The sequence below is a fragment of the Neoarius graeffei genome, chromosome 15 (assembly GCF_027579695.1).
Source record: "Neoarius graeffei isolate fNeoGra1 chromosome 15, fNeoGra1.pri, whole genome shotgun sequence".
Classification (NCBI taxonomy): Eukaryota; Metazoa; Chordata; class Actinopteri; order Siluriformes; family Ariidae; genus Neoarius; species Neoarius graeffei.
This window is the reverse complement of record NC_083583.1, coordinates 70173094-70287529: the sequence shown is the minus strand read 5'-3', so window position 1 is coordinate 70287529 and position 114436 is coordinate 70173094. Positions and strand designations below refer to the sequence as shown.

Sequence of the window (114436 nt, the reverse complement as noted above, 5' to 3'; positions counted from 1 at the left end):
AATATAATGTAAGAACATGAACTGAAACTCCACTTGGACAGTAACCAGAGCTGAGGACTGAACCCAGGTGTCAACAGCCAGGCTTACAACTATGATAAATCACCACATAACCTTAATACTAGTTGTTAGTGATCTACAACCACAGTCATGTGATTTAAAAAATAAATGAAATTCACATAGGCAGTCTTTCTTGAAGTGGGGTCTGTGAAGCAGAACCAGGAAGTCCTTGATTTTGGATTTTAGTTACAGCAGTGAACATCAGTTAATTATATTTATTATTGAGTTTGTGTTGCTATTAAGCAGTTTGATCTACTGAATTGAACAATATTAATCCAAATCTCAATAACTCAACATGTCAGCCTATAAATAAAATCAACTTGGACTTATCAGCAGAATTCCCAAACAAGGGTCACTTCCCTACCTGGGGACACTGGATTTATAAATGGGGTCATAAGAGAAATTCACTCATTTTATAAATCTTTGTTTCACAAATATTACAAAAATATTGCTCTATGAACACTGATAGCGCTTCAAAATAGTAGCACACTATCTGGACTCTCATTCAACGTTTAAGTTAAGAGAATGCATGTGCTATTTTAGTCCATATTGATATACTGACACGCTTCACTGATGTGGGTGTTCAGTAATACTCTCCAGTCATCTACCTCTGCTAGTTCCTCAAAAACATTAAGCAACTCTGCTCGAGTGGAACAGAAGTCAAGAAGAAAAACAAAACTATGCCAAAACTTTTATTTATTATGTATTTACAAGTGTGACAGGAAATAATCAGGAGAAACCAAAATGCCAAGGTTTGGGTCACAGAAAATTCCTAACATCCATCTGTCCATGTTCGTGAAAAAGCTGTAATGAGGGAGTCTATGAATTTATTTTTATTTTAAAAAGTTACAGGGATCCTTGGATGCAAATGTCTGAGAACTCATGAAATTGGGGATCTGCTGGATATACATCCCAGATCCCTAGAGATCCCTGAACCTCATTTTGAAAACTATAGCTCTAGATAACATGATTTCAATTCACTTTTTACATGCTTGTATCCAGAGGGGGTCAAAGACAAATCTGATCATTATCCAGAAGTTATGACAAGGGAGAACTACTTAGAGGCTTATTGAAATATTTGAGATGAAAAATGGGTTACACTAAAACACATCAGTACTCATTAAAATGTACTGGCGGGGACAAACGTAGAGGTCAAAAATTTAGTACAGAATTTAAAGTGAAGCTCCTTTTGGTGATTGTAAATGTTTAATCAAACATTAACTAGCCACATGTGCAAAAGTTTAAATAAACAAATAAAAGAAATATCAAATGTTACTTTCAGTAACCAAAGGAATAACCCAAACCATTTACATAAATCATTCATCAAAATTAGACAAATAATTAAAAAATAAATACCATTTACATATTTAGACATAAAATAAGTCTAAATCGATAAAGTCTAAATCAGTTAATTTGGTCTTTTTGTAAAATCCTTACAGTGTTTGGTCAGAGTTTAAAAGATGAGGTACACCCTCCTGAATGCAAAGGAGGCCAAAAAAAAGTCAGTGAACTGGTTTGTTAAACACCAAAGAAATAAATGCAACAAACATTGTTCTGCATCCTTGGCCATGTAATTGCTTAGAACTGAGTCATGTAGGAACACAAGCTAGCAGCATAAATGTTGGCTTCATTAGAAACAGACTTGCTGATTCAGAAAACGCAGCACAGGAGGCCAAGGAAATGATTAGATGTTTTTTTTTTAAAAAAAGTATATTATGCACTGGAGGCTTTAAGCATTACTCAGATTTAGATAACCTAGTTCATTTCCACGACAAAATGGCATGTATACTAATTTATCACTTCATACGTCAACATTTTCTCAAACCACTTTTCATGCATTTAAAGAAACTTTGTTAATAATTTATAAAGTTACATTCTGTGAGAGAAAAAGTACTATAAATGGACAATGGTGTACCGAAATCAGGTTTATGCTACTATCCTGAACTCCTTTAATTTCTAGCAGCAATGACCACTGACAAGGCTACACCTCCAATAGCAACAGCAGTAGCACCAAACAACCACTTCCAGCTTATAGTCTGTGGGAAACAAAGACAAAGGGAAAAAAAATTAGATGCGAATTATTACTCATAAAATGATTAATTTTGGCATGACCATCTACACAGTGCATCAACCAATGAACAGTCTCCTGATATTACACAATTACTGTACTGTCATAATGATGTGTTAACTACTGTCTATAGTCACTCTTAAGAAAAGGATAGGAACAGATGTATTCATCAATCATTCATACAAGCATTTACACAAGACATTTGGCAATCATGAAAATCCTGTAAACAACTTAAAACATGGCACCTTTTGTTTAAACCCACTCATTTTTCAAGTGATCAAAATATAGCAACATGCTCCGAACAGGCATTTCTTGTTGCCAAGGTGTTCCCTGTTAGCTTGTTTTGACAATTAACATGTCTGACATGTCTAATGTGTCTACTCGTTTTGAGCCCTGGGTTTCACCTGTGAAGACTGCAGTTGTTCGAAAGGATCAACCAACATGAAGCCCAGAGAGCTGTATATGGGAGAAATGTAAACCTTTTCAAAGCTGATAAAAGAGGGAAAACTAGTCAGAGCCATTGCACAAGCATTGAGCATAGCCAATACAACAATTTGGAATGCCTGAAAAAGAAAGGAACCACTGGTGTACTAACAACCAGATAGACATCAAACAGATGAGCCAAGGAAAACAGTTGATGGCAAAACATTGTGAGAGCTGTGAAGAGAATCCTAAAAGACAGTCAGTGACATCACAAGCAACCTTGGGCTTGCATGGCTGCTTCTCTAACAGGTTCACTGATCTGTATTGATGATCTAACTCATAGTGGTCCCATACACAATGAATTCACAAGTCAACGGAAACATTCTGTCTACCGATTTACACAGAAATGCATCAATCTAATTGGGAGGAACTTCATGCAGGAAGACAGTGACCCAAAACACACTGCCACACAACAAAGGATCTAACTCTAACTTAACTTTATCAAGGGAAACTGTGGAAGGTTTAAGACAAACCAAACCGCATCACCAGGCCTTGATCCAATTGATCAGCATTTGACCTCTTGAAGAAAAACAAAACAAAACTGAAAGAAGCTGCAGTACAAACCTGGAAATGCATAAGAATGCAAGAGTTTGGCAATGTCATTAGCTTGATGCAGTTATTGTAAGCAAGAGATATGCAACCAAAATATTAAGTGTTATTTACGGTACTTTAATACCATCTGCTCCTGTACTTTTGCTTATCTAAAAATTGGGTGGTCGCCAAAGGTGCCATGTTTAGAAAAAGCCGCAATTCTGATCTACCGTCTCATTCATCTTTTGATCTCAAAACCAAATGTCTTCACAGTGTACAACAAAAGAATTGACTTTGTTGTTCCAATACTTTTGAAGGGGACTCTGGTTTGTACACAAATTTAATAAAGACTTTTGTGAAACCCAGTTATTTTATATTTAGTATAATATGGAGGTGATTACAGGAAATCACATGCTGATTGGTTGAGAGATTCGGATTATTTCTTGATAATTACCTCCAGTGACTCAGCAAAATGGCGGCTAATCGCTTCGTCACTGTAAGTGAGGACGAATTACAAATTACCGTATGAAAGAAAATGCTGTTCCCTAAAAGCACCGACTATGCTACAAAGTTTGGTTAAAAACTATTGAAAAGGTAAAGTGTGATTTATCTATTTCAAAACAAAATATTTTATGTGACTCAGCATTGATAAGGTGATACAAGCCTTCGCACATGCTGCAAGTCATTTGCATGCTGCTTTTAAAGATAATTTTTATGATTTATTTTTTTAAATAAAAATCACCAGTGTATTTATAGTAAAACAATTAATCTGCCTCAGACTCAACTTCATCTCGGTTATGATCCACCGATATTCACCTTGCCTTCAGTGAATAATTGTTAATGACATTTACTTTATTTAAATAAAAAAAAAAAACCACACCACACTAGAGACCTGTGTAGGTCTGAGCTCAGCTGTTGTCTAATTGGGAGATAGAAGCTACGGTACATAAATAGTAGGGGGAAAAAAAGCCCACTCGGAAATGCGTCGAATGCCAGGATTCAAACAGACAGACATCGCAAAATCTATTCCTTTCCTGGACAGTGCTCTAGACTGCTCAGCCACAGAGAATTACATTGCAAACTGAGGTTATGTAACATGTCACTTACATAGTCAGTATGCAGTGGCACCACACTGCGACTGTACAATTGCTACCTGAGGCTGCCATGCCAATTACATTCTTAACACTTGAACTCGGTTAAACATACACATACAGACAGGTGTTTCTATAGGCTTCAGCCAAAGGCTGAACCAATAAAGTATAACTAATAAAACCAAAATCATACAATTAAAGAACACCAGTGTATAAAAGGAGGTCAGGCTCAGGCAGTGTGAAAGTCTGGTCCATTTGGTACAGCACCCAATTTTAAAACTGTGCAACACTTCATTAGAGCCAGGACCAAGTGCCTAATAAGCAACAAATCTGGTAAGTTGCAAACTCCAACATGCCATATACTGTAGTCCCTAGTGCATGCCAAAGTTGATTTCCTATATGTACTCTCCCGTTTTCCCACACAGCATCAGGGAGGGCACACTGATGTATGAGAAATTTCTAGGCAGCAGGTGCAGAGACACTTTTCTTCAAATAAAAATGCCTTGCATGATGTGCCTGGGATCCAGAATCACCTGGGTACAGTATTTTATTTTTCTCCAGTTTGTCAACTCATTAGAAACTATAACTGTTTGTGCTGTTTATTTATTATTAATAATTTCTATATGGAATCAAAAAGGCCTTTGCTACAAATCAAGCAACCTTTAGAACAGCTTTGACTGGTTAAAGTGTTTGTTTTTTTTGCAAATTTTAATGCTTATGTAAAATGTACATCTTTGCCAGAAAATAATCAGAATAATATTTGATATTATTTTAACGGCAAACAGGAAGTTGGTCACCCAATTGTGGCTACTCAAGTCAAAACATTAGGACAGAAGCATACGTCAAGAACCTTTTGTTTTAAGAGCAATATCAAACTCAAATGTTAAGAACATAAATTACATGGTGCTGGTACCACAATGCCAGCATCTATGAAAAACTGGGCTTCCTTGACTATTAAACCCCAATTTTAACCCCTGCTGATATTATTTGCAGTTGATGCCATACACACCCATGAGGACTTGGCCTGGGATTTCTGTACAGTGTTGATATCCGGTGGGTTGCCGAGCATCTTCTTGTACATAGCCTGCTCAGCACCCTTCTGTTCCGAGTGTTTCTTCACCAGCTTCGACAGCTCTGCATGGATAGTCTGTACAGGAGAAAGTCAAACTGTACGCGTGTGTGTCTCTTTCACGTGGGTGTGAAAAGGCTGCGGACATCTCCGCAGCTCACACCCCGACACACCAGTTATTCAGAACATCTCATAACTTGCCAATAAATGTTGGTCTGACCAATTTATTTTGCCTAAAAGAACTAGTTCAGCCACTTGAAAATGTGCTAGATCAATAAACACACAGGAAGTACCATTAAGACAGGATGTTCCTTGCATACAAAACACAGCACTGACATTATATTAATACAAATTGCTTTCAAGAACAGAATTTCCTGAAATGTAAAAAGTAGAGAATGTTCCATCAGGCTTGCCACTACAGCTGCTACATCCATTAACATGAGCCTTGTGTTTCGTGTAAGGTTTCTAAGGTGCCTTTCCAACTTTAAGGTTGCAATTACCAGATCCTCACAGTACAGCTATTAAAACAATTCTGTGGAATTAAAATTCCAACTTATTTTTTTGTACTTGCACAATTATTTTTTGTACACTTGTACAGTGTACTCACTTTGTTTAAATTATTCGAGTCTGCAGTTGAACAGAACAAAGTCAACAACAAATTAAAGAGAAAGGAACAAAAACATGATCCAACATAGTAATAGCTAGAGTTAATAAACAGTAAAAGGGTCAGACACACGAGATGGGTGGATAGAACAGGCACAGGTAGGGTAATCGTGTCAATCTATTCACAATCATGTGCTGCATGCTACTGCACATCTCCACCTCTGCCTGGGTAAGCAGAGTAGGACGAGGGATTCTGCTATTTTTAGAGAGAAATAAGATCGTAGGAGGCGACATGACTGTTTCTCTGCTCCAACACTGGGTCAGTGTGGAAGATTACAGCACTACCTTCTGGTAGTTAAAAGAAATCAGTCAGTCAGTAATTCTTTGCTAATACATTAACTTATGTTAAATAAATGTAAATAATATTTAACAGTTTAAGCTCTCTCCAAGGGTAAACTTTTCCTTAAAAAAAAAAAAAAGCCCTCTGCCACTAGGTAGCGGAAACGTTATGGTTGCCCAAGAGTCTTGTTAGCACAATACCTCCAGAACGACTGAATAAGTGTTCGTAGTATTTATATATCGTCACTGTAACCAGAATATGATCTGATCAGATTTTAGCAAAGTCAAATGTCTGAAAGTTTTCCTTCAACAGTTCCCTACCTGTTTGAGGTATATTTTTAAGGGCATTTCCAGCATACAAATACCAACAAGGACCAGACTTGTTGGCAGCGGAAGCACCCCTGCGCATCGAGTTCTACTTGTTGGTTATTTGATTCAACGTTACCTTATTACTTGGATCCAATTTTAAAGCTCTTTTCAAACTTCTAATTGCATCAGAATACTCTCCTTGTAGTGCCAGTACCTGGAGAGACAAAGGAAAGTAGCAAATCAACATCATTTAACTATTCTGGACGGTTCTGCTCAACGGTTACAAGGCTGCTATTCCTTAACTGAGCCGGCCAGACAGACATCGCCACGACATAATCCCCCTTTGGGCCTTTCGGCCAGCGGGGGATAAAAATTTTGAAGGAAGTTGATTTCAGAAAGCAAACGATGAAATTGCCAAAAAGTTTGTTAATAATCAAGGGCATAACTCTGGTAAAATTTGCCCAAATTAAATGAAATTTCAATATGCGTATAACTGTCATAAAGCCTTTTGCCAAGTTTGGTGAAATTCCTCCACAAATTGTGAGAGGAGTTGATTTCAAAAGAACGTACACCCTCATGAAATTGTCAAAGTTATTTAATCAAGGGTCAAAACTCTGGTAAAATTTTCACAAATGAAATTAAAGTTGCAATAGGGTGCATTACCGTCATATAGCAAGAGCTTTTGCCAAGCTTCGAGAAATTCGTCCAAAAACTGAGAGAGGGGTCCGAAGGCAAGCACACCTTCATGAATTTGTGAAAGTACAAGGTTATTAAATCAAGGGCCACAACTCTGGTAAAATGCGACCAAATTTAACAATTACAATATGCATATTACCGACATATAACAATGCCTTTTAACAGGTTTGGTGAAATTCCTCCAAAAATTGAGAGGAGAAGGAACTCCTCATGAAATTGTCAAATTATAAAATTTTGTTAATCAAGGGCTGTAACTCTGGTAAAAATGTGACTAAATTTAACGAAATTACAATACGTGTATTACTGACATAAAAACAAACACAATCCTGCCAAGTTTCGTGAAATTCCTCCAAAAATGGAGGGGAGTTGATTTCAGAAGGTGAGCACCCTTCCTGGGACGGACAGACATCGTCACGACATAATCGCCACAACATAATCCCCCTTCAAGCCAGCGGGGGATAAAAATAGAAGAAATAACCAATTGCAAATATCACTAACAATCTGAATCTTCATATGACCATGTAATAAGTGAAAGGACAGGTGCCTGAAAGTAAAAGTACCTTGCCTTGACGAAACAGAGCTTTGACATTGTCTGGCTGGTAAGCTAAAACAGAGACACAGGAGCGCAGCGCAGCTTCATAGTGGTCCAGCTTGAGCTGAGCAGCAGCCATGTTGTTTAGGCATTTCAACTTTACATCCAATAGCTCCACTTCTTCCTGAGGGCTGATGTCCACTGAAACAACAATTGTATCATGACAAGACCATATATTTTACTGTTATTAGGTATTTATACAAAAGTTGTTATAGTCAGAGTACCCATTGCAAAACCATAGCATTACATGAAGGTTCATGTACACCAACTTCAAAACCATTCTTCAAATATTATGCTGACGGCTTTTGGATCAGATTTCAAAGACAATCCACTTAAAAAAAAAAAAAAGTGTTGGAACACCAAGGCCAATTCTCTCTCTCTTTTTTTTTAAATATATAAATACGCTGAAGATATTTGGGTTTGAGCTCAAGATTAAGATGAGACGAGACAATAGATCAAAATTCCAGCTCTCATTTCCTGATATTTACATACACTTAGATGTAAATGATAAATAACTTAGAACATGGCATGTTTAGTGGCAGACCACACAACATATGTGAGCAAAGTATAGGAACAGAGTAAAAAAAGTAAAACACTTTGGTTGCAATAACTGCATCAAGCTGACTAACAAATGTTATTAACTGACGTTGACGGTTTCCTCGGTCAACCTGTTCAATGTCTGATTGTTGGCACACCAGTGGGTTCTTTCTTCCTCATTCCATATTGTTATTTTGGCTAAACCTATGCTTGTACAATGTCTCGGTTTGATTTCCCCTCCTTTCTCAGCTTTAAACTGGCTTGCTTTTCTCCCACAGACGGCTCTCTCGTTTATTCGTTTTAACCCCCCCCCAAAAAAAACCTCCCCACCCCCAGGTGAAACCCAGGGCTCAAAACAAGAGCAGACATTCAGAGCTATGAATGTTTTAAACAAACAAAACAAAAACAAGGCACACCTGGGTGACAAGACACATCTGTCAGGCAAATGTTCCAAGTTGTTTAACACACATCTAGATAGCAGGAAATAAAAAGCTTAGATTCTGATCTTTCATCTCATATTTAAGCAATAACACAGAAGTAAGAGTATTGTTATACTGAATGTCAGCAATTACAGCCATGCTGATATTCAGTATAACTGCACAACTGCAAGTGGGATGTTGCTTTATACAACAGTTCTATAAAACAAGAAATTAATATTGAATAAGTGACATTTCAAGCACAATATGGCCAAATGCTGTATTTATTTTTGCTCCGCTAGAAGAAATGGATCCTGAAGAAGCCACACTCACTAGCTCACGTTGATTTGTACATTCCCATTAAAAGGTGCGTCCAGTAAAACAAATTTCCCTTCTTCCTTTTCATCTGACGAGTTTTCATATTTTAAGTTATATTCCTGAAAAAGTATCATTTACCATGTCTGCTGAGGTCACCAAAATTACTGCAGTAACTGCTTTTGAACTAAGAAGTGGAATTTTGTGCGGTGAACACGTACGAGCAGCCTGATACAGTGAAACACCTCAGTGCAGTTATAAGCACTCCTGGAACACTGTTCGACCAATCAAATTAGTGGACCAGAGCTAACTGTTGAACATTCATCTTTTGATCTCAAACCCAAATATCTTCAGTGCACAGCAAAGAGTGCCTCCTCACAACCGAACACCTCCAAGGGACTCTCACAATCAATAGGCAGAAACTGGTGTTGAATCTGCTGTCGGTGTTAAATTATTTCTCTTGTACATTGCAAGTACACAGAGTTTTAATTATAAAATAAATATTCATAATATTGTGTAGATTTCAATGTGTTATGGAGAATGAAAAAAAAAATAAAATAAAATATATATATATATATAAGATAGACAGTCAAAATTATGTTAACACTTAAAAATGGTAGAAACCATTTATTCACAAAACATACATATGTGCGCAAGATGATTTACAGGACGGTCTCAGCCTGTTTGCCATTGTGTTCAACACACAAAAACCAGCGAGCAACAGCACCATTTAATCTGTCATTTGTATGTCTATATGCAGGAGAAAAATAATCCATTAGTGTTAACATAATTTTGACCAACCCTGTGTGAGAGATATAGATTATTTCCAACTTGGCATCGTGAATAACAGTTGAAAATGATCATGACTCCACTCCAGTGGATCCACTTTGAAGCTCCATTTGTCTGGACAGCAGGTCTAGTTTTGCCCGTTTAAGGCTCATCCGTTCCCTTTGGTCATACAGGTCTCAGAGCAACCGGAGCTGCTGCTAGTCAGTGCTGAGCAGCTTCTGGCTGCACCAACACACTCAGCCAGTGGGACTCTGGCTGTCTGCAGCCTTGGAAGTGGTCAGCCAAGAGGGTGCAGGAGATGGAGACAGCAAGGCCATTGGGGGGGGATAGATACAGTACCACCTTCATTCGCCAAATACCACTCAGCTGCATGCGGATTTATAAGGGAAATTAAGCTCAGCTGGGTAACAAAGAAATGAGCAGGCACAGGGAAAACATTTTACCAAACTATTTAGCTTATTTGCTCATTCTTTCATATGAATGTTTGTTCATTTAATAACTTTAAAAAATCATCCAAAAAATGATAGGTTTCAATTATGAGCAACACAGTGGTGTAGTGGTTAGCACTGTCGCCTCACAGCAAGAAGGTCCGGGTTTGAGCCCAGCGGCTGGTGAGGGCCTTTCTGTGTGAAGTTTGCATGTTCTCTCCGTGTCTGCGTGGGTTTCCTCCGGGTGCTTCGGTTTCCCCCACAGTCCAAAGACATGCAGGTTAGGCTAATTGGTGGCTCTAAATTAACCGTAGGTGTGAATGTGAATGGTTGTTTGTCTCTGTGTCAGCCCTGCGATAATCTGGTGACTTGTCCCTGCCTCTCGCCCATAGTCAGTTGGGATAGGCTCCAGCTTGCCTGCGACCCTGTTGAACAGGATAAGCAGCTACAGATAATGGATGGATGGGTTTCAGTTATTAATTACCACATTTTTAAAATAAATAAATAAATAAATAAATAATACTTAATGATAAAATATAAAAACGTTAAGCACTTTATATTTAATCGGTTTTTGATTAAAAATAAAATGCCATGTGATCTCAAAGACTGGATTTGGCAACTACTAATGCCTTTCGCAAGGATGCGCACTGAAAGGGGGGGGCTCTTTTCAAAGTTGCTCTTAAGAGTCCTTCTTACGAGTGAGTTCAGGAAAACCACATACAGACAACATTCGTTGTCCAAGAGCATCTTTAAACTCACTCTTTAGCCCTAAAGTGCAATGTTATCAGAAAACCAACCCCAGATCTGCCATATTGTTGGTGCCTTGCTCATATCATCTGCTCCGTTTAAACAGTGGATTTAAACATTGTATTTTGGTTTGGTTATAACACAAACTTCATGGCAAAACACTCCAAAAATATCATGGCTAAATCAATATGAAGGCAAAACATAACGTATATTTTTTTGGGGGGGTGGTGGTGGTGCAAATTAAAAGTGGTCTTTCCCTGTGTATTTCCAAGCAGACTAATGATACAGAAGCACAACCTCCTCTTACCTTATTGTTTTCTAAATGCTGCATAAAACTCCAGTGCTAGTAGATTGATTGCATTTGCTTTAAATATTCTTAATGTTCAATAATTTTATTGGTGTTTTCAAGCAGAAAAAAAACGTGTAAATGTTGTGGGGGGGTTTTGTTAAAAGGAATGGTATGTGGTTTCTTCAGTTGGAGAAATTTGCATAATTGCGTGTTGTAATAATTTGCTCATTTTCTTGGAGGATGCCAATAATCCTGGAGTTGATGTAATTTCTTTTGTATTCTTGATTGTCAAATTAATAAATGTAGAGGTAAAATCACCTCCCATTGAGGAGTACTGTCCATTTCATATATGCTCCCAAGAGAAACAAGTAAACAGCAGAAACACTCAAAGTTCAACACTTTTTATAGTCTCTGACAACAAATGAGTCAAACCTAGTACTTCCTCTTTCCCACAGTGTACTGTAACTACAACTGCAGATTAGCTTCTTGCCCAAAGACTAGGCCACAGTTTTTTAAAAAAAGACTGGTGTCTTTTTTTTACCTTTTGAACTTGCTTCTGTTATCTGCAGGGCAATCCCATAGGAGTTAACAGCAAAAGCATAATCACCACGTTGGTAGTGAACATTGCCCTGCTCTCGTTTCTTGCTTGCCAAACCGATCCTTTTAGAGGGAGGCAGAAGCTCCAGGTCAGGAGCATCAACAGCAGACAGGAGATGTACCTCCAGCACCAAATCAGTATTGGGGGGCACAACAGGAGTAGAACTGCTAATAATCAAAAGAGATAAACATATGAAACATTTTAGAGATGTTCATGAGCCACTTAATTCACACCCAAGATAAATCACATGTCGGAGTCAAGTCTCAAGTCTTCAACACTGAAATGGCTGTCCACGTTATCTTTGACCAAGAGTAAATCTTAAATTTCTTTACCTTAATTTCTGTGTTTGTGCACATGGAGGAAAAAATATACATCGTGAACAATCTGGCCTGAGCAGAAAGGGAATGAAAGTGATCCAAAACCAGTCAGAAGTTTGGAGCCAAGAGATGGACTGAAAGAACACTTAACCATATCAACCCTGGACCATTTTCAGGGCAAGTTCACTACTTTTAAGGTCTTATCTTGGTCATAATAAGGGCGAGCCATATATGCTGTATCTCTTGCCCCTTTTCCACCAAAGCAGTTCCAGGGCTGGTTCGGGGCCAGTGCTTAATTTGGAACCGGGTTTTCTGTTTCCACTGACAAAGAACTGGCTCTGGGGCCAGAAAAACTGGTTCCAGGCTAGCACCAACTCTCTGCTGGGCCAGAGGAAAGAACCGGGGGGGCGGAGTTGTTAAGACCAACAACAATAAGACTGCGAAAGATCGCCATTTTTAAGCGACGAGAAGCAGCAGCTGTACAAACGAAGTCATCCGTTATTATTGTTGTTGTTGCCGCTGCTGCTTCTTCCGCATTGTTTTTGCTTCGATATTTGCGCCAAGGTTTATGCAAACGTAGCGATGTAACTGACGTATACAGCGACGTAATGACGTGGCTTCCCCTAGCGCCGCGAGCTATGGAAAAGCAAACTGGTTCTCAGCTGGCTCGCAAGTTGAACGAGTTGTGAACCAGCACCAGCACTGGCCCCGAACCAGCCCTGGAACTGATTTGGTGGAAAAGGGGTATCCGTTTGCTTCAGAACAGTTCAGGCAATCCACATCTTCCATCATTTTGACATAATACAGTATTTGCACATTTGTTACAACCCCAAATGAGAAAGTTGAGAGAGTCTGTTGAAATTAAAAACCAAAAACAACGATTTGTAAATAATCTTTGACCCGTATCACACTCGGAACACTACAACAGTACATTATTTGATGTTTTACCTTATGGATTTTATTTCTTCCCTCCCAAAAAACCCCAAACACTTCAGTTTTAATTCAGAAGTTTTTCTTGTAAAACACATTTAATTAAAAAAAAAAAAAAAAAAAAAAAAAAAAGGAGTTGGGTCAGTGAAGCATTTACCACTGTATAATGTTCCCATTCCTTCTCACAACACTTGCTAGATGTTTAGGGACTGAAGACACCAAGTAATGTGTTTCAGGTTTTATTTTGTCCCATTCTTCCTGCAAACAAACAGGTCTTAAGGTGTGCAACAGTACAGGGTCATCATTTTTCCAGTTCAAAATTCTCCACACATCGTCTTCTTCCACAGCCACGCCTTTGTAATGTGTGTAGAATGTGGTTTTGCATCGTCTTGTTGAAATCTCCCTGGAAAAAAATAAGTCTTGAAGGCAGCACGTTGATCAAAAATCTCCATGTACTTTTCTACATTAATATTCGATCACAGAAGTGCAAGTTATCTTTGCCAAGGGTACTGACAACCCTACACCATGAGACAACCTGGCTTTGGGGCTTATTCCTGGTAACAGTCTGGATGGTCCTTTTATTCTGTGGTCCGGAGCACACAAGGTCCACTTCTTCCAAAAAAGAAGGGACCTGGAATACTGATTCATCTGACCACAATACCACGTTTCCACTGTGTGATGGTCCATCCCAGATGCCTCCGAGTCCAGAGGAGTCGTCGACGACGCTTCTGGACAGTTAACATAAGGCTTCCTTTTGATACAGTAAAAGTTTTAACTGGCATTTGTGGATGTAACTCCGTATTGTAGTTTGACAAGAGGTTTGCCAAAGTAATCCCGAGCCCATGTGGTTCTATCAGCTATAAATGAATGATGGTTCATCAAGATGCAGTGCCATCTGAGGGATTGGAGATCATGGGGGTTCAAGCTTAGGCTTGAGCCCTTGCCCTTTATGCAGCACAATTCCTCCAGATTCCTTGAATCATTTAATGATATGCACATCCCTTCATATCTTTGAGGAACATCATTTTTAAACATTTCAGTAATTTTCTCACATTTGTTGGCAAACTGGAAATCTTCAGCCCATCTCTGGTCCTCAAAGACTAGGCCTTTCCTGGATACTGATTTTATGCCAGATCATGATTACAATCACCTGTTTCAAACATCATTAATTGTTTTACCTCATTACTAGCCCTAAATCACCCCGTCCCAGCTTTTTTGGGATCTATTGCAGGACTTAAATGCTAGAATGGATGCATATTAACAAATGAAGTTGACCAGACAAAACATGAAATGTCTTTGGTTCATATTGTCGGCAACAAAATACAAGTCAAATCACTGCCTTTTTTTTTTTTTTTTTTAAATATAAAATACGTTTTCCATACCATCCCAAATTTCTCTGATTTAGGGTTGTATGTTTGGCCTTTATATCAAGGACAAAATACAGCTTGTGTCTTATGAAATTATGTTATCGTTACGTATTTTGCAATAAAATCCTTGCAATTGAGATATATTTGAATAATTGTGGAGTGGGGGGCCTTTGTTTTATTTGCTGAAATCTGAAAACCAAATTACTCTACACCACTTTGTCACACAAACAACTAGCATCATCGGAAAGTACAAGTTCTGCTGTTTTACTGTGTGGTTGTGAAATGACAGGGACTTCATTTTCTGTAAAACTGCTTTGCGACAATGTCTGTTAAAAATGCTACACAAACTTGACTTCATGACTTATTCAACCAAGAAGCAGGACTGGAAAAATAGGTAAAGAAAGAAATATTACTTCAGTATATACAAATACTATACAAACAGGACTAGCATCATTACAAAGCTCTGGTTCCTGCTCGTCCTTGTGATGTGTTCTATAACTATGCAATGACAAGTTCACGAGTAATTCAAACAAGAACAATGGGTGTGGAAGTGGATACAGAGCTGTATGAATAACTCTGATGTAAATTCAAAATTATTTTTCTCACCAACACTTTGTCGCATAGACAAGTAACCAGTGCCAAGTTTCTCAAAAGCATCGTAGCACAAACATCGTTAAATGAACACACACTCCTAGTTAAGATGCTCTTAACGTTGAAGCTTCTAAGCTGGGAAATCTAACCCAGCATAGCTGGAAAGTCAAGTCATGCTGTTTCATGTGATTTGTGCTCCACCTTGATAAGAAAACTACTTTATAAGCAATTCAACCAAGATTAAGGGATTTGAATTTGGATGCAATCTGTGTGTCAGGTTTGAAGGGTTAACCAGTAACACAATGTTGTATTAAAATGTTCATGTCTTGGAACAGTTAAGAAATGATTACATTTTTGGTTTGTGGTTTTTATTCATAGAATAATGCATTTGTTTCTACCTTCCACATGGTTTTCCCCAAAGCGTTTTAGCGTATCGGGCCCGATACGCTTGCTCTGCCTGCCGATATGCTTAGTCGCTTTAGTTAAAATCCGATACACTTAGATTTATACCGATACGTTAAATTTCCTACCCACAAGTAACTAGATACATAGAACAAACAATAGGTCCATTTACATATTGATTGATATTTGCGTTAAACAAGCAGTCTTTTTTTTCCCCAATGTTTGTGTTGATTCTGTCAAAGTAATACATGTCCACGTGGTATGATATAAACAAACTAATCTGTTGGCTATGTCAAGATCACGTGTTCAAACCGTCCAATAAAAACACTGAAAGAAAACGTCAGACATCCCAGAATTTTCCAATTCATTATAAGCGATCTCACTGGCTGCCGATGTTGTCCAGCACCAGACGGACAAAGCTGACTGATTTTAATAAGCTAGGAGAAGACTCGCTGGACAAATTAATCCACATCAGCATGGATGACAGCGAGATGGACTATGCCCAACACTGGGCCAAGCAAAAGCCAAGGAGAATTAATCTGCTTTAAAGGAGTAGAAAACTTAATTCATTAGTTTGGGTTTACAGAAAGATTATGTACTTATAAACACTCACAAAGTGAAGTTGTCCAAATGTGTCAAATATAGCATAACTTCAAATAATAATCATAAGCATTTTTGGCAGTGTGATGTCACTGGGATCCACTGAACAAAAGGCGGCTCCGGATTATTCTTTTGTTAAAGGCTCACAGTGACCTCACACTGCCAAATATGCTTATCATTATTATTCGCAATTATGCTACATTTGACACTCTAACAAATTCTCTTAATGAAATGTGTTTAAAAGTACATAATCTTTCTGCAAACTTGAACTGTAGAAATTAAGTTCTTTTCCTTTAAAAAAATAAATAAATAAATAAAAAATTTATTTATATATATATATATATATATATATATATATATATATATATATATATATATATATATATATATATATCTTAATCTAGTCCATTTAATAAAGTGCCAAAATTTAAACTTTATAATATATGCAGTCGCCTTACTTTTCAGTGCATCTTAGTTCTACATATATTATGGTAATTGCATCCGAAACATTATAAGTCATTACAGTTATAGTAATACAGCAACTTATTTTAAGGTGGCAGGTCTTAGGTTCAGATCCCTTTGTGATCAACAGGAGGTCATGAAGATCGATTCTCTTCATTGGACTGCATAAAAGATGGAGCAAACCACTGTTCATATTTTCATGCACATTTTTGTTACAACACTACTTGATCATAGGTAATTAAGGTATCCCCATAGATTTTCAATCTATAACAAAACAGTTTAACTTGCATGTTGAACTTTAAAGGATATGGGACATGAAACATAAAAGCACGCTATATCAGTTTCTTTCCATTAAAAATATGAATTAATTGCATCAACAAATACAAAATCTATTAAATTCAGCAAAATCGTTATATTCGTGATATGGCATTTCTGCTCGACTTCCGATATGCATTTTTTGCAACCGGAAGAGCCGGTGTCACGTGATCATACGTAACAAAAACTTTCGGGCACAGCACAAGCGGGTAGATGAATGGAGAAGTGGATGACAAGAAAATTGTTTTTATAGTCTTTAAAGTACATTGGACATCATGGCGTATTGTGCTGCTTATGGTTGCAATAATTCCAATGGGAAATGCCCTGGAGTAAGTTTTTTTTTTGCATTCCCCAAGGACCCGAAGCTAAGGAAAGTGTGGGCTCACCTGCGCATGCGCAGTAGGCTTCGCGCATGTGCAGTAGGCTTGGTAGGACAAATCCAAGAGGTAGGATAACTTTACAGAACACCTGTTGAAAAAACTTTGCACCTACTGTTTCCCACAAACTGTGTTCGGACCATTTCACTGAGGATTCTTTCAACATTAATACTCAGGTACTGAACGATATTAATTCATGAAACAGGAAGTATAAGGATGAGGAAAAAAAAAAAGTTTAAATCGGGAAGCTGCGCACATTTGCGCCAGGCTGCACAAATGTGCGCAGCTTCCCGATTTAAACTTTTTTTTCCTCATCCTTATACTTCATGTTTCATGAATTAATATCGCTATTTTTATTTTTTTTTTAAATCGGATCTGCGCAAAAAGGCGGCATCTGCCGAAAGGCGCGCTGTTTGCATCCCTGCATGGAGGCCAGGGGACAGGGCAGGAATATTTTTGTTGATATGAGTGATCCGGTGCGATTTCGCGACCCCCCCCCCGTTGAAGACCTCTGCGCTAAGCGACTGAAAGCCGAGGTAAAGATTAGTATTATAATTTTGGGTGTATCAATTATTGATTATCATAATTCTGACTCGTTTCACCATTTTGAATGTTTTCATCTCGGACTCTGGAAGCATTGTATCTCAATCAATCTTGAAAAATATCAGCAAAAAAAAAAAAACCACTAGCTTGCAACGGACTTTAGCTAGATCTATGATGAACTTTCAATGCATGATACAAAAAAAAAAAAAAAAAAACACCTTCTTTCAACAGATCATTAGCCTTTGAGCAGAATTGTTTAACTTACCAGGATGTGTTATCGAGCCGACCACTTTCAGTTTCATGAGGGCTGAATGAACTCACTCTCTCAGAATCATCTGACCCGTCAGAGTAAAGACAAGATCCATGTTCATGTGAATTTCCAGCTATCGGTTCGAATTGATAGGGTCTAACTTCACATCTCTGTGAAACATCGGGAATATCACTGTCGATGGTGTCCATTTCGGTAACCTGTTTACATTAGATTCCCAAGCACTGGCTCCTTGGAAAGTTTTTGTTGCGTCACGGGTCACGTGACCACCTAGCTCATTAACGAATCCTTGTTTTACGCTAATGTATAAAAAAACTTGAATAATGTGATGATTTTCACATTTTTGACGCCCTGCAGTGATTTAGATGGCATTTCTTATGTCCTTTATACATAATTATGCCCAGGTAAAAAATCCATGTCCCATATCCTTTAAGGTGAAATTTCAAATGTGTATACATTAATACTATTTAGGTCAGAAATCATTGAAACACTGGTAAAATCTATCCTATAATATGTATCTAAAACCTCTCAGAGACCCTGAAAATGCACCTGAGAGCATCTATTTTCAAAAAATCTTCCGGGGGAGCATGCCCCTGGACCCCCCTAGTTTCACTTCGCGCCTTTGGCGCTTGCTTTCACACCATTGGCACTCAATTGTCTGTGTATTATCATGCCAGAATTTAGGGCTTTAATTTTTTTCTGGGGAAAACACTGTTCCACCTTAAACGGTTTAGAATCCTGCTTAAAATACAAAATGATTAAATGGTTTATTTTAAACCCCCCCCCCCAAAAAAAACCCTATATTGGTTCAAACAATAAGGTTTATCCAAATCCACATTCTTACGCTTACTTAGTAATTAAATGCTACAGCCAAGAACAAACTTTCATTAGGAAATGGGCTGCTAAATTTTTCAAAAATGCAGGGCTCGACTGTAAGCACTGTCCGATTGCCCGGGGCAAGTGAAACATGCATTCAGGCAAATGGGATGCGTCTCCAACTTGCCCAGTCAGGCAAGTTGGAAGGAGTGTATATTAATCTAGCACCACAAAAATTAGGCTTTTTGATCTTTTATTTCAGTTCCTAAAAGCATCCCTCATTACGTATCCGCAATTGTGTCTTGGCTGTTTACTTAGTCTCTGTTTCAAATACTGCTTTGCAAGTTATTTTATATACCCCCGCTGTTGTAGTATGCGTACTGTTTATAGACCCCTTGGGCATGATGTCATGCATCATGTGATAATTACAGCTGGGGTTAGACAGACACCATCTTTCATGCAAGCAAGGCTTAATTGGTCTTCATTATGGTTTATTTTTGTGCTGCTTTTGCTTGTTCAAACAGAGAAATAGATAAAAGGCATTACCGTCTCCCCGCTATTAAGAAAAATGTTAACACATAGAAGCAAATGCTTCAAGAACAACGAGGAAATGAGTAAAAGGAAAAAAAAGAATACAAGGAGAGGAGCTAAGCGTGAAAACAGAAATTCATGATTGTATTTAAAACGCATTTTACAAAAAGTCGGGAGTATGGAAGAGTTTGCTTAAGGACCTCGTTTTATTTTTTTCTGCTCACATTTGAGTTAGCTCCTTCATGAAAGGTGTTTGATTTTCTTACAGGTGAAGCAACTTCCTTATTCGACACAGAAAATCCAGACTGGTTTCAAACAATTCTGCCATATTTAATTTAAAAAAAAAAAAAAAACCACAACAAACAAGGAGTGACGAGCAATAAATCATGAAAGAACAGAACAGATTAAAGGAGGAGGAGATATGCAGAACCATGGCCTCACTTTGTTTATAAATGCCTTGAAACCTCAAGAATGGCACAGAAATAGTTAAGCATTAACAATAAATCTAATATAGTAATTTTTAAGATGAAAATTATTCATATTAGGTAGCGGCCTGAGCGAATGACCTTGACATCTGTGACGTCACCGTAGGAAGGTTATCTGTCTCATAGCCATTTTCGCTATACTAAAACACAGAGCTGACTGCAACTTCGAGCTTCCATTTTGAGCTGAATTTATCACCATGTCACATACAGTGGTGCTTGAAAGTTTGTGAACACTTTAGAATATTCTATATTTCTACAAAAATAATGACCTAAAACATCAGATTTTCACACAAGTCCGAAAAGTAGATAAAGAGAACCCAGTTAAACAAATAAGAAAAATATTCTCATCTCATTATCTCTAGCCGCTTTATCCTGTTCTACAGGGTCACAGGCAAGCTGGAGCCCATCCCAGCTGACTACGGGCGAAAGGCGGGGTACACCCTGGACAAGTCGCCAGGTCATCACAGGGCTGACACAGACAACCATTCACACTCACATTCACACCTACGGTCAATTTAGAGTCACCAGTTAACCTAGCCTGCATGTCTCTGGACTGTGGGGGAAACCGGAGCACCCGGAGGAAACCCACACGGACACGGGGAGAACATGCAAACTCCACACAGAAAGGCCCTCGTCCGCCACTGGGCTTGAACCCGGACCTTCTTGCAGTGAGGCGACAGTGCTAACCACTACACCACCGTGCCGCCCAGAAAAATATTATACTTGGTCATTTATTTATTGAGGAAAATGATCCAATATTACATATCTGTGAGTGGCAAAAGTATGTGAACCTTTGCTTTCAGTATCTGGTGTGACTCCCTTGTGCAGCAATAACTACAACTAAACGTTTCCGGTAACCGTTGATCAGTCCTGCACACCGGCTTAGAGGAATTTTAGCCCATTCCTCTGTACAGAACAGCTTCAACTCTGGGATGTTGGTGGGTTTCTTCGCATGAACTGCTCGCTTCAGGTCCTTCCATAACATTTTGATTGGATTAAGGTCAGGACTTTGACTTGGCCATTCTAAAACATTAACTTTATTCTTCTTTAACCATTCTTTGGTAGAACGACTTGTGTGCTTAGGGTCGTTATCTTGCTGCGTTATCTACCTTCTCTTGAGATTCAGTTCATGGACCGGTGTCCTGACATTTTCCTTTAGAATTCACTGGTATAATTCAGAATTCATTGTTCCATCAATGATGGCAAGCCATCCTGGCCCAAATGCAGCAAAACAGGCCCAAACCATGATACTACCACCACCACGTTTCACAGATGGGATAAGGTTCTTATGCTGGAATGCAGTTTTCCTTTCTCCAAACATAACGCTTCTCATTTAAACCAAAAAATTCCATTTTGGTCTCATCCATCCACAAATCATTTTTCCAATAGCCTTCTGGCTTGTCCACGTGATCTTTAGCAAACTGCAGACGAGCAGCAATGTTCTTTTTGGAGAGCAGTGGCGTTCTCCTTGCAACCCTGCCATGCACACCATTGCTGTTCAGTGTTCTCCTGATGGTGGACTCATGCACATTAGCCAATGTGAGAGGTCTTCAGTTGCTTAGAAGTTACCCTGGGGTCCTTTGTGACCTCGCCAACTATTACAAGCCTTGCTCTTGGAGTGATCTTTGTTGGTCGACCACTCTTGGGGAGGGTCTTGAATTTCCTCCATTTGTACACAATCTGTCTGACTGGATTGGTGGAGTCCAAACTCTTTGGAGATGGTTTTGTAACCTTTTCCAGCCTGATGAGCATCAACAACGCTTTTTCTGAGGTCCTCAGAAATCTCCCTTGTTCATGCCATGATACAGTTCCACAAACGTGTTGTGAAGATCAGACTTTGATAGATCCCCGTTCTTTAAATAAAACAGGGTGCCCACTCACACCTGATTGTCATCCCATTGATTGAAGACACCTGACTTGAATTTCACCTTCAAATTAACTGCTAATCCTAGAGGTTCACATACTTTTGCCACTCACATATGTAATACTGGATCATTTTCGTCAATAAATAAAATTACCAAGTATAATATTTTTGTCTCATTTGTTTAACTGGGTTCTCTTTATCTACTTTTAAGACTTGTGAAAATCTGATGTTTAAGGTCATATTTATGCAGAAATACAGAAAATTCTAAATTGTTCAACTTTCAAGCACCACTGTAGATGTGTTACTGGCGGGTGCAGCAACACGACAGAAGGTGGATTTATGTTGCATTCATGGCCCAAGAATGTTCAAACTGCAAAGATTCGGATGCGTCTCACGAGTTCACAGGCACATTGGGCGCCTACAAAGTGGTCTCTCCTCTGCACATTTTACTCAAGACTCATACGAGACCTCTGATCTGTTGAGAAGCGTTGGCTATAAGCCCGTATTGAAAAAAGAGGGTGCAGTACCAAACACTTAAAGGAAAAGAAAACTACAAGAAAAGGAAAATATTTATTTATTAAAAGGAAAGCAAGTTCAGTTGCACCAGTTCTCCTGGAGTGTGAGCTGAGGGTTGTCGGTAAAACCCAGGACAGAACGGGACATATCGCAGTGACCTCCCCGCGGTTGTTGCTAAAACCGGTGACATCCCATCCTGGGTTTTAGTAACTGCCTGAGCAGAGCAGTAATGGCAGAGTACTCAGTCAGGAGAAAATGGAGAATGAGTGGACCAGCCGTCTGATTTCTCCGTTGGATATGCTTGCCTCAGCAGCAATATCACACCCTTACATGGAAGAACTGAACGAACTGAAAGCCAGATTGTTTCAAAACAATTGGCTACAAGGTTGGCTTTCAAGAAGTGAGAACACAGACTGGTAAGACGCGACTCTCATTTGGATATAAAACAACAAACACTCTTCGTTTACCTGCATTTAGATTAATACAATGTAACTTGCATTATGTATTTAAGTTACCAGTATAAGATTATTTAATTTGCTTCAGAATATAATCAAATTAACTGTCTTAGTTCATCTGATTATTTAATTAGCCTTTTATGTTTTATCAGTGAAAATGCATGCATGTTGCATAAAGCCTAGGTCACAACCAGGGCTTTGAACCGGTTCAAGGAACGAAAACTGGGAACTTTTTCTATTTCACATGGAACAGAAACGAAACCAGAAACTTTATTATTTTTTATGTTCCGGAACAGAAACGCTTATTAAAAATAATGGTAACCGGTTAATACCGGTTTTTATTTCGTTCCTCAAAGTTTCCGTAGCCTACAAATAAAGCCATTCTTCTCCTGCACAAGTTTCTATGACCCGCTGGGGTTCACTTCCTGTGTGACGTTCGCTGATTGAATGGAGAGCGCGGGAAGGTGGACTGCTATCACGTCTCCACGTGATAAAGTGAGTAATTGCATTACTGAGTGTCTGAGTAAGGAAGAGCCTGAACGTTGCAACCTCCCTATTGGCTGTTTGTAAAAATGTATCAATTGTTGCCCTTCCCACGGGAATCATCGCGGGCTCGAGAGACGAGACCTGACGAGTTAGTTCGTTGGTAGCAGAACAAAATGTCTGGACACAAATTGGGTTTTCAGAAAAGGAAAGAAAATAAATGGAGGGTCGAAAATACAAAAAAGGAGGCAGAAAATGCAAAACGAGTTTTAAGGTAGGACAAATGGTTACTTTTCTGAGGCAGCCCGCCGTGGCTGCAGGCTTTCAGTTGTGTCATTGAATGGTTACTTTTCTGAGGCAGCCCGCCGTGGCTGCCTGCAGGCTTATTTATTATAGCCCATTTAGTTAAAATAGTTGATATAAAATGTTTATAGCTATAGTTATGTGATGGTTGTCCTGATTTAGACTGGTGTTTTTTTTATTGGGGGGGGGGGGGGGGGGGGGGGGGGTTTGCGCGATGTTGCACCCGGGTCCAGATTAGGGCAGAACCGGCCCTGGCTACATTTCAGGTGTAGTTTGTTTTATGTATGTACTTGCATAGATGTGTACTTGGTCTTCCAATATGGCGCCTAACAAAATCTCGCGGCGCGGTGACGTCATGCGGTAGCCCTCTATAGGGCCTGACTAGCCTTTGGTAACACACTAAACGAATTCTCTTTCATTTTTGGCACTTTTTCTGTTTGTGTAGATGGGAAGACATACTGAGAATCCAAATCGCCAACATTTGAAATAATTGTTTTGAATTATTTCTTGTCTTATTTAATGAAGGTTGTAATAGAATTAGCCTACATTTGGCTTAAGCTGGATGAGACAGAGACATAATTTTATAGCCATTTGTTAAACAGCTGACAGGGAACGTAATTAACCGTTCCGGGAACGAAATTTTTTTGTTCTAACCGGTTCGGGAACGTCTATTTAATGGTGGAACCCAAAACCGGAAACGTTAAAATTCCGTTTCTGTTCAGAACGAACCAATAGGAAAAAAATTCTGGTTCAAAGCCCTGGTCACAACCGGACATACGATTTTTTGGCCGTGCGATTTTTGGCGTTTCCCCAAATCGCTGCGTTTTTTTTTTTTGCTCGTGGAGAAAGACGCACGTTGGCCGTAAGTTTGTCTTGCAACCTGAAAAAAACGTAAGCACCCGTAGAGTTTGTTTGACATGACAAAGAACCTCTGTGGCCGGTCTGCAGCCAGTCTACGGCTCGAAAATCAGCATGTCACACGCACGCCCTCCGTGCGTTTCTTGCACGTAGACCGGCCGTAGGAGCACGTACGGCCGGTTGTGACCGAGGCATTAGTTAACACACCCATCCTGTTTTAATGGGGAGTCAACCCACAATCAGTGAAGTCAAATCAGTCTTAGTTGAGCAAGTCCATAATGGTATTTCTTACTTTCACCATATATTTTTATTTATATGACCTTCGTCTATAGCTGTAAAAGGTCTCGACCTTAAAACTGGTTCCTGCTGTGACGTCGTCCACCCAGGGCTGGCTGGCTCAGCTCGAATGCCAACTCTGCGGTCGATTTTAACTCTCAAAACTATATTACCATGTATGCCGCATACAAGAGTCAAGGATGGAGATACTATCCACTCAGAAATGTACTTTAAAAAAAAAAAAGGTTCTGCGTATCTCCTTTAAGAGCAGAAAGAGCTAGAGCTTTGGTTCTGTTATCAGAGGAACACAGTCCTGTGCAAAATGTCTCCATGGAGCCAGAGTGTAGTAATGAACCTACAATCAGGAGTTCTACACAAACACACCAAGCTTTACAACAGCTACTGTACATGCATGTGAAATGGAAATAAATCAACTAAGGCAGGAAAAACTATTTTAGATAAAATTGTCCGTTACACACTGATCAACCTGTGTGACTCAGTTGTGTCTTTTGAATAGAGAATAAATGAAGATGGAACTGAACATTAATCATTTATTGAAATTACTACTACAAGGGTGATTATAGTTACTGTATGACTGGCTACAACTGGAATGTGCCGATTCTGTTAGCGTTTGTAATTAGCGTAACCATCCACTATTACAACCCCAATTCCAAAAAAGTTGGGATGCTGTGTAAAACACAACTAAAAATAGAATGTGAAGATTTGCAAATCATGGAAACCCTGTATTTCATTGAAAATAGTACAAAGACGAGATATCAAATGTTGAAACAGAAATTGTATTTTTTTTTTTTGAAAAATATATGCTCATTTTGAATTTGACGTCAGCAACAAGTTTAAAAAAAAAGTTAGGACAGGGCAACAAAAGACTGAAAAAGCTGTGCAATTTGGTGAATTGGCAACAGGTCAGTAACGTGATTGGGTATAAAAAGAGCATCCCAGAGAGGCGGAGTCTCTCAGAAGTAAAGATGGGGAGGAGTTCACCACTCTGTGAAAGACTGAATGGGTGAACAGTGCAACAGCTTACAAATAACGTTCCTCAATGTAAAATTGCAAAGAATTTCACATCTATGGTACATATTAAAAAAAGAGTCAGAGAATCTGGAGAAATTTCTGTATGCAGGAGACAAGGCTGAAAACTAGCATTGGATGCCTGTGATCTTCAGGCCCTCAGGAGACACTGCATTAAAAGTAGAGAAGTGTCTCTAGTGGAAATCACCGTATGGGCTCAGGAACACTTCAGAAAACCATCGTCTGTGAAAACAGTTCATTACTGCATCCACAAATGCAAGTTAAAACCAGATCGAAACAATGTCCAGAAACACCACCACCTTCTCTGGGCCCGAGCTCTTTTACAATGGACTGAGGCGAAGTGGAAAACTGTCCCGACGTCTGACGAATCAAAAGTAGAAATTCTTTTTAGAAATCATGGACACCACGTCCTCCAGGCTAAAGAGGCGAGGGACCATCTGGCTTGTTATCAATGCACAGTTCAAAAACCAGCATTTGTGATGGTATGAGGGTACATTAGTGCACATGACATGGGTAGCTTGTACATCTGGGAAGGCATCATCATTAATGCTGAATGATATATAAATGTTTCAGAGCAATATCCAGACTAAATCTTTTTCAAGGAAGGCCTTCCTTCTTTCAGCAAGACAATGCCAAACTGCTTTCTGCACATATTAAAACTGCATGGCTCTGTACTAAAAGAGTCCAGGTGCTAAACTGGCCTGCCTGCAGTCCAGAACTGTCTCCCATTTAAAAGATTGGGTGCATTATAAAGCTCAAAATACAACAAAGGAGACCCCGAACTGTTGAGCAACTGAAACTGTATATCAGGCAAGAACGGGACAACATTTCTCTTTCAAAATTATGTAAACATTTACAGAGTGTTGTTAAAAGTAGAGGTGATACAACACAGTGGTAAACATGCCCCTGTCCCAACTTTTCTGAAATGTTTTGCTGATACATTCAAAATGAGCATATAATTTTCAAAAATAATAAAATTTCTCAGTTTCAAAATTTGATATGTTGTCTTTGTACCATTTTCAATGAAATATAGGGTTTCCATGATTTGCAAATTATCACATTTTGTTCTTATTTACACAGCTTCCTAACTTTTTTGGACTTGTAGATAAAATTAAAATAAAATCTTACAACATTGAAAGTCTAGATCAAGATATTTTACAAACACCACGTCAGATATTGTTTTAACAATAATAAGCATCACTGTATAAATGAGAGCGCAAATTGCTGTGTAATTAGATGTCCGTGGAGTTCTTGAGTCATGGGGGAGGGGCAGGAATACCATCTAGCCCACAGTTCAGGTCAGAGTCCTTTGAGAGTAAATGCTTTGGCTTTCGCAACATTCTGTTCCCAAAAGCTGATGTCGGGAAAGTCTTTACACAAAAGGTTTTCTTGCTTTTGTAGTTCTCTCCCCCTCCCCCCCTTTTTTTAAACTATTCTTCTGTGTTGGGACTCTTTGGTGGGGGGAAGGGAGGTACAGTATTTTCCAATGTGTAGCTAATGCTAGGCCACAAAGCTGCACCGTAACTCTGTGTGATCATTTTATGTTGCAATTCAACTATTCTATGGCTTTCCTACAAAAAAAAAAAAAAAAAGTAATACTTGCAAAATAGGGGGCAAGTGGGTTTAAAAGTTAAGCCCTGAAATGTGTCTTCCATTACACTCGGGAGCATCATACATCCTAGGGACCCTTTTCACGTGACGTCACGTCACGACAAACGCGGCCGCCATTTTGGACATGTACTACCAGTAGTTTACCACAGCCAGCATTGAGGAACGGCAGCAAAGAAAGTGTTTATTTTCAGCAAGACTTCCATCATGCCACTATATTGTTGTGCACCTGGATGTAGTAACCATCAACAAACAAGGCAAGGGTTATCATTTTATCGGATCCCGGTAGATGCTGACCGACGGAGAAGATGGATAGCGGCCATAAACAGGAAAGATTGGCAGCCCTCGGCATACCAGCGCTTGTGCAGTGACCACTTTGTTGGAGGTAAGACGAATAAAATTAGCCAGAAAAGGCATTACATTGCTGTTAACATTCTGTGGCGGCGAGTGTGTAACCAAATAGGCTAAAATAACCCATTGTAACCTCTTCGTTCTTCTGTAGTAGCTATTAGCTAACGACATTAGCTAGCGTTGTGTTCCTTTGCTGTTGGTAGACTGTAGGACAGATCAGAGGCAGTGTCCTACAAACAGCGCTTAATTTGAGGGGGAGCAAGCCGGAGCGCGCTCCGGAACCTCGGGCGTTGGCTCCGGCAGCTATTTACACTGGATCCGGTGATCCGACACCTCTTTTGACTATGTAACAAAAAAAAAAAAAAAATAATAATAATAATAATAATAATTAAATTAAAAAAATGCAAGTTTATTTAGTGTTAATGTCTGATTTTGATATCTGTCTTGTTGGTGATTTCTCTCATGAAACGACATCCACGAAATATCTGCAGATGAACTTAATTTGCAGTGTTATTACAAAACATGCCCAGAAGCGCAGCGCCGCGCCCCCCTCCCCCCCTCTTTTTTTCCACACCGGAGCCGCTCATCCTCTGCGCTCCGGGACCTCCCACTTTTACAAATTAAGCACTGCCTACAAATAAGTGTTCAAAACAAGAGGAACATGTATTTGTCTCTTAAATCCAGGCCGTTCCCTGTAATCTGTAACAACGGTTGGAGAAAGTAATGGCAAATAGTGAGTGCACAAACCATAGAAGGTAAACTGTACACAGCGCCAGGGCAGTGTGATGGTATGTCTACTTTTAGATTGTGTTAGCTTATCAATGAACACACTCGTCACTCGACGAGTTTCATGTCTTTACGACGGATACTTAAATGTGTGTTAGGTATTATTGTTGCAGTCTAGATGAGCGAGAACCGAAAGGGTCTGTGCCATAAACCGTTATTTCTGTATGGCATTGCTAATGTGTCGTTACTGTTGTTATTTCTCCCTCTGCTCGCCCTGTAAATGCCCTACATCGCTGGATAGCGAAGGTGTTTTCTGCATCTCGCTCCTTTTTCTTGTATGTTCTCCGTTTGTCGCCTTCCTCGCATTCAAACCAATTCGAGCCGAAGTCCGCTACATGTCCAAAATGGTGGTCGCGTTTACGAAGGTCACGTGACTGAAAAGGGTCTAGAACATGCAAAGGATATTTGTTCCTTTCTCTTGCTACCAGCTCATTTAAAGAAAAAAACACAGTAAGCTGTTATAGCAGAGGTGCACCCTTCACTGACCAAGATCTTGTTTGGGTGAACCTCAGGGCTGTGTCATGGATGTGCCATCTGGTGATACGATATTAACTTCTACTGTTATACAGCACTGACGATTTACAGCTTTACCCGTCTCTGTATTCAAATAATATAACTAACGATTCTTTTAGCCGGTATAAAATTGTGAGAAACTGGAGGTCTTCTAACTTTCTTCAGCTTAACACTGACAAAACAGATTTCAGTAATTGGCCTACAACAGAATACAGCTCATGTGAAGCAGTTCTTGGGTTCATTTTCACAGCATATTAAATCTGTATTTAGGAATTTAGGGGTGCTCTTTGACTCCAGCTTAAAATTTGAAACTCATGTTAGTTTAAAAAAAAAAAAAAAAAAAAAAAAGTCATACATGCTCATTACTTCTCCCCTGGACTGTTGCTGAGCACAAAAAGCTGCAGCCAGACTACTTGCAAGATCAAGGTTTCGTTGGAATATTACCCCAATCTTGGCTTCACTTCACTGACGACCAGTCAAATTCAGAATTTATTTTAAAATTTTATTGATTACTTTTAAAGACTTGCATAGTTTGGTTTCAGAGTATCTGGCTGAATTATTAGTACTTTCAAACAGCTAGACCCCTACAATCATCGGACCGAGGCTTACTTGCCTGTTCCAACGTCCAGACTAAAGACCAAAGGTTATAAAACTCTCCGTAATGGCTCTGAGACTTTGGAATAGTTTACCTCCAAGCATTAAATCAGCCGATTCTGCAACCATGTTTAAGTCTCATTTAAAAACAGATTATCATTCAGCATTTAAAGATGTTCTTGGTTCTTAATTTATGTCTACATTTTTTATTCATTTACATTTTTACACCCTCTCTTTAAATATTAGTTTATTAATCTTTTCTTTCATTTGAATGTTATTTGTAATTTGCACATTTATTTTGTTTAATATTTGTATTTTTTAATTCAGGTTTTGTTTTTAATTGTATCTTACAGTTACCTTCATCATCATCATCCTCTTATTCGTTTTTCTGGAATAAACTTTTTTTTTAACAAGATATAAAGCATTGTGCCACCTGGCTTGAAAAGCACTATGTAAATACAGATTATTTGATAATCATCATCAGGCTAAATATTTAATGCTCCCAGTAGGCCATGCTTTGTGAACAAATTAGAGGGCAAAGATCAGACAAAGAATGATCCTAAAGACCACCATTAAAAAAAAAAAAAAGGTACAAAGTGTACTCTACCAGATTAGGGCTATGGTGACCCACCACTGGAACCAGGTCTGGGGATACACACGTGAGGCCATTGCAGTTAGAGCTTGTCTAGTTAGTGGACAAGAGGTTTGTATCTCGAAGACTGTCTGTGCCCGTCATGGTGGTAAGGTCTGTCCGCAGTGCACTGGTGAGGGACACTGAAAAGTTGAAGGGTGCTTTCAGAGTAGTGCATATGGAGGATTCTCCTGATTCAGTTGAGACTTAAGGGAAGCCACAAGGGTTGCAGCAAAAGTGGTTGCAGAAGACTGAGCATAGGAGGAGTTCAGAGATTCCATGGGGGAAGAGGGAAGGGGGGGGGGACCCTTTCAGGCACCCTCAAAGACATTCTGGCAAACCATTCAACACCTCAGGAGATCAAGACCATGTACAAGCTCTGCTAAGCCAGATTTGGCCTCTTCTAAGATAGTGTAGAACAATGGAACAAACATGTTGAATAATTTTGTGAGGCATATGCCACTAATTTTGTCAATCTGGAGAAGACCTATGAATGCATGCCTCAGGTTTAAAGAAGATACTGCAGGAGTACAGGGGCTCCAGGTCATTACTTCATGCAATCTGGTTCATGTATGACTGCAGCAAGAGTTGTGTCTACATCCTTACAATCAAGTCAAAACCCTTTAAGGTAGGTGTTGGACTCCATCTTTTTTCGATTTCTGTTTTTTCATAGGCAGGATTATCAAAACAGCCAAAACTGGACTGCCAAGGACCTCTGACATACACTTGAGAGTTTGGATGCTCAGTGTGAAGTGGCTGGGATAAAATCAGCACCAATGTAGACTGGAGTTCACAAATCTCAAGATAAGTTTGATTGAGTCTGTTCAATACTTTTGACACCAAAAAGCCTAGAAAGCCGAAGAACAGTATGAGAAATTACGTTTTGAATATTTTGCAAATTATGTAAACGTTTGAGCAGGCATGGCTAAATGGTCCAAAAAGGGCACACTCCTCATTTCTACCAAGGAATCATGAGAAACAAGATCAACTGTGAGCTACTGCTCACTTATGTATACCCCCGCTCTCACTCATCAGAATGCAAGCAATCGAAGGAATAGGACACTTATGAATGTTGACGTCAATAAATAACCCTGAAACAAGTAAAGAGCAGTGTTCTCCCCAGGGATTTCAAGTAGCATCCTGGTAAACTGTCATTTTGAAATAACATTAAAATCCACACTATAGGTTTCGTAATGACATTCAGTCGGTAAACAGGAAGTCGATGTGTGACAGACCTGAAAACCATATAGAACCCCAAGCTGAAGCTCAGTACTAAATATCAAGCAGTTGCGAGCTGTAGTTGCTGAGAAAAAAAAAAAAAAAAAAGTGTTAGGACAATTTTGTAAATCCACCCTATACGTTTTGTAAATACATTCAGTCGGTAAACAGGAAGTTGATGTGCAACAAACCTGAAAATGGTACAGAACCCCAAGCTGAAGTTTGGTACCAAATGGCTATGATTTGTGGTTGCCGAGATGGAGATACAGATGGATGGACAGACAGAGAGACAGGTAAACCAGTATACCCCCCCTCCCTCAGAGCAGGGGTATAATCAGAATATGGATTCACCTCATTTTGCAAGAGATATGCTCATGTTCAAAATCCCGAAGAGCACACTCCAGTGGCCAAGTGGTTAGATAGCTGGTAGCCTGCCCTTTTTACCAATAGCTCAATGTTAACCCTGTCAAATTTCTGCTGAAATCTGAGTGGCTGATGGCAGCCATGTTATTTAAAATAACTAGAAGCTTAAATAGAATCCACTTACAAATTAGCAGAGAGAAGAGCACAACAAATAGATGAAGAAAAAGACGAAGAAGAATTACAAGAACTTTGTCCTTGGACCCCTATAATGATTGCTTATGCTTTCTAACCCTAAATGAGCTCAACAACCGTGTATAGGCTTCAGTGCATCCGAACCTTCTCATTATCATCAGTAATATTTGTGAAGTGTAACATTTTACACTTCATTGGAAGTCTATTCAATTTGTCATTTTTATCCAAATTTTTCAGTGACAATAAGATTCTTATTGCATATTTTTGTGCAATAACTCAAAGCAGCATAGTCCAACATTATAATGTAGAGCTCCGACAAAATGCAAGAATGTTGGCAGATCTGCATAATCACCAAACTGACATGTCAGTCAACAGTCTCACCTCCCCAGTGCACCATATGCATATTTGGCCTTTGTTTCAATCAGTGCCTTTTCACCCATCTCCATTAACTGCACAGTGAGATCCAATGCCTGGGAAAAGCAATAGAACATTATAAAAAAAATTTAAAAATTAAAAAACAAGATATAGTGGATAAACAAAACAAAGCACACGTTTGAGCCTGATGAACAAGCCTGACTCCTAAAGTATATACCTGAATGACATCACCATCACCAAGAGTGAAACACATGTTGGACTCCTCCTGTACTGCACTTCCATCAGTCAGAGTGGTTTTGAGATTAATGGTGACGTTTTGGCCCCTTTGAGGTTTACTGTCAGGACCAGATCCAGCTTCTAAAACTTTCTTTCGCAGCTGCCCATTTCCTGTGTACACATTTTTATTACATCAGAAAACCATGCATTACAGAACATTATGCATTTTATTACTGTAGGCAAAATCTCACTAAGAACACAGCCGTTTTATATACAATTATAACCTTGTGTACCTAAGACATCCAGCCATTCCTCTTGGGGTGGACACTGACTGGGGTCTGTGATTTCTTTCACTGTTTTATTTGCCTGTTGGCTTTCTTTCTTTCCACCACCTGCATCTTCTAAAGGGGGGAGATCGTCATCCACTCCATCATCAACAACTTCTAGCATCTCAAAATCTTCCCCACTGTCTAACAAAGTCGTTCGCCCCAACCTTTTCTCTACTGACTCCTGGCTCTTCAGTAATGTCGCGTCTTCATTTTCCATCTGGTAAAATTAAGAGAAATAAATCAGGATTTAAGACAGGTCATTTATTGATACAAACACACAGCATTTCCCCAGATTTTGAGAGAAAAAAAAAAAAAAACTCTCCACTTTTTTCCTTGAAAAATCAAGTCAAAGTAGTAGTCTTCACTTTTTCTATGAAAATATATTTTCTCTTAGTTACCAACTTATCAAAGTGGACTTAATACAGGTTTATACCAACCAAACAGGTACAATTCAAATTTGTACAGATCTCCCAATTACATATAAAATTTGGGCTCCACTCCAGCCTCGAATCAAACACCTGATTTTGGGCACCCTGTGCACCATCAAGCTAAAATAAACCTCTTTAGCTGGAACTTAAGGTTATTTTAGCAAGGAATTATTCAAAAGGAGGTTTTAGGACTCCCTTTAGCTTTTACTTCCAAAAAAAAAAAACCTTAACAATTGAACAGAGTCGAGAAGAACCTGGGAACAGCCAACAGTAAAGGAATTTGATTTTCCCGTGTCGATTAACAAGCCAAACACAGAATAACATCGCATTTTACATCACACGTTCACCACAGGGACGCAACACACCACGCCTCTGAAACATAGCTCCCTTCAGTCACTTGCTGGCTGACAGCACTTGCACTTTTTTTTTTTTAAACCGACCCCTGTATTACCGACACTGCCCATTGTGCTCAGGAACGGCTGGGGCACCCAGTGTACCTCCCACGTGGCTGTTTCAGCCCTCAATAATCTTCAGTGCTTGAAGAAACCCGTCCCAAAAACTTCACCAGCTTAGACTGCATCTTTGTTTGGTCCATGCAGAGATAATTACACCACCATACTAAACCGATTAAGACGCACTGCGATTGGTCAAAAACTTGGTGCCCATTTGGTCATTCTGTGTAATCAATTTTTATTGGTCACAAGCATATGTTCATTCTTTACACTCTGGCTTCCCGCTGTCTCTTCGCTGCGGTTGGATTTCGGCAAATGAAGGGATCTGTGGAGCGATTTCTAGAAAAGATAACTCACGATAAAGATGACAAATACATTAATCATTGTGACAACTGCTAGTGATTTTCTCTGTCACTGATGGGTTATGTTCTCCAATAACAAGCGCCAGTGGGAACCCTGGACACGCGTGTCTTGAGTGGGTGGCAGAGAGGACTTACAACAAAGATAATACACTAGATTAGTGGTTCTCAAACTGTGGTACGTGTACCACCAGTGGTACGCGAGCGCTCTCTGGTGGTACGCGGGGGAAAGTCATATGTTTGCATTAAAATTATCATATAACTTCAAAATGAGCGTTTCAGGATCACTAAAAGCGTGGCTACAAAGTGGAACATTTAAAAAGACGGAGAAAAGGAAGATTGTCGATCAGGACGCAGAGGATAATGTTTCGAGCAGTGTTGAAAAGGAAGCAGAACCTAGCACAAGTGCTAATGAAAAACGCAAGAGGCAGCGCTGCCCCTGAAATGTCCACAGCCTCTGCGAACACAAATCGCCGCAAACCAGTGCGAAAATATGACCCAAATTATCTCAAGCTTGGGTTCTTTTGGAGCGGGACCGAGGAAGAGCCAAGGCCACAATGTGTGGTGTGTGCCGAAGTCCTCAGTAATGACTCCATGAAACCAGCGCATCTCAAACGGCACCTCTATACCAAACACTCAGCCTTGAAAGATAAGCCTGTGGATTTTTTTCTAAGAAAACGGGAAGAACTGAAGCAGTCCAAGTCCACGATTCACTCCTGTACTGTGCCCTCAGCCAAAGCACAGGAGGCGTCGTACAGTGCTAGCCTGCTCGTAGCTAAATCTGGTCAGCCACACACAATCTGTTCGCAACTGTGTCTGCGCCGCTAGCTAAAAAAACCCAACATGTGTGGGGAGAAGGCTGCCAAAAAGTTACTTAGTGCCACTTTCAAATGATACTGTCTCTCGGAGAATACGGTCAATGTCTGATGACGTTCTGAAGACACTAATTGAACGAATTAAAAGAAGTCGATTTTATTCCCTTCAATTAGATGAGACGACTGATGTTGCAGATTTGGCAAATTTGCTTGTGTATGTGAGATACGAGTATGAAGGTGCAGCTCATCAAGATTTTCTGTTCTATAAGCCCCTGGAGACTAGAACTACAGCTGAGAACATATTTCAGCTACTGAACGCATTTATCGAAGAAAATGGGATTGATTGGAAAAAGTGTATCGGTGTCTGCACAGACGGTGCAAGAGCAATGACTGGACGTCACAGTGGAGTAACAGCCCGGATTCGCGAAGTAGCACCTGAGATGCAATGGACACACTGCAGCATACATCACGAGGCGCTTGCTGTGAAAAAGATGCCCAATGAGTTGAAGTCTGTTCTAGACTCCGCTGTAAAAACTGTGAACTTTATTAAGGCCCGACTGATGCACTCTCGTCTGTTTCATGTACTGTGTGATGAAATGGGCAGTGAACACGTCCAGCTCCTGCTGCACACTGAAGGTCAGGTGGTTATCAAGAGGCAAAAGTGCTCTCAAGACTTTACGAGCTGCACAAAGAGGTCCATGTGTTTTTACAGGACACAAACTTCCCCTTGTCACACCTTTTTGAAGACACTGTATGGCTGAGTGAGCTTGCGTATTTGTCAGATATATTCTCACGTTTGAACGACTTAAATTTGGGATTGCAGGGACTCTGTCAACGTTTTTGACGTGCAGGACAAAATCAGCGCAGTGATGAAAAAGATGGAGTTGTTCGAAATCAGAGCCAAAGCAGGAGATGTTTCAGCTTTCCCTTCTTTGGAGAGTTTTTTGTCCAACAACGACTTGCAACTTGATGACAGCATCAGAGATAACATCATTGCGCACCTCATCTCCCTCAGGCAGCAGCTCACGGAATATTTCCCAGTGACACCCAAAGAAAAGAACTGGATGAGAAACCCATTCAAGATCGAAACCTCGGACATGCCCACTGACTTAACTGTCGGTGAGCAGGAGAGTTTAATTGAACTGTCTTATGATGAAACACTGAGATGTAATTTCAAAAAACAGTCGCTGCTGGACTTTTGGATACAGCAACACAGGGAATATCCAGCGCTGTCGGACAAGGCCGTGCGCGTTCTCATGCCTTTTGCAACGACCTCTCTTTGTGAGAAAGGTTTCTCTTCACTGGCTGCCATAAAAACAAAATACAGGTCCAGGTTGGATGCTGAGCCAGACCTAAGACTGAAGCTGTGCTCGATTGAGCCAGACATCAAAGGACTGTGCACAGAGAGACAGGCACATCCCTCTCATTAGGTAGGCTATGCAAGTTCTTCATTCAGCGACATGCTGGTTATTCCTGAGTGGTTCATTGTTTCTGTTATTCTGATATAGATGTTGGAGGGTGTTAACAATAAACCTGGTTTAAGGAGGACTACTACTCAAAAAACTCTCAACAGGTTGCTTTTGATCTCGTGTGTGCAAGTGTCTTGACATTGGATTCTTTTTTTTTTTCCTTTTTTGTGCTGAGATGTTTGATGTTTCACATATCTTCTGCTGAGAAAAAAAAAAAAAAAGACTTGATGTTTGTGTTATTTGTGGGCCAGATTAGGAGCATAATTTGGTAGAGGTCGAATATGTACTGTATGGTTCTGTGCCATTTTCATTCAGTTGCAATTTGAGTGTGTATTGCGCTGTGTATGTAGGAGTATGTGAGAATTGTTGGACAGAGTTGTAAATGTCTGAGTCGGTGTTAACAGCTATCAATAAATAACCATAATAAGGAATAAACATCTCTCCTGTGTGGCTGAAGCTAATAGGGAAGGCCTATGCTGTTGTATTATAATGTTGGTCATCATGGTGGTACTCAGAGAGCTCAATATTTTCTCAGGTGGTACAGAGTATAAAAAGTTTGAGAACCACTGCACTAGATAGTAAGATAAACCAATTTGCATGGATTCAAAAGGTCACGATGCGACTGCCCTGATTAAGTGTGCACTAGATATAATTTGGGATGAAACTAGGATACATAATTTCTAACATCTCTGCATTTGTACAATATTATGGCCCTATGCCTTTACTTAGAAACGCGACCAATCAGTTTTATATTTAGATTAGAGAGGAGGAATCAAACTCCCCGTGTCTGAAATCACTCCCTACTCACTATATAGTGGGTTCACCATTTTGTAGTGCTGTCCGAATGTATGGACCCTTTTCACGTGACGTCACGACAAACGCGGCCGCCATTTTGGACATGTACTACCAGTAGTTTACCACAGCCAGCATTGAGGAACGGCAGCAAAGAAAGTGTTTATTTTCAGCAAGACTTCCATCATGCCACTATATTGTTGTGCACCTGGATGTAGTAACCATCAACAAACAAGGCAAGGTTTATCATTTTATCGGATCCCGACGGAGAAGATGGATAGCGGCCATTAACAGATTGGCAGCCCTCGGCATACCAGTGCTTGTGCAGTGACCACTTTGTTGGAGGTAAGACGAATAAAATTAGCCAGAAAAGGCATTACATTGCTGTTAACATTCTGTGGCGGCGAGTGTGTAACCAAATAGGCTAAAATAACCCATTGTAACCTCTTTGTTCTTCTGTAGTAGCTATTAGCTAACGACATTAGCTAGCGTTGTGTTCCTTTGCTGTTGGTAGACTGTAGGACAGATCAGAGGCAGTGTCCTACAAACAGCGCTTAATTTGAGGGGGAGCAAGCCGGAGCGCGCTCCGGAACCTCGGGCGTTGGCTCCGGCAGCTATTTACACTGGATCCAGTGATCCGACACCTCTCTTGACTATGTAACCAAAAAAAAAAAACAAAAAACGATTGTCTTTAGGCTTGCCATCCTTCCACTTGCGAGTGGTAAGTGATCTGCGCTGGGATCACACACACAGCGGCTCAGTCCCGAATCGTGGCTCGTGCACTTCACTCGCGCGCTGTGTGAGCTGCGCAGGGCCGGAGTGCGCACCCTCCAGAGGGCACTCGCTGTTCAGGGCGGAGTGATTTGGAGCGCAGGATGCCTGCGGAGCCGAGCGTATCCGTGTATTGGTGTTGCTGTGTGCAGACGAATCGTGTATTGGTGTTGCTGTGTGCACACTAATCGCTTTTAAAAACGTTAATCTGATGATCCGCTGATACGGTATAATGTAAACATGGGTTTAGTGTTCAAAACAAGAGGAACATGTATTTGTCTCTTAAATCCAGGCCGTTCCCTGTAATCTGTAACACTGGGTTGGAGAAAGTAATGGCAAATAGTGAGTGCACAAGCCATAGAAGGTAAACTGTACACAGCGCCAGGGCAGTGTGATGGTATGTCTACTTTTAGATTGTGTTAGCTTATCAGTGAACACACTCGTCACTCGACGAGTTTCACGTCTTTACGACGGATACTTAAAATGTGTGTTAGGTATTATTGTTGCAGTCTAAGCAGTCATTGTAGCAGCTAGATGAGCGAGAACCGAAAGGGTCTGTGCCATAAACCGTTATTTCTGTACGGCGTTGCTAATGTGTCGTTACTGTTATTTCTCCCTCTGCTCGCCCTGTAAATGCCCTACGTCGCTGGATAGCGAAGGTGTTTTCTGCATCTCGCTCCTTTTTCTTGCATGTTCTCCGTTTGTCGCCTTTCTCGCATCCAAACCAATTCGAGCCGAAGTCCGCTACATGTCCAAAATGGTGGTCGCGTTTACGAAGGTCACGTGACTGAAAAGGGTCTATAGGGAGAATTACCCTATATAGTATCCCACAATGCCTCGTGAAAAGTATTGTCCAACCGATGGTCACTAACCAAGCAATATCTCTCATCATGCACTGTGGTCACGCTGAAAAATCAAAAGCGATTTAATAAAAGGCAGCAACAAAGAAGAAAGCATTCAGCCTTGATTTAAAAGAACTGAAAGATGTAGCAGACAAAGTACTTATTTATTAATTTGGGAAATACGCTCAATATATGTATTTATTATTTTGAAAACCCACCAGCCAACTGATCTGGTATGTTTTAATTGTGCAACAGTAACGATGTAAATAACAGCGCGACAGAGTGGTGTCTGAAAGCGCCTCCCCCATTTTATCAATGACCTCACTATATAGCCCTCTATATAATAATTCCTGATATAGCAAGTAGGGAGTAGTGAATGAGTGAGTGATTTCAGACACAGGGTGTTTCTCACAAAGAAAGGCATGGCTCAATGGGATTTCAAAATAAAAGTCCCTGTTTAGTTTACCTTTTGTACTTTTGAAAGCAGTTATAAATGACCTGTTTGTGAAAGGTGTTTTTTGTTCTTGTTCGTATAGAAACAGCACGACTGCTCACTGCTGAGTTAGCTGAACTGACGAAAGTGTAAAGCACATCTGTCTTCTAGCAGTATTTTCATCATCCTCCACTTCATCCTAATCCTGAGTATCCTTAACTAGTTAACTGTTAAATGTTGACAATAACCAAAGAAATAATGCACATCTTGAATCACATAGCATCATATTCTTTTGCATCAGGTTCAATTACATTGCATTGAATCAAATCTTGGTGAATTGCAATAAGGGTATTGTATTGCATTAGTTTCATACACAGCTTTACATGTATCTTTAACATACTGGATCATTAGCAACAGATCAAAATGCGCATCACATCAGCCTCAGTGATTGAGATGTACATCCCTATAATACATGTTAACTTGCACAGTACAAGGTTTTGGAATTTAATCTAACAGCAGAAACACAAACATTCATAAGAGAAGTACTGTTAAGTTTCATAAACTTATACAGTGACCTCAGGGGGAGAAAAAAAAAAATATCCAGACCTTTTCACTTTTTGCACACTTTCATGTTCCAGGTTTAATTTTAATGAATTCAACTTCTTTTGCCATTTAACTCTTTACCCCTTAATGATGACCCCGTGTATATCCCATAATGACATATGACAGTGGCGTGTATGCACCATAATGACATCTGACGACTCTGAATTTGCTTCTACATATGTAGAGTGAAAAGCTTTCTGCCTGAAAGTTGCAGTAATCATTTATTGTTCACCATTTGACATGAATTCTTCATGCAAAATGTGAAGATTGGTTCACACAGGTATTACTCACCTTTCAGGCACTACCTGCGAGTTGGTGAACGTTGAAACATAAGTGATTTTTGTATTCTGTGTCATGCCCCCTTTTCAAAAACGTATGAGGTCATGATTGTTTCAACATAATGAAGGAGAAAACTGATATGAACAAAATCTTGTCTTTAGACTTTTTTTCTTATAAGGCAAAAAAAAAAAAAGTGTGTTTTTCCAGTTACCCGACCGACCCTAAACTTTTTTTTCCCCCCAGTCGCGACTTTTACATATAACCCAACCGCATGAACCGGAAGTTTGTCACACTCACTGGGAAAATCAGGGCTTTCCACAAGCGCCGGCTGCCGGCCATACAGCCGACTACACAATTAAGTCCAGCCGGCTACTTTAATGACTTATTTTTGTAGCCCACAGGCTCTAAATATTAATTTTCGATTTTAATAAAATTAAATGTTTATCTAACAGACTGACAATAATGTCAAACTGAACCGCACTCATTTAAGTTGTGATTCGCGCTGTTTGTACTGATAATAACCACAAATTCCTTCATTGATCAAGGGAGAGTAACTCATCCGCGGCCCTGACATGCGGTGTGCGCGCGCACTCGGCGGAGGCAGTAGTGTGTCGGAGGGAACAGAAGCAGAGATAACGCTTATTTTGTCTTTCACCTAGAGACATGATTCAAACTTTAAAACGGAGACAAAATTCTCCTGTGTGGATCTGGCATTCAACTTTTTTGCTAGGTTCTATACTTTTTGATCAGTCACAGATCAAACACCATGATCAAATCTGGAGAAATTCAGGCTTTATAATGGGTGTCTATGGCGTTACACACCAGTGGAGCTCAGGAGTTTAGAGTGTAGGCAGCTTGAAAAAAAAGCTCTAACTTTCTCATTTTCCCAGCCACAATTTTCACTCTACACAATTTTCTCAAAAGTTGTAGTCACACTTGTCTTGATTCACACCTGAGCGATAGGATTTACAGTTTTTGAATGAGAAGCCTGAAAGTAAGGAGAGGACAGCCGCGCTCTCCCATAGACTCACATTATAAACGTGGCAGCGCTTTTACTGCAAAATCAGAAGAGTCACTTGTTTTTAACTTGCTCTAGTGTCCACATTTTTTACACTAGGGACAAAAAAAAAAATTACATTAATGTGTTCATGGGAGCCTTGTAGCACTCAATGTGAAAGAATTTTGTGAATAGCTCCTTTTGTTTTCGTGTAAATCAGCGTTGTTCGAGGAGAGGGAACTGTGAGAAAAAAAAAGCACCCTTTTCCCTGCACCGTTACCAAGGTGACGAGCTCCACTCAGGGAGCAGAGAGGGGAGGGGCTGCTCTCTCTCTCATGGTGTATTGAGCTGTTATATTTACAGAAAAATTCATGTTAAAAGGTGTCTCATGCTGCATCAGATTCATCAGAAGGTGGTAACTCAGGTGACCTGCAAAGAAATTCATTATATTTTGTGAAATTATTCCTGTCTAAATATAGGTTATGGCAGCCATCTTGAAAAAAAATTTCAAAAAAAAAAAAAAAAAAGCCTGCCTACCGACCCTAGTTTTGAAATCTACATAACCGGAAACACACTTTTTTTTTTGGCCTAAACATGTTCCAAGGGTGAACAGTATATACATATACAAGGGTGGCTGTAGCAACTGCTTTAAGGGATAAAAAGAGTTAAACTATAGACAAGACAAGAATCCATATAGTCAAACACTTTCAGAAATTTTTACAAATTTATTAAAAACCAAAAACTGAACTTTCATTTTGATATGCTTTTAGACTCTTTATTCAGTAATTTGCAGCAGTATCTTTGGCCACAATTACAGCACCAGGCCTGTCTTAGGTAAGTCTCTATCAGACTTTGGGCATTTTCTCTCATTCTTCTTGCCAGATCCTCAAGTTCAATCAGACTGGATGGTGAGCATCTGTGAACTGCCATCTTCAGGTCTTTTCATGGGTGTCCTCTGGGGTCCAAGTCTGGACTTTGAACATCCTGAGTTGACCAGCCAGAAACTTGTCCTGAAGCCACTCCAGCACTGTCTTGATTTTTGCTAAAAGGTGAACCTTTGCATGCCCTCAAACAGGTTTTCTTCAAGGACCCCTCTGTATTTAGCTGCATTCATCCTTCCCTCTATTCTGACCATCCCTACTACTGAGAAGCACCACTATAACAATGCTGCTGCCGCCACCACCACCATGCTTCATCACAGGGATGGTATTAGCCAGTTCATGAGCAGTACCTGCTTTTTTGCCAGATGTAGTGCTAAGAGTTTACACCAAAAGACTTCAATTTTTGTCATCAGACCAGAGAAGCTTTTTCCTCGTTCTCTCAGAGTCTTAAGTGATAACCATATGCTTTTTACTCAGGAGTGGATTCTGTCAAGCTATAGCCAGGGTTTCCCATACATAGACCATTGTGTGGTGCAGCACCACACAATGGATTCCTATCGCCACACAATCACTCACGATTTAAAAAAAATAAATAAATAAAAAAATTCCATTGCGTATCGTTCCGTTCATTCATAGTGCTCTTTCTTCTCGTTCACGCGCACACACTCACACAGAGAAAGAGAGGCGTGTACACAGGCCTGCTGCTGCGCATATACCTGGACTGCAAGTAGGCCTGTTAGGCTAATTAAAAATAATGCAGCCTTCCCGATTCGCCTCCCAACCCCTTATTTTAAGAGGTAGCCTACATCATGCTCGTGATGAGCTTTATCATAGCCTTCTTGGCTTACAGGAAATGAACATCCCTGAGTCAGGCTATAAACCAATTTTGATGCATACAGTAGCAGCTTGACACGAGGAACTGACCTTATCCCGTTTCAGCATTCATGCAAGTTATTAATAATGGCTTGACATTCACAATAAATAAGGATTTCCCACTAGCCTAAATAAAATGATGTTATACTCGCGGGGATGCCTAGTTGAGGCTATCTGAAGCATAAAATCTGAATATTTTAAGAAACATCTTTATTAGCTTTATTGGCGAAGTAGATCAACCATCACTGCATCACTGATACGCGCACACACTGGCAGCTGATTCGCCCACTCCTCCTCTCCACGCATACTGCTTGCATAGGGCACTTGAGTTTTTTTTTTTTTTCAGGAAGCCACGCAAAATTAAATGTTCTGATAGGGCATGCAGGCTTTGCACCAATTAGGGTAATGCTTTTTCATTACTGTTAGTTGCCTTGGTGTTACCTTAAGTGGTTTCTTACATCTAATTATGATATTTTATTATTATTGTTACAATATACTATTTATTTAATTTTAGTATTGGTTGAGGTAAGTGTTGAGTTCAATATTTAAAATAAAAACCTCCAGCTTGTTTTTTGCAATTTATTCCTTGAATGTCAACTAAAGAATGATTGAAAGATTGCCACCAAAAAGGCAAAAAACTAAGGTAAAAACTAAACTTTAACTTCAATTTTGGTGAGCAATTTTCATAAATTTAAAAAAAAAAAAAAAAAAAAAAAAAAAACAGGTTTTCCACCAACATCAAGCCCAGCAAACTAATGGCCTGCCCTGTAATGTAAAGTTGGGTTGAGGAATGAAACCAGGCAGGGTTCTGGTAAAAATTGTTTTAGTGGTCTTCTCTTCGATTGAACTGAATAATCTTGAATGCTTCTTGTAGCTTTAAAATAGTCCCAGCAGGTGACTCTGAAGAAAAATACTGTGTTTGAACACCACCCGCTGTAAACACTTTGCATACACCCCAATGACCGACGCCACCAACCGCCACCGCGCACGATTCCCTCATCGGCACAGTGGAGCACCACAAATTGCTACCTGGTCTGTGGGAAACACTGTATAGCATTCTACTATAAAGGCCTGATTTATGGAGTGTTTGAGATGGTTGACCTTTCAGCAGGTTCTCCTACCTCTGAAGATGACTGAAGCTCTGTAAGAATGGCCATTCAATTTCACATTGATGCAAGCCCAAAGTGCTCATGGGAACATTCAAAGCTTTAAAAATAGGTTCATACCCTCATCCACTTCCATGTCTCTACACAACTAGATCATGGAGGTCTATAACATATTCCTTGGACTTAGCTTGGTTTTCGCTCTCTCTGACATGCACTGTGAATTGCAGTAACTTATACACACAGGTGTGTGTGTCTAAAGCCAAGGTCCAATCAGCTGAATTTTCCAAAGGTGGACTCCAGTCAGGTTCTCGAGACATCACAAGAAAAATCAAAGCCGTGCCTGAAATCAAACTCTCATAGGGGAAGCCACGGCTTGAAGGTTAGAGAAGCAGCTTTGGGATCAAAAGGTTGCCAGCTTGATTCCCTAGACCTGCAGGAACGGCTGAAGTACCCTTGGGCAAGCCACCTGCTTTGTTTGAAAATGAAGAAAACTTCTGCTGTGCCTGAATTACTGCATGCCAGACTGTCTCCTACCGAGATTGCAACACAGCTGGGAATATCAAGATGTGCAGTGTACAAAATTAAAAACAAGTTAGAACGCACTGGAACAGCCAAAAGAAAGCCTGGATCTGGTCGCCCTCGGTCTGTACAGACAAAACACATGATTAACAAGGTTAAACGACAAATCGAGTCCAATCCTGTCAGGTCCATGAGAAAAATGGCTTCTGAGCTTGATGTCAGTCCTTCCTCAATGCAACGACTTGTCAAGAATGACCTTAACATGAAGTCCAGGGCGAAGGGTCCACTTCTTACTAAAGCTCAAAGAGAAAGTAGGGTGAAACAGTCCAAGGCATTGTTGAACATCAAGCATGCTGCGCCAGGTCGTGCGATCTTGTTCTCAGATGAAAAGATCTTCACTGTCGATGCCATATCAAACCGAAGAAACAACCGATGGATCCCACAGATGTACCTGATGCTGTAAAGTATGCCAACACTACAAAGCACCCAGCTTCAGTCATTGTTTTTGGTCTCATCTACTCAGATGGCAAGATGCCGCCTCCAGTTTTCATTCCCTCAGGTGTACGCATCAACACTGAGGAATATCTGGACATTCTGCAGAAAAAAGTCAAGCCATGGATCCAGACCAACTACCCTGATGGGAATTATGTGTTCCAACAAGACGGTGCCCCTGCTCACACTTCCAAGAGGACCCAAGAATGGTTGCATTCCGGCCCAAGGATATGTGGCCTCCCCAGAGTCCAGATCTTAATCCACTGGATTATAGTATCTGGGCAACTGTGGAGAACAGTGCCTGTAAGAAGCCCCGCCCTTCTGTACCAGCCTTGCAGAGGTCTGTTCTGAGATCTTGGAACTGGATGACAGCATCCTACATCAAGAAGACTTGTCAAGTTTTCCGCAGTCGTCTGGAGGCGGTCATGGCAGTAGGAGGAGGACATGGCAGTAGGAGGAGGACACATCGAGAAGTAGAATCTACGGTGTATGCCGTTTCTAATGATGTATAGATTGTTAATAAAATTTGTATTAGAGCAATTCCAGCGTTATGGACGTGACACTTGAACTCAAAATGGCAACAAATGACCCAGTGCATGTTTTATTGTCTCCCAGTATTTAAACAGGTGTTGCATATTTTAAGGCTGTACCATACTGGAGAAGTGATAGAACAAGAACAATTCCCATAGTACATCTAGGGCATGCCAGAAAATGCCAATAAAAGATGCGTTATGGATGTGACAGAAAAAGTATCACTTTTCTTGGGTGACTGTACATTTTTATCAAACTCTGTGAAATTGTAAACCTAATGTCGAAATGGAGATATCCATTTGATAGAGGGGTCCAAGGTGAATATTAAAAAATCTTTTTTTAAATATTTTGTATTTCATGCAGAGTTTCGGAAGGAAAAGTCAGCGTTATGGATGTGACGAAATTCCGTTATGGATGTGACGCATCTGAAATAGACATGGCATATGTTTAGAAAATCAGCAATTTAACCACCATAACCCTTTGAAAAACTCTCTAAATATCAGCTAAAACTATCAAAGTTCTTAAATAATATTTAGGATGGCTATTGTTTTGCTGTTTTGTGGATTTTAGCATACATTTCTGTGGCTTGTGGCAATAATATAGAATTGTACATGATCAAAGTTGATTTTAGCTTGGGTTTTACATTATAAGAAAGAAAGACTGACAGTGACATATTAGGTTGGTTACAAATTGGTTCAACTTATTCACATCTGTAAAATACAGGCCTAGGTGATATCTCTGGGAGTGGTTTTGATGTATTACATGTTGCTTTATTTTTGCATGGTGAGGTTGACATTTACATGGAATTGCCCATTAGAAGCTTAGATACATGGTGTTGAAGTTTCATTTATGAAAGTGCAAACCTTTTTTTGGGTCACCCTGTAACCCCCAACTGCTCCCTGGATATGTTGTACATCACTCTGGATAAGAGTGTCTGCTAAATGCCTGTAATGTCATGTTTATATATTTAAAAAAAAACAGCACCTTAATCAAGGGTCTGAATAATAAACAAGAGTTTCAGTTTTGGATTTTAATAAATTGGGGGAGGGGGAGACAGTGCGTTTACATGCACATCCAAATCGAGCTACTGTCGGTAATCGAGCTAAGGGTCCCAGCAGGGGTGCCAGAGAAATCCAATCCTACATGCACACAAGGAAATCGAGCTATTGTGTGAAGTACATTGTGCACCCAAGCCACAGGTGGCGCTACACGCCCCATCATGTTGGTACACTTCCAGTTGTCGTCATGAAGAGCTATTCAAGAGTATAAACAAAGTTATCAGTTCCGTGTTCCCTTCTGCTGCTTGCTACTACTACTGTTGTCATGCCGACCGAGGCTGTTGTGTTTCCCGCTTGTGGTCTCGTCACTTCCGGAAGGGGCAGTGCTGAAGTAAGTAGCTCGACTATGTAGCTCGATAGGGTTTACATGCACTAAGTAGCTCGGCTACAATCGCATAATCTAGGTCGCGTAGCTCGATTACGAGAAATCCAGTTCGGTTCGATTTCAGCCGAGCTAAGGTGTTTCCATGGCATTTAGAACTTCGATTTCAGTCGGGCTACAGCAGAAATTCGATTTTCTCTATGTGCATGTAAACGCAGCTTTGTCCTTGTGGATTACTGTGTGTCAGCTGTCAATTTAATTCATTTTAAAATAACTCACCCAAATTAACACAATGTGGACAAAGTGAAGGGATCTGTATCAAAAGTTAACAGAAATATTTATTAAAAGAAGTTAAACCCCTCAGAGGACTACAGACACAAGTGCACTGATGTAGCTGTGGTTTAGAAATAAATTCATTTTATTCAGATGGGAAAAGTGGGGTTTTCTTTACAGCTCTTACAGAACAGGGCATTTTGTTTAATTTACACAAAAAACAGAAGTTTGATGCCACAGCACAGGTGGTGTGTATCATCTGTCTGTTGTCATACTGGTGCAAACAACGCTGCTACTTAATAATAATAATAATAATAATAATAATAATACGCAACAGCAAGATTGTTCAGTTAAAAAAAAAAAGCCTAAATGGCTGATCTTTGGGTGTGGATGTCTCCGTATGAAACGCTGTCACCGTTATCTGCCCCGGTGTGGACAGGAGAATAAAGTGTCTCTGAATCATTTACCTCATTACACATTAAACCTCAGCGTTTTCACCGCGTTAGCTGCACCCTGCTAAGCAAAACCATCAAGCTATAAAAATAACATGAACGCGAATTACACAGTTGTCTGTAGCGTGAACTCTGTCTGTCCTGAGTTACAGCGCTTACACAAAGTGGCCTAACGTTAAATAAAGGGGAGTCTTTCGAGAACTTTCGGCAAACTTTGCTGCTAGCTTAATGCACCAGCTAGATGGCGTTCTTAACGGGCGAACTTTACTTCTCTGAATTCTTCACAACAAGATGCACACAATATAACAAAACTAACAACTTACCTTAGTCTAAGACACAGCCTTTGGACTAAACAAGAACCGTGATGTTCCTGACAGCAAAACAAACAGGATATTATCACTGCAACTGACGCCGCGCTCTAAGGCGCGATACTGAGCATGCGCAACTTTCGGAGTGACATTGCGCATGTTCTTCTTTAAGGTTTTACAGCGGTTGACAAACCAACTTCAAGGTGCATTACCGCCACCGACTGGGCTGGAGTGGAGGGCACACACGAACAACACCACCACCACCATCTACACTACCGTTCAAAAGTTTGGGGTCACTTTGAAATTTCCTTATTTTTGAAAGAAAAGCTCTGTTCTTTTCAATGAAGATCACTTTAAACTAATCAAAAATACACTCTACTATACATTGTTAATGTGGTAAATGACTATTCTAGCTGCAAATGTCTGTTTTTTGGTGCAATATCTCCATAGGTGTATAGAGGCCCATTTCCAGCAACTATCACTCCAGTGTTCTAATGGTACAATGTGTTTGCTCATTGCCTCAGAAGGCTAATGGATGATTAGAAAACCCTTGTACAATCATGTTAGCACAGCTGAAAACAGTTGAGCTCTTTAGAGAAGCTATAAAACTGACCTTCCTTTGAGCAGATTGAGTTTCTGGAGCATCACATTTGTGGGGTCGATTAAATGCTCAAAATGGCCAGAAAAATGTCTTGACTATGTTTTCTATTCATTTTACAACTTATGGTGGTAAATAAAAGTGTGACTTTTCATGGAAAACACAAAATTGTCTGGGTGACCCCAAACGTTTGAACGGCAGTGTATTCTTTTAGCGATTTCTGTATCTTTCAGAAATTTGATAATATAATGATATATCTGACTTGATGCTCTCCCTAATAAACCAAGTAATGTGAACTTATGATGTTTAACCGTTCTAAGATATTTTAAAAAGCTAATTTCTCTCATGTTCATATTTCTTGCAGTGAAGTAGTACATGCTCTACTGATTCTGGATGGCTATAATGTTCACAGTTTCCGGTTGGGTGTTTGACTATTATGTTTAGAGAAAAGTTAAGTCCTGTATGTCCAATTTTTAAACTGATGATCATGGTTTCTTCTCTCCAACTCCTGCCCCCCATCCTTCCAGTATTAACCTATTTATCAATGATCTATAGATGTCTCCCTGTTTCATTGCTATCCCAATACTCCTGCCAGGCTGACTTTGCATAGGACTTGATATAAATCTTAGCCTCTGCCTTACTTATTGGGATTTGCAATTCTATTTCTTTATTATTGTGTTTGCTTAGTCAGCTTGTCAATCTGTTTGTTTGCCTCCACACCAACATGAGCAGGTACCCAAAGAAAACTAGTTGAAATGCCCTTGGAATCCCTTTTAAGAAATGTTATAAAGATTTCAATGATTATACCTGTTCAAACCTAATTGAATACCTTCCAGTGCTGGATAACTGTCTGAGATTATGACTGTCTTGTTTATTGCATTTTCTTTAACCCATTCCAGGGCCAACAGTATTGCCACCAATTCTGTTGTGTCCACTGTCACATTGTTGATCACTCTTTTCTTAATATTCACTCCATTCTTTGGGATATACACTGCTGATCCAGCACATCCTTTTTTATCTTTAGAACCATCTGTAAATATACATGTATAATTAGAAAAATAAAAATCCAAATAATTTTGAACAATATCGCTCACTGATAATTCCTTTGATTTCTTCCTTATTTCCTGATGAATATTTAAGTCTACATCTGGTAAAGGGAATAACCATGGTGGAACTGGAGATAATGGGACTGCCGGGCAGTACTGTTGCTGATGTAGACTTAATACTATCTGCTTTAACATCACTTATCCATCCAAGACTTTGGAAATTGGATTCATGATGTTCCCAGCAATCTTTTATAATACTTTTAGCAGGATGGTTGTCATGATGCCCCTGAAGATTGACCCAAAATGCCATCATCAATTGTAACCATCTAATCCCAGGGTGCTTGCTCTTTTTCCAAATCAAAATTCCAGACTTTTTCAAAACTGATATTTTTATTCCCAAGACCTTGACTTTATGTATTTTTACACTTGCGTGCCTACTGCCTACTTTATTGGTTGAGATAGTACCAGTTGTGTTTAGTACATTTTAATAAAATCGAATTAACAAAATGAACTCAGGATAAAAATAACAAGTGAAAGAATTTCACACAAACAAGTTTCACTAAGAGGTCATCTGTAAATATAAAAACAGAAATGAATGGATGAAAGTATGTAGAATTCAGTCAATTCATTCACACCTTATTTTCTATCCTTGACATAACTGAACCTATCTTTATGTTCTCATATGTTATGTTCTATTTAACTTTAACAAGCTGTATCGCAAGAACATTCACAAAAGTGCATATATACCACCAAGCATTTGGTTAGAAAAAAAATAAGTTGCAAATGGCAAAGACTTAATTGTCTAATTTTTAATTTCATTTAACTTCAAATCCAGCTTCTTCTGGATATCACTAAGTTCCCGTTCCTTTTCTTTGGCAGACTTCCTCATAGCATTTGACTGGGCTATCAATTGTATTTGACCGAGCTTTTCCGCTTTGGTAGCCAGGTCATCAGCGGAGGACAAGAGGCCACTGATGTTCAACTCGATCCGTTTTTTTATTTTCTTTAGTTCATCAACATCTTCCAAGATGGCCTTTCTCTTTTCTCCATGCTGCAAGTCTTCTTTTTTCTTTTCTTCGTCCTCCAAGAAACACCTGTACTTCTGTCTAGCACATGATGCCGAAAGGAGAAGTTCTTTTGTAATTGCGACATTCGTCAAACCTCCAACATAAGAGATGTGATCACTGATGATCCTCTGTGTGACAAGTGTTCTTTCCTTCATATTTTCTACCTCTATTTCTCTGTTCACAGAAAAGCCACGCTCAACTGAGGCTTGTCCATGAGACAGCAAGAGGACCCTTCTCACCAAATCCCACAAGTTTTTCCACTCAGGTTTATTTCCCATATGTTTGTACATCAGGCTATCCAGTCTGGACTGAGGATCATCGGTCACAAACTCCTCATCTGCTCTGCAGTATGTAGAGAAATCACTAAACTGCTTAAGGATATCATCGCAGTTCCCCTCTTTCATTTGTTTGGCACTTACAAGGTGCTCGAGACAGACCTTTAATTTCTGTTTGCACTTGTCCGAATTCTGAACAATTTGTGTAGGGTCCAACCACACCAAATTTCGAACAAGAGAATATCTGAGTGGGCATTTCTCAAGTAATTTGGCAACCGTAGCCTGAATGAATGTTTTGGTGCTGGTGAGAAGGGCAAATACCTGCTTTTCTGACACCTTTTTCTTGGTTTTTAAGTCCTTGAGCATGCGATCATGGATCACATGCTTTGATCAAACATTATGAGAGAATAGCCTCTCTCAGATAGCCTACAGCCCATGACTGGTAGCCTAATGTCAGAATCGGGGAGAAGCAATCGGGCATGATTGTCGTGTAGTGTGTGGTGTTCTATTGTGCGTTCGAATCTTATACGAGCGTGTTTACAGTCGGAGAGAGAAAATATTGGTCAAGATTCTCTTCATGTGTGTGGCATAGTCCCGATTTTTAAAACTTATAAGATTTCAAAATCGTGTAGTGTGGGGGCAGCTTAAGTGATGCTGCCACACCACATCAAGCCGGCTGTGTAAGCATGAGTTCAGGTATTACATTCAGCTTGTGTAAAGTTATGATATGATATATGATATATTATTTGATTTGGTAGAATGCATAGTCACAATCCGGTGTAGGCTAACTTTTTGGAAACAGTAAGTTAAGGTTTCAAGCTATGCGGTTAGCATAGCTGCTAACTTGCTAAGATGATAAAACGTTTGTTCTCTCATAGAAGTGATTATATGATAACCTTTGACGCCTGTTGTGGTTGCATTATTTGTGTCTTATTTTCCCCCCGTTGCTTTATTTCTTTTGTTTAGGTGCTGTGTTAAGAAATTCAGTCTGAGATGACAGCGAGAAGTTGTGAAAAGTAAGTTATGGCTTCAAGCTATGTGGTTAGCATAGCTGCTAACTTGCTAAGCAGTTAAGATGATAAAACGTTTGTTCTCTCATAGTAGAAGTGATTATATGATAACCTTTGACGTCTGTTGCGGTTACATTATTTGTGTCTTATTTTCCCCTGTTGCTTTATTTCTTTTATTTAGGTGCTGTGTTAAGAAATTCAGTCCTTCCTAATTCCACTGAGGCTGAGATGACAGCGAAGTTGTGGCTGCAGGACATCATGGATGAGCTGCGCAAGTATCGTAAAAGTAGCCTAAGCTAAGGTGCCAAAAAATTATGACTTCTTACTTGCCTTGCCTTGTAATGTTGCCTATATCAAAATAAATGAAATGACGACGTTTCTGACTTTGAAACTTCGGTCTCTTCATTTGTGAAACATACAAGGGTTTTAGATTTTGATGCAGCCTAAACAAATCAATAAGACCTAATATAACGGTGGGATCCTACTAGAGCGGAGAAAAGCATTCAGATGCCTCCCTCCCGTTGACTTAACTTTGGAAGGGCTGATTTTCAAACGTGCTGCAGTGTTTCCAGCGATGCCGTGAAAGTCAGCTGTTTCAGTGTTAAGCCAATGGGAGAGCGAGGCGTCCGAATGCTTTCCCCGCTCTAGTGGGATCGCACTGCATAGGTCATAGTTATGTCAGGTGTACGTTGGCTCATGAGCCGTATAGGTCACAGTTATGTCGGGTGTACGTTGGCTCATGTTCGGCCACCATTCTAATGCCAACATCTTCCCGATATATTGCCAATTAGCTACCGATCTCCATAATACATCTCACTGATGCACCATATGTCGGGCGGCGCCTGTTGCCCCAATGTCGGCAAGACCTAATTTGCTGTCTGGGTACGTGACCAGTTACCGAAATCATAGTTTTTACACCCTTCCTGTTTCTTATTTCACAATATTATGTGTCTTTGAGCATCTGTGTCTTTGAGATTTTTTTTCCATACTTTATTAAGACTTTCACACAAAATCCAAGACTTTTCAAGGTCTGGAAAACAGCATTTCAAAATTCCATACTTTTTAAGACTTTCAAGACTTGCGCAAGCACCCTGTAATCCTTAAAGGCATTTCCACCTGCATTGATGACACTGTGGATATTTTAAAAAGACCCACTGCAAATCCTCAAAGCCTAAGCTTACATTGCGCATGTGCATGCGTTTGACGCAAATCACATCTCCTACCTGATTTGCACAGCGCATGCGCATATCTTATTACATTTTAAGACACTGCCATGGACAACCCAGTAAAAGCAAGGGTTCTCATCCTCATCTCATTATCTCTAGCCGCTTTATCCTGTTCTACAGGATAAAGGCAAGCTGGAGCCTATCCCAGCTGACTACGGGCGAAAGGCGGGGTACACCCTGGACAAGTCACCAGGTCATCACAGGGCTGACACATAGACACAGACAACCATTCACACTCACATCTCCGGTCAATTTAGAGTCACCAGTTAACCTAACCTGCATGTCTTTGGACTGTGGGGGAAACCGGACCACCCGGAGGAAACCCACGCGGACACGGGGAGAACATGCAAACTCCACACAGAAAGGCCCTCGCTGGCCACGGGGCTCGAACCTGGACCTTCTTGCTGTGAGGCGACAGCGCTAACCATTACACCACTGTGCTGCCCCAGTTCCCATCCTTTTCTACTTTAAAGGTAGACTGACTTTCAGAGTTTTCAGGTTTAAGTCATAAAAAAATTCCTGACACCCAATTATTTTTGTTTAGTGGACTGAAAGCTACTGAATTCGAATCACAGACTTCCAATTTTATTGTTATTTTTTAAAAATAGAATAATTAATGAATTTAGGGCCACATGGCCCTAAATTCTCTGCTATTTTTTTCTTGCGGTCAGCGAGCACCTCGGTGCGATCAGCTGTTCGTTCAGCGACAGAATGATGCAACTGTCAGAGCATAGTCAAAGGTAAACCTGTAGATGGCAGTAATGCAACACTGGATGCCAGCTACCGTAAAACCCAAAAGGAGAAGAAGAAGACACCGAAAGGTAAACATGCACATGTGCACACCGGACTTCCCCGTCTGTTTGACTGTGCGAAGCGAGTGACTTCATGTATGTTATTTGCTAGGGAATCTCCTCAAATTAAATAACTTCCCAGCCATAGAATAGCCTGTTTTTTTTTTAAAGATATAAACATATCACAATTATCAAATTTCAGAGGGAACTAAATTTCACCGGTATTATGAAATCGAAAGGCCGTCTACTTTTAAGGCCCGCCTATTCACACTTGTAACAAGTCAGGCCCATTAAAAAGATCCCCAATTATTTTGGCTCATCTGTTCTATTAGAATCTAATAATCTGTTGTAAAGTGTATTAATGGGATGCAGCATCACTCTTTAAGTGTCATCACTCGTTATTCAGCCTGTGTCTATTCTCAGCATTGTAAGCAAACTGATTGAGAAGGTTGTCTATGACCAACTCAATCAGTACCTCATAGATTATAAACTCTTATACGAGTACCAGTCAGTTTTCTGGTCCTCTTACTTCAATTCATCTCACTGACTATATTTAGTCGAACAAGACAAAGGGAATTACACAGGTATGGTACTTGTAGATCTACAAAAAGCCTTTGATACTGTGGATCATAGTATTCTTCTTATGAAGCTTGGAGCCATGGGGCTTCAGAAACCTGCTGTTAACTGGTTCCATGCCTACTTAACTAATAGGCAGAAGCGTGTGGAAGTTGGTGGTGTACTGTCTACACCTGCTAATGTGATCTGTGGTGTCCCACAGGGCTCAATATTGGGCCCTTTGCTTTTCCTTATTTATATTAATGATATGCCCGCCGCAGTAAATAGTAAACTGCTATTGTATGCAGACGATTCTGCCCTCTTGGTAGCTGGAAAGAATACTGTTGACATACAACAGCAGCTGTCTTTCGAACTTTGATCTGTCCATGAACGGCTTACTGATAACAAGCTATCCCTCCATCTTGGGAAGACAGAATCCATATTGTTTGGCTCCAAACGGAGACTCCATAGTTCTGAGTCTATAGATGTCACATGTGATGGTCAAACCCTTGCCAGTAAAACCTGTCTTAAATATAGTTGTTCTTGACCAGTCACCATCAGGGAGCCAAATCCAACGCTAAACTCGTCAAGAGTTTGAGCAGGTCAGGATGTTGTCAGTGAGCCTACAAGTCTCATCTCATCTCATTATCTCTAGCCGCTTTATCCTTCTACAGGGTCGCAGGCAAGCTGGAGCCTATCCCAGCTGACTACGGGCGAAAGGCGGGGTACACCCTGGACAAGTTGCCAGGTCATCACAGGGCTGACACATAGACACAGACAACCATTCACACTCACATTCACACCTATGGTCAATTTAGAGTCACCAGTTAACCTAACCTGCATGTCTTTGGACTGTGGGGGAAACCGGAGCACCCGGAGGAAACCCACGCGGACACGGGGAGAACATGCAAACTCCACACAGAAAGGCCCTCGCCGGCCACGGGGCTCGAACCCAGGACCTTCTTGCTGTGAGGCGACAGCGCTAACCACTACACCACCGTGCCACCCAGCCTACAAGTCAAACAGCTTAAATTAAATCACATGCACAACATTATTCATGGTAATGCTCCACAATATCTAACATCTGCCTTTATTCCAAACTCGTCCTGCCATAATATCTGCCATCGGGTCCCCTCTCTCTGTTTATCCCTTCCGTTAGATCTTTTGGGCAGTCCTCTTTCACATATACAGTGGTGCTTGAAAGTTTGTGAACCCTTTAGAATTTTCTATATTTCTGCATAAAGATGACCTAAAACATCATCAGATTTTCACACAAGTCCTAAAAGTAGATAAAGAGAACCCAGTTAAACAAATGAGACAAAAATATTATACTTGGTCATTTATTTATTGAGGAAAATGATCCAATATTACATATCTGTGAGTGGCAAAAGTATGTGAACCTTTGCTTTCAGTATCTGATGTGATCCTCCTGTGCAGCAATAACTGCAACTAAACGTTTGCGGTAACTGTTGATCAGTCCTGCACACCGGCTTGGAGGAATTTTAGCCCGTTCCTCCGTACAGAACAGCTTCAACTCTGGGATGTTGGTGGGTTTCCTCACATGAACTGCTCGCTTCAGGTCCTTCCACAACATTTCCATTGAATTAAGGTCAGGACTTTGACTTGGCCATTCCAAAACATTAACATTATTCTTCTTTAACCATTCTTTGGTAGAACGACTTGTGTGCTTAGGGTCGTTGTCTTGCTGCATGACCCACCTTCTCTTGAGATTCAGTTCATGGACAGATGTCCTGACATTTTCCTTTAGAATTCGCTGGTATAATTCAGAATTCATTGTTCCATCAATGATGGCAAGCCGTCCTGGCCCAGATGCAGCAAAACAGGCCCAAGCCATGACACTACCACCACCATGTTTCACAGATGGGATAAGGTTCTTATGCTGGAATGCAGTGTTTTCCTTCCTCCAAACATAACGCTTCTCATTTAAACCAAAATTTCCATTTTGGTCTCATCCATCCACAAAACATTTTTCCAATAGCCTTCTGACTTGTCCACATGACCTTTAGCAAACTGCAGACGAGCAGCAATGTTCTTTTTGGAGAGCAGTGGCTTTCTCCTTGCAACCCTGCCATGCACACCATTGTTGTTCAGTGTTCTCCTGATGGTGGACTCATGAACATTAACATTAGCCAATGTGAGAGAGGCCTTCAGTTGCTTAGAAGTTACCCTGGGGTCCTTTGTGACCTCACCGACTATTACACGCCTTGCTCTTGGAGTGATCTGTGTTGGTCGACCACTCCTGGGGAGGGTAACAATGGTCTTGAATTTCCTCCATTTGTACACAATCTGTCTGACTGTGGATTGGTGAAGTCCAAACTCTTTAGAGATGGTTTTATAACCTTTTACTGCCTGATGAGCATCAACAATAATTTTTCTGAGGTCCTCAGAAATCTACTTTGTTTGTGCCATGATACACTCCCACAAACATGTGTTGTGAAGATCAGACTTTGATAGATCCCTGTTCTTTAAATAAAACCCACTCACACCTGATTGTCATCCCATTGATTGAAAACACCTGACTCTAATTTCACCTTCAAATTAACTGCTAATCCTAGAGGTTCACATACTTTTGCCACTCACAGATATGTAATATTGGATCATTTTCCTCAATAAATAAATGACCAAGTATAATATTTTTGTCTCATTTGTTTAACTGGGTTCTCTTTATCTACTTTTAGGACTTGTGTGAAAATCTGATGATGTTTTAGGTCATAGTTATGCAGAAATATAGAAAATTCTAAAGGGTTCACAAACTTTCAAGCACCACTGTACTGGTGCTTGCCTTTGGAATGGTTTACCTAGTCATATACAGTCTCAGTCTTCCAAAAGTGCTTTCAAACATCTAGTCTGAACCTTTTTATCTCCACCGCTTTTAGAGGAAGAACTCAACCCTTTTATGTCATAATCTAACTAGTCCTCTGTCATTATGTTGTCTTTGTCCTGTTAATTTTGATAAAGGTTTACTCGTATTTTGCACTCAGTACTTTTGTACAGTATTATCTTTCATATTATTTATACTACATGTTTTGTGTGTGTGTGTGTGTGTGTGTGTGTGTATATATATATATATATATATATACCATATTTTTCTTTATTTTAATTTTATGTTCTATATTTTCCCTTCATTTTGTCACTTGATTTTATGGACCACAATGGAAATAAGTGTTTTCACTTTCTTGTGTCATCCATGTATTTTTAATGTATTTACAATTGTTTGTATGTATTTACATTGAATTTACGAAATAAAATCAATTTATTACAGATGGGAGCCTAGGAATTAAATAAATGCAATACAAACAAACTGTTTTTAATTGCAGGTATTGTAAAACTGTATGGTTGTGCCAGAAACCGACATAAAACCATGCATGCAGGTCATTCTCAGTCAAAAGAGATTTGGGTTAATGATCCAAATGTGGAGTCTGGTCTATTAACACAAGAACTTATTGCCATGTTTGTGTACAGCAAACAAGCAAGTTATTAAAACCAAGAAGTACACTCAAAAGAAGTGGATATAGAAACCACTCAGTGGGATAGATCTTTACACATTAACAAAGAAGGATTTTTCATAGGAGTTGGAAAATTATCCATTCATTGAGTTCCCAGACATCTCAAACTACCTGGTGCTACAGACATCGTTCTACATGGACACGCAGCTGAAAACCTGGAAGAGCATGGAGGTGTCCAACTTTTTATATGTGGCTGGGTTAAAGATCTGGGGATCAGAACACTAAAAGCTAGACGGTGGTAGACAGATCTAAGTGCAGGAAGAGTGTTTATTAGCAGGCGTGATATTTACAAAAATGAAAGCAAAGCAGAATCATCTCATCTCATTATCTATAGCCGCTTTATCCTGTTCTACAGGGTCGCAGGCAAGCTGGAGCCTATCCCAGCTGACTATGGGCAAAAGGCAGGGTACACCCTGGACAAGTTGCCAGGTCATCACAGGGCTGACACATAGACACAGACAACCATTCACACTCACATCTATGGTCAATTTAGAGTCACCAGTTAACCTAACCTGCATGTCTTTGGACTGTGGGGGAAACTGTAGCACCCGGAGGAAACCCACGCAGACACGGGGAGAACACGCAAACTCCACACAGAAAGGCCCTCACCGGCCATGGGGCTCGAACCCGGACCTTCTTGCTGTGAGGCAACAGCACTAACCACTACACCACCGTGCCGCCCGACAGGGGTGATGTGGTCATATTTTCTAGTTCTAGTAAGGACTCTTGAAGCTTAAACTAACTGAAGCTTGTTTATGCACTTATTGGAACATCCAGACAGTAAGGCATTACAATAATCCAACCTGGAAGTAACAAAAGCATGATCTAGTTTTTCTGTGTCATGTAGTGACATTAAATTTCTTATCTTAGCAATATTTCTGAGATGAAAGAAAGCTATCCGGGTAATGTTATCAATGTGAGTTTCGAATGAAAGACTGGGGTCAATAATCACTCCGAGGTCTTTTACTGCTGCACGTGAAGAAACAGAAAGGCCATCCAGAGTTACTGTGTAATCAGAAAACTTACTTCTAGCTGCATGTGGTCCTAGTACAAGTACTTCAGTCTTGTCAGAGTTAAGCAGAAGGCAATCAATAAGCATCCAGTGTCTAATGTCCTTCACACATTCCTCAGTTCTATTAAGCTGGTGTCTCTCATCAGGTTTTGCAGAAACATACAACTGTGTCATCAGCATAACAGTGGAAACTAATACAATGTTTATGAATAATATCACCCAAAGGGAACCTATATAAAGAAAAAAGCAGTGGACCTAAGACAGAACCTTGTGGAACACCAAACTTTACCTCAGTATGTCTAGAAAAATCACCATTTACATGAACATACTGATAGTGATCAGTTAAATAAGACCTGAGCCAGGAGAGGGCCGTTCCCTTAACTCCCACAATATTTTCTAGTCTATCCAGAAGAATGGAATGATCAATGGTATCAAATGCTGCACTAAGGTCAAGCAACACAAGCAGCGAGATACAGCCCTGATCAGACACCAACAGTAGGTTGTTTACTACTTTAACCAGAGCTGTCTCTGTGCTATGATGAGGTCTAAATCCTGACTGATACATTTCATGGAGGTTATTCTGATGTAAATATGCACATAACTGCTGTGCCACAACATTTTCAAGGATCTTGGAGATAAAGGGGAGATTTGATATTGGCCGATAATTGGACAGCTGACAGGGATCAAGGTCAGGTTTTTTAATTAGGGGTTTGATAACTGCTAGTTTAAAGGATTTGGGTACAGAGACGATTCTAAGAGAATACTTTATTATTTTTAGAAGCGGTTCAATTACTTCAGGTATTATCTGTTTGAATAGACGTGTAGATAAGGGATCTAGTACACAAGTTGAGGCTTTTGATGCAGAGATTAATGAAAGTAATTCAGTTTCTCTAAGGGGAGTAAGACATTCTAATTGCTGATCTGATACAGTTATATTGTTAACTACAGGGTCACTTGCATTGTCTGACCTTAAATGAGTAGTTTGAATTTTTTGTCGGATATTCTCAATTTTGTCATAAAAAAAATTCATGAAGTTGCTGCTACTACATACTACAGGTGTGCATGTGTCTATAGTGGACTTATTCCTGGTTAATTTTGCCATAGTATTAAATAGGAATCTAGGATTATTTTTGTTATCTTCTATTAGGGAGGAGAGATAACTCCCTGTGTCTGTGTCCTTCCCCCCTCAGGTGAGTGACGTCCTTAACACCGGTGCAGAGGGAAAGCCTGGACCGGTATGCTGGCGCGGCGGGGAGCCGGAGCATCTCCAGAATCAGGGCTCCACAAGGGAGGTGGAGGCCGTGATCCGGATCCCCGATGCGCCAGAGACCGCCCCTGATTGGGCTGGAACGTATCGCATACGTTCAAGTGTTCAAGGGGATACATATCATGCTTTGGTGGATTCTGGTTGCAATCAGACCTTGATTCACCAACGCCTGGTGCAAGGTGAGACATTGGGGAGAGTACAAGTGGTGAAAGTGTTGTGTGTGCACGGGGATGTTCACAATTATCCCTTAGTGTCTGTCCGTATTCTATTCCAGGGCCAAATGCATAGGAGTAAAGGTGGCGGTTAATCCTCGTCTCACCCACTCATTGATTTTGGGTACTGATTGGCCAAGGTTTTAAACGCTGATGGAATATTTAACACGTAGTGGGTCCTGCACTAGTAGGTCACAGGAAGGTGTGGCATTGACTGGAGAAGCTGTCACAGAGCCATCTACATCAGTACCTCGTCAGAGTGAGGAGCAGCCCGCTCCTCCTCCCTCTCTTGGGGATTCCCTTGAGGATTTCCTGTTAGAGCAGTCACGAGACGAGACTCTGCAGCATGTGTTTAACCAAGTGAGAGTAATCGATGGTCAGACTCTTCAGCCAAGCACAGCACCGGCCTTCCCTTATTTTGCTGTTATGAAAGATAGATTGTACCGAGTGACGCAGGACACTCAAACTGGTGAACGAATAACTCAATTATTAATCCCAAAGAGTCATAGGGAACTCGTATTCCATGCGGCTCACTTTAATCCCATGGCTGGACACTTGGGGCAAGATAAAACACTAACCTGAATAATGGCCTGGTTCTATTGGCCAGGGATTCGCAGGGATGTCCGTCGGTGGTGTGCGGCATGCTGTGAATGCCAGTTAGTAAATCCCGTGGCCACTCCAAAAGTGCCTTTGCACCCTCTCCCTCTAATTGAGACCCTGTTTGAGCGAATTGGGATGGATCTCGTTGGGCCATTAGATCGGTTGGCACGGGGATATCGCTTTATTTTAGTTCTGGTGGACTATGCAATGCGATATCCGGAAGCAGTGCCTCTCTGCAATATCTCAGCACGCAGTATTGTGGAAGCGCTCTTCCGTGTTATCTCCCGAGTCGGGATTCCAAAAGAAATCCTGACAGACCAAGGCACTTCGTTTATGTCACGCATGCTGCATGAACTGTATGGGTTACTGGGGATTAAGCCTATCCGCACCAGTGTCTATCACCCACAAATGAATGGCTTAGTGGAGCATTTTAACCAAACCCTCAAAAACCTAATCCGGAAATTCGTAAGTGAAGATGCACGTAATTGGGATAAGTGGCTCGAGCCCCTGTTATTCGGAGTATGAGAGGTCCTGCAAGCCTCCACGGGGTTTTCTCCATTTGAATTATTGTATGGGCGTAAGCCGCGTGGCATTCTGGATGTGCTATGGGAAAATTGGGAGGAGGGACCTTCGCCTAGCAAAAATGAAATTCAGTACATTCTTGACCTGCACGCAAAACTCCACACCCTCACGCACCTAACCCAGGAGAATTTGTGGCAGGCACAAGAACGTCAAAGCCGGCTGTATGACGGGCACGCGCCTTAGAGAGTTCAAGCCGGGAGACAAAGTGCTCATATTATTGCCCACGTCGAGCTCCAAATTAATTGCCAAGTGGCAAGGGCCCTTCTCCTTGTGGAGACCACCTCTCACCAGCCCAACTCACAGAGGTGGCCAAGTTGCAAAGGGAATTTTCCGACGTGTTCTTGCCCCTTCCTGGTCATACCCACCTCATAGAACACTACATCGAGATGCCCCCGGGGGTGGTAGTGCATAGCTGCCCTTACCGCTTGCCTGAACACAAGAAAAAGGTGGTTCAGGACGAACTGAAGGCCATGCTTGAAATGGGCATAATCGAGGAGTCCCACAATGACTGGAGCAGCCCAGTGGTACTGGTTCCCAAGACCGACAGCTCGGTCTGGTTCTGTGTGGACTATAGAAAGGTCAACATGGTGTCTAAATTTGACGCATACCCAATGCCTCGCATTGATGAGTTGCTTGATCGGTTAGGTGCTGCTCGCTTTTATTCGACACTGGATCTAACAAAGGGATATTGGCAGATCCCCTTGACTCCTCTATCCCAAGAGAAAACGGCTTTTTCCACACCATTTGGATTACATCAATTTGTCACACTCCCTTTTGGGTTATTTGGGGCACCCACTATGTTCCAGCGGCTTATGGACAGGGTCCTCTGCCCTCACACTGCCGCATATCTGGATGATATAATAATCTACAGCCATGATTGGCCGCGGCACTTGGAACACCTGAGGGCTGTTCTAAAGTCACTGAGGCATATGGGTCTCACAACTCACCTGAAAAAATGTGCAATTGGGTGGGTGGAAGTACGGTATCTGGGGTTCCACTTGGGTCATGGGCAGGTGCATCCCCAAATTAACAAGACTGCAGTGATTGCGGCCTGCCCGAGGCCCAAGACCAAAAAGGAGGTGAGACAGTTCCTGGGGCTGGCTATTATTGTAGGTTTATACCTAATTATTCAGATGTCACCAGCCCGTTAAGCGACCTCACTAAAAAGGGGCTCCAGACCCGGTCCAGTGGACAGAGCAGTGCCAACAGGCTTTCTCTGAGGTAAAAGATGCACTGTGTGGGGGGCCACTTTTGCACTCCCCTGACTTCTCTCTCCCCTTTATTTTGCAGATTGACTCATCGGATAGAGGGCTGGGGGCCGTTTTGTCCCAGAAGGTGGAGGGTGAGGAGTGCCCCATGCTGTACATCAGCCGTAAACTCTCGATGCGTGAAAGCAAGTACAGCACCATCAAGAAAGAATGAATGTCTTGCCATCAAGTGGGTGGTCCTCGCCCTCCGATACTACCTGCTGGGGCACCCTTTCACTATCTGTTTGGACCACGCCCCCCTCCAGTGGCTCCACCGCATGAAGGATGCCAATGCGCGGATCACCCGTTGGTATCTCACCCTCCAGCCATTTAAGTTTGAGGTGATCCACAGGCCGTGGACACAGATGGTGGTGGCGAACTTCCTGTCCCATCAGGGGGGAGTCAGCTTCAGGCCGGATGGCTCCCTGGCCTGAGTCGGGTGGTGGGGACATGGCCAAGCAGCAGTTTGTGAATGGAGGGCGGGGTTGGGGAAGGTAAGTGGCTAAGTCATTACACCTGCTGTCAATTAATGCATATGGGTGCGTGTGTGTTTGTTGCAGGGACAACATAAAAGGAGGGGGAGAGCAGAGAAGAGGAACTCTCTCCTGACCTGAATGCATGTGTGTGTGTGTATGAGAGAGTAAGCTGAAAAAGTATATGTACAGTGCAATGCAATAATGAGTACACCCCCCCTGAAAAACGACATTTTTCACAGTATTAAAATGAACAAACAATATGTCCCAAACAGTTCCTTGATGTTTATTGCACTATGTTCTTACATTATAACTCAAGCAGAAAGGTGAAAAGATGCCTTAAATTACATATTTTTCTGTTTCCGTGAAAGTGGGGTGGAGCAAAAGTGAGTACACCCCACAACAAACTCAATTACATCCAGTACATTTAGTACTTTGTATGGCCTCCATTATTTGCAATGACAGCCCCAAGTCTCCTTGGCATGGAGTGCACAAGTTGACAACATTTGGCTACATCAATCTTTTTCCATTCTTCAAGGATGACATCTTTCAGAGCCTGGATGTTGGATGGAGAGTGATGCTCAACCTGCCTCTTCAGTATTTCCCAAAGATGCTCTATAGCAGGGGTCTTCAATCCTATCCACAAAGGGCCAGTGTGGCTGCAGGCTTTCATTCCAACCAAGCAGGAGCTACACCTGATTTCACTTGTTTAATCATTTCACTCTCGTCTCCAGTCAACAATCAAGTGAGCCTCCAATTTGGCTGTAATGAAAGCCTGCAGCTACACCGGCCCTTTGCGGATAGGATTGAAGACCCCTGCTCTATAGGGTTCAGATCAGGTGACATACTTGGCCATGGAATCACTCTCACCCTGTTCCTCTTCAGAAAGTCAGCAGTGGCCGCAATGTGTGTTTTGGGTCATTGTCATGTTGAAAAACGGCACGACGACCAACGGCCCGAAGTGATGGAAGCATCTTAGCTTTCAGTATAGAGCAGTACATTTGAGAATTCATGATGCCATCAATGAAATGCAGTTCTCCAACACCCGCAGCATTCATGCAACCCCACATAAGAACACTACCCCCTCCATGTTTCACTGTGGGCACCATGCATTTTTCCTTGTACTCCTCACCCTTGCGACGCCAGACTGTTTTGAAGCCGTCAGTTCCAAAAAGATTGATTTTGGTCTCATCACTCCAGAGTATAGAGTCCCAGTAGCCTTCATCCTTTTCAGCATGTGCCCTGGCGAACTCTAGACGGGCTTTTTTGTGACTGGGCTTTAGGAGAGGCTTCCTTCGGGGACGACACCCATGCATGCCATTCCCACTGCACTGTACGGCATATTGTGTCACGTGACACATTCACTCCAATTTCAGTCTCTACTTCCTTAGATACCTGTTGTGCACTTGCATGCCGATTTTCCTCAACTTTTCTCATTACAAGCCGCTCCTGCCTGGGTATTAATTTTCTTGGCCGGCCTGTACGTCTCTGTACTTTGGCTGCAGTTCCATCTGTCTTGAATTTTTGGATCACTTTTGCAACCGTGTTCTTACTGATAAGTAAGGCTTTACTGATCTTCTTGTAGCCCTCACCTCTCTTGTGTAAAGCAATAATCCGCTTTCTCAGATCCAGAGACATTTCCTGGCCATGAGGTGCCATTGCTGACAGCAGGAAATGGGAAAGGGTGGTTTGCTTTAGGTAACAGCCTTTTGTAGCCAACTGCCTAATTAACACCTGTGTAATGACTAATTAGACTCACCTGTGGTTAATTGTTTGTTCAGGTCCACATTGGTAGCCTAAAAAGTTGCTTTACTCAGAGCCCTTCAGTGGGGTGTACTCATTTCTGCACCACACAAATTTCACTAAAACTGAAATAAAAATCATTTAAGTTATATTATTAGCCTTTGTTTTGAGTTCAAAAGCTCAACAGAACCTGTGTTTAACTTAGTCTGGGAACATTTTGGAAATATATCTTTGTGTTCCTTGTCATATTGTGTGAAATGTTACTTTTCAAAGAGGGTGTACTCATTATTGCATTGCACTGTATATACAAAATAAAGTTTGTGAGAACTTCAGTTCCCGCCTGACGTGCTTCTGTACTCCACTCCCATCAGGGATTCACGACAGAGATACAGTAAAACAGGAAAGTCCACCAGGTAAAGACAAAATGTGTAAACAGCACTGTAGCGCTTACGGAGTGTGGGTGGAGCACAGAGGACGGCAGGACAACGCTTTAGATATAGAGAAGGCTTTTATTTCTCAACTTTTCAGTTAAATCGCCAATTTCTAATATGCGGCGTAACACACACACACACACACACTGTGTTCTGGTCCCAGGTTGCGCTCCCTCTGCTCTCCCTCTGCCTCCTTAAATAGGGAGCGGTTACTGGGAAAACACACAAAACACAGGTTAATTACCGTCAGGTGTAGCGATTCTGCCACTCACCTTCCCTGGCTCCGCCCTCCTGTCACAGACTGGTGCTTGACCACACCCCTGCTGCCACATACCCCCACCGCCCGACTCAGGCCGGGCGCCCGTCCGGCCCGCAGCCGACTCCCCCCGCCCCCCCCCCTTGACGGGAGAGGAAGTCCGTCACGACCATCTGCGCCCCCGGCCTGTGGACCACCTTGAAGTTGAAGGGTTGGAGTGCCAGATACCAACGGGTGATCCGCACGTTGGCATCCTTCATGCGGTGGAGCCACTGGAGGGGCGCGTGGTCCAAACAGAGGGTGAAAGAGTGCCCCAGCAGGTAGTAACGGAGGGCGAGGACCGCCCACTTGATCGCCAGGCATTCCTTCTCAATCGTGCTGTAGCGCCCCTCACGCACCGACAGTTTCCGACTGGTGTACAGGACTGGGCAATCCTCCCCCTCCACCTGCTGGGACAAAACGGCCCCCAGCCCTCTGTCCGACGCATCCGTCTGCAACATAAAAGGGAGAGAGAAGTCAGGGGAGTGTAAAAGTGGCCCCCCACACAGTGCAGCCTTTACCTCAGAGAAAGCCCGCTGGCACTGCTCCGTCCACTGGACCGGATCTGGCGCCCCCTTTTTAGTGAGGTCAGTCAGCGGGCTGGTGACGTCCGAATAATTAGGTATAAACCTACGATAGTAGCCAGCCAGCCCCAGGAACTGTCTCACCCCCTTTTTGGTCTTGGGCCTCGGGCAGGCTGCAATCGCTGCTGTCTTATTAATTTGGGGACGCACCTGCCCGTTGCCCAAGTGGAAGTCCAGATACCGTACTTCCACCCACCCAATCGCACACTTCTTCGGGTTGGCAGTGAGCCCCGCCCGCCTCAGCGACCTAAGGACGGCCCTCAGGTGTTGCAGGTGCCGCTGCCAGTCATTACTATAAATGATATCGTCGAGATAAGCGGCCACATAGGTGGCGTGGGGCCGGAGGACCCTGTCCATCAGCCGCTGAAACGTAGCGGGCGCCCCAAACAGCCCAAACGGAAGTGTGACGAACTGGTGTAAGCCAAACGGTGTGGAAAAGGCCGTTTTCTCCCGGGATAATGGAGTCAAGGGGATCTGCCAATATCCCTTCATCAAATCCAGTGTCGAGTAAAAGCGAGCCGTGCCTAGTCGATCGAGCAGCTCATCAATACGAGGCATTGGGTACGCGTCGAATTTAGACACCGCGTTGACTTTTCTATAGTCCACACAGAACCGGACCGACCCGTCGGCCTTGGGAACCAAGACCACCGGGCTGCTCCAGTCACTGTGGGACTCCTCGACGATGCCCATTTTGAGCATGGCCTGAAGTTCTTCCCAAATCACCTTTTTTTTGTGTTCGGGTAGCCTATAAGGGCGGCTATGCACTACCACCCCCGGGGGCGTCTCTATGTGGTGTTCTATGAGGTTAGTGTGACCGGGCAGGGGCGAGAACACATCCGAAAACTCGGCCTGCAACTGGGCGACCTCCGTGAGTTGGGTCGGGGAGAGGTGGTCTCCACAGGGGACCGGAGAGGTACGTGATGCCAATGTCCCTTTTTGAACCTCCGGCCCCAGCTCCGCCTTCTCTGGAACTACCGACACCAATGCCACGGGGACCTCCTCATTCCAGAGTTTAAGTAGATTGAGGTGGTAGATCTGTAGTGCCCCCTCCCTGTCTGTTCGCCTTACCTCATAGTCGACGTCCCCGACTCGCCGTGTGACCTCAAAGGGTCCTTGCCACTTGGCGATTAATTTGGAGCTCGACGTGGGCAACAGGACGAGTACCTTATCTCCCGGAGTGAACTCTCTAAGGCGCGTGCCCTTGTTGTACAGGCGGGCTTGCCGTTCCTGGGCCTGCCGCAAATTCTCCTGAGTTAGGTGGGTGAGCGTGTGGAGTTTTGCACGCAGGTCCATAACGTACTGAATTTCGTTTTTACTCTGTGAAGGTCCCTCCTCCCAGTTTTCCCGCAGTACATCTAAGATGCCGTGCGGCTTACGCCCATATAATAATTCAAACGGGGAGAACCCCGTGGAGGCTTGGGGGACCTCTCGCACTGCAAATAACAAGGGTTCGAGCCACTTATCCCAGTTACGTGTGTCCTCACTTACGAATTTTTTGATTATATTTTTGAGGGTGCGATTGAACTGTTCAACTAAACCGTCTGTTTGTGGGTGATAAACACTGGTGCAGATCGGCTTAATACCTACCGTAGTAGCCCATACAGTTCACTCAGTGTTCGTGACATAAACGAGGTGCCTTGGTCAGTCAGAATCTCTTTCGGGATTCCAACCCGGGAGATGACGTGGAAGAGGGCCTCTGCAATACTGTGTGCTGAGATATTGTGAAGAGGCACCGCTTCCGGGTATCGCGTTGCATAGTCCACCAGAACCAATATAAAGCGGTACCCTCGTGTTGACCGATCTAATGGCCCGACGAGATCCATCCCAATTCTTTCGAACGGGGTCTCGATTAATGGTAGGGGGCACAAGGGTGCTTTTGGAATGGTCGCTGGATTTACTAACTGGCATTCGCGGCACGCCGTACACCACTTACGGACGTCGCCGCGAATCCCCGGCCAATAAAATCGGGCCATTATCTTATCCTGCCCTAGGTGTCCAGCCATGGGATTAAAGTGAGCCGCCTGGAATACCAATTCCCGGCGGCTCTTTGGAATTAATAACTGTGTGACTCGCTCTTTTGTCTGAGTGTCCTGCGTCACTCGGTATAATCTATCCTTCAAAATGGAAAAATAGGGGAAGGACGGGGTGGCGTTCGGCTGGAGCGTTTGACCATCGATTACTCTCACTTGGTCAAACGCGTGTCGCAGAGTCTCATCTCGCGATTGTTCTAGTGGGAAATCCGCGAGGGATTCCCCAACAGAAAGAGGAGGAGCCGGCGGCTCCTCGCTCTGTCGCGGAGATGACGTAGACGGCTCTGCGACCGCAGCTCCAGCCAAAGCGACACCGGGACCTCCCCCTGTCAAACGGCAGGACCCACTCTTTACTAGGCGCGTCATCAAACCCTGAAATCCCGGCCAATCAGTCCCCAAAATTAAAGAGTGGGTAAGGCAAGGATTAACCGCCGCCTTCACAATAGATTTTTCTCCTCTGAAATATATGTGGACCGACACCAAAGGGTATCTGTGAACATCCCCGTGCACACACAACACATTCACCCCCTGTGCTCCCCCCAATGCCTCGTCTTGCACCAGGCTTTGGCGGATCAAGGTCTGATTGCAAACCGAATCCACCAACGCCTGATATGTAGCCCCTTGTACACTCACCGGTATGCGATACGCTCCGGCCCGATCGAGGGCAGCTTCTGGCGCGTCGGGGATCCGCACCACCGCGCCCACCTCCATTGCTGTGTACTGTTGCTGCAGGTGGCCCGGTTCCCCGCAGCGCCAGCAAACCGGCCCGGGCCTTCCCTCTGCAGCTGTGCTCTGGGGCTCACTCACCTGAGGGGGGGGGAGAGACAGACACAGAAGGGAGAAACGGGAGGGCACCACGGGTGCGGCGGGCCGGCTGGGGTGGAGCCGGCCCCCGCCTCCGTGGTGGGGGAATGGGGCGAGGATGAGACACAGAAGGGGGGGAGGAAGAGAGAGAGAAGAGGAGAGAAGAGACGACATCGTCGGCCGTCCTGCCGCCGGAACAGCCGCCAAATGATCCTCCGCCAGTCCTACGGCCTGATCCAGCGACGCCGGGCGGTGGCACTGGACCCACTCCGCGGTTCCGGCTGGTAAGCGGGCGATGAATTGCTCCAGCACCACCTGATCGATGATTCCCTCGGCGTCGCGATCGTCGGCCCTCAGCCACCGCCAGCAGGCGTCCCGGAGCTGCTGGCCGAACGCGAACGGCCGGCTGACTTCCTCCATCCGCAGCGTGCGGAAGCGCTGGCGCTGTTGTTCGGGCGTGCGCCCCACGCGCTGGAGGACGGCCCGGCGAAGGTCCGCGTAGGCCAGCCGGCGGTCGGCGGGGAGCTGTAGTGCGGCCAGCTGCGCCTCTCCCGTCAGGAGGGGGAGGAGGCACGCCGCGCGCTGCTCCATCGGCCAACCCGAGGCTTCGGCGACCTGCTCGAACAAGGTGATAAACGCCTCGGGGTCGTCCTGCGGGCCCATCTTGGTCATGGTGAGGGGAGACGGGCCCGCGGCCGGGGCACTGGTGGACCCCGCCGACGCGAGGAGATGCTGGAACGCCTCACGATCTTCCTGCTGGGCCAGCACCAGGGCTTCGAAGCGTCACTCCTGCTCCTTTTGGAGCGTGACGAGTGCCTGGTGCTGGCTCCTGAGCCGTGGCGAGGGCGTGGACCAAGTCCGCGAACGGGGAGGATTCCATGGGGCTGCAAGGTTGGTGCTCCACCTTTCCCGGGTTTCGGCACCACTGTAGCGCTTACGGAGTGTGGGTGGAGCACAGAGGATGGCAGGACAACGCTTTAGATACAGAGAAGGCTTTTATTTCTCAACTTTTCAGTTAAATCGCCAGTTTCTAGTATGCGGCGTAACACACACACACACACACACACACACTCTGTGTTCTGGTCCCGGGTTGCGCTCCCTCTGCTCTCCCTCTGCCTCCTTAAATAGGGAGCAGTTACTGGGAAAACACACAAAACACAGGTTAATTACCGTCAGGTGTAGCGATTCTGCCACTCACCTTCCCTGGCTCCGCCCTCCTGTCACAGACCGGCGCTTGACCACGCCCCCGCTGCCACAAGCATGTTAAAACATCTAAGTGTAAAAAGTCTAGAGAAACTACTGACACTGTATAACAAAGTGTGGGAAGAAGGAAGAATGCCAAGGAACTGGAAAGAGGCTATAATTATTCTGATAAAGAAACCCGGGAAAGATGCTAGCAAGCCTGGAAACTACAGACCAATAGCTCTGACTTCACACATTTGTAAATTCATGGAGTGCATGATAAATGAGAGGTTAATGTATAGAGGTATGGTGGCGATGTACCAAAGCGGATTTAATAATAATAATAATAATACATTTTATTTATAAGCGCCTTTCAAGGTACCCAAGGACACTGAACAGTAAAAAACAAACAATAAAAAGCAAAACAATAAAATAATAATAAAATAATAAGAAATCAATAATAATAATAATAATAATAATAATAATAATAATAATAATAATAACGTTATTAAAAATCAAAGAGAAAAGGCCAAGCTAAAGAGATGTGTTTTTAGCTGTTTTTTGAAAGAGGACAGTGTTGAGCATTGGCGCAACGCTAATGGCAGGGCATTCCACAGCTTAGGGTCATTTACACTGAAAGCCCTGTCACCCATAGAGCAGAGCTGAGAGTAAGGGACTGCTAATAGGTGGACATCTGTGGAGCGAAGATTTAAAGGTAACTGATATGGAGTTAGGAGATTTGATAAATAGGGAGGGGCCAGGTTATGTAGGGATTTGTAAACAAGTAAGATAATTTTGTACTGAATGTGGTATTTAACTGGGAGCCAGTGCAGGTTGTATAGAATAGGAGTGATCCCAGGGCCTGGTGTGAGTGAGTACCCTAGCAGCTGAGTTTTGGACATATTGCAGCCTATTTAGTCACTTGGCTGGGATGCCATCGAGCAGGGCATTGCAGTAGTCCAGTCTTGAGGTGACAAAAGCATGTATAAGCGTTTCAGCTGCAGATAAAGTCAAGGAGGGATGGAGTTTGGAGAGACTTTTCAGGTGAAAAAAAGCTGTTTTAGTGATACTTTTAATGTGTGAGTCAAAAGAGAGAGTAGAGTCCAGAATAACACCCAAATTTCTTACTTCAACAGTAGTGGAAGTGAAATAACCAGGAATAGATAGCTGTGAGTGCTCCAGTTTTTTCAAGATAGAAGGGGTGGAAATGAGGATGGCTTCTGTTTTGTCTTGATTTAAGAAAGTTCTGCACCATCCAGTTGTTAACTGCATTTAGACAGTTGACAAGATTGGACGGAGGGAGTGGGTAAGAGGGTTTGGTTTGAATATAAATTTGGGTGTCATCTGCATAACAGTGAAAGTTAAGCCCATAATGCTGTATTATGTGGCCAAGAGGAAGGATGTATATTACACATAATAAGGGTCCCAAGACAGAGCCCTGAGGGACACCATGAAGGAGGGGTGATTAGGGGATCTAAAGTCTCCAATTGACACAAACTGTTCTCTCATGGTAAGATAAGATTTGAACCAGGCTAAAGAAGAACCAGTGATGCCAAGCAGAGTTTCTAAGCAGCTCAATAAAAGATTGTGACATACAGTGTCAAAAGCTGCTGTAAGGTCGAGGAGAACAAGTATACTGACATGGCCAGTGTCAGCAGCTAACAGCAAATCATTGACATTTAGGAAAGGTATGGATCCAGTACTGTGCCTAGAGGATGAAATGAAAAAGAAAGCTCAAGTAAATAAAGAGACAGTGATTGCAGTATTTTTTGATGTTGAGAAAGCGTATGATATGTTATGGAAAGAGGGGCTTCTAATTAAATTGCACTTAATGGGAATAGGTGGGAAAATGTTTAATTGGATGATGGATTTTCTCGATGGAAGAACCATTCAGGTGAAGATAGGGTCAAAGGTATCAAGCCTAGTGGAAAATGGGACGCCTCAGGGGAGTGTAATTAGTCCAACTTTATTTTCTATTATGATTAATGATATATTTGTAAATATTCCAGTACATATTGGGAGATCAGTATCTGCAGATGATGGAGTGCTGTGGAAAAGAGGGAGAAATATCTGACCTATGTAAAGCGACTTTGAGTTTGAGAAAGGCACTATATAAATGTAACATTATTATCTCATCTCATTATCTCTAGCCACTTTATCCTGTTCTACAGGGTCGCAGGCAAGCTGGAGCCTATCCCAGCTGACTATGGGCAAAAGGCGGGGTACACCCTGGACAAGTCGCCAGGTCATCACAGGGCTGACACATAGACACAGACAACCATTCACACTCACATTCACACCAGTGGCGGCTGCTGGTTTTTAAAACAGGGGAAGCCCATTTTACGCATTCATCGTAAAACCAGTAGGCCGGATATCAAAGCATAGAAAGGTGTGCCCCATTAGCATAGTGAACTAGACAACCCTACCTAGTGGCAGAAAGTATTTTTGCTTGTACATTTCATGTTATAGTCTGGCTTGCCAGGCTAGTGCCTCATATCCTTAATCAAAAATATCAAACATCCAAAAATCACTGGCTATTCAATGAAGAGCCTTGAACATCATACCCTGATATGCAACACAGAGTCTTTAACACAACACCCAGCTGTGCAACACATCCTTGAGCATCTTCTGCAATACAGTCTGGAAATTCATAACCAGGTAGGCTATGCAACACACAGAACCTTGAATATTATACCCAGGTATAACCTATAACACAGAGCCCACCATTCTCTTAACATTACTGAACAATATACACACTTCAGATTCATGAACATTATATGATGCACACTATTTATACACAAATTCTGCCCTCCGCTCCTTTTCCAGAAAATGGTCTGTGACCCTGTCATACTAGCTGGTTGTGCTTTCCAGAGACCTCACCACTTTCTGTTAGCAGCTAGCACTGCAGATCCCAATAAGGCTCAAGCTAGCCTACAACCAGATTGAACTACAAATGAAATAAACGAGTGAATTCGCGAATGATCAAACTGATAGAATGGATGAAAGTTAACGGAGCACAATGAGTAATATTTGCATTTATTTACAGAGTAATGTACAGAGACATCAATGAGAAGAACCATTTATTAAGAAAAGAAAGTCGGACAGCACTTTGGCACACGACTACACTTTCTCGACATCCGCTGGGGACTGACTGATCATACTTCCATGTTCCTCGCCGAAGCCGAAGTACAGAGCCTGCCCTCCTCATGTCTTTCAAACACTACCTCCAATAATCCTTCATCAGCCCGGCTTCTTGCCCCTCCCACTGTCTCATTTAGTCCCAGAGAAGCCCGGCTTCCCTGGAAGTAACGATTTTGTCGATTTTAACCAATAACAACTAGCCGAAATTGGCTGTTCAGAGCCCTCTCATAGACTGCAACGGATACCCGGCTGCCAGCCATAGAGCCCATTGAAATAAGAAAGGTTACAGCCAGTGTTGCCAGATTGGGCTGTTTTAAGTGCATTTTGGCGGGTTTTGAACATATTTTGGCTGGAAAACGTCAGCAGTATCTGGCAACGCTGGTTACAGCCTGGCAGAAAAGGTGATTCTCATAGCGAACTGCAAGTTCGTCAGACATCACTCAAATAAGTTGCAGGATAGTTATGAACGTAAATACAATCTTGGGCATATATTATGTTATGCAAGTTATTGTTTTAATGAGAATTCAACGTCGTAGATGCCGCAGATTGGGGAGAGAATTTTAGGGGAAGCTCGGCTTCCCTTGTTGTCTCTGAGAAATCGCCCCTGATTCACACCTATGGTCAATTTAGAGTCACCAGTTAACCTAAGGCTGCTGGGCCATAGAAGGTTCACGCTGCACGCTGCATGTTGCACGCTGCACGCTACACGTTCACGTGAAGAACCGGACCCTGGGCCATTAAACTTCATGCTTGGATGTTCACGTGTTGCGTCTGTTCTACTTTGACCGAGTAACCAACAATATGGACTCTTCGGATGACGACGATTGCCTCATTCTGCTTTTACTGAGACAGAGGAAGAGAAAAAGGAACAGAATTTGGAGCCGAGAACACTTCCTTCTGAGAGAAACCCGTGGTGAATTTCACTGAACATTCTATAATCTGCTTGACAATCCCGATGAAGAACTATTTTTCAATTATACCATTCAATTATATTTTTTCTGAAGTTTTCCCCTGAAAGCATAGCGTTATCTCCCTAGACCCGTTCTGATTGGCTGGCGCGGCAGTGACCGCATGCATTGACTGGAATTTCCGTCTTCACGCCTAGAAAAAAGTGTGCATGTTCATTTCATGCTTCACGCGTGAAGTGTGCAGCGTGCAGCGTGCAACGTGAACGCCGTTCTATGGCCCAGAGCAAGTCATGCTACGTTTGTCCACTTTTCTTTACACGCGTGCAGCGTGCAGCATGCAGCGTGCAGCGTGAACCTTCTATGGCCCAGCAGCCTTACCTGCATGTCTATTATTATTGAGCACAAGATGGAATTAATCTAGTTGAGAACTGGGAGACAACATGGGGGTTTAAATTCTCAGTGGAAAAAACAAAAACTATGTTCTTTACAAGAAAGAAACTCCTGGAAAACAAGTTAAAACTATATGGAAATGAATTGGAGAAAGTTGAAAGTTTTTGTTTTTTGGGAGTTTATTTTGATCAGAGACTGACATGGAGGGAACATATCTGATGTTATTAATAAATGCTGGTGTAGTGGTTTGCACTGTTGCCTCACAACAAGAAGGTTCTGGGTTTGAGCCCAGTGGCTGACGGGGACCTTTCTGTGTGGAGTTTGCATGTTCTCCCCATGTCTGTGTGGGTTCCCTCTGGGTGCTCCGGTTTCCCCCACAGTCTAAAGACATGCAGGTTAGTCTAATTGGTGGCTCTAAATTGATTGTAGGTGTGAATGGTTGTTTGTCTCTAGGTGTCAGCCCTGCGATGACCTGGCGACTTGTCCAGGGTGTACCCTGCCTCTTGCCCATAGTCAGCTGGGATAAGCTCCAGTTTGCCTACAACACAGGATAAGTGGTTACGGATAATGGATGGAAGTTAATAAATGCAAGAAAGTTATAAATGTTATGAGGTGTCGTGCAGGATTGGAATGGGGAGCTGATTTTGCATCTCTGAAATACAGGGTGTTTCAAAAAATTTGATAATTTCTCAATCTAATAACTTTTCCAATTATCATTCAATTGACCAAATTTTAATAGCATGTGTGGAAACAGGTCAATTTTTTGTTTTTTGTTTTTATCTTTTTAGGTATAGAAATGTCATTCACTGAAAAAGAAAAGGCGTTTTGTGTGTTAGAGTACGCTCGAACACAGTCCAACAAGACTGTGCAGCATGCATTTATGAGAGAATTCTCTAAAAATGCACTGTTACCAGAAAAGACTGTTACCAAAGAAATGCTGCAGTGTGTTTGGCAGGACTGGACTACCGACTTGATGTGTGCCGTGTCTCAGGCGGCATACATATTAAAAATTTGTGAAATCGTTCACGGAATCCACATACCTTTTGAATTTCTCATTCAAAATTTTGAGGAATAAATCTTATATTGCTCAACATTAAGCCTGTTCAGTTTCATTTGCCTAGACTATGTAGTTTCTGGGATATTTACATGTCAAATAATATCAAAATTTTTGAAGCACGCTGTACATTTACGTAGCCTTAACTAGATCAAGATTAGACTACGGAAGTATTGCATATGGATCAGCAGTAAAATCTGTAATAGCAAAATTAGATATTATACAAGTTCAGCCTCTAAGGATGTGTTTAAGAGCAGTTAGAACCTCCCCAGTGTGTGCACTCCAAGTTGAAGCAGGTGTAATGCCTTTTAATATTACGTCGGAAACAATTAGTGGCCAACTATTGGCTCAATCTAAGGGGACATGGAGATGGCTATCCTACAAAAAAAAGGTTCTGGAATCATGCTGAGAGAATGAGAGGACACAAAAAGAGAGCTTTGGCTGGACAGGAGATCAAATAGCTCAAGATTTGGGAATATATGACAAGTTTTGCTCAATGGTGGTGTGGCCTGTTTGACCTATCTGGATATTAGAAAACCCATGTGTAGATATGGAAAATGTTGAGGATTAAGCTCACTAATAAGAATGCAGATCTAGTCAGTAAATATTATAGTTATAAGGACCAAATATACAGTATACAGATAGTATTCAGATCTTTATAGATGGTTCAAAGGATTTGCGAACAGATGCAACAGGTTCTGCAGTTGCTGTGCCCAGTCACCAAGTAGAAATTAGTAAGAGAACTTTTGATGGTTTGAGTGTATATACAGCGGAATTGTTTGCCATATTGTTGGCATTAGAATGGACTGAACAGGTCGACTGGATAAACATATTGATATGTAGTGAGTCTACGTCCGGCGGCACGGTGGTGTAGTGGTTAACACTGTCACCTCACAGCAAGAAGGTCCTGGGTTTGAGCCCAGTGGCCAACGAGGGCCTTTCTATGGTGGAGTTTGCATGTTCCTCCCGTGTCTGTGTGGGTTTCTTCTGGGTGCTCCGGTTTCCTCCACAGTCCAAAGACTTGTCCAAAGACGGTAAACAAGGATCGAGTGGACTTCAGTGGCGACTATGATATTGAATTAATTCAACAAAGTGTAAGTGCGGGACAAATGTGTTGCAGTAGTGCACATTATGCAGGTGTTTCGTGGCAAGTCAAATGTTAGACTTCGCTCCACTACCCAATATAATAGCTGTATTGCTAACGTTAAACACGCCTGCATAATGTGCACTACTGCAACACATTTGTCCCGTACTTACACTTTGTTGAATTAATTCAATATCATAGTCACCACTGAAGTCCACTCGATCCGTATTTACCGTCAATGGATCGGTCACTCGTCAAACAGTCCGCCAGAATCCGAGTAGGGAATGGCCGCAACAGCTTCTGGGGGAATCGCTGAGCGTAGCTGTCAGTCAAACACAAGTTAGCCAATGGGAATGCATTCCTGGACAGCCCACCCACACGTGAAGTTTGTGCCAAAACTGCAAGCAAAAAGTCAGGGAGCGCAAACGAGAAAGCTGGAATCGCAACCAAAATAAATTACGTCAAACAAAACTGAGACAGACGCGGAACAAAAATAAAAGGTTTCTGAAGAGTAATAGACTATTTTGCACAATTACACGAATAATTTGTTTGCCAGTCTAAAAAAATTGACTTTTTAAAACATTTTTTTTAAATTTTGATTTATCGTTTTTGTTTGATATTTCAAAAGTATTGTATGAACATTTTGGCACAAAATTGATTCCATAGTATCAGCAGGTGTGTATGTGTGTGTGTGTGAGAGAGAGAGAAAATAAGACATGGAGGTATTGTTACATTGAATGAATTCACTTATCGATTTAATATTTCACCACTTTTGTTTTATTCTCAGATATACATTTTATATTACACAAGTTGTGTAATATATGAAGAGGGTTACGATGCTACCAGACATAAAACCATATCTGTCAACTTTGAGGTTTGAAAAAAAGGGATATTTCCCAGATTTTTAACTCAAAATAAGGGAAAATTTCAGAAAGTCGGACTTTCCGAAAATTTCGGAAAGTCGGTAATCGAACTGACTTTTCTTCACAAAATTAAATTCGTCCTGCCATTTGGGCAAGTAGCGGCAATACATCTTTTTTGGTTTTGCCTCGCTCCTTTCTTTATTCATGTCTCTAGTCTCACCGTCTACTGAAACTCGCTCCCTGAGGACAGTGCTTGAAGTGGAAAAAAAGAAGTGCAGGAACCCTGATTTTCTGACAATGCCATCCCGGTCATTCAAATAGGTTCAAATCAAGTTCAAATTTTTTAATTGAAAACTTCAGTTTTTGTATTGCCTTCAAGCATTTTGCAAAACTTGGCTCATAAGGACAATGATCTACTCTTTTCATCTGTTGTTGTGCTACAGTATTTGTTTGAACAGATGTGTTTTCACAATGACTCTCTGAGATATTATTTTTGAACGAAGTGTCTTAGTTTGTAGACAGCTGGAGTAAAAACAAATCAGAACTAAGAACCACAACCATATTAAGTTGTGATTTTCCCCAGTTTTGTGCCCCAACTTCAAAAGAACTTTGGTCACACAAGGAACACTCAGTTTTTCCCCTTTTTTTTTTTTTTTTTTAATTGAAGTTCAAAGGTGATGAAGGGGTTGATTAGGGCTTGATTAGGTTGATAACCTTAAGAACAACAGAAAAACATTGCATCATTTTAAGTTTAAACTAATAAAAACAAGTCATCACAACATTACTTTAAGTTTCAAAAATAAAAAAGAGTAATTAGTGCACTACAAGAAAAGCAAAAGAAGGTTTAACACCTTTAAGTTTACTAATCACATACATAAACAACTTTAAGTTTAACGAAGTTCACTAATCACCAAACCGCTCTCACGGTGCGCTCACTGGATGCGACCCAGCGCACGGAAAGGACGCGGCCAATAACAAGAAGGCGCTGCTCAACGCGCTGCGCACAGCTGCTCAGCTCGCGCTGATTTTTTGGCGACGCGTGATAAAGGCTGTACAGCTTGTCGAAGAAGATCGAGGGTTATGTATATAACCGCGGTTCTATGAGTTTCGGATGACCGCCAGAGGCGGTGCTTTCAGCACATGGATATCCATCACACGAACGTGCAGGTCGAGTAATAGTAACAACAAAGTCACGTGTGACCTGGGTGACGTCACCCCGTGACCCCGGCATAAAAGACCGGTAAACCCAGGAAGTGACCTCTTGGCAAATCTTCTCGTGTACACTCCGAGTGACTGCCAAGCTCTGGCGGTCATCCGAAACTCATAGAACCGCGGTTATATACATAACCCTCGTTCTATTTCGTTTCTACTGACCGCCAGAGGCGGTGCTTTCAGCACATGGATGACTAATACCAACCAGGTCATGAGGAGTGCCTACCCGTACCCAGTGCTGCTGCGACGGGCCTGGAATGACAGCCATCGCCACAGGATTATGTGGGACGACATTAAGACGGTAAAACCTGGTGAAGGTGCAGCTGGAAGCCCAAGAGGCTGCGCTGCATATGTCTGAAAGGGGCACGCCCTTCAGTGATGCCCATGAGGCCACCACGCCCCGTGCAGAGTGCGCCCTGACAGCCGGAGGAATCGGGAAGCCACTGTGCCTGTAGGCATGTAATATGGCCTCGACTATCCACTTGGATAGCCTCTGCTTAGAGAGCGCCAGACCCCTCGTCGGTCCTGTGTGGCACAGAAACAGGGCGTCACTCCTACGGAAGCCCTCTGTACGCGACACGTACACCCTGAGGGCGCGAACTGGGCACAAAAGTTCCGACCTCTCACCATGGCCCGCCTCGAACGCCGCAAGGCTAAGGGGCTGGTTGACGAAGGTAGCAAAGAGGGTCTTCGGGAGGAAAGAGGGGTTAGGCCACAGGGTGACCCCACTGTCGCCGGAGTGCCACTGCAGGCACTCCCCACTGACTGACAGCGCGTGTAGTTCCCCGACGCGCCTCGTCGATGTAATGGCCAGAAGAAAAGCAGTCTTCAGGGAGAGCCATGAAATGTCTGCCGTGAGCAGGGGCTCAGAACGGTGCGTCGCAGAGAGCCTGCAGCACCAATGAAGGTCCCATGTGGGTACCCGGCTCCGTCGGGGGGGTCTCAACCGGAGAGCACCCTTCAAGAAACGTGCCACCAAGGCGTGGGACCCCACGGTCCTTCCCCCAACTCTGGCATGCTGAGTAGAGATGGCAGCTGCATAGACCTTGATGGTGGCAGGGGTAAGACCCTTATCAAAGCAGAGACTGGCGGAACAGTCGAATGGTCGGCAGGGGGCAGCATGTAGGCTCCTCCCCCCGAGTTAAGCACCAGTTGGAGAAAAGCCTCCATCTGTTGGCATAGAGGACATTGGTGGGGGGTGCCCGAGAGCTTGCAATGGTGTTGACCACTGCCGGCTCACAAGGACCTCGCAGGGGGTCCGGCCCTTCAGCGGCCATACCCAGAGCTGCAGACGGGCTGGATCCGGGTGCCAGATCTGCCCTCCCAGCTGTGATAGCAGGTCAGTCCTCACTGGCAGGCACCAGGGGTCGCCGTTCAGAAGTTGCAGCAACTTGGGAACCACACTCGGCCCGGCCACCGGGGGGGCGACAAGCAGCAGCCCGTGGTGGTCCATCGCAACCCTGTGTAGGGTTGGCACGATCAGCAGCAGAGGGGGGGAGGCATACAGCAGTTGCCTCGGCCAAGCATGCGCCAGCGCATCCTGGCCCAGGGGACTGGGGCCGTGGAGGCTGAACCACAGAGGGCAGTGTGTCGACTCCTGGCAGGCAAAGAGGTCCACCTCTGCCCTGCCAAAACGTTCCCAGATGGCGAGAACCACCGCTGGGTTGAGTCTCCATTCCCCGGGATCGGGGTCCTGGCGGGACAGCAGATCTGCTGCCCTGTTGGCAGTGCCTGGCAAGTACATGGCACGCAGGCTCAAGAGATGTCGATGGGCCCAACGCAGAAGTTGGCCAGCCACTTCCAAGCACTGGAGGGACTTTGTGCCTCCCTGGTGGTTGATGTAGTACACTACCGTAGCGTTGTCCGTCCGCACCAGAACGTGTCTGCCGGTCAGGCCTGGGAGGAAGTGCTGTAGGCCGAGGAACACAGCCCGTAGCTCCAGCACGTTGATGTGCTGCGCCCGTGCAGCACCGGGTGGAGGTGGAGACCGTTGAACCACCACTGAAGCGGCGTAAGTCCAGAAGTCCCAGCGGGACCAGAGAGGAGGCTGCCGTAAGCATGCCCAGCAGGCGCTGAAAGGTCTTCAGGGCGAGTGACCTACCCCGTCCGAAGCGGCCAAGCAGTAGGCGGATGTTGTGGATCCTGGTCTGGGAGGGAGTTACCATCAACGACCTCGAATCCAGGTGCATGCCCAAGAAAGTCGTCTCCTGGCTGGGCACCAGCGAGCTCTTCTTGTAATTCACCCTGAGCCCCAGCTCTACGACATGCGAGAGCACAGTCGCGATGTTGGTGCGGGCCTGAGCTGCTGACCGTGAACAGACGAGCCAGTCGTCCAGGTAAGGCAGGACACGCAAACCCCTTGCCTGAAGTAGTGCCGATGCCGCTGCCGCACACCCGGTGAACACACGGGGTGCCAGCGATATCCCAAAGGGCAGAACATTGAACTCGAAAGCCTGGCCCTCGAAGGCAAACCGCAGGAACTGCCTGTGGTGTGGCACAATGGGAGCATGGAAGTAGGCGTCTTTCAGGTCGAAGGTGACAACCCAGTCGCCCGCCTGGATGTGGTGTAAGACATCCACTGTACGCAGCATGCGGAATCTCATGGTCCTCAAGTGGGAATTGAGGGACCTCAGGTCGAGGATCGGGCGGATACCGCCGTCCTTCGGAACCAGAAAATACCTGGAGTAGAACCCACCTTGCTGTCTCTGCCTGTCGACGGGAGAGACTGCTCCTTTCTCCAGGAGGGTGGCGATTTCCTGCCGGGGGACGAGGGACTTCCCCGGATGGCTCACGGTGGTGTGTTTGACCCCATGAAACGTGGTGGACGGCGGCAGAACTGGATGCGGTAACCCTCGGTGAGGGTCACCAGCACCCAGGGGTCAACGCTCTCCAGCTTTGGAGCTGTTCGCTGGAAAAGCGGCCGACCGCCGGCGCGCTGATGTCAGCGCCGTCCAGAGCGCCCCTGTCGGTCACCATGGGGGCGACGAGGAGCGGACTGGGTGTAGGGGGCGGCACCGCGGGTCCGGGAGGTGGTGGGGCGGCGAAAGTCATCAACCCGTCTGGTCTCCTGGCGGGTGCGTGGCCGAGACAGAGTCGGTGTGGGCCCCCTGAAGGACTGGGCAGCATTGCCATGGTGGTGGGCCTGGCAGGGGCCAGCGAACTGCTGTTGTGCCTAGATGACCTGGGCACTCCGATCCAGGGCTTGCTGAGTGGCTTCGCCAAACAGCTCCCCGGGGACAACAGGGAGAGAGTGCAGCACACGCCGGTCGGGCTCGGCCAGAGGGGACTGTGCCCGCCATATCTGCTGGCGGCCGAGGGTGAGATACGACATCAGCCGGCCCAGTTCCCGTGACGAGTAGGCAAAGGCCTGGAGCCGCGTCACACAGCTCCCGTGATGCCGCGCTCGTCCCCTCCAGTGTCTGGGGGTCCATGACACCTGGCTGGCAGAAGGGAACTTAAATAGGGCGAGAACGCTCAAAGTAAGTAGCCCAAAATAAACTATCAGGCGGAAATAAAAAATAAACGACCGGGCGAACACACCCGTGGTCGGGAATATTAACAAGGATGGCGCCGTGCGCTACAGAACTGATAAACAGCGGCGAGAAACACAGCTTTAATTTAAATGAATGAAAACCGCTTACCTGAGCGACAACAAACCGGGCTCCAGCAGCGAGGACACGCCTCGGAGGGCTAGTCAGCTAACTCCACCGAGCGAGAGCGCTCAGCTTAACGGAGTAACAAACAATACGAATATAACACACAAGACAGCCGGCCCGTGAGCAGGCCGGAGACAAGGCTACACAAAACAAGCGGTTGATAATATTAACAAGGATAGGCACTGTGCGCCACAGAACTGATAAACAGCGGTGAGAAACACCGCTTTAATTTAAATGAATGAAAGCCGCTTCTCAATGTTGGGCATCTGCAGGAGGCCATAGGTAGGGGTGTCCTGCATTGCCGCCAGGGCCCTGCAGTCACTAGGGAGGTGGGAAGGCATCTAGGGTCCGCCCAACACCTCTGTAACTCCTCGATGTATGAGGCCGAGGGCGGAACAGACAACGAGGAAGGCTATGTGGGACCTCTGAAGAAAGCGCTCTGATGCTGGGCCACCGGGGCGTGTCCAACCCCAGACGGGCCAATGCAGCCCTCAGCGTTGGCTGGATGGATGAGCATCCGCCTTCCGACGCTGCCACGGTGCCATGGCTGGTGGCCTGGGAACCGGCCGGAGAGGTGGAGCCGTGACCATCGGACCCACCGCAGTCAAAGCTCTCCGAAGCCCGGATCGACAGTTCATCCAGGCCGCGTGCATCAACGGCCGGTGACAGAAGCGGTGGTGATGGTGAACAGTTGGGCTGCCAGGCAGAAGGGGTGGCTGCGGGAACACTGCCCCCTGTGGCGGAGGCTGAAGATTCGCCAGCAGGGCCTTCATCTCCTCCAGCTCGGTGGACATCACCTCCACCTTCTGAGCCAAATCGCCCGAGCGCTTCTTTTTCGCCTTAGAAGCGAAGACGTGTGGGGGAGCCCACGGCGCTTGCTGGGCCCCGCTGCTGCAGCCGACACCGTGTCCTGTCCCCCCGAGGCCCGGGGGATGTCAGACGGAGAATCCAGCCGAGCCAGCCTGGCGGTCCGCGCAGCCACGCTCCGTCAGCCCCTGCCGCAGGTGATCAATACCCAGGCATGAGGGGCACTCGCGGTGGCCGTCCTCCGGTTCGAGGGGGACCGGCAGTTGGCGCAGCGAGAGAAGAGGTCCATGACGCCTGGCTGGCAGAAGGGAACTTAAAAAACAGGGCGAGAACACCCCAAGTAAGCAGCCCAAAATAAACAATCAGGCGGTAATGAAAAACGACCGGGCGAACACACCCGTGGTCGGGAATATTAACAAGGATAGGCGCCGTGCGCCACAGCACTGATAAGCAGCGGCGAGAAACACCGTTTTAATTTAGATGAATGAAAACCGCTTACCTGGGCGACAACAAGCCAGCCTCCAGCGGCGAGGACACCGCCCCGGAGGGCTAGTCAGCTAACTCCACCGAGCGAGAGCGCTCAGCTTAACGGAGTAACAATACGAATACAACCCACAAGACCGCCGGCCTGTGAGCAGGCCGGAGACAAGGCTACACGAAATAAGGCGGTTAATAATATTAACAAAGATTGGCGCAGCGCGCCACAGAACTGATAAACAGCGGCGAGGAACACCGCTTTAAATTAAATAAATGAAAACCGCTTACCTGAATGAGGACAAGCCGGCCTCCAGCGGTGAGGACGCCGCCCCGGAGGACTAATCAGCTAACTCCACCGAGCGAGAGCGCTCAGCTTAACGGAGTAACAAACAATACAACACACAAGACCGCCGGCCCGTGAGCAGGCCGGAGACAAGGCTACACAAAATAAGGCGGTTAATAATATTAACAAAGATAGGCGCAGTGCGCCACAGAACTGATAAACAGCGGCGAGAAACACCGCTTTAAATTAAATGAATGAAAACCGCTTACCTGAATGAAGACAAGCCGGCCTCCAGCAGTGAGGGCACCGCCCCGGAGGGCTAATCAGCTAACTCCACCGAGCGAGAGCGCTCAGCTTAACGGAGTAATAAATCAATACGAATACAACACACAAGACAGCTGGCCTGTGAACAGGCCGGCGGCGAGGCTACACAAAACAAGGTGGTTAATAATATTAACAAGGATAGGCGCCGAGCGCCGCAGAACTGATAAACAGCGGCGAGAGGAACGCCGCTTTAATTTAAATAAATGAAACCCGCTTACCTGAAGCGAAAACAAGCCGGCCTCCAGCGGTGAGGACACCGCCCCGGAGGGCTAATCAGCTAACTCCACCGAGCGAGAGCGCTCAGCTTACGGAGTAATAAATCAATACGAATATAACGACAAGAAGAAAAGAGTTGGTGGACTTAGCGCAGTTTCTTGGAGGGTGCATAAGCACAGCCCCAACCCTACGGGTAACGAAACTACCACAGCGCTTTGTCCAAATTTCAATCCAACTCGCAACCTGCAAACGCGAGAAGATGTAAGAGGTCACTTCCTGGGTTTACCGGTCTTTTATGCCGGGGTCACGGGGTGACGTCACCCAGGTCACACGTGACTTTGTTGTTACTATTACTCGACCTGCACGTTCGTGTGATGGATATCCATGTGCTGAAAGCACCGCCTCTGGCGGTCAGTAGAAACGAAATAGAACTTAAAGTTGTTCATGCCATTGATCTGCTTTAAAACATCCCCAACTGCTAATTCAAGCCTGTGGTTGAGGCAGTGCCAGACAAACAAATGGGGAAACTTCGCACACAACTGCGCTGCCACTCCGGTGAAAATAAAGAAGTGCAGGAACACAGTTCCGGTGCGTTCCGGCCCACTTCAAGCCCTGCCTGAGGAAAGAATTACGACCATCTTTTAGTTTTGTGAGAAGTTCCGAGCAGTGACCTTCGTCAGACTAGCGCTATGGTTCTGACAGTCTTCTTCACAGACATGCAATTAAAATCAATGTGTAATTACTAGACTGCCACCTGCTGTACTGGAGAGGGCGGGGACGCGAATTCATGGCCCGACTCCCTGCTGTAAACTCCGTTCCTCCGCGCATCATGAATTCTGGACCTGGGGGGGGAACCAAGATGGCGGAGTGAGTGGCAGCATAGTTGCAGGCTCTCTTCAAAGAAAAGTTTTTTAGTCCTTGAAAAGTGAGAACAGTGTGCTATAACGCCTCACCTCTTTGACTGAAGTTTTCAACGGACTTTTAAGCTGAATGGCTATAAGTTACAACCCCTGAAGCATACTTCGAAAAGTTTTTTTTTTTTTTTAAATAGCTAGTGGCTTCGAATTTGCTAACTCCCTGGCTAGCATGAGTGAACATAGCTATGACCGAGCAGTGCTCCTTGAGGCTTGTGATATCGGCGATATTGAAGAAATAGAGATTGACCAGACATCGAAAGAACAGAAAGTCAGTCGGGATCACACTCCACTTAAAAGCCCACTTCCCAAAAAAATGAAGTCAAGTGGCATAGAAGAAAGCACTGGTGAAGCGATTCTCCATGCTGTGTAAGCATTGACCAAAAAGATGGAAGAACAGACCGAACTTTTAAAACGCTTCGAAAAGCGTATTGAAGCCAATACAGCTGCTACCAAAGAAAACAAAGAGGAAATTATCAGAGCACAAAATGAAATAGAAGAGTTGAAAGCTCAGAATCTCTCCTTGAGGCGTATGTGTGAGGAGCAAGCCCGTTACAAGAGAAGATGGAACTTAAGGCTGACTGGTCTTCCAGAGAAAGAGGGAGAAGATGTGAGAGAGGTAGTTATCGGGATTTTAACAAGAGTGGTGCCTTTATCTGTGGAGCGATTGAGAGAGACTGTGGATACCGTTCATCGTCTGGGCAAAAAGACGAATGCTGCAACCTCTAACAACATGGGAAGAGCAATCATCATTCAGTTCGCTGTGAGAATCGTGCGGGACGACGTGTGGAAGAGATCGAAAGATGCCAATGTGTGCAAGGAAATGCACATACGTTTCAAAGAGGACTTTTCAAAGGAGGATCGCGAGGCTCGCAGTAAGTTGTGGCCGCTGGTGGAAGAGGCTAGAAGGAAGGGGAAACGAGCTTTCTTGAAGGAAGGGTATGCAATGATTGACAACCAAAGAATTGACTCAAAATAGACTAAGAAATGTCTTATTGGTTATGCCCAACTGTTAAGTTGATTGATGCAAGAATTATTCTAGTTGCAACGAAGGGTTAGTGAGGGTTATAATACCCATGAGTATGTTTTAAAAGGACTTTGGTTACTCATTCCTGCACATCGGTTTAAACCTTGTGCATTCGTTCAAAAGAAATGTTCAATGTTATCTTTTATTTCACTAAATACTAGGGGGTTAAGAGACAATGTGAAACGCAAGGCTATTTTTCTTTTTTGTAAGGAGCAAAAAGTGAACTGTATTTTTCTACAAGAGACTCATTCAGTCAAAGAGGATTCAACATTTTGGAAAGGTCAATGGGGTGACACACTTTTCCTTAGTCATGGTACATCACATTCAGCAGGTGTAATGATTTTATTGAACAGATTTCCTGGTAATATAGTTGACCACAAAAGTGACGATAATGGGCATTGGGTAATGGTGATTGTTGAAATTAATGGTGTGAATTACATTTTATTGTGTGTGTACGGGTTTAATAGGAAAGTGCAGAACAAATCTTTCTTTTCATCACTAAGTTCTATGGTGGAAGGATGGAAGACACGATATACAACTGATAAAGTTATTATAGGTGGAGACTTTAACATAGTCCCTGATCTCTGGTTGGATCGCATGCCTCCGAAAGGAAATTGTCATAACTTTGACGAAGTTTTTCTTGATCTGGTTACTAAACTAGGGTTAATAGATTATTGGAGAATGCTTAATCCTGGCGCACAACAGTATACTTGGTTTAATGCAGCAAATAATGGTCAGTGTTCTAGGTTAGATTACTGGTTACTTGCAGATAATCTAGTTAACTATGTTTGTAAGTGTGAAATTTCTGCTTCTCCACTAACAGATCATTGCGTTGTAAAATTATCTCTTTCTATGGACAGAAATGAGGAGATGCCAAATCACATCTGGAAATTTAATAATATGTTATTAGAAAATGTTTCTTTCTGTGCAGAAGTTAAAAAATTAATTGGGGAAATTGATAGCTTGGAAATGTCAAATTTAAGTAAATGGGAATGGTTTAAATTTCAGGTTAAACAGATGGCAATTAAAACTAGTAAACAACTATGTAAGATTAAAAAATCTAAACATGAAGGTATCATCAAGAGCATCAATCAATTATGCTGCAAATCTGATTTATCTGTAGATGAACATATTAGATTGAATAATCTCCAGTCTCAACTCGACACCTTTTATTTGGAAAAAGCTAAGGGAGCTTTTATACGGTCGAGAGCTCGTTGGATTGAAGAAGGAGAAAAAAATTCATCTTACTTTTTCAATCTCGAAAAACAAAGACAAACTAAAAAGAAAATTCAGAAGTTGACAATAAATGGTTGTGTAAGTGATAATCAATTGGATATTAATAGGGAAGTAACAAGGTTCTATAGTAACTTATATAACTTGAAGTTTTCAGAAACAAGATGTTCATTTTTCTTTGAAGAAATTGAAAAATGTAAAAGGAAGATAAATGATGACTTTAAAGAAATGATGGAAAATGACCTCAAAATTGAGGAATTGGATAGGGCTGTAACAAGTATGGCGAAAGGAAAGTCCCCTGGAATTGATGGGTTAACCATTGAGTTTTATGTATTTTTTTGGAAGGAAATCAGAATACTGCTCTATGAAGCCTTCAAGGAATGTATTTCAAGTAAGAATTTGTCTGCCACTATGAAACATGGGCTTATAACATTAATTCCAAAACCTAACAAAGATCCGCTTTCTTTAGATAATTGGCGCCCAATTACTCTCCTCTGTAATGATTATAAGCTTTTAGCGCATGTTTATGCAAATCGCCTGAATGAGGGTTTGGCGACTATAATTGATGAATCCCAATCAGCCTTCATTAAGGGTAGGAATATTCACAATCATACGAGATTAATACTAGATATGTTGGACTACAGAGAGTTCATTCACACCGATGGTCTTGTGCTTTTCCTTGACTTTTACAAGGCTTTTGATACAGTTGAGCATTCTTTTCTTTTGAAAGCTCTTAATTATCTTGGTTTTGGAGAAAGCTTCTGCAATATAGTACAGATGTTCTATACTAATATATACAGTTCAGTAGTCCTAAATACAGGCATGACCCCTAGGTTTGAGGTGATGCGTGGTATTAGACAAGGGTGCCCTATCTCTCCTAAGTTATTTATTTTGACTACTCAATTATTAGCTTTACTTATTAATAACAGTCAGGATTTACTTGGTATTACTATCTTTGAGAAAGAATTTAAAATTAGTCAGTTTGCGGATGATACATCCATTTTCCTTAGAGATAAGCACATGGTACAAAAGGTTTTAAACATAATTCATGTTTTTTCAAAAGCTTCAGGACTAGTCCTCAATACCAATAAATGTGAACTACTTCCTATTCATGCATGCCCTGATTCCTCTATTGCTTCAATTAGAGTGGAATCTGAAGTTAAATATCTTGGTATAAAAATATCCAAAGACTTACCTAACAGAGAGGATTCTAATATCTCAAGCCGGATAGCAGACATGAAGAGAAAACTTAGCCGATGGTTATCCAGGGACCTAACCATTTTTGGTAGAGTGATTCTTTCTAAAGCGGATGGCATTTCACACTTAATCTATCCCTGCCATTCACTATACATCTCCCCTTGCAACATAAAAAAGCCAATTCAATTATTTTCCAGTTCCTGTGGAAGAATAAAACACACTACATCAAAAGATCGCAGCTTGTTAAGGAATATAAAGTAGGCGGTATCAGAGCTCCAGATTTTGAAACATTAGTGGGGACTCTGAAGGTTAAGTGGATCAAAACATTCTTGGCCCAGTCTGATTCTATGTGGTTCCATATACCTAAATCACTGTTCAATAGGATAGGAGGGTTTGATTTTCTTTTAAAATGTGATTTTGACATTAGTAAAATTCCTTTAAAACTTTCAAGATTCCACAAACAAATCCTTTATTTTTGGAAGATGATATTTACTCACAACTTCTCACCACATGGTTCAACTTTATGGAATAACAGAGTTGTTGTCATCAATAGAAAGTCTCTGTTTAAGAAGGATTGGTATGAGAGAGACATTTGCTTTGTTACTGATATTATGGATGGCGATGGGGAATTTTTGGAGTACAATGTCTTTTTAGAAAAGTTTCAATTGATATGTACGCCACATCAGTATAACAAAATTTGTAAGGCAATACCCCTGCCTTTAACCAGATTGATACAGAATATTATAAGGACCTCTAATGTAAGATCTCTCCTACCCCGTCTGATCTTAGCCGATACTCCAATTAACAACAAGGAGTGTAATAACAGACTTATTAGTACAGCTCTTAAAACAGAGTTCTTTCATAATTTTAACAGAGCCTTGTTCAAGACAAGTGACTGTGTTAGTCATAGAAAAGGCCCATTCAAATTATGTGAAATGGCCTGTTTCACCAAAGGTTAAGGAAACTCACTTTAAAATAGTCAATAAAATCTATCCAGTGGCTGATTTTCTTAAAAGAAGATTTAGATTTGAGGTAGAGCCTTGTGTTTTTTGTAACGGGTCTGATGAGACCATAGAACATATGTTCTATTCATGTCCAGTAACTCAACGTTTTTGGTTGGATATTCATGATTGGCTTTCCCTTAAGATTGATGATTTGCAACCTTTTGCTATCTCTCATATTCTTTTTTACATGGATAACATTGATTCTTCCATTTCTGATTTGGTAAACATTGTAATACTAATGGGTAAATATCACATTCATTGCTGTAAGTGGAGAAGTGTCAAGCCCTCCTTGTGTTTTATTAATGAGTTTCAGTTATACTGTCGTTCACTCTGTAATGTGAAGTCCAAGGTGGCTGGCAAAATCCTTAAAGAAATTTTTTCTTTGTTATTACTCTAAAATGCTCCTATACTACATGTCTCTCTTGCCCCATTTGTGTTTTTTTTTTTGCTTTTTGAGTTTTTTTTTTTTTGTGTGTGTTGTGATATATTGTTTGCTTTTCCCAGATATATGTCTCCTCTACGAGATGCTGTAATTTATATACTACTTTAATAAAAAAAAAAAGAAAAAGAAAAAAAAAATGAATTCTGAACCTACCGACTTTTTTATATTGTGAAAATACGGGATATTTTCGGGAAAATAAAAAACGGTAAGACAGCGGGAAATAAGTCAAAATAAGGGATTTCCCGGGAAAAACGGGAGGGTTGACAGGTATGCATAAAACTATCCTTTCTGATATTCAACAGAGAAAATGAGCCAAACGCACAGTTTCATGAAGTAAAAGTTTAAAACGGATCATTTTGGCCAAGGCTTAAAGGACTTAAACGTGTAAGTAGAACAAATAAATTGGCATTTCGGTCTTTTTTTATGATAAACCACGGAATAGACAACTTTATTATTATTAAACTGTTGTCGCGCAGCATGAAACGTCACAGCTGAGACGTTTCACCGGCCAATCATCTTCGGGCGATTAATATTAATGAGCTTCCCCTTGCCATTCACTCGTGTAAACCACTGCCTGTATCCGCAATCGTTCACTACTCACCATATAGTGAGTTCGCCATTTTGTAGTGCTGTCCGAATGTATAGTGCGAATTATTACACCCTATATAGTGGACACAATGCATCGTGAAAGTTTTTTTTTTCCTTTTATTTCCCGAAACATTCAAAATACAAACAAATAGAGCACCATATATATACAGATCCAAAAACATCAAAGTAGTAAAACACACACATAGCAATAAAGTAAAAAATATGAACAAGAAAGGGGCTACTTAACTATCTTTACATATGTTAATCGAGTAAATCAAAATCATCCAAAAAGGATATAAAATAACCAACATCCTTAGCATCGTGAAAGGTAGTGTACAACTGATGGTCAGCAATATATCCCATCATGCATTGCGGTCGCGCTGAAAGGGAAATAAAGGGTGTTGGGGTGAACGGACTGAGGAAGAAACATTATAAACGGACATTTAAGTACAATTAAAAATAAGATTGCCAGAATAGGAGAATAAAAGTTACAGTGCAGTGCGAGGAATTTGTTTTAATAAAAGGCAGCGACAAAGAAGAAAGTATTCAGTCTTGATTTAAAAGAACTGAAAAATGCAGCAGACACAAAGTACTTTGTATTTATTAATGTGGGAAATATGCACAGTATATAATACTGTATTTATTAAATACGTGTAATAAATACACGTATTTATTATTTTGAAAATCCACCCGCCGCCTGATCTGGCATGTTTTAATTGTGCGACAGTAATGACGTAAATACCGGCGCGACTGAGGCTTTTTTTTTTTTTTAACTTTATTTACAACATAGGTACAAACAAACAAAGCACTTGAGTCATGTACAGTTCCTTCTTTTGGTTCAGCATAATAAAAGCAAAAATAAAGAAAAACACAATATTAACTCTCATATTAAAGGTATCAAGTAATGAAAATTTAAGGGTCCCCCTCCCCTTTTTTTAAAATCATTAATCAGCTTTAAGGACTTACTTAGGACCTTAAGCTCATCCTTCCACCTAATCAGACAGGGTTTTGTTTTAAAATACCTGCGTGCGTGCGTGCGTGTGTGTGTGTAAAGAATTTTCCAAGTATTAATAAAACATTAACAACAAAATCTAGATTTCTATCATCAATAAACACACCAAATTTGACCATGTTTACAGTCAGAGGTGACAAATCAATGTTTTTGGACTGTAGCCAGCTTTGCATATCGTTCCAAAAAGGTTGTACTAAGACAATTAAAAAAAATACATGTTCCAGATCCTCAATTTCTCTCTCACAGAATACACAATTATTTACATCAAAATTAAATCTTAATCTTAGGAATTCATTTGTTGGATAGATTTCGTTTAGGATTTTAAAATTTACTCTTAACTTTAGGGTAGGGTGACCAGATTTCCCTAGTCTGAAACCGGGACACTTTTGCGCGCGACCATGCTCGTGCACGCACACCTTTTTTTTTTTTTTACACTCAGAGAGGTGCTCTTATTTTGTTGAAGCTCACATTTATCAACATCTCACATGAAATAGGCAAACAGGCATTGTTATCTAGTAGCATAGTGGTATACAGATCAGTTAAATTATGGTCAGACAACAGATTTTGTAATGGCTGAGAATAGGCCAGGCTATGTCCATAGGCCAAATTTAAACTGATTTATTTCACCTGTTTGTGAGAACACCAAGAAGAATGCATATGCACATGTAGGCTATATCTCTAAAATTGTATGCACTATAGCATGAACTTAAAAAGTAGATATGTGACCTCAACATAGCCTAGGTCAGAATCAACCTTACTAACCATTCCCCACAACTGAATGAATAAAGCAAGAACATGTGTACAAAAGTGAATGCTTTAATGGAAGGTGCAACAAGCTGTTCAACACAGCAATATGGCCAAACTGTCAGAATGGTATGTTAAACAGAAACAAAAAAGAGACAAGTGATTTGAGAATATACACTCAAACAAAACAGCAATAAAGGAGGAGGGGGCGACAGCCCGAGGAAAGCCCCCACAGGAGCGCACATCATTTGCAACATAGGCTACCCAACTCAGTACAAGAACAAAGCACTTACAGTGTGTGCAGTAGGCTTCGTGCGCATTGTTCTGCACCTCTCGGAGGAAGGGGTAGGTGCCCTGTAAATCTTTGGAAAAGGTACATTTTCTTTTCGCCATAATTGCTGCGGCATTACTGCTGCTAGCTGCTAGACAAAGAACATTCGCGCCAGTTAATGTTTATTTTATTGTTGCATGGCAACACTTTCTGTTGTCTGGAATAATGTGGCTAAATAAACACCCATGCCACAGGGCCAGGGGGCGGTAACCAGGAAAGTTTGCAATTCTTGTCAATTCATCAAAATAGTACAGTGGTGCTTGAAAGTTTGTGAGCCCTTTAGAATTTTCTGTATTTCTGCATAAATATGACCTAAAACATCATCAGATTTTCACACAAGTCCTAAAAGTAGATAAAGAGAACCCAGTTAAACAAATGAGACAAAAATATTATACTTGATCATTTATTTATTGAGGAAAATGATCCAATATTACATATCTGTGAGTGGCAAAAGTATGTGAACCTTTGCTTTCAGTATCTGGTGTGACCCCCTTGTGCAGCAATAACTGCAACTAAACGTTTCCAGTAACTGTTGATGAGTCTTGCACACTGGCTTGGAGGAATTTTAGCCCGTTCCTCTGTACAGAACAGCTTCAACTCTGGGATGTTGGTGGGTTTCCTCACATGAACTGCTCGCTTCAGGTCCTTCCACAACATTTCAATTGGATTAAGGTCAGGACTTTGACTTGGCCATTCCAAAACATTAACTTTATTCTTCATTAACCATTCTTTGGTAGAACGACTTGTGTGCTTAGGGTTGTTGTCTTGCTGCATGACCCACCTTCTCTTGAGATTCAGTTCATGGACAGATGTCCTGACATTTTCCTTTAGAATTCACTGGTATAATTCAGAATTCATTGTTCCATCAATAATGGCAAGCCGTCCTGGCCCAGATGCAGCAAAACAGGCCCAAACCATGATACTACCACCACCATGTTTCACAGATGGGAGGAGGTTCTTTTGCTGGAATGCAGTGTTTTCCTTTCTCCAAACATAACGCTTCTCATTTAAACCAAAAAGTTCTATTTTGGTCTCATCCATCCACAAAACATTTTTCCAATAGCCTTCTGGCTTGTCCACGTGATCTTTAGCAAACTGCAGACGAGCAGCAATGTTCTTTTTGGAGAGCAGTGGCTTTCTCCTTACAACCCTGCCATGCACACCATTGTTGTTCAGTGTTCTCCTGATGGTGGACTCATGAACATTAACCAATGTGAGAGAGTCCTTCAGTTGCTTAGAAGTTACCCTGGGGTCTTTTGTGATCTCGCCGACTATTACATGCCTTGCTCTTGGAGTGATCTTTGTTGGTCCACCACTCCTGGGGAGGGTAACACTGGTCTTGAATTTCCTCCATTTGTCCACAATCTGTCTGACTGTGGATTGGTGGAGTCCAAACTCTTTAGAGATGGTTTTGTAACCTTTTCCAGCCTGATGAAAATCAACAACGCTTTTTCTGAGGTCCTCAGAAATCTCCTTTGTTCGTGCCATGATACACTTCCACAAACATGTGTTGTGAAGATCAGACTTTGATAAATCCTTGTTCTTTAAATAAAACAGGGTGCCCACTCACACCTGATTGTCATCCCATTGATTGAAAACACCTGACTAATTTCACCTTCAAATTAACTGCTAATCCTAGAGGTTCACAAACTTTTGCCACTCACAGATACGTAATATTGGATCATTTTCCTCAATAAATAAATGACCAAGTATAATATTTTTGTCTCATTTGTTTAACTGGGTTCTCTTTATCTACTTTTAGGACTTGTGTGAAAATCTGATGATGTTTTAGGTCATCTTTATGCAGAAATATAGAAAATTCTAAAGGGTTCACAAACTTTCAAGCACCACTGTAAATGCAGACATTTCTCCGCTAATGATTCCCACGCTGTTTAGTCGCAAACGTCGCGAGTGGCGAAAACCGGGACATATCCGTGTCCCGACAGACTTTTGTCGGGACTCGGGACACACAACCCCAAATCGGGACGTCTGGTCACCCTACCTTAGGGGAAAGAGGAAATTACTTTTTTCTTATTTTCTTTACCTCTTCAACTTCAAATCCTTTGAGAACAGGAAATCTTCTGATTAGATTGGGATGACATTGCTGCATCACCATGTATCTGACAAACTTGGAACATTTATAGGTCACAGAAATCAACACCCTCAATGCAAAGCTATCCTAGTCCCAGAGAGATCTCATCTCATCATCTCTAGCCGCTTTATCCTGTTCTACAGGGTCGCACCTTTGAATAAACAATGTCGTCTTTGACCATTGACCTCAGAGAAAGTGGTATGGCTTTTATAATCTTATACAGTTTAACTGGGCATTTGAATTTAAATTTCTGACAAAATTCTCCATGTTGTAATACATTTCCATTGTCATCCAAGAAATGAGCAATTGCCCAAATCCCTTTCGACCCCAGTTCTTCAAAATACAAAAGATTTTCTGTCAAGTAATCTGTATCTGTTATTCAAAATTGGTACATTATGTGGCGTGAAGTTATGTTTATAGATTAGCTTCCAATAGAGCAACACTTGTTGACAAAGTAGAAAGTTTAACTGGTACGGAGTTAATGTCAAAATCACATCGAAGAAAGAAGTCTATCCCCCCCCATTTTCTGAGAAATTCCATTTGGGATAATAAACCAAAAAGAATGCCTATTCCTAATAAATGTTTGTAACCGTTTTAATTTTAGAACCCCATTCATAATATTTAGTCAATCGCTTGAACACCCCCCCACCTTCATAAATTTTAACCATGTAATTTTTCCTAATGGAAACATTTGTTTCTCCATAGGAAAAAGTTGACACTGTTGATTGAGTTAATCATCTTTGCAGATATAGATAAAGCTGGATAAATAAGACTAGACAGACCATCCATTTTGGTTAATAATACACTACCAAAGATTGTAATCTCTCTGCAACCACCTACTCATTTATCTATATTTATCTACATTCTTCCCAATATTCAAATCCTCAATTGTTTTATCCTTAGAATTAACCATACCCAAGTACTTAACCTCTTTCGTAATCCTTATATTGTATAATGGTTGTAGGGGGTAATCATGTAAAGTTAATATTTCACATTTTGTCTACATTCAACTGCAGTCCTGACACTTTGGAGAATATATTTATCAACTGTAAGGCTAAAGGGATGTTTCATTTTTTTAAAATAAGGTTACAGTGGTGCTTGAAAGTTTGTGAAATGGTTACAAAATCATTTCTAAAGAATTTGGACTCCACCAATCCACAGTCAGACAGATTGTGTACAAATGGAGGAAATTCAAGATCATTGTTACCCTCCCCAGGAGTGGTCGACCAAAGATCACTCTAAGAGCAAGGTGTGTAATAGTCGGCAAGGTCACAAAGGACCCCAGGGTAACTTCTAAGCAACTGAGGGCCTCTCTCACATTGGCTAATGTTAATGAGTCCACCATCAGGAGAACACTGAACAACAATGGTGTGCATGGCAGGGTTGCAAGGAGAAAGCCACTGCTCTCCAAAAAGAACATTGCTGCTCGTCTGCAGTTTGCTAAAGATCACGTAGACAAACCAGAAGGCTATTGGAAAAATGTTTTGTGCACGGATGAGACCAAAATAGAACTTTTTGGTTTAAATGAGAAGTGTTAGAACCTCACAGCAAGAAGGTTCCGGGTTCGAACCCAGCAGCTGGTGAGGGCCTTTCTGTGTGGAGTTTGCATGTTCTCCCCGTGTCTGCGTGGGTTTCCTCCGGGTGCTCCGGTTTCCCCCACAATCCAAAGACATGCAGTTAGGTTGACGTGGGGCGGCCTTGGGCTGAGGTGCCCTTGAGCAAGGTACCTGACCCCTGACTGCTCCCTGGGCGCTCTGGTGTGGCTGGCCACTGCTCTGTGTGTGTGTGCGTGTGTGTTCACTGCTTCAGATGGGTTAAATGCAGAGGATGAATTTCACTGTGCTTGAAGTGTGCATGTGACAAAAGGTTTAAATAAAGGGTTTTTTTTATGTTTGGAGAAAGGAAAACACTGCATTGCAGCATAAGAACCTTATCCTATCTGTGAAACATGGTGGTGGTAGTATCATGGTTTGGGCCTGTTTTGCTGCATCTGGGCCAGGATGGCTTGCCATCATTGATGGAACAATGAATTCTGAATTATACCAGCGAATTCTAAAGGAAAACATCAGGACATCTGTCCATGAACTGAATCTCAAAAGAAGTTAGGCCATGCAGCAAGACAACGACCCTAAGCACACAAGTCGTTCTACCAAAGAATGGTTAAAGAAGAATAAAGTTAATGTTCTGGAATGGCCAAGTCAAAGTCCTGACCTTAATCCAATCGAAATGTTGTGGAAGGACCTGAAGCGAGCAGTTCATGTGAGGAAACCCACCAACATCCCAGAGTTGAAGCTGTTCTGTACGGAGGAATGGTCTAAAATTCCTCCAAGCCGGTGTGCAGGACTGATCAACAGTTACCGGAAACGTTTAGTTGCAGTTATTGCTGCACAAGGGGGTCACACCAGATACTGAAAGCAAAGGTTCACATACTTTTGCCACTCACAGATATGTAATATTGGATCATTTTCCTCAATAAATAAATTACCAAGTATAATATTTGTCTCATTTGTTTAATTGGGTTCTCTTTATCTATTTTTAGGACTTGTATAAAAATGATGTTTTAGCAGAAATATAGAAAATTCTAAATAATGGCACGGTTCTGCTATCCCAACATTTTAGCTGTATTCATGGCGCTGTGATCAGTCCTCCACTTCCGGGTCGTTCCCAGCCAAAACAATACTCACTGTGACATTGGTTTGTATAACGTTTCGCTGAAATAAGATAGAATTAATAAATTTTATTGATGTTTAACTGGAATAGACGCTTAGAAAATGTTGTCAAATGTGCAAATACGCGAATTATCGCCCGTGCCACATCCATTATTGCGCTTAAGTTAGGGCTTGTGGTCTGAGTAACCGCGTCTACAAGATATATTTGTGCTTATCATGCTTATTGATGGGCCAGTTATTGTGAAATCATAGCGATGTTTGATTTTTTTATATTAATCACATACTTGAATAATCAGACAATTATTTCCTCAAAAGAATGCATACATTTTTGATGAGTGCTGATTCTGTATTGGTGTATAGTTCATATATTTGGGGATAAGAATTCTGGTAACAGAAATTAACACACATGGCTAAATTGGCTGTTGAACTCATTAATATAACAAGAATATGGTTTTTGTGGGCGTTATAGTTATTTGAGGCTCGGCCTGAATGATTTGAAGCCCGACATGGTTCATTTGAAGCCCAAGCGGTAGCGATAATTTATTTGTTTTATTAGGTGTGATTAATGTTTGTGTTTTTAATATTAATCTCTTAATTAATGTCCTAGCAACTGGTAATAATTCTTAGCAATTGTAAAGTTGTCTGCCACATCTACATTTTTTTTTAATTCGGTAATGCACGAGTCCTCGTGAGTTTTCAAACATTTCAAATTGTCAATCCCCAAATATTTGAGAAGTTGATGTCTAAATACCAGCATAACATCCTAACTCTGGTTCATAGCCCAATTCCAAAAACCTACCCAATAATAATATCTCAACTCAACTTTATTTACAGTTTATAGCACTTTAAAACAACCGTAGTTGAAAACAAGGTGCTGTACATAAAGACAAACAATTAAAAGCAATAAAATAAAACACAATAGAACAGTTGTTTCATTGTTTTTAAAAGCAGTTAGAAGCAAAACAATAAATAAAAGCAAACCATAAAACACTAAAACAAGAGCAGAGTCTCATGCGGAGTTAAAGGCCAAGGAGTACAAATGGGTTTTAAGACTGGTTTTAAAAATGGACAGTGAGGAGGCTTGCCTAATGTGCAATGGTAGCTCGTTCCATAATTTTGAAGCAGCAGTGGAGAAAGCTCTGTCCCCTCTGAGCTTCCATTTGGACCTCGGTACCTCCAGGAGCAGCAGATCAGCTGACCTGAGGCACCGAGCAGGAGCGTAGGGTTGAAGGAGCTCAGGGAGGTAAGGGGGGGCGAGACCATTTAAAGACTTAAAAACAAATAAAAGAATCTTAAAATGGACTCTAAAGTGCACAGGCAGCCAGTGGAGGGAGGCCAGGATGGGAGTTATGGAATATCCCTCATATTTCTTGAAAACTTTCAATGTTTTGAGTTGGGAATGTAAGTTCAGCCTCTTCAGTAAGTATATGTTAAAAGACCAATGCGAACAGAAATGAAATTGGACGTGTCCATTTCCTGAAAATATCACTCTAATCAACTAATGTCAAGGAGTCCAGGGGTTACACTCACAGTGACAAGAATGATCAAATTGACAAATTTACGATTTAAGAGGTGGCACGGTGGTGTAGTGGTTAGCGCTGTTGCCTCACAGCAAGAAGGTCCGGGTTCGAGCCCCGTGGCCGGTGAGGGCCTTTCTGTGCGGAGTTTGCATGTTCTGTCCGTGTGGGTTTCCTCCGGGTGCTCCGGTTTCCCCCACAGTCCAAAGACATGCAGGTTAGGTTAACTGGTGACTCTAAATTGACCGTAGGTGTGAATGGTTGTCTGTGTCTATGTGTCAGCCCTGTGATGACCTGGCGACTTGTCCAGGGTGTATCCCGCCTTTTGCCCGTAGTCAGCTGGGATAGGCTCCAGCTTGCCTGCGACCCTGTAGAACAGGATAAAGCGGCTAGAGATAATGAGATGAGATGAGACAATTTAACAGGCTATTTTCACCATGAAAAACATTTACTTGATGGCTCCGTATCTTTAAAATTTACAGGATGTTATTAAACTTAAAACAAACCACAATAAACACTTTACTTTTGTTGGTTTGGGCTGTGCGGCGTCCACCATTGTTGAATGACCCAGTGATGCGCATGCCACCTGTTGACTACTCCGCACATATCATAGCGGAACCGTGCCATTGACTATTATTCAACTTCCAAATATATTTAGGCCTTCAATTTCACTATTTTTGATCAAAATAGATAACATTTCTGCAACCATTATGAAAAAATAAAGGGGAGGTACTGCATCCCTAACGAATGCCCTTCGATTCCAAATCTTGAACAAGTGCCATGCCCAAGAGCAACAGAGCTATTAATTCCATTATAATAACTTATCAATATTTCTTCTAAACTTCTCTCCAAATCCAAAATGATAAAGTTTTCAAAATAAAAGGATGTTCAACAGAATCAAAAGCTTTTAAAAAATCTAAAAATAAAATAAAACCACCTTCAATTAAATCACTGTAATCAAGCAAATCTAAAACCAACCTAATGTGGATGAATCTTCCTTTCAAAAAGCCTGTGTCTCACTAATTATGGATGACAAGCCTCCCTTCAGTCTAGCAGCAATGACCCCCGAAATAATTTTGTAATCAGTATTCAGCAGTGCAATTGGTCTCAGGTTATCTAGTATTCTTTTTTCTTTACTAGACTTTGGAATGAGTGTAATTACACCTTGTTTTATGCAAGACGCCAGTTCTTTCTTCTCCATGCACTCTCAAAACTTAACAATAAATTCCTTAAATCTTTCCAAAAGAATTGATAATTGGCAGTAAGCCCATCGGTGCCTGGCAATTTGTTTAAAGCCATCTTCAAAATAGCTGAGTCTAGTTCCTCAATTTGAATATCAGCTTCACAAAGATCTTTAAAGGATTCCTCTATACAAGGGATAAGGTTCTTGATTTTATCAAAAAAAAGTTATCCGTATCCACCGAGGAGTAATTTGAGGTATACAACTTGGAGTAAAATGTAAAAACCTCTTTCTATATCCCTATGATCTTTGCTTTCTATACCATTTATCATTAGAGCTGAAAATGAATCTCACTTGTCTGTTCTTCTCTAAATTACTAAAATATGTGGGATTTTTTTCCACCTGCCTCAATCCATTTGTGATCCGCTTGTGATCTTATAAAGGCAACCTGTGCTTTTTCAAGATAAAGGTCATCTAATTTGACTTCTAACTCCATGAACCTATTTTTTTCTGTTTCATTTAGTTCAGGTTTACTACAACACAGACTTGTATCCCTAAGTAGGCTGCTTTCATACTCCTCTTTTACTGTTAAGATCTTTACTAAAATTAACAGTAAATACCCTAATTTTGAATTTGAGAAATTCCTATTTATCAATGTCACTATTGATGGATTCATCATTTCCAATAAACCTTATTTCTTTTCACAATATTTCTTATCCTGTAACAATTTGGCATTAAATTTCCAATATCCTTTGTTTCTGGATTCCCTTATTGTTGGTTCTAACACCAGATCTATAAAACAGTGATCTGATAGAGGAGCATTAGAGATTTTAGATTGTGAAACATTTCATGATGTCACTGACCAACCAGTAATCAATTCTAGACTTACTTTCCCCATTGGGCTTAAACCAAGAGTAATTTTTGATTCCCGGATTTAAACTTCTCCATACATCAGTTAAATTATTATCTGTCTTGAAACCTTCAATGTCATCATTGCATTTCAACTTTCTTAGTCTAGGAGGCCATCTATCTTCACATTCATTAGGTGTCATGTTCCAGTCACCTCCTACTATGATACATGCAGTAGGATATAGAAGTTTTGAGGTCTGAAATCACATTTGTAATGTTTTCCATTAGTTTTATGTTTGGACCATCATTATTGTATCCATAAACATTAGTTATTAGGAAGAATAGACTTTCGATTTTCAATACCACAGTCAACCAGTGACCATCTCTATCAGCTCTGCAAGTCACGATTTCACCAGGACATCTGTTGAACAGAGGTGGAAAAACTGGATTGACAAAGTAAAAGTCCTGCTTAGGTTTTCCTTCTGCCTGTGCTCTCAACACAGGTGATTTCACCAATTAGCTCATTAACCTGGCTTAGGGGATGTGGTAATTAGGATCAGCTGGTTCATTGAATTGGCTGGAGCAAAAATGTGGCAGGGTTTTTACTTTCTGCACCTGGGTTTTTCCACCTCTGCTATTGAAGCATATCACCACACCTCCCGGCTGGTTAGAGCCATGGCTGAATAACATCTTGTCTCCCCATTGATTAGTCCAAAAAGTCCTGTCCATCTCAGAGGAATGAGTCTCTTGCATCCTCGCCCCTCTACACCATTCCTCTGTCCCTGTCCACAGCAACCTCCGCATCTCCAACTTTGGGACTAAGTTTGACGAGCTCCTTAAAAACACAACTGCTCAATCAAACTGCTATCTTGCCGCCTCTCTGCGCGACGGAGTAGTATCCGAAAGCGTTTTTTCATTTTACCAATGAGCTCACTATAGTTCTCTATATAGAATTTCCTATATAGTGAGTGAGTGAGTGAGTGAGTGAGTGTGGACAACTCAGATAAATAATCAGAAAGTACTGGTGTGCAGTGACTCTATCAGCTGTGCTTAGTATTGGGACAGGCTCATCCAGGAGTCAGCAAGACCTCATTTATGACATCCTTCTGGCTATTAGAGAAGTGGTGAGGAAAGGGATTGAGGTGTCATTGTTGTGGGTTCCCACACATATTGGTATTCCAACAAATGAGAAAGTGGATAGGCTAGCAAAAAAAGCAGTGAAAAAAGAAAATATTGACATCAATGTTAGTCTATCCAAAGCGGAAGGCAAATGTATTGTCTGGAAACAAGTAATCCTAAAGTGGCAACAGTGCTGGGAACAAGAGAGTAAGGGGAGACATTTATTCTCATTAACTAGTAGAGTGACTGATTCAGTAACCTGTAAAAGAGAAAGGTGGAAAAGGAAAGATGAAGTCACTATTTCTAGGCTGAGAATTGGACATACTTACCTCAACAGTACTCTCTTCCTGTTAGGAAAACATCAGGATGGTCTGTGCCTGGAGTGTCAACAGCCTGAGACAGACAGTGCATCATGTTCTTATTGCCTGTGAGAAATACAATAGAGAAAGACAAGAACTTTTTACAGAACTCAGGAAAGTGGGCATGAAAGAAGTGTCAGTGGGAACAATTTTAGAAATGGGATCAACTGGGAAGGGAAAGTGTTGGCTTTTAAAATATCTAAAGGACACAGGACTCCTTCAGAGAATCTGGTGTAATAATGGAGTGACACTGTAAGTGGCAGCAACGCAACAAACTGGATGCCAGCTGCCATAAAACGCCATAGAAGAAGAAGAGATTCCGGACTGATAGTCTAAGGAATAGAATGCAAATAGCTATAAACGAGGTTGAAAGATGGTCACATGAGTGGGGGTTTCATTTATCTGTTGAAAAGACACAAGTTATATGTTTCTCAAAAAAAAGGGTTAACCCTACAGTGGACCTCAGGTTGTATGGGCAGCCACTCAAACAAACGGATAGTATACCTTGGTGTATGGTTCGATAACAAACTTTCTTTTAAAAATCATTAGGATGAATGGGGATGAAAGGTTATAGACAAATGTAAAAAGGGAATTAATATTCTGAAATGCTTAGCAGGGAATGACTGGGGGGGGGGCATCAAGCACATCCTTGAAAAGAATTTATAGTGCCCTAATCCGGTTGGAGCTAAACAAGATACAAGCCAAAGCCCTCCGTATATGCTGTGGTGCCTTCAGGACTTCTCCAGTCCCAGCACTTCAGGTGGAAGTAGGGGAGATGCCACTGGACCTCAGGCGACTGAAATTATCAGTATCATATTGGCTAAACCTACAGGGTCATGAAGACAATCACCCAACCAAACAGATACTAAGGGAATGCTGGGAGTATGGTCGACCCGTACGCAGTTTTGGGTGGGATGGTAATCAGCAGGCAGATCAATTGGGGATCAGTGACATTCCTCTTTGCAAAACAATTACAAGGTCAATCATTCCCCCTTGGTTATTTTATTTCCCTATTGTAAATTTGAAAACTAAGGAGATTGCAAACCAGAATGTATTACGGGAAGAAGTAATGTATGATGACATGACACAGATGCTTCTAAAAACGAAACTGGTAAGACAGGAGCAGCAGTATTCATCCCCAGCTAGAATTTAAGTATTGGGAAAAGGACGTCAGATCACTTGTCAATTTTTTCAGCAGAAATGATGGCTATTATACTGGCCCTGCAGTGGGTGGAGGAGGTGAAGCAGTTATTTGCTCAGATTCTATGTCTTCCTTAAATAGTATCCAGAGTGGAAAATCTACATGCCGACAAGATCTCTTAGATGAAATTAACCATCTCGTATTTAAGATTAATCAACATAAAACTTTTATTCAGTTCACATGGGTTCCAGCTCATAAGGGGGTTGAGGGTAATGAGAAAGTGGATAAAATGGCCAAAGAGGCCATCAAGGCAAATGAGGTTGAGTTAGAAGTCCCATTAAGCAAGGCAGAAATTAAAGTAATAATTAAAGACATCAACAAAATGTGGCAGGAGAGATGGAATACAGAGGAGAAAGGAAGGCATCTATTTAATTTACAAAAGGAGGTGGTGTTTAGAAGGGGTGGTGAACTGAAACGACAGGAGGAGGTTTGGTTGACAAGGCTGAGGATAGGACACACAAGTCTAAATAGTGGGTTGTATACAATAGGGAAACATCATTCTGGGGCCTGTGCACACTGTGGAGAAGTAGAAAAGGTTGAGCATGTTCTTATACACTACACAGTATTCCAGTGAAAGAGAGAAGATGGGGAGAACATTAAGAAAATCTGTAACTATAGACAACTTATTCAGTCAGCCATTCACACAATCAGCAGTAACAGCTCTAACACAGTATTTAAAGGACACTCAACTAGCAAATAGAATTTAGTTTTTTTTTTATAATCAGTCTGCAATGACTTGTTTATTTGTTTATCCTTGTGAAGGGTTTCACAGGAAGATCCTCGTATCCTCGTAATTGGTTTATGGGAAGATTTTTTGTTTGGTTATCCTCATAATTGGTTTACGGGAAGATTTTGTTTGGTTATCCTCGTAATTGGTTTACGGGAAGATTTTGTTTGGTTATCCTCGTAATTGGTTTATGGAAAGATTTTTGTTTGGTTATCCTCGTAATTGGTTTACGGGAAGATTTTGTTTGGTTATCCTCGTAATTGGTTTACGGGAAGATTTTTGTTTGGTTATCCTCGTAATTGGTTTATGGGAAGATTTTTGTTTGGTCATCCTCGTAATTGGTTTATGGAAAGATTTTGTTTGGTCATCCTCGTAATTGGTTTACGGGAAGATTTTGTTTGGTCATCCTCGTAATTGGTTTACGGGAAGATTTTGTTTGGTCATCCTCGTAATTGGTTTACGGGAAGATTTTGTTTGGTCATCCTCGTAATTGGTTTACGGGAAGATTTTGTTTGGTCATCCTCGTAATTGGTTTATGGGAAAAGATTTTGTTTGGTCATCCTCGTAATTGGTTTACGGGAAAATTTTTTGTTTGGTCATCCTCGTAATTGGTTTACGGGAAGATTTTTGTTTGGTTATCCTCGTAATTGGTTTACGGGAAGATTTTGTTTGGTTATCCTCGTAATTGGTTTACGGGAAGATTTTTGTTTGGTTACACAAATTCTAGACAATTTGGCCAGAGTTTCTCTAAGCTCCGGTGAGGTGGGACGAGGGCTGATAGGGCATGCCCGCCCTCTGAGCACCAATACACGTCAAGAAGAGCAAGGATTGACTCAAGCATACATCTCTTAATATTGTTAATATTCTACTCCATTATTTCAGCTAGAAGGCTAGAATTCTTCTGTGACCTTGTGTCTCACTGTGTACTGTACTGTTGTGATAACACATTGCTCGAGACATAATATTGATATCTTTTGAACATTCTATCAGGACATGACCTGCTCAAGGTCTGACTACACTACAGGCTCAGTTTTGATTTATTGTCATGCAGGCATTTGCAACGATTAATATCCCTTGAGATCACACCTCAGCCCGGTAGATGGCGGTAATGCACATCGATTGTTAACCGCCAGTAAATCGACAGAAGAAGAAGAAGAAGAGATTCCGGACGCAGCCAGTGGCAAGTAACCTCACACCCGGAAGTATTTGTTCCTGGATCAAGGCGGCATGGCTGTGTGTTGATTACCTAATCTTCTCTACATTTGAATAAAGGTCCGGTGAGATGTACTGAACTAATTACAAACCTATAATGGACATACTGTACAGTTCGATACTAATCGTTAGCGCACTGTAGCTTGTCAAAACCATCTTATTAATGGATAATGGCGTGCGTTGCGAATGAAAACGTTACATGTTTTTAACCTAACGTGCCCAGACGTCCCGACAAGCAATATGCAAGCAATGCATTACTTGGCGTTTTCACAAAGGTGAAATAAATCAGTTGAAATTTAGGCTATTGGCCTATTCCCTATCATCACATCTGTTGTCTGATTTTCTTACTTTAACTGAATTGTGATAGAAGTACATGTAGATAACAAGAAAATACTTGATTATTCTCTGAAATGTTGATAAAAGTGAGCTTCTACAAAATGATAAAAGCACCTGTCTGAGCCATGGTTTGAGCCGGCGCATGTTTACATCAAAACGTGTGTGCGTGCACGAGTATCACGGTCACGCGCAAAGTGTCCCAGTTTTAGACTCGGGAAATCTGGTCACCCTATTTTAACCTCATAATTTTCACTGTATATTCTCTAGCGGTCACTGGAACATGTCTGAACCCCAGTCGTTACATGCCTCAATACACAATCCTCCTGGATATTGGGCCATGTAACGACTGTGGTCTGAACCTGGTCTGCTGTTAGAATGTGTTGTGGTTGGAGTAAAATGTCAGTCTGTTTTGTTTTGCCAATTCCTAGCACGATGGCGCCCAAGAGGAGACGAACGGCTCTTCAACAAAATCTCCAGTTTGCAAGTCCTGTTCAAATGAAAAGGTTTAATCAAACGCATGGCATATCGCCATGTGGTGGTGATGAGGAGGAGGAGGAAGAGGATGTTTCAGAGATGGAAAGAAACTTTGCTTTGTTCAATAAACGCGGTCCTGCTGTGCAAAAATCACAGATGAATGATGAATCTAATGAAGCCACAGAGGACGAGGATTACAGTGAGGATTTTGTGACGGAGCACAGACAAGCCGAGAGTACGGACACGGACATCACCGGCTCAGAGGAGTCACATAACCAGAGAGACTGTCGGCCAAACACCACCAACACCGGGTTACACAACAAGACTGAGGTTAAAGGAGGTGAGATTTCAGCTGATGCCACGTTAATTAATAATAAAATAGATTTAGCTTCAGCAGTAGATAGAAAACAGCTGTACAATAATCAATTTTTCACCTACAGTACAATTATTAGGCACCCTATTTTTTTTAAATCCAAACTTTGCTACTTTTGACTTCTACAGTGTTTTGCAAAAGTATTCATCCCCCTTTGTGTTTATCCTATTTTGTCGCATTACAAGCTGGAATTAAAATGGATTTTTGGAGGGTTAGCACCATTTAATTTACATAACATGCCTACCACTTTAAAGGTGCAAATTGTTGTTTTATTGTGACACAAACAATAAGATGAAAAACAGAAATCTGGAGTGTGCATATGTATTCACCCCCCCCAAAGTCAATACTTCGTAGAACCACCTTTTGTTGCAATTACAGCTGCAAGTCTCTTGAGGCATGTCTCTATTACCATAGCACATCTAGTCACTGGGATTTTTTTGCCCATTCCTCAAGGCAAAACTGCTCCAGCTGCTTCAAGTTAGATGGGTTGCGGTGGTGTACAGTAATCTTTAAGTTATGCCACAGATTCTCAGTTGGATTGAGGTCTGGGGTTTGGCTCAGCCATTTCAAGACATTTAAATGTTTCCCTCCAGTATAGCTTTCACAGTATGTTTGGGGTCATTTTCCTGCTGAAATGTGAACCTTCATCCCGGTCTCAAACCTCTGGCTGACTCAAACAGGTTTTCCTCCAGAAAAGTTCAATTTTAGTTTCATCTGACCACAGAATCTTCTATATGTTTAGGGAGTCTGTTGCGCAAACTCCAAACGCGTTTTCTTAAGCAATTACTTTTTTTTCTGGCCACTCTTCCCTACTCTGTGGAGTGTATGACTTAAAAGTGGTCCTATGGACAGATACTCCCATCTCTGCTGTGGCTCTTTGCAGCTCCTTCAGTGTTCATCTTTGTTGCATCTCTGATTAATGCTCTGCTTGCCTGGTCTGTGAGTTTTGGTGGGTGGCCTTCTCTTGTCAGGTTTGTATTGGTGACACATTCTTCCCATTTTGCTATAATGATTTAATGGTGCTCCCTGGGATATTCAAAGTTTGGGATGGTTTTTATAACCCAACCCTGATCTATACTTCTCCACAACTTTGACCTGTTTGGAGGCTCCTTGGTTTTCATGTTGCTGGTGTTGCAGAGTCAGGGTCCTTCCAGAACAGATTGATTTGTACAGACATCATGTGATGCTTTGATTGCACACAGGTGGATCTTAATCGGCTAATTATGTGACCTTATGAAGTGAACTGGATGGACCAGCTGTTATTTAGGGGTTTCATACGAAAGGGGGTGAATACCTATGCACACTCCAGATTTCTGGTTTTTCATCCTGTGTCACAATGAAACAACCATTTGCACATGTTGGGTAAATCAAATGGTGCTAACCCCCCCAAAATCCATTTTAATTTCAGCTTGTAATGCAACAAAAACAGGACAAACACCAAGGGGGATGAATACTTTTGCAAGACACTGTACATTATCGAGTCAGTACAAAAACATTTTAGATTTCCAAATGTTCGTTTTCCAGCACAAAATTAAATTTTACAGAAAAAAAGTTTGTATCTGAGCAGCATCTTATATAAGAGACCACTTTTCAGGTTAGAAAAGAAAACATAATGAAGGCTACTGAGTTTTGCTGCAAAATTAAGAAGCAAGTGTGTGACAGTGTCCAGAAGAACTGTGGCTGGTTCTGCAAGGTGCTCAGTAAAACCTACAGCTCATTTCCTTATAAAACTGCACTAACTAAACCCGAGATGACAGTGTTGTTGTTTTTTTTTTAAGCGCCAAATATTGTCTTTGTTTCATTTATTCTGGCTTACTGCTGTTTTATAAAATATATATTTTTTTTAAATGTCGAAACATTTTCATTATTTTTAAGCCATTTTTGGTCTATAGCATTTCTTTTCAAGACATGTGCCTAAGACTTTTGCACAGAACTGTACATCAGCATTTTTTACAGCTTAGTCCCTTCTCTGTGTGTTTATGAACAGATCTGTCAACACTGTCATTTGAAGAGATTATAAGGTTACAAAGTAAAGTTGGAACTAAGGCATGTAATAAGCTTAAACATGCCACAAAAAAGAAAACTCAGCATTCTGAACCTGCAAAACGAAAGAGCAGCGACAGGTACTGAACTATTCACTGATCAGCATCATGTTTAACAGTATTATTCCTCCTGTATCTGCTTATAACATCATTTATACTGCAGACCTCAAGAGATTTCAGCCAAGAAGCCAGTTTCTTTTCTTAGAAAATTAGGATCCACTAAGGAACCTGTAAGTCTCCAAGTCTCTGTGTACACACACATACCGTGTGTTTTTATGTATGAAGCCTATGACTAAATATGCACTGGGCTCATTGTATATTCTGTTTTCCAGATTTTGAGGGATCCTCGTTTTGATGATCTTTCTGGTGAATTTAAACCAGAAGTGTTCAGCCAGACATACAGATTCATTAACAACATCAGACAAAGAGAAGCAAAGGTTTGCTTAGAATTACAAGAGTTTTGCAGATTCGTTTATTGTAGAATCTGTAATCCTTGGTTTTTTATACCATTTATATTGCAGATGGTGAAAAAAAGGCTGAAGAAAGTAAAATCGGATGCAAAAAAAGAAGAATTGAAATCTTTTCTAAAGAGACTGGCAAGTTAACGCTTAATACATTTTAGAAAATTCAGCTTATGTCTGTCGTGACTTTTGTTAGCATGATTATAAACAGTCTTTGCTCTGCACTGTTATTGACCATTTGGTGTGTATTTGCAGGAGAACCAAAAGCGTAACCATCAAAGACAAGAGCAGCAGAGAGAGAAGGAGCTTCATTATAAGAGGAAGCAGAGAGCACTGGTGGGAGATGGACATCAACCTTTCTATCTCAAGAAATGTATGTTCAGTAAATTCTCTTTTTCAGTACTTGCTGCTGTGAACCTGCCGAAGTTGCAACAACACATGCGGTGTTCTATGCATTCATAGGAAAATGAAAGTACACCCTCCAATTCTATTTTTTATTTATCAGGGCTTAAATAACCTTTTTGGTTCTCACCCACTTTTCTAAACAAAGAAATAACCTCAGGTGACGACAAAACGGCACAAAGGCTTATGTAGTCATTTTTTCCCCCAAAAGAAAACCAACATTCAGAAACCAAGTGGGAATAAATAAGTACACCCTATAATTCAGTAACATGTAGAACCAGGTTTATAGCAACAATAGCTTGAAGTAAATGCCTACTGAAAAAAGTAGGCATTTCAGTCTCTCACACTGTCTGAGAGAAATTCTGGCCCACTCTTCTTTACAGCATTGTTTCAGTTCAGTGAGGGTGTACTTTCTTTCCCCATGACTGTATAGTGTGTGCATATGCTCATGGGAACATTCGTACCCCTGCTTATTGATGCAATTAATGATCCAGGCAGCAGTACAATGCATAAAATCACACAGATCATCTCAAGAGCGTCAGTTAATGCTCAAATCAAGCATCAGAATAGGGGAAAAATGTGACCTCAATGACTTTGATGGTGTTCTGGTTCTTGGTGACAAATGGGCTGGTTTGAGTATTTCAGAAACTGCTGATCATTGCTCTTTACAACTGGAGATGAGCAGAAAAACCTTGATACAAATAGGCTACAACAGTTTAAAAAAAAAAAGCAGTATCAGGTTCCACTCCTGTCAACAAGAACCTGAAGCTACAGTGGATACAGACTTGCCCAAACTGGACAGCTAAAAATTGGAAAAAGAGCAGGCAAGATTTTTCCAGTCTTTTTTTTTTTTCTTCCCCCACTCCAATCATCTGTGCATTTTTCAAATCAATCCAGGTTAGAAAATTTTGGAGAAAAGATGATCCATGATTAAAGTGGTTGTTTGAGTTACTCTAGTCTTCCTGTCAGCTCAGACCTATCTGGCCAGGTTCCTCTGCCCTCTCTTATTGATGAGGCTCCCCACCCACCCCAGAACCGATGTTTGCTGGATGTATTTTGTTTTCTGTATCATTCTGTGTAACTATAGGTACTGTTGTGCATGAAAATCCCCGGAGATCAGAAATACTCCCAGGAGATTTCAGAAAATACTCAAACCACCTCTGGCACTAGGACAGAAATATTTGCTGATGTTGTAATGTAAACATTCTACAGTATAAATGTAAATTCTTGCCTCCTTTACATTTCCTTAGCTGATAAGAAGAAACTGCAGTTGGCTGAGAAGTACAACGAGCTGAAAAAGAGTGGGAAGCTGGAAAATTTCTTGAGCAAGAAGCGGAAACGAAATGCAGTTAAAGACCGCAGGAAACTGCCCTAAAAAACAGAATGCGGATCAGTCCAGTGAAATAAGTAGAACTTGTCCACGTTTTGTTGGACAGCCTTTGTAAACAACAGTGCAGAGTTAGGGATTGAACTGAGTAATTGTCTTCTCAAAGGATCTCACAATGACAGCTTCTGGTTGATTTATTGTACAAAACAATTGAACATTTAAGATGTTTTTTTTTTCTCCTCCTCATGAAAAAAAATAAATAACATGAACAGTGTTTTGACACATTGGTGTATAATTTAAGGTGTGTGTGCTATTTTGAAGCCAGCAGTAGATGGTGTTCTTGGGCTTATGTATGTTTTCTTCCAAAACTTCAAATATGGTGCATTTTGTGTGGCCCATGTGCTGTCAGTCGACTCAGAAGTAAACTTTAGTCAACTTTTCTGATTGCCAGCCTTACCTTGTGTTCCAGCTGTCATACTCAGTCCAGCCATTTAAAGAGTTCTCATTGGCCAGACCAGCAGCTATTAAAATGCGGAAATACACATGCAGGCTGTTTATATTCTATCCTTAGTTTGGGTTATCTAGTTGTATTTTTTTTTTTAATTCTCAGAACTGCAGTACAAAAGCAAGCAGGTTTGGTTATCTAGCTAATGCAAACATTAATATGATTAAGTTTTATATTGAGTATTTTCTAGTAAGTTTTAATTCCTATTGCTTTGTCATTTTAGAGATTCATAGAAATTGGCCTGCATTAAACTGGCCTCAGAAGTTTTTCTGAGATAAAATGAACAAAATGGACTTTTGTTTAATAATGAACTTGGTCATAAATAAAGGCTAATATAAAAATGCACCTTATTCCTTTGCTTTATTTAGGTTGAGTACCAGCATTCTCAACACTACTCATCCTAGCCTCACAGTTACCAGCAGCCATTTGGGAATGGAAGCTATAATGCAGGTGGCACAGAGGGTAGACATGCCACTTCACAGCTCCTGCATTTGATCCTGAGCTCAGGTTACTCTCAGTGTTTAGTGGTTAGTGTTGATATTGGATGGGAGGCAAAAATCTTAAAACAGCTTGACAAATTATTAGGCTTGTGTTGAACATGGCATTACATCATGAGGTCTCATTGATGAAATAACATCAAGGCAAAGAATTACAGACCGAGAGAGAGACACACACACACACGTAAACACAACTAGGGAGCATAATTTTGTTTAGTGTTTTGAGCCTGTAATGCTCTACTGACTGTTCTTCAAACAGGTTTCCAAAAAAGGTGAGATGCTGTGTAAAATATAAATAGACAGATTGCAGTGATTTTGCAAATCAAGTAAACTGTATATTTCATTGAAGATAGTACAACAGATTAAATGCTGACCCTGCGAAACTTTTATTCTTGTTTGGAAAATATATGCTCATTTTGAATTTGATGCCAGGAACAGGGGCATGTTTACCACTGTTATGTCACCTCTACTTTTAACAACACACTGTAAATGCTTGGGAACTGAGGAAACCAATTGCTGTAGTTTTGGAAGAGAAATGTTGTCCCATTCTTACCTGATGATGTACAGTTTCAGCTGCTCAACAGTTTGGGGTATCTTTTGTTGTATTTTTCATTTCATAATGCAACAAACGTTTTCAATGGATGACCGCTATGGACTACAGGGAGTGGTCTGTAAAAGAGCTTGGGCCCAGAGGAGGTGGCGGTGTTTCTAGATGTTGTTTATATCTGGTTTTAACTTGCATTAGTGGATGCAGGGAATAATCTGTGTTGGCATCAGATGGTTTTCTGAAGTGTTGCTGAACCCATACAGTGATTTCCACTATAGAATCATGTCAATTTTTAATGCAGTCTCACCAGAGATCCTGAAGATCACAGGCATCCAATGTCAGTTTTCATTCTTGTCTCTTGGATACAGAGATTTCTTCAGATTCTCTGAATCTTTTAATGATATTATGTACTGTACCATACAGTGGTGCTTGAAAGTTTGTGAACCCTTTAGAATTTTTTTATATTTCTGCATAAATATGACTTAAAACATCAGATTTTCACACAGGTCCTAAAAGTAGATAGTCTCAGTTAAACAAGTGAGACAGAAATATTATACTTGGTCATTTATTTATTTATTGAGGAAAATGATCCAATATTACAAATCTGTGAATGACAAAAGTATATGAACTAGGATTAGCAGTTAAGGTGAAATTAGAGTCAGGTGTTTTCAATCAATGGGGTGGCAATCAGGTGTGAGTGGGCACACTATTTTATTTAAACAAAACGGATCTATCAAAGTCTGATCTTCACAACACATGTTTGTGGAAGTGTATCATGGCATGAACAAAGGAGATTTCTGAGGACCTCAGAAAAAGCATTGTTGATGCTCATCAGGCTGGAAAAGGTTACAAAACCATCTCTAAAGAGTTTGGACTCCACCAATCCACAGTCAGACAGATTGTGTACAAATGGAGGAAATTCAAGACCATTGATACCCTCCCCAGGAGTGGTCCACCAACAAAGATCACTCCAAGAGCAAGGTGTGTAATAGTCGGCGAGGTCACAAAGGACCCCAGGGTAACTTCTAAGCAACTGAAGGCCTTTCTCATATTGGCTAATGTTAATATTCATGAGTCCACCATCAG

At 41.9% G+C, this 114436-nt stretch overlaps 2 protein-coding genes and 1 long non-coding RNA gene across 4 annotated transcripts; 2 read left to right on the top strand and 1 right to left on the bottom strand.

The window, feature by feature from the left end:
• Nucleotides 1-736: 736 nt before the first annotated feature.
• Nucleotides 737-48127, bottom strand: fkbp8 (FKBP prolyl isomerase 8). Of its 2 annotated transcripts, none has more exons than XM_060941816.1 (9): nucleotides 48013-48127; nucleotides 32907-33159; nucleotides 32615-32784; nucleotides 32404-32492; nucleotides 11901-12124; nucleotides 7807-7979; nucleotides 6687-6764; nucleotides 5240-5377; nucleotides 737-2093 (listed from the first exon to the last, which is right to left on the bottom strand). In XM_060941816.1, exons 2-9 carry the CDS (start codon nucleotides 33157-33159, stop codon nucleotides 2007-2009), a joined length of 1212 nt encoding a protein of 403 aa, XP_060797799.1. In that variant the 5' UTR covers nucleotides 48013-48127; the 3' UTR covers nucleotides 737-2006. The 2 variants fall into 2 exon arrangements, with proteins under 2 accessions (XP_060797799.1, XP_060797800.1); XM_060941817.1 differs by having other exon boundaries at nucleotides 11901-12121.
• On the top strand, nucleotides 46910-52319 carry LOC132899722 (uncharacterized). Its single transcript, XR_009656702.1, has 4 exons — nucleotides 46910-46973; nucleotides 50893-51055; nucleotides 51950-51999; nucleotides 52175-52319. It is a non-coding gene; the product is annotated as an uncharacterized LOC132899722 (long non-coding RNA).
• Nucleotides 52320-106338: 54019 nt separating this feature from the next.
• Nucleotides 106339-112649, top strand: rrp36 (ribosomal RNA processing 36). The gene is made up of 8 exons (XM_060940621.1): nucleotides 106339-106446; nucleotides 107151-107536; nucleotides 109557-109692; nucleotides 109775-109841; nucleotides 109944-110048; nucleotides 110133-110207; nucleotides 110328-110445; nucleotides 111725-112649. The coding sequence occupies exons 2-8, from the start codon at nucleotides 107155-107157 to the stop codon at nucleotides 111847-111849; spliced, it is 1008 nt and encodes a 335-aa protein (XP_060796604.1). The 5' UTR covers nucleotides 106339-106446; nucleotides 107151-107154; the 3' UTR covers nucleotides 111850-112649.
• The last annotated feature ends 1787 nt before the right edge of the window (nucleotides 112650-114436 follow it).

Bases quoted from the DNA above. Each gene is read 5' to 3' on its own strand.
- fkbp8 (XM_060941816.1), bottom strand. From the start codon at position 33,159: ATGGAAAATGAAGACGCGACATTACTGAAGAGCCAGGAGTCAGTAGAG. The intron at 32,493-32,614 runs GTATATACTTTA...TGCTTTTCCCAG, and splicing joins GTGATGGTGATGTCATTCAG to GCATTGGATCTCACTGTGCA. The intron at 6,765-7,806 runs GTACTTTTACTT...TTGTCTCTCCAG, and splicing joins CTCTGTTTCGTCAAGGCAAG to GTACTGGCACTACAAGGAGA.
- rrp36 (XM_060940621.1), top strand. From the start codon at position 107,155: ATGGCGCCCAAGAGGAGACGAACGGCTCTTCAACAAAATCTCCAGTTT. The intron at 109,842-109,943 runs GTAAGTCTCCAA...TCTGTTTTCCAG, and splicing joins TAGGATCCACTAAGGAACCT to ATTTTGAGGGATCCTCGTTT. The intron at 110,208-110,327 runs GCAAGTTAACGC...GTGTATTTGCAG, and splicing joins AATCTTTTCTAAAGAGACTG to GAGAACCAAAAGCGTAACCA.